At 32.2% G+C, this 127,046-nt stretch overlaps 7 protein-coding genes and 1 long non-coding RNA gene across 10 annotated transcripts; 3 read left to right on the plus strand and 5 right to left on the minus strand.

The window, feature by feature from the left end:
* Positions 1–336: 336 nt before the first annotated feature.
* Positions 337–13,813, plus strand: LOC139510438 (uncharacterized). Its single transcript, XM_071297020.1, has 3 exons — positions 337–461; positions 3,467–3,486; positions 12,873–13,813. The coding sequence occupies exons 1-3, from the start codon at positions 337–339 to the stop codon at positions 13,811–13,813; spliced, it is 1,086 nt and encodes a 361-aa protein (XP_071153121.1).
* A 9,574-nt stretch (positions 13,814–23,387) lies between these two features.
* Positions 23,388–26,842, plus strand: LOC139510478 (protein FAM98B-like). Its single transcript, XM_071297052.1, has 2 exons — positions 23,388–23,526; positions 26,351–26,842. Exon 2 carries the CDS (start codon positions 26,359–26,361, stop codon positions 26,803–26,805), a length of 447 nt encoding a protein of 148 aa, XP_071153153.1. The 5' UTR covers positions 23,388–23,526; positions 26,351–26,358; the 3' UTR covers positions 26,806–26,842.
* Positions 26,843–30,736: 3,894 nt separating this feature from the next.
* On the minus strand, positions 30,737–36,338 carry LOC139511437 (cation diffusion facilitator family protein 1-like). The gene is made up of 5 exons (XM_071298192.1): positions 36,192–36,338; positions 34,377–34,541; positions 32,292–32,456; positions 31,818–31,949; positions 30,737–30,779 (listed from the first exon to the last, which is right to left on the minus strand). The coding sequence occupies exons 1-5, from the start codon at positions 36,235–36,237 to the stop codon at positions 30,775–30,777; spliced, it is 513 nt and encodes a 170-aa protein (XP_071154293.1). The 5' UTR covers positions 36,238–36,338; the 3' UTR covers positions 30,737–30,774.
* Positions 36,339–42,737: 6,399 nt separating this feature from the next.
* On the minus strand, positions 42,738–43,848 carry LOC139511438 (uncharacterized). 2 transcript variants are annotated; one of them, XR_011662024.1, is made up of 3 exons: positions 43,653–43,848; positions 43,202–43,291; positions 42,738–42,789 (listed from the first exon to the last, which is right to left on the minus strand). It is a non-coding gene; the product is annotated as an uncharacterized lncRNA (long non-coding RNA). The 2 variants fall into 2 exon arrangements; XR_011662023.1 differs by having other exon boundaries at positions 42,738–43,291.
* A 2,847-nt stretch (positions 43,849–46,695) lies between these two features.
* On the minus strand, positions 46,696–59,155 carry LOC139511436 (uncharacterized). The gene is made up of 14 exons (XM_071298190.1): positions 59,093–59,155; positions 57,735–57,779; positions 56,125–56,235; positions 55,638–55,763; positions 55,063–55,173; positions 54,572–54,697; positions 53,997–54,107; positions 50,789–50,914; positions 50,198–50,455; positions 49,290–49,418; positions 48,435–48,968; positions 47,983–48,111; positions 47,072–47,159; positions 46,696–46,799 (listed from the first exon to the last, which is right to left on the minus strand). The coding sequence occupies exons 1-13, from the start codon at positions 59,136–59,138 to the stop codon at positions 47,089–47,091; spliced, it is 1,923 nt and encodes a 640-aa protein (XP_071154291.1). The 5' UTR covers positions 59,139–59,155; the 3' UTR covers positions 46,696–46,799; positions 47,072–47,088.
* Positions 59,156–63,749: 4,594 nt separating this feature from the next.
* On the minus strand, positions 63,750–67,890 carry LOC139510479 (uncharacterized). The gene is made up of 3 exons (XM_071297054.1): positions 67,651–67,890; positions 66,243–66,336; positions 63,750–64,703 (listed from the first exon to the last, which is right to left on the minus strand). The coding sequence occupies exons 1-3, from the start codon at positions 67,822–67,824 to the stop codon at positions 64,333–64,335; spliced, it is 639 nt and encodes a 212-aa protein (XP_071153155.1). The 5' UTR covers positions 67,825–67,890; the 3' UTR covers positions 63,750–64,332.
* A 10,585-nt stretch (positions 67,891–78,475) lies between these two features.
* On the minus strand, positions 78,476–92,737 carry LOC139511439 (uncharacterized). Of its 2 annotated transcripts, XM_071298194.1 has the most exons (6): positions 92,378–92,737; positions 88,238–88,331; positions 81,491–81,541; positions 80,987–81,085; positions 80,005–80,130; positions 78,476–78,586 (listed from the first exon to the last, which is right to left on the minus strand). In XM_071298194.1, exons 1-6 carry the CDS (start codon positions 92,618–92,620, stop codon positions 78,552–78,554), a joined length of 648 nt encoding a protein of 215 aa, XP_071154295.1. In that variant the 5' UTR covers positions 92,621–92,737; the 3' UTR covers positions 78,476–78,551. The 2 variants fall into 2 exon arrangements, with proteins under 2 accessions (XP_071154295.1, XP_071154294.1); XM_071298193.1 differs by lacking the exons at positions 78,476–78,586; positions 80,005–80,130; positions 80,987–81,085; positions 81,491–81,541 and adding an exon at positions 86,523–87,443.
* A 2,471-nt stretch (positions 92,738–95,208) lies between these two features.
* LOC139511440 (perlucin-like protein) lies at positions 95,209–99,035 on the plus strand. Its single transcript, XM_071298195.1, has 5 exons — positions 95,209–95,334; positions 96,323–96,417; positions 97,205–97,331; positions 97,759–97,960; positions 98,935–99,035. Exons 1-5 carry the CDS (start codon positions 95,301–95,303, stop codon positions 98,966–98,968), a joined length of 492 nt encoding a protein of 163 aa, XP_071154296.1. The 5' UTR covers positions 95,209–95,300; the 3' UTR covers positions 98,969–99,035.
* The last annotated feature ends 28,011 nt before the right edge of the window (positions 99,036–127,046 follow it).

Raw genomic sequence — 127,046 nt, forward strand, 5'->3', positions numbered from 1 at the left:
AAAAGCAGTAGAGATACTGGTCATGCAACAAAGTCACAACAGCACTCCGTCTTGGACAAGGGCAGTGAATGGAACATGAGGGCTGACATTGGCAAGAAGCTTGTGTTTTCTGAATGTGTACAGACAACCCTACGCCCAGACATTGTAGTTTGGTCACAGAAATCAAAGATGATAGTAGCAATAGAACTAACAGTTCCTTTGGAAGAGAGATGTGAAGAGTAATATCAGCGGGAGAACAAAAAATACACAGCTGATGACAACATGTAGAGAGAGAGGTTTGAAAGCGTGGCTATTCCCAGTAGAAGTAGGTTGCTGAGAATTTCCTTCACAGTTAGTATGGAGAATGCTTCAGGAAAGGCAAGGAAGACAGCAGTAAGACAGTTAGGGGAAGCAGCAGAACTTTCATCTTGCTGGTTATGGCATCGCCAATATGATCTGAGCTGGAAGCCGAGTGCTGATGAGTAGAGGTTTTGCCACCTCTACTAACCTGCCAACCAGATGATGTAGTGGTACAGGGTCGAAACATCTTGTGAAGGTTGGAACCATCTGAAGACATTAAAGCAACGGCAGAGAGCGACAGAGATTCACAGATGAGGAAAGATGAGCAGTCAATAGTCTTTACACTAAATCCATTGCAAGTTGGATGTGTACGAATTGATAATTTAGCCTTAGATGCATGATTTTTTTTATTAGTTGTTAGTGGCTTTGAACTAGCTGTCAGTTAACTGCGAGTAATCTCAGATCTGTACCTAGTGTTTTTTGTTGTTGGGATGCACAAGTACCCTGCAACGTCCACATGTATTTTTGTCCATCTGATGAGTTAAGCCGACTTCTACTGATATTTATAGTTCGTGTCAATGTGGTACTGTTATACCACTGTCCCAGGTTAGGGGAGGGTTGGGATCCCGCTAACATGTTTAACCCCGACACATTCTGTATGTATGTGCCTGTCCCATGTCAGGAGCCTGTAATTCAGTGGTTGTCGTTTGTTTATGTGTTACATATTTGTTTTTCGTTAATTTTTTGTACATAAATAAGATCAAATAAGGCCGTTAGTTTTCTCGTTTGAATTGTTTTACATTGTCATTTCGGGGCCTTTTATAGCTGACTATGTGGTATGGGCTTTGCTCATTGTTGAAGGCCGTATGGTGACCTATAGTTGTTAATTTCTGTGTCATTTTGGTTTCTTGTGGAGAGTTGTCTCATTGGCAACCATACCACATCTCCTTTTTTATATGACAGCAGAAAAGCAGAATACCATCATCTGTAAGTAATAATCACAGTCACATAAGATTTCATTATACTGACAACAATATTAATGTGTGATCAAAACAAACAGAAATTCCATTCTCAATTTTATAATAGGTTCAATTGTTAAAAATTGGGGTACAGCAGTCAACATGGTGTTATGATCTTTATCACTCTAAAATCAAATAACTACTTCATCAAAGAAAAATAAAATGGCATATATAGACACCCTATAGACACAGAGCATAAGCAAAAATGAAAGACAAGAATACCAAAAAGACCATAGCACAATTACACAATGGCGGATGTAAAAATACCGAGCCAATCCAAAAGTATATTACCAAAAATGAACTAAACAGTAAAGGTTAAAAATGTACAAAAACAAATTAAAAGAACACTATAAAACGTAATTAAGATGATATACAACAACTGTGCCTAGCTTCTTTTCTTCAACACCATCAATTACTAAGTGTGAAGTTGATACGAAATATTTATCAACAAGGTCTTGGTATCTTTCAATGAACTTTTTTTAGGAAAAGGACGAGACGTTCTTTGACATAATCCTGGTTCATCAACTTTCTGCTCAGACACTGGTGACGTTTTATACTGTCCGAGTAGCAAAGTAGCAGATGCAAGCTCTTGAATACCGAACGAGAGGGCGAAAGATACTAAAGAAACATTCACACTCATAAGTCGAAAATAACTTGACAACGTCAATACGAAATAGAAAAAGACAAAAAGACAAACAACAGTACACAAAACTCTTTCTGTAACTTTTTGTAACTTTCTGTTCATATCTGTTTCTTTGAATTAGTTTTCATCCGATATATCATGAATACCGTGGAAACACATGAACTTCCGCGATGACCATAATACATTTTGTTTTGAATTTCAATTAAGGAAAAAAGTTTTACTCTTTACACAAGTTTTTCCCATTCGAAACTTAAAGACAACTTAAAAGAATTGGTGTGACTGTTTAATAAAAAAGAACAACTTAGAAAGATATACTACTTTGTTTTAGGTAGAAACAAATCAGATTTTGTAAAACCCACTGATTCATACAAAAAACACTTACATTATCAAGATGATTGATTTCGTGATTGACAACCTATTTGTTACGTTTTGTGGATTCGTTTTTCCACAAACATTAAATTTCCCATTGGAACGAACTGTTCTCCTCTTCTTGCCGACCTGTTCCTTTTTTCTAATGAGGACGACCTCAATCATGAGCTTATTAGGAAGAATAAATGAAAAAAGCTAGCATCATCCATTAACTTCACGTTCCACTATACAGATGATTTTCACTTACTACAAAATTCAAGTTTGGTGACTATATTGAACAAATATATCCCATCGAACTTGAAATAAAGGATGCAACAAGTAGAGTTAAGTCTGCCTCATATCTTGACTTACATCTTATATTGACATTGAGGGTCAATTTAGACAAAAACTTTAAGATAAAAGAGATGATTTTAATTTCTCAAATGTGAACATTCCATTTTTATGTAGTAACATTCCATTTTTATGTAGTAATCTTGAGAGTTCAGAAAAATTACCTTCTCATCCTAGATATATAGGTATATATCTCAGAATCGTTTTCCGGTAATGGAACGATATACGATTCCGTTCAGTTGATTGAAATATTATTTAAACCCCAGGTTTTACATTTTATGTTTTCATTTGTGTTAATATGATTTTATGGATTTATTTTGCCGTTTTTATCTTATCTGAACCGTTCAAAAATTGTGCGAAAAATCTGCGATTCAGACTTACAAAAGTACAAGATATGAACAACGAAAGATAACTCTACAACATAATTCACAAAGAAAATAAACCCTATACCAGTCGACTTGGGGCTTCCAAAATGTATCTTGTCTACACGTATCTGTGAGACAATAAAAAGGAATTATCGGACGTTTAGCACATAACAAAATTTTCTTGTGTGACAAATTTAATGGTTAAAATACAGCTAATACAGATGTCATGTCACTCACATCTCAGCCTTTACTTGCATCTGATATATTCTAGTGAACTTGACGTTAAGGATACTATCGGACTTGGAAGTTAGATTTATGTCTGGATTTCTCCCTTGGATTGATTGATATAGGTGGCTGTAATCAAGCTATGATTTATGGCAGATGTGACGATTTCTAAAAAACACTCAGAATGATCATTATTTATAATTATTTTTGTTGAAAGAATATTTTTGATGTTTCAGGTCCATGAACCCTAAAACAGGTAGTAAAACAGGCGGGAAGGTTTATAATCATACACAGCACTTACGTCTATAAATATTAAACTCTCAGCAAGTGAACCTTCAACTACTCCAGATAATGAACCAACCAGTTCATGTGATAGTCAAAATGTAAACGTTTTCTGTTGTCCCGAAATTTCCTGTAACAAAACTTTAGCTTGAGCAAAAAATCTGGAAAATCATAATCTTGTTAGAAATCATTCATAAAGAACAAACAAATCTGGATTAGATACTGTAGTTAAAGTATATGAATCTATAACTGAAACTGTTCAGGATACATACATAAATTTGATACAAACGGTGAGTGCAGCTACACAGTCAGATATAAAAAGTATTATTCAAAATAAAAGTTTGGCTCTAAAACCCTGGTCACAACGAACCCACGACATGAAATTTGGTCAAATCGCGGATCATCTGTGATCGTCGTACAATAGTCGCATGACAGACACACGATATTTTGAGCATCGTGGCGCTGTCGTGTGTCGTGAGACGAAAATTGGACATGCACCTTTTTTGCTCTACGATTTTTTATCGTGTTACTGTCTTGTGGCTGTCGTTAGAGTGTCTTACCACAGTCGTGCGACTGTCGTACGATAAACAAATTATCGTGGGTACCTCAATAATTTTTTTAAGTAAAACAATCATACGACTGTTACACGACTGTCGTACCACAATCTCACGACTGTCGCAAGACACTCGTAATACAGTCGTACGATTGTCTCACGAATTCCAAATTTCGTACGATGCTCGCACAACATTGATTGTTTGTTGTACGACAATGGTTTAGTTTTATTAAAAAGAATACAACTCGGCGGAATGAATGTTTGGAAAAACATACCATCTGCCGTTTAAAGAGGATGGCTATTCCACCAGAACGATTACGCTTGGCCCTGCTTGATAGACGCCTTGACGGACTCCAACAAGAGCAAAATATGGTCCTTAGGGTTGATTCGAGCCCGTGAACAGCATAGGAACCAGCGAAGCCCACGACGTTGGTTGGTAATGTCATGGACCGAACGGTGCCTGATGTTTTGGCAGTATAGTACACTGATGCAATATTAGAAGCAAATGGCAAATGGCACGCAATAAATCGGGCCTTTTTTATATACTCGTAGTTGGGAGTCAAACGCGCGAGTGACCCACGACTGTTGTGCGACAGTCGTACGACAGTGGTACGACAGTGACACGACAGTAACTCGCTCATCCAATGACATGAAAACCTGAACAATAGGCACAAACAGCTCACGATTGTCGTACTACTGTCGCTCGACTGTCGCACGACCGACTTGCGACAAACCCACGACCGTACATTTACAATTATTTTTTTCTGTCGTTTACCCATCGTTGAACCATCGTGGACATGTCGTAGCTGATATGACCACTCGAAACATTTTTTTTGACATTTAGCACGACAGTGCCACGATAACTATTTTATAGATCTTCCACGACAGATGAACTAAGAAAAACATGCGATGAAAATAGAGAATGAAGGTTTAAGATGGAGGAATGGCTAAATCCTACTAATATCAAAAGTTACTTTGCATCAAAAGTGACTCAACTAATATCATAATCTAGTAGTTCAAATTCTATTACTGAAAATAGTGATGTTTTTCAGTGTATTATATTGAGAAAAATGGAAGAAAATGTGGAACAAGATGAAAACTTTGTGAAGCTGTTGCAATTATTAAACCAAAGACATGGCTGTTAACATACTTTATAAAAGTGTTAATTTTTTTCAGAAAATTTCACTGACGTTATTAATCTTCCCTCGACAAAAAGCTTGAGAAAAACATCTGACATCTCACAAAGCTTTGGTATACGTAATCTGTAAATTCAATATTATAATATTGATAGTTCAGAAAATTTATCTTCTCATCCTAGATCTAATGGTATATCTCGGAATCCGTGTTTCACCCGTGTAGGAAAAAAAGATTCAGCGCAGATAATTGAAGTATTATTAAAAACCCAGTTTGGAACATCATGTTTTCTCAGTGTTAAAATCATTTAATAGATCTGTTTTCTCGTTTTTAATCTGTGGAAAACGTTCAAATATTGTGCGAAAAATCTCAGAAGTCAAAATGTGGACATTGAGAGACAACTCTAAAAATTATACGCTATAATTCACGAACAGATATCTCGGTACATATACAGGATATATATAAACATTGTGTTACATGATCAATATACTCCAACTGAGGGGCACCCAAAGTGTATTCAGTCAACACATACATGTTGGACAATATAAATAAAATATCGGTGGTTGAGCACAAAACAAAACTTACTGTTGTGAAAGGGTAAAAAGGTTAAAAGCAACATATTATAAGAATAGTCCTTTTTGATAATTAGAAAAATAAGCAAATCGCACAACAATAAATATTGAACACAAGTACGTTTGGTTCAGTGCAAGTTACGTGAGGTAATTTCAGATTCCATTTGTTAGTTTTTAACATAGAAAAGAGCGATTGTTTTGCGTTTTTGTGTCTCCAAAAAACACTTTTTTTTCATTGATGAAAAGTACAAAAAGTTTTCACATTTGTCGATATCAAAAATTCCTATCTCATGAAAAATACTGTATTATTGGTTTGTTTTTGGTCAAAATTTATAATCATAGAAAAAGTTAACTCGATCTCTGTAAAAATACATGACACACATTTTCGAAATAATACAAAATTTGCAAGCCAAAAAAAAAAACCCCAAAAAAACCATCGAGTCATTCATTTAATGCTACATGTACTTTTCATATAATTTTAATGTTTAGATAAATGGTTTTTGATAAGCATTATGTGACCTGACTGCGATTAGTATACCTATGCATAAACACTATTAGTTTGAACTAGCTTTTAGTAGCTGCGAGTACTCTCAGATCTGTTCTTTAGGTTTTTGTTAGGGTTTTTATGTGGTTTGTATCGATCTGATGAGTAAACCCTTGTCCACTGATTTTTATAATTTGTTATTTTGTTGTACTGTTAAACTACAATCCAGGTTTTGTTGCCAGCAACCCGCTACAATTTGTATGTGCCAGAACCAAGTCAGAAGCCTGTAATTGAATGGTTGTCGTTTGTTTCTGTATATCATATTTGTTTTTCGTTTATTGTTTTGTACATGAATCAGGCAGTTATTTTTATCGTTTGGATTGGTTTTTTTGTCATTTTGGGTCTTTTCTAGCTTACTATGCAATAAAGATTTGCTTATTATTGAAGGTGACCTAAAGTTTTTAACGTCTATTTCATTTGGTCTCTGATAGAGAGTTGTCTTATTGGCAATCATACCACATCTTCTTATTTTATAGAACATGAATATTATATGACGTGGATGTTAGCAACTACAGATCACAATACGGCCTACAACAATGAGCAAAACCCATACAGTATAGTTAGCTATAATAAAGAAAACGTTAAACAATGTTAACTAGAAAACCAACATACTCAATTATGTCAAAACAAACAACGAAAAACAATTATGACAGCCAACAACCACTGAATTACAGGCTCTTGACTTGGAACAAGCACATGAAGAATTTGGTGGGTTTAAACATGTTTGTGAGCGTCAAACCACCCTCCTACCTGTAAAACTGGGTACAACAGGACAACATAAGATATGTAAAAGAAGCTCGTTAACACTTTATCTCCAGTACCAAATCATCACTAAGGAAGAAGTCGTTTGTACTGAGAGTAGTCAAACAATGGAACAGCATAACAGACACAATTGTAACAGCCTCAACTTTAAACACTTTTAAGAACAGATAAGACACATACAAGAAGACCAAAACATTACATATACAGATTTCAATTCAGATATCACAATAAAAAAAAGTGACGCCAACTACAAAATAATGGGGGAAGTATTAGATTGTAGAATAGAGGACCAAGAAGGATCATGTACTGGAAAACATCGCTAGGTATAGGTAAAAATATGTTGAAAACGGACAAACTTTAAAGTTTTGTACGAATCACAAACAAACATTAGTAACATAATAACAAAAGACACAAAGTACCAATCTAAGAGTACTCGCAATTACAAACTGATAAATAAATATAAATCATTTTCTGTAGACTAAAGATAAATAAGAACACATTTATCGGATTTCGCGAAAGACGTCATAAACAGTCCGAGAAAAGAACGGCTTTGTGCAAAGCCAAAATATAAGTAAGACTATTTTTAAGTTTTTGAGAAGAATTCTACAGTACAGCGAATTTTCAAAACCAAATCTCTGTATCTATGAAAGAATTTAGTAAAAGTTTTAAGTAATATGTGGTAACGAAATCCCTTACTAAATGATTGACAAATTATACATAGAGTACGTTCATTGGAATTAAAACGTCTTTATTGAAAGGGGCAGAGCAAACGACGTGGAAAGTATACGCAACATATAAGAAGAGACAAAAGAAAAGTCATTGCCCCAAAAGGAAAATTAACAACAGTTAAAAAAATCGTTTCTTTTGTCGGAAATATTTGTATATAGTTGAAATTCCAAGTATGAAACTGAAACATCCAAATCGAGAAAAGAACAATTATTGCTGTTAACATTAGATTTATTTTCCTGTGATTATTTAAAGTAAAAATATCACCAAGGTAAATGAAGTGCAGAAATGCAGTCAAGGAGAAAATTTACATCTTCAACCGTTTTATCGAAGTTCCAGTCAGTATATCTAGCAAGTTTTCCTTTTTCATTACAGAAGAAGGATCTATATGAGTTGCTGCACATAAATCTGCAATCATATTATTCAAAGGAGAGTTAAATTAATAAGAACACTTCTGTTTGAAAAGATTGTGTGGATGTGTAGTGTACAAATGTATTGAGTTTATCCAATCAGTCCAATTATATTCCATTTGCTGTATTACAAAAGTTAATAACAAGTTTTTTCTATTGTAGTAATGGAACTAGTTAAAAGAGCAGACGGAGTAGTTGAAAAAACTTTTACTAGAAGCTGAGACGAAACTTTATTTGACGTGTATTGTATATTAAGTAGCCAATATATACTTTGCACTTTGCATGTTCTTAGGAGCCATAGTTGAGATATGTAGTGACATGAGTTTTCACTATGTGTCTCTCTGTATAGCCCATTGCCTAATTTACAAATAGCAAATGGTCATCTCCTTATCTAGGGAATACCAGTATAATAAAAACAGATGGTACACATAAATATAAATGTGTTACAGTATGATTTATCAGATAAAACTGAAAGCATGCTCGATAGAATGACCAAATTAGATGATTAATTCCTACGGCAAAGGGGTTACATGTACATATTAGTTACTAGATTACATGTATATAATTTTGTGAAATATAACAAATAAGTACTTTGCCTGAAAACGACACCCCCTCTCCCTTCTGTCTGTTTTTTTTTAACTTTCTATCTGAACTTGCTAGGAAACAGGAATTAACTGGACTCGGCTTGTCGTAATTCCTGTTTCTAAAGCTAGTACAAAATAAAAATATTATAACTGTCTAGGCGTTAGCTTATTGTCTAGGAATTAAAAGTAATGCCCCTTACACATGTATTGTTAATATTTCTATTCGTCTTGTTTGATTTAGTATTGAAAATCTGTTTAAAGTAACGCATATGCACATCTCTTTTTATAAATGTGTGCAAGTAAAAAAAAATGCAAAAGGGAGACAATTTTGTTAACATTCGAAAAGGGTGACACTTCTTTACGGTTACAGAAAATAAAACGGAGTTAACCCTTTAAAAATCAGCTGAACGTGTTAAACACATACTAAAGGTAAAGAGGATCTCAATGATCAAAATTAGTGTTTGTCAAACTGCTATACATCAAATGATATTAAACCTGTAAATACTGTAGTTAAAATTTCGGGATGTCATTAATATTTTTGTCAACATGTCAAAGTAATTATTTGTCTTTTTTTTTAATTAAAGTAATAAGAAACCTCAAATTAATAAAATAAATAAAAATGCATATGTATATTTATAACTCAATGGATAGTTTTCATTATAAAACTTATGTACATATACTTTTTTCTGAAGAAAATTCTTTAATTTGTTCATATTTAGAAGAAGTTTACTTTATTTTAATTGCTTCTTTTTAAGGAAGCAATTCCCCGACATATTTTCCGTATACAATGTGACCACAGTATGACCCATCTCGTAAAAATCCAGTGATTGCAATACGCATGGATATCCTTAAAATAAACTATTATCTGAGTGTACATGTTAAACACGTTCTCAATATCCATGCTTTTTGTTGATTATTGACAAACAGGTGACAATCGTTAAACTTCGGCTTCAAAACACGAACTTTAATTTCCTGCCATATTTTCACAACAACACTGACCGATTGAAAAAAATTCACGATTAAATGAAATTTATGCGAAAAAAATAATAAGAGTTATCAAAGGTACCAGGATTATAATTTAATACGCCAGACGCGCGTTTCGTCTGCATAAGACTCATCAGTGACGCTCAGATCAAAATAGTTGTATAGTCAAACAAGTACAAAGTTGAAGAGCATTGAGGACCCAAAATTTTGAAAAAATCGTGCACAGAAGACTAAGTTTATGTTTGTATGCATTGGTTCAAGAATTGGAATAACATTATTTTTCACCGGTCACTCGTTTCTCATGACTTTAAACCAGCCAGATCTGTTTTTGAAAAAAGGATGCTGGGTACTCCCTTAAGAGACTGTACATACTAGAAACTAGTTTGAATTCAAAGACAGCATATTTATTTTTACATATTATAGATTATCATCTTTAGTTATTGGCAACAGTTGGTATATAGCTGGTTCGGCATTTTTAAATTGTGCGTATATTTTTTTCTGTTTAAAGTTACTAAATTAAATTTCATTAGTCAGTTAAATCATAAGCCTGGAGCAGTCTCCGGGTTGTTACATAAATAACGAAGCTGTTATCATCAGTAATCTGAAACTGTACAGATCCAAACAAAGCAGATTCGGAAAATACAGGTAAGATTTGATTTTTTTTAGTTTTCTATTTAACGTGAGGGTACCCAAATTGAACCTATTTTGACAGTTTTTTCACCTACGTTTATCTACTAGTATGTTCCAGATAAAAGATTCAATTCTGTGTTTATTTTGTAGATGTATCATTTTTCACTTTATGGTTCCATCAATTCAATTTTGAACATATACTGAATCATAAAATAATGGGTTTTTATAGACCTCCAACCAACTCGTCCATGATTCTGTTATGAGGAGTACCCAAATTGCTTCTATGTTAAAATTCATATCCTTAAAATCGAATAACGGATTGTTAAAATAGAGGAAAATGACTTCCTTTATTCTCTAGCCCAATAGCAACCCTTTGAATGTATAAAAATACATTTAAAATTGGAAATCGTTCAGATAGCACTGCGACATTTGTTGTTCTCTGGTGTATCCCAAGTATAAATTTGTTAAATTTTATGTGAATTTTTCTCAAGGGGTATACCGGAATATAATTTTTCGAAAGATATATTTTGTATGGAAAGGATGTGATCAAATACATTAACACTTGTTTTGATTTTATGGTAGCTTTGGTGTCTTTCTCCATCTTTGATTTTGTAATTGCGGTTAACAACCGGTCTAGATCTTAAATGAGATGTGTAAATTTCGAGAATAGTATGCAATTCATGTGTAAGACTTTTTATGTTGATATAGAAAAAAATGTGTTTTATCATATTTTTGAACTGTTTTTAACAAAAACAGATTATTATGTTTGATACATTTTTTTAAACATTGCCACATAAGGGGAAATAACTCAGACACAGGAACGTTTATAAAGGATGTACTTAGTTGAAATTGAATAAATCAAGGAAAAAGCTGACTCGGACTTTTACCTTATATTTGCATTGCTATTATTTGGGTCTCATATCAAAAGAAAATCAAGAATCTGTTTAAATTTTGTTAAATTACCTTTCATGAGCTATTAAGTCTTATATGAAAAGATGAATCGGTGTTATGGGGCAAACTATTTTACCTTGTATCGTATGGAAAAGCACTTTAGGAGTCCAAACATCTGACACAAATTCCAAAATCTCACCTTAGTACATCCTTAAAGTATAATTATCTGAAAGCATATTATTATATATGTTTCTGATATTCTATTTGAAATTTCTATGGTGTTGTTTTCCTATAATTACCCATAATAGGGTTTTCCATATTCTTATTAAAATCTGATAATATAGCACAACCTGTAGCGTAAAAAAGCTGGTTTTTTTTATTATATTTTTGAAAAAAAGCATGACACAAACTACATTTTTACAAATTATTTAAAAAAATTATGGATTTAAATTAAGGCCCCAATCTACCTTCAGATTTAGTGAAAAAAATCTTTCCGATATTTATTACAAGATCTAACTAACTGAGCTCAATGAGCTTTAATATAATCAGATACTTGTATTTTTGAAACACATTCCAGGTTTATATTCTGAAATGTGAACTTCTCTACCTGATATTTTGAAAATTAAAATTCTTGTTGAGGCACTAATTTTTGCAAAATTTGGCAATGTCAATTTACTTTGAAACTCCTGCCGATCTTTCAAGATAAGAAAACAATATCATCAGCCTACATTAAACAATTAGAATCTTTGTCATAAATTATGACAGGGCCTATTTTCATTGACAAGTAGCTCTAGTAAATCATTTATAAATATCTTGAAAATATCAGGACTAAATTCGTAACCTTGTTTGACGCCAGTATTTAATAGAGAAAAACATTTGACTTGATTTTGATATTTTTCGCATGATGTATTAATTTCATACCGACTTTTGACCATATTATAGAACTAATATAAGATCGTGCTCCAATCTTAAGTAGATTATTTGTTTAAATTGCTGTATGAATAACGGTACCACAAAAGTGAAAGTCAACAAAACATGCAAACAGTCAACATGCTTTTGAATAAAGAAATCTGTCCAGTCGTTAACTTAAAATTCTTATAAAAAGTTTTCGATTGCACTAGTAATTCCTCTATAATTATTAAGGTCACTTATATTGTTGAATTTAAAAAATGGTATAAAATGACTTTCAGCCCAGGATGTTGAGTATACACTTACACCAGATGAGAGGCGGGTTTTAAATATTGTCTGAAAGCTTTTTAGATGGAAAATCTGTCAATTCCTTATCATATTATTACTAAAACATGATGATTTATTGAATTTCGAAAATTGCTTTGGATATTTTATACTCTGTATTTACACGGTCCAATTTATTTTAAAAACTGTGTTTAACTGTGTTTCTAACTGTTTTAGTTTTTCACAGTTGTATTTTGTATTTTTTTTTGTTGAAAAATATGTTTTGATAACCTTTATTGTTAGATTGTTTGAGTAAGAATTAAAACATAAGATACTAGTACTATATGCTATATCTGATCTATTTGTGTGTCATTTATTATGTTGATTAATTTTTCAGGAACAGAGATGAGAACCTTTATTCTTTTTACCCTGTTAGCCCTTATTGCTTGTACCTATGGTGAAGGTAGTTATAGTGGGTATGGAGGTGGTGGAGGAGGATACGGAGGATATTGGGGCGGTGGAGGAGGAAATGGCGGCAATGCAGGAGGAAACGGCGGCGATGGAGGAGGTTACGTAGGTTATTGGGGCGGTGGAGGAGGAAATGGCGGTGGTGGAGGAGGATACGGAGGTTATTGGGGCGGTGGAAGAGGAAATGGTGGAGGTGGTGGAAGAAATAACGACAATGTAGGGGGAAATGGTGGAGGTGGTGGAGAAAATGGCGGCGATGCAGGAAGAAACGGCGGCAGTGGTGGAAGAAATAACGACAATGCAGGGGGAAATGGCGGAGATGGTGGAAGAAATAACGACAACGCAGGGGGGAATGGCGGAGGTGGTGGAAGAAATAACGACAATGCAGGGGGAAACGGCGGAGGTGATGGAAGAAATAACGACAATGCAGTTGGAAATGGCGGAGGAGGTGGAAGAAATAACGACAATGCAGGGGGAAATGGCGGAGGTGGTGGAGAAAATGGCGGCGGTGCAGGAGGAAACGGCGGCGGTGGAGGAGGTTACGGAGGTTATTCGGGCGGTGGTGGGGGAGGATACGGAGCTTATTGGGGCGGTGGAGGAGGAAATGGCGGAGGTGGTGGAAGAAATAACGACAATGCAGGGGGAAATGGCGGAGGTGGTGGAAGAAATAACGACAATGCAGGGGGAAATGGCGGAGGTGATGGAAGAAATAACGACAATGCAGGGGGAAATGGCGGAGGTGGTGGAGGAAACGGCGGCGGTGGAGGAGGTTACGGAGGTTATTGGGGCGGTGGCGGAGGAAACGGTGATGGTGGAGGAGGATACGGAGGTTATTGGGGCGGTGGAAGAGGAAATGGCGGAGGTGATTGAAGAAATAACGACAATGCAGTGGGGAATGGCGGAGGTGGTGGAGGAAATGGCGGCGATGCAGGAGGAAACGGCGGCGATGGTGGAAGAAATAACGACAATGCAGGGGGAAATGGCGGAGGTGGTGGGAGAAATAACGACAATGCAGGGGGAAATGGCGGAGGTGGTGGAAGAAATAACGACAATGCAGGGGGAAATGGCGGAGCTGATGGTAGAAATCACGACAATTGATCTTTAATTTTGACTGCTTGATGTTAACAACCTGTCCATATATAGAGAGGTTGGAATGAACAAAATTGTTAAACCACTGCAATTCATCCGGCGTCTGCCATGAAGTATCTTGCCAGAATGAAAATAATATATTGTGGTAGGTTGTTCCTTTCAATTTCCATTAAAAAAAGTTCCAAATTTGATGTTTTAAACATTGACTTAAATCTATAAATTAATAATGATGGTCGATCGAGATAAAAAAAAAATATGACAATTGGGTCGACATTAACTTCCGAATTGTGATTTTTTGTTTCCATGTAGCAACATTCCAGCAGCGTCTGCATATAGAGTACTAATCTCCCAATTTGTATGATATTCTAAAGCGTACGTTTCCTATTATGATTTTTTTGATTGCTGCTTACAAGAAGAATAGAGTTCTATGGGTAGGAAGTTAAAATCACCCATTCGAAAGTTTTTCGGAACAATCATTAGTTGGTTGACCGTTCCGTTGACCTTTCCGTTTTGGAATATCTCTGTCAAAGATGACCAAGGACATGTTTCAATTGTTGTAAAAAGGAAAAATCACAAAAAAAAAACTGAACTCCGAGAAGACAATAACAATCAAAACCAAGGAGTAAACAAAGACTCACGAAACCAAAGGACATTTACATCGACAGTTATAAATAATAATTAAGAAACAACACGAACTCCACTAAAAACCGGGAGTGAAATCAGGTGCCCCGGAAGGGAATTTCAAAAGGGAAAGTACTTATATATACCACATGAAAGTCCCTATATACCACTTGAAAGTCTCTTTATGCACACGAAAGTCCCTTCATACCACATATTAGTCCCTATATACCACATGTTAGTCCCTATATACCACATTTTAGTCCCTATATACCACTTGTTATTCCCTATATACCACTTTTTAGTCCCTATATACCATTTTTTAGTCCTTATATACCACTTGTTAGTCCCTATATACCACATTTTAGTCCCTATATACCACATGTTAGTCCCTATATACCACTTTTTAGTCCCTATATACCAATTTTTAGTCCCTATATACCAATTTTTAGTCCTTATATACCACATGTTAGTCCCCTTTTTATCAATTGTGACATCTCCAAATCAGACTATTAAGAAGATACCACAAAATATCACAAGATATCACAAGATACCATGGATATAACATATCGAGAATAAACTACTTGATATCCACGATTTTTTTATTTTCTATATAGTGTCTTGTAGAATTGTTAATATTTTCGTCGTTTTGTCATGGTTGACATGGTTTAGTGATTTGTTCCCCTGAATTGAGTTTTGATTGGTTTTGTCATGGTTGACATAGTTTTGTAATTTGTTCCCCCTGGACTGAGTTTTGATTGGTTTTGTCGTGGTTGACGTAGTTTTTTAATTTGTTCCGCTTGGACTTGTTTGTTCCCCCTGGACTTGTTTGTTTCCCCTGGACTTGTTTGTTCCCCCTGGACTTGTTTGTTCCTCCTGGACTTGTTTGTTCCTCCTGGACTTGTTTGTTCCCCCCTGGACTTGTTTGTTCCCCCCTGGACTTGTTTGTTCCTCCTGGACTTGTTTGTTTTAAATGTTCTTTTGGTATCTTCCACCTCTTTAAATGCCGTTCTAGTAATATAGTCATAACCTTGCCGTTCTAGTGATATAGTCATAACCTTGCCGTTCTAGTGACATAGTCATAACCTTGCCGTTCTAGTGATTTAGTCATAACCTTGCCGTTCTAGTTATATAGTCATATTAACCTTGATGAAGATATCGAGAAGATAATCGGGGGTTTAATCAAAAACATTTTGTGGAATGTATAATTTTATTTCAAGACCTTGTTACACTCATGCAGTGATACCAAACCAGTACCTTAATAAGGCATGATTTCACAAGATTTAAACTAAGAGTTAGTAGCGTTATCCATGAATTTTCTGATAGTAGTTTTGAAAAAAGGTACAAAAAAGTCAATAAAATTGACATTGGAAATCATCTGCTTTGTGTATTGTTCTCCTTTCGGTGGTGGTTTTATCTCTAACCCGTATCGATTTATTATGTGTGATATTTGGGTGCATTCATTACTTAATAACTATTTCATTTTTAATTTAACCCATACGATTGATTGTTGATGTATATCGACCCAAGCCAGAGTGTCCGGAGAAAACCACCGGTCTTAATAGCAGGAAATCTAGCCATAGTATAGTCAAGATTGGAGTGGAACGTACATGCCACGTGCGGTCACTACTAAATCACAGTCAGAATTCTACTTCGTCATATTTATCTTCCAAATGGTAATTACGCCAGATATTTTTTACCATTGTAAAAATGGAAGCCATTGTAGAGATGACGCGGTGCGACATAAGCTCTTGAAAACGGGCAAATTTGTCCACATAGCACCATTGCTTTAGCTTGTTTACCTTCTCAAACAAAGAGTTCCATGTCTTTTGTTTAATTCTAACTGGTATGAAACATTAGTAATGGAAAAAATGAAATTGAAAAGTGCTCACTAATTTACCAAGCGTGAAATAGATGAAGCACTTTTACTTGATTGCATAACATGTTGTTATGTAGTTCCTACCACAAAACCGCACGTTTGGAACATCAGTGTTTCTGTTCATACTAGAAGACGTCACGCTTGTTAGCGAAACAATAAGAGCATAATAAACAATTACTTTGGGGCAACTGTGAATACAAAATGTACCGCGCGCATTTTACGCTACAGAACGATCACCACGTCAGGTGCTTGTTTATCATATAATATAAGATTGGATAATGTAGTGAACTATATAATGTGTATGATTTATTCGGTAAAACAGTCCTGCAAAATCATTATTTTAAAAGTAACAATTACACCTCATACAAAACCAAGTTAGACTAAACGTTACAGTACCATGGTCTCTAAACGCTGTATCTATTTATCAGGGATATGACACCCAGTGAAAATAACTTCTCATTCCAACGACTGTATTGGTTGACGTATGAATGTGTGATAATGACACAACCGTAATACAGACAATAGCAAATAATACTTAGTAATGGTAAAACTTCAATTATTCCCTAATTCAGCGTTTACTTTCCAGTGGACTCGGGATTACCCCGGTATTCTTTTGGTTTGAGTTTTTCAATCTGTAGTTTTTAATCATTTGTGTTTTGTGACTGAGTTGTTTGTTTTTTACTCAATTTTTTCCCCGTCATGGTGCTGATACCCCTTAGTTATCTTCCCACCTTTCTAAAACATCAATACAAGCATATGAATACATTTTCCTTTTATTGCACCTCAATGCAAAAAATATAAATATTCAACAAAATAAATGTTTCACTCAGCGAAAAACTTGTCGATTACGAAAAGTCTGTGTTTCCGCTTGGTGTAATCGTTCATAAACCATGTTCAATTCCGATTCCGAATAAGTCAATTTGTTGCTAGATCGACTTTGTTTACTGTCACAACTTTTGGCAGACTTTCTTGGTCGTCTCTCTTGTGTTTTATATAACCTCCCCACAATCTCGTCTACTTGTGTGTTATCTGCCTCCCTGAAAGCTGGAGCTTTTGGTAAATAGGTTTTAAATTCCGGTACATAGTCGTTAAGCCTTTTCCTATATCTCTTTTCAAATGTCATTTTGTTTACTTCCTCTATCATCTTTTCTCTCTTTTCTAACTTTCGATTTAGTTTAGATTCTTGACATGCTAGTTCTATTCTATTCACACGTTCAGGGCCACTGTAAATATTTTTCAAATCCTTCAAAGATATACTTCCGTAAGTTGATCGGAATCTGTGAGCCATAGATATTTTTGATTACGTTAAATGGATGTTTCTATATCTCAAATATGTACCAAAATTTGATAGTTGAAACACACTTGACAACAAGTTTATATTCACGTTATGAGAATGAATTAACGTATGACAATTTTTAACATTAAATACTCGTGAACCTTTCTTTCTATTTTACACAATTTAATCAGTGTTCTGGGACATTCGTTTGAAATACAATGCACCCTTTTATTATTTTTAAACAATAAGACAGATATATAAAATTTCACTTAAATTGAGATTATTCATTCTCTGTTTATTTGATATTCTTTATTCTTTACTAAGTAAATGTCACAGTGATTATGTATTATTACGTTATTGTTTATCTATGATTAATAGACTAGAAAAGACGTGGAGTATCCATCCATGAAACAAAAACAGTTAATTCACAGAAAAAACAACACAGAAAGCAAAAGAACTTCACTTATATTGCTCTTCTTTATTTTAAATTCCCAAATTAGGCCTGCAACACAGAACGAAAATACTCCCAAAAGTTTTAGACGGTCCATAACGCCGGATAAACAGAATTATTTTCAAACTGAGCACACTACAACTTAGAATTGAAAATCAAATGCATGATGTAATATCAATAAGAAAAAATTGAGTTTATATGCATTTTCATCTTCTACAGGCTAAGGATATTCAATAATGGCCACAGTTCTAAAATGCCGGGAATATTCTAGGTTTATGATTTGGTGAGATTTTGGTTTATGATGACAGCAATAATATTGATACATGTATAAATCTATCAATGATAACAGGCTTTTAATCTTTACGCCAGACGTGTGATTCCCAAACACTTGACTAGTTTTAACCAAAAAATACCAAAATGCATGTCAAATCTGACTAGACTATATATGCCTGGGGATAAACAAACTTGGGATTTGCAGAAAAATTATGTAATGTCTGATTGAAATATAATTGATGCAGGTATGTGCAGACTTGAAATAGTATTGACGTGGTTTTGTGCTGATGTGGGATATATCTGGTGCGATATTTTCGGTAAACCGAAATCGCAAATGACATATCTCAGACGGTTCCAGAGATCCATTGGTTATTAAAGGCATAAAACATATTAGGATTATTTTTTGTGTACAGAAGAAGCGAGTATAATCGTTAACATAAAAAAAAAATCAGCAGTGGCATTCATATCATCTGTTGTACCACTTAAATCATTGGCACTCGTCAAACATCTGAATGGTCAAATTAATAACAAAGTTGTTATTAAAAGCAATTTCAATGTACGTGTCAAAAAGCTGTACGAAATATGCTTAATGAGAATTTTCAGCTCAGAGTGTCTTCCTTCACTCTATACTGATTTTTTTTAATGAATTTGTATTTGCCTGCTTTAAGATATCTAGGACAGACATCTGCCTGTAGGAACAGGAGAGTAAAACGAACACCAAACACCAGACGTAATGATCAGAGATTCTATCTACCAATGGCCCTTTTGTAAGAAGGAGTAGCCAATGAACCTATTGTGTTTACACATGTTTGCACCTGTTCTAAGTCAGTAATCTGAAGTACAGTAGTTGTCGTTTGTTAATGTAATTTATACGTGTTTCTCGTTTTTTAAATTTTATATAGATTAGACCGTTGGTTTTCTCGTTTGAATGGTTTTACACTAGTAATTTTGGGGCCCTTTATAGCTTGTTGTTCGGTGTGAGCCGTACATTGACCTATAATGGTTTACTTTTTAAAAATTGTTATTTGGATGGAGAGTTGTCTCATTGGCACTCACACCACATCTTCTTATATCTATGTACTGAAACAGTTTGTAGTAAAACAATTATAACCAAAATCCTCTACAAAAGACCCTTACGTCAATTATACAGCAACAATACAAGAAATAATCAAAGATATTTATAGGTCAATAAAAAGTTTTCAACCATTTTTATACGTGTCTCAACCATATATCAAGCTCTTACAGTTTCCCAGTCTGATAAGTCACCATGTCACTAGTAAGCACATTTGATAGATTGCTTACTATCTAGTAGTAAAACTTTGTTATCCCTTTAGAACAATCTACGCATGGTTTTAAATAAATTAGAGTGCATGCAGAAAATTAATAGGGAAAAAGTTAAATATTAAAAATTACTTACACACTTACAATTAAGTCATTACACAACAACATAATATTTGTCTTTGCTTAATATCCGCTGAATAAAAGGCGACACATGATATTCGTCTTTTGTTCTCCCACTATTAGAAGACGACCTTTTGAATTAGCCCTTGATGAGTTTGTGCCATACATTGAACATAACAAATGACTTTCGAATAAGAGGGATGTTATAATAACAAAAATAAATATGTTTAATGTTCTGGTTCTGAATTATTATTATAATTTTAAATAAATACAATCCACAAGAAATAATACAATAAAGATCTAAACGTTAATTACGAAAATAGAATGCTACAAAACAGAAATATTTGATCTTTATGGAATATTTTGTCAGAATTGGCAAGTGAATATATACTGACCGGCTTTAGAAACGCAACACTAGATTATTCTTTGTAATTCCCATTTTCAAATATTCATTTTTTTTGTAAACAAACTTATGAACAGAAAGTTCGTTCATTACTTCAATGTTTGAAAAAATGCCAGGCAAATTTTTTTAATAAATTACCTCATTTTCAAGGTTCAAATATTGTGGTATACACGAAAACCCTGGTTTTACCCTTACCAATGAACGTGTAACCGTCAAAAGCAATGACTGCCTGTAACAAACGCCAAAATGATTATCAGAAAGGTCAACCGATTCTGTTCGGCACGTTTTGGTTTCTGTTTTTCACTTTATGATTTTACCGTTGTTCCATCCATTACAATGGCTTTTGGCAATTATGCGGTTGAAACTTTAAGGCTTTGAATGTTTTTCTGCAGTCGATTTTTTGGCAGTTCAATTAATGGGAAACATTTATGGCATAAATCTGTGCAAAATGGTGTTCAGCAATTTGATAAGCAGTTGACGTTGCGACCGTAGGTCTGTCTCGCAAATGACGTTGCGTTATCAAATTCTATTGACGTTGCATTGTCGCTACATGTTGATCTGGTCATTGATGGTCTGCAACATATCCCTTCTACCGGTATCATTGTCGAAAGGACAATTAGACGAGTTTCTGACGTCAAATTGTCTGGTTGCAGCACGTTCACGTTTTTCTGTTTGCAGTATTCTAATGTGTTGATTCAGTTTTTTATTCCTCAGAATTTGAAATATGGTGATGCAACATTTTTTAACTGATTTAAGTGTGGCCAAGGATTGACAGAACTGTTTCACAAAGAAAAAAATGAAAAAAAAACTTTTATTGGCTTGAAATTTCGCTTTCTGAAATTCGTGCGATCTCAATAATCCGGTAGGTTTAATAACCATAGGTAAGTCAGATGTTGATTTTTTCAAAAGAGAAAGAATTGTGATAAGCATGAATAGTAGTTGGATGAGGATCAAACATTAGTTGGTGAAAAAAATCTACAAAATGAGTGTTGGGTTTCTAAAGCCAGTCAGTATATAATAGAAAAAAGGTCCTATCGCTGCACTTTAAATCTACGCGTCATTTCTCATCGTTGTACTTTTAATTACCGGATTGCGTCTAAGCTTAGTAATTCAGCTCGTTCTTATTGTTTTATTGGTTATAAATATTCGGAGGTATATATCTTTTCAACTGATTACAGTTGGTTTTATGTTGTGTTTAGTTGCAACACGGTCCCATGTTGGGGAGATTTGATCACTCACAATGCAAAAATGGGGAGATGTTGTATTATGTCAATGAGACAACCATCCACCAGAGTCAAAATGAAGTGGTAGTATTACTCGATTTATTTCACTTGACTGGGCGGAGTTTGACCGGTTCGCTCATAATAAACCAGTCCATCTATAGATAAGTGTTGTATGATAAACTCATCAATAAAATGTGTCCAGTCATTGTTTTGTAAATTCCTTTGATGACACTGATAGGTGATTAGAAATCAGTAATAATTATAACGGCAATCATCCTTATCACACACATCTTCAAATAGACTGTCCCTATGCAAATCAAAACGTAAGCTCCGCCCGATCAGTTGAAATAACATTGGTAATAAGCAAGACATAAGCCACCGTACGGCCTTCAACAATGAGTAAAACTCACATCGTAAGGTCGGGGATTAAATGCCCCAACATGAAAAAAAAATGAAATAATGGAATAAATTTAATAATAAAAACTAACGGTAGACAGCTCCCTCAGAAGCGAAAGATAAACAGCTGTCAGATAAAAGAGTATACATAACAACCATGTTAACCTCACCACATTATGTAAATGTCTGTCTCATTTCAGAGGCCTGAAAGTCAGTGGTTGTCTTTGCTTTAATACTGAAAGTCAGTGGTTGTCTTTGCTTTAATACTGAAGGTCAGCGGTTGTTTTTGTCTTAATACTGAAAGTCAGTGGTTGTCGTTGTTTTAATACTGAAAGTCAGTGGTTGTCTTTGCTTTTATACTGAAAGTCAGTGGTTGTCTTTGCTTTAACACTGAAAGTCAGTAGTTGTCTTTGCTTTAATACTAAAAGTCAGTGGTTGTCGTTGTTTTAATACTGAAAGTCAGTGGTTGTCTTTGCTTTAATACTGAAAGTCACTGGTTGTCTTTGCTTTAATACTGAAAGTCAGTGGTTGTCTTTGCTTTAATACTGAAAATCAGTGGTTGTCTTTGCTTTAATACTGAAAATCAGTGGTTGTCTTTGCTTTAATACTGAAAGTCAGTGGTTGTCTTTGCTTTAATACTGAAAATCAGTGGTTGTCTTTGCTTTAATACTGAAAATCAGTGGTTGTCTTTGCTTTAATACTGGAAGTTAGTGGTTGTCTTTGCTTTAATACTGAAAATCAGTGGTTGTCTTTGCTTTAATACTGGAAGTTAGTGGTTGTCTTTGCTTTAATACTGAAAATCAGTGGTTGTCTTTGCTTTAATACTGAAAATCAGTGGTTGTCTTTGCTTTAATACTGAAAATCAGTGGTTGTCTTTGCTTTAATACTGGAAGTTAGTGGTTGTCTTTGCTTTAATACTGAAAATCAGTGGTTGTTGTTGTTTTAATGGTTGTCTTTGTTTTAATACTGAAAGTCAGTAATTTTATTTGATTACTTTATGTTATGTTGGGGTTTCGTTAATTTGGCTTTTTGTTATCTCGTTTCAATGGTTAACAGTGACCAAATGTTGCTGGCATCCACTTTAAATAAACTCTAGTGAATAGTTGTCTCATTGACAATCATTCCATATCTCCCTTTTTACATTGCTTCCATAATGAAACCTATTGAATAGCGTGTAATTTAGGTATTCATTTAATTTGGAATTCCTTTTTATATTCCGCTTTTCAAAAAGAATAAAGTATAAAATGGTTTACTGATCCATTTGAAGTTCTATGCCAGTTAAATGGTCCTAAGTATTGTAAAAGACATCAGTGGAGTACATGAACCAGAAAGTACAAACACAAAGTTCAGGGACAAGTTAAACACCGAATCTAATTTTTAACAATCTTCCTTCGATCATAATAGAGATATGTCGTGTAGACTTCCTTAATTACATTCGTGTTTCCAAATATCTTTAGGCAATGCATGTCGCAAATTTTGTGCCAGTACCGTGCATATGCTGGAACGAATTTGTGTATAAATATAATGGACTGAGTTCCAAAATATTGCACATCTCACCAGTCTCCAAACTAAAGGTAAGTTGCTCAGTAATTAATGCACAACAGTAAGAGCTTATTTCCTAATGTATATAGAGTAATACTTTAGCTTTCTTAGTTTGTTTGTACAATTGTAATTTGGATAACTTCCACTGAAACTAAAATATCATATAAACAGGTTTAACTATGTCAATATATACTGTTTGAATATGTCAATCTTAACTACAAAGCTTAGGTAAACGTTTATATGAGCAAGGCAAGCATGACAACCAAAGTTTTACTCTACAAGAATACATTTCTGAAAAGATATGTGCTTAGTTTTCAATCAGATCACCTAATTGGTAATATTTTAATTAATAAGTCAAAAATGTATGCAGTATTAAATTCAGTTAGTTTTCATAAATTTTCATTTAGTGCTTATAGAAGAATAAGAATAATAATATTTTTTTATTCCAATTGAGGGTCTCGAAAGGGCATAAACATGTAACATGGTAATAACCGTACAATTTGAGATTAAAACAAATAACATTCAATAAAATCAAGTGACATATACCTGTCTGAAGTTAATTTTGAAGCAGCCTACGTTTTTGTAATACCCAAATGCAAGTGTGGTGGATTGTTAAATATAAGACAAAAATAATAATACATAGTAATATAAAGATATATAAAAAGTTGGCTAGCCCAAAGGGTTCCTTTACAAATTTAAAGTTCATTTATTTCGTATTCTGCTGTGTAGCGGAAAACCTTGATATTTTAACCTGTAGCCTTGCAAAACTTCTTCTGAGTTCAAATTTGTCCATCAATGTTAGCTATTTCTCAAAACTAATCTTTGATTTATGTATACTAGTATATATGTTTAGGTGTCAGACCACTAAATACTCCCTCTAATTACGAACGTAGCCCTACTCAGACACAAAATAGTGCTTTTGATGTCATTGTTTACTTAAACTAACGAACAAATTTGCAGAAATGCAATTGTTGACGAAAGCGAAATATATTTATACCATTTTGAGCCAAAATTCACTTGTCTTTTACTTTGCATTACAAATTCATACGCTACAAAGTATACTAATTTAAGATTTCCAGAAAACCAGGGGTTATTTTTGGAGTAGTTATTTTCCCGAAGGCAATTCTTTCATAGAAGATTTTAAACATGGGTTGAAAATTAAATTGGCATGTAGAAAGTTGATACATGTACAATTGAGGATATACCTGGTTTCTATAACGTTAAACTTAGGGTAAAATATTTAGAAAGCTGTGAAAATTGCAAAATTTGGTTGAAAAGATTGGGATTAAATAGTTGTCTGACACCTTTACCTACACATGATGTTTTATTTATTTGGTGAAGTGTTTATGTCGTTCATATGCCCCTTTGGATAGAGAAAAAATACTTCCTAAATTCACTACGATAACATTCTTTTGATTATTTTATAATTCGTTTAGACATTTGTTGTTTTTGGAACACCCAAAGCATACTAATTTTATGTGAAGTTTCTCAGGGGGTAAATCTGAATTTATATTTTTGAAAGTTACATAACATGCATCTTCCGTCTAACATTTTGAGGAAAGAGTGTGATCAAAACACATATTATTGTTTGAATGTGCAGATTCAGTAATACAATTTTACAAATATTTCCTCAATTGATAATTATTTATGATTTCAAGGAGTTCTTGTATAGTTTTACTTTTAGCACACGTAAGTGAGCCCCAATGAACTTAAATATAAATCAGGTACTTGTATTTTGAAACACATTCAAGGTTTATATTCTATAATGTGAATTTCTGATTAACTTGTCTGTCTGCCTTGTTCAAAATCTCAAAATCCTTGCTGAAAAACCAATCTTTACAAAAACTGTTAAGCATGTTCAATTTATCATGAAGCCATTTTGCTGATCTGGATAATAAAACAATATCATCAGCATACATTAAACAATGCGAATCTTTAACATCAACATTGCACAGGCTGCTTTTACCTCACAAATAGGTTTTTGGTAAATCATTCATAAATATCTTGGTTAACAAAATTGAGAATGGAAATGGGGAATAAGTCAAACAGACAACAACCCGACCAAAGAGCAGATAACAGCCGAAGGCCACCAATGGGTCTCGAATAAGTAATTATTTAATAGAAATCATCAATGACTTTATTTTAATATGTTTAGCATGATACTCATGAAATTTTTCTAATAGTAAGACCGAACCCCAGTCTTAAGTAGGTTAATTTTAATTGGTCTATGCACAGCAGTATCGTATGCCTTTTGAAAATCATCAAAACATGCAATTAGTCACTCTTCTTTTGAAAAGGCAGTATTTGCTTAGAGGCAGTTCAGTATGAACATATGGTTCGCAGTTCTGGCTTTCTTTGTAAATCAATTTTACTATAATGTATGATACTATGTTTCTGAATAAATCTGTAAAGTCGTTAACTTAAAATTCTGTTAAAAAGTTTTCAATTGCACCTGCTATCATTATTTCTATTTAATTATTAGAGTCCCTTGCATCGTTTTTTTTTAAATAATGGTATAATACAACCTTCAGCCCAGAATGTTGGGTATACACCTAATGAAGAAACAGGTATCAACTGTTGTCTGAAAACTTTTTAGATATAACTATCATATCATGCTAATGCTGTCTAAACACAATGCTTTATTGGATTTTAAATGTGAAATTGCTTTTTTTTCACAGTTAATATTTTAAATCTTTTTTTTTTTTTTATCAAAAATATGTTTTTTATAACCTTTATCGTTATTTCGTTTGAGTAAGAATTAAAACATAAGATACTAGAAGCTATGCTATATCTGATATTTCATAATACGTTACAAATCTATTTATGTGTCATCTTTTCTGTTGATTAATTTTTCAGCTACCAAGATGAGAACCTTTATTCTTCTAACCCTGTTAGCCCTTGTTGCTTGTGCTTATGCAGGCGGGTATGGTGGTGGTGGCGGAGGAGGATATGGCGGTGGTGGAGGAGGGTATGGTAAAAAAGGATATGGCGGCGGAGGAAGAGGTGGATATGGCGGGGGAGGTGGATACGGAGGTAAAGGATATGGCGGAGGAGGTGGATACGGAGGTAAAGGATACGGCGGAGGAGGTTATGGCGGCGGTCGCGGTGGAGGTGGATATGGAGGCGGCGGCGGTTATGGAGGAAAACGAGGTGGTGGTGGCGGCGGTTATGGAGGAGGTGGATACGGTGGTGGCCGTGGAGGAGGTTATGGTGGCAAAGGTTATGGCGGAGGTGGCGGCGGTTATGGAGGAGGAGGCGGCGGTTATGGAGGAGGAGGCGGCGGTTATGGTGGAAAAGGATATGGAAAATAAGTCTATCATTTGAAGACATATTAAAAATAGATCACAACTTTATTGTTCTCTTTGAATTACATATACTAATTTTCATATCTATTATGGTCTGGTTGGTCATTGATATTGAGGAATCTTTGACATCTATATGTAATAGCATTGCAGCTTCATATGCTTGATTCAATGCTAGACATAGAGAGTATGACATAGAGACCCGAAGACACACAAATCTCTGAAACATATCTAGAGATCCATTATAGACAAATGTCTATTCAAATGACCGGGGGTGACGTCTTGGTGAATTTTCACGACAGAAGTTTTCAATGTTGTAGCATATGTTGGCATTTCTCTTTATCAGTATCGTCTAATGTTGCAATATAATGAAGATGGTTGTATGATTTCCTTCAATAATCTATTCAGACAGATAATCTGTATATATTATTTGCCTTTTATCTACTTATGCACTACCTTCTAATACTTTTGGATTACCTCAGCAATATGTTTTTAAATTTCTTACTATTTATTTCGAAAATCTTCGTAGAATACTTAAATGCGAAATCTCCTTGTTTCCATAAGAAACCTTTTTACAACTTAAAACCTTTATCGTGTTCACTACCTGATACGAAGGTTTCTATAATGACATTTCTTGGAATAGTGTAAATGGTTTGTGTCTACTGCAGTTCATCCGAAGTTTGCCATAAAGTATCAAACCTTTTCTACAAGCAGTAATATAATATGAATGGACTTTTTTTAACATCACAATTAAAATAATGTCTTGTGTTAGATTAAAAGACCTTCGAAGGGAAAGAACGATGATATAAATAAGTTTCACAGTTGATGTTCTGAACATTGACTTAAAGCTAGAAATTGATACTGAGGGTCGATAAGATAAAAAAAAAAGACAAATGTGTCGATTTCAGCTTCCGAATGGAGATTTTTTTTGTTTCCATGTAGCTACATTCCAGCAACGCCCTCATATTAATTCCGGTTGGTATGATATTCCGTGCGTTCGTGTGCTATCATAATTTCTTTGATTGCTGCTTACAATAACATAAAAGTTCCATGGGTAGGAAGTTGAGATCATCCATTCGAAAGTTTTCGGTAGTTGGTTGAACGTTTTTTTGACCGTTCTGGTATGGAATTATATGTGTCAAAGATGACCACAGACATGTGTCAATTGTTATAACCACATGTTACACCTCTTTTTCTTAATTTGACTTCTTCGAATGAAGATTTATACTTGTATGAACAACACCACGTGTATATCCTTGAATATTTGGTAAAGCTCGTGTTTTTAATAAACGTTCAATCTTTAGATTTTTATGTATTGTGTTGTGGAATTGTTTGTATTTTCGTCATTTTCTATTCAAACTTAGACTCGGTTTTGTAATTTGTTCCCATAGATTTATGAGTTTGCAATGGTTTTGTCGTGGTTGACATGGTTGTGTAATTTGTGTTTGCTTAGACTTATAAGTTTTGAATGGTTTTGTCGTGGTTGACATGATTTTGTAATTTGTTCCCCTAGACATGTGAGTTTTGAATGGTTTTGTCGTGGTTGACATGTTTTTGTAATTTGTTCCCCATGACTTATGAGTTTTGAATAGTTTTGTCGTGGTTGACATAGTTTTGTAATTTGCTCCCCATGACTTATGAGTTTTGAATGGTTTTGTCGTGGTTGACATGTTTTTGTAATTTGTTCCCCATGCCTTAAGAGTTTTGAATGGTTTTGTCGTGGTTGACATGTTTTTGTAATTTGTTCCCCATGACTTATGAGTTTTGAATGGTTTTGTCATGGTTGACATTGTTTTGTAATATGTTCCCAATGACTTATGAGTTTTGAATGGTTTTGTCATGGTTGACATAGTTTTGTAATTTGTTCCCCTGGACTGAGTTTTGAACGGTTTTGACGTGGTTGACATGGTTTTATAATTTGTTCCCCGGGACTTATGAGTTTTGAAAGGTTTTGACGTGGTTGACATGGTTTTATATTTTGTTCCCCGGGACTTATGAGTTTTGAAAGGTTTTGACGTGGTTGACATGGTTTTATAATTTGTTCCCCGGGACTTATGAGTTTTGAAAGGTTTTGTCGTGGTTGACATGTTTTTGTAATTTGTTCCCATAGACTTAATAGTTTTGAATGGTTTTGTCATTGTTGACATTGTTTTGTAATTTGTTCCCCTAGACTTATGAGTTTTGAATGGTTTTGTCGTGGTTGACATGTTTTTGTAATTTGTTCCCATAGACTTAATAGTTTTGAATGGTTTTGTCATGGTTGACATTGTTTTGTAATTTGTTCCCCTGAACTGAGTTTTGAATTGTTTTGTCGTGGTTGACATGTTTTTGTAATTTGTTCCCCTAGACTTATGAGTTTTGAATGGTTTTGTCGTGGTTGACATGTTTTTGTAATTTGTTCCCCTAGACTTATGAGTTTTGAATGGTTTTGTCGTGGTTGACATGTTTTTGTAATTTGTACCCCGGGACTGAGTTTTGAATCGTTTTGTCATGGTTGTTTTATAATTTGTTCCCCGGGACTTATGAGTTTTGAAAGTCCATTTGGTATTATCCACCTCTTTTTATAAATGTCGTTCTGGTAAAAATGTCATAAACTTGACAAAGATGTCGAGAAAATAAATTAAATCTTAGATCATGCAATATTTCGTGGAATTTATAATTCTATTTCTGGATCTTCTTTCACTATGAGATATATATCCCGTACCACAATAAAGACATGATTTCAAGATATTTAAACGTGGTGTAGCTTTATCAATACTATATAGTATACATAACTTTTCTAATAGTCGTTTTGTAAAAAGGTACACAAAAGTAAATAAAATTGACATTGGAAATCATCTGATTTATGTATTGTTCTCCTTTCGGTCGTGGTATCGATGTATTATGTGTGATATTTGGATGATATCTGGGTGCCTTCAGGCTTCTGTTAGAAAATCAGTATTTTAATGTTAATTCAACCCATACAATTGATCGTTGATGTGCAACGAATTAAGCCACAGTGGCCGGAGAAGACCACCGGCCTTTGTCAGAAAAACTAGCAATCATAGTGAATTAAGATAGGAATTGAACGCACCTGTCACGTCCGACTACGATCAAAATAAGAATTAATGCTGGGTTTAATTTTTACTACAGGGTTGAAAAGTAATGAGGGTCAGTAAAGGAAATATTGATTGTTGATTGATTGTTGGTTGCTCAACATCCAGTGGCAAATATTTTATACATGTTCAGGACGAGAGCAGGTTAACAATAAATACAATAGGTAGGTTGTGTAATACTAGTGGTCATCCGGGTTGATGGTCGGGAAAATTTGGACTGCCACTTGAAAATGGGGGATATATTGGATAGGGACAGAAATTTTGCCTTGCAACAGGCCACCTACGGACCCCGCAACGAGTTGTTGCGAGGGTTCTTAAAGTACAAAGAGCGTGGCACTCTCTTTTCACGAGGCATCGGATTTAACATCCCCATTCTGACCTCACGTGGCTGCAAACTTGATAATCCCGCACAGCAAAACGGACGCCCCACTTCGGCAAGCGTTTTACTGCCGGTCGGAAGAAGATCAAGTTACCATATTTCTATTCCCAAGTCACCCTTAAGGACCAGCGAAGGAATTAAATGCGAATCTACAGTGTTTGTAAACAAGGCCATGTGAATGCTCCAAAATGCCATATGACCCTATGTTTTTATTGTTGCAAAAGATAGGGCTACATTTGTACTTTCATGAATGATATGTGAAAGCTTCTAATTTCTAAAGGTAAATCAGGTAGAAGTTTATTTCAAGACATAGATTAGCATTAAAGTCAATAGGAGATTATTTACCGAATTTACCCCTTAAATAGACTGATAGAAACTATATCTAATTATATCGGCGAAAGCGGTCTCATATCATACTCTTTACCCAATATAAGCATTACTAATTGGTATAACAAAAATGTCTATCTAGGTTGAGATTGTTTTATTTATTATCAGCGTTCTGTTTCATTCTACAATATAAAAATGAACAATAATCAGTTTCCAGCGTCTACTTCGACAGATTTCATTTATTCATTTTCAAATCTTGAATCAAATCAAAGAACAAATTCCATTATTTGTGACCCTAATTCCTTTTTCTCTTTATTTATCATAGTATGTGTGATATATGTTTATTTTAGTGTAACATTACATACCCTAGTTCATATTGATAAAAGAAACGCAATAATTGAGAACATAGCAGACAGCGATATCTCTCCAGGAAAGATCATTTCTATATTTAGTTTTAAACTGAAAGGGGTCAAATAAATGTCAACATTTTAATTTTGAAATAATGGTGTACAAATGATTAAAGTAGCCTTCAACATAATCATATCAACATAGTATATATATACTCAAAGGAAAAAGCAAAAATATGCAAGAGAAGTAAATTACGCGGAATCACAAAATGGAACTGATTTGTTTACAATCTTAGGCAACAACAGATTAACTGCACGTTAATTTGTGAAAGGTGTCATCTGAATCTCTTATACAACAAAAAGCTGGATTATACGTATTTCACGCAAGTAGTCTCAATGTGAATAAATGTTCATGTCATCTTTAAAAAAAAATACCAGGTACAATAAAATTGAGAATGGAAATGGGGAATGTGCCAAAGAGACAACAACCCGACCATAGAAAAAAACAACAGCAGAAGGTCACCAACAGGTCTTCAATGTAGCGAGAAATTCTCGCACCCAGAGGCGTCCTTCAGCTGGCCCCTAAACAAATATATACTAGTTCAGTGATAATGAACGCCATACTAAATTCCAAACTGTACAATACTTATTACTTTTATTTATAAAGATATTAACAATTCGTTGTTATAAACTAGATACAACTGCAGCTTTTGTGACAACCGCTAAGGTTTTTTTCTTAACTCTTGGTTCGTAATATCAAAACGGATCTTCGAGTTTAGAACATCGTAAACCCCCAATCCCCTTTATGACCAGCTTTATATTTATAATACATGAATAAAAAAGTCATAATACATATGGTTAAAAACTACTAACCTGCTCCATAAGTAACAAAGAGATGTTTTTTTCTTAAAAATTCAAAACAGTAACTTCTACTATGATGGTGAGTAGTAAAACAGTCTTTCCATAATTTGAAGAATCGCTTTCTGCGACACGTCAGTTTATATGCTGTAGTAGAAAACATGTTCTATTAATGCATCGCATGGGATATGATGTTTCCATGATCAAAACAGTCATTTTTTATAATAATTTTACGACGACATGAGTAGTTAAAAAATCCACATCATAACATTAAAAAAAGAACATAGATATAATTCCTCAGTTTGAAATATTTTGAAATATGTGTAAATGAATTAAGATTTGCTATTGGACACTTAACTGAAAATATTTATGCTAAAATATATCTTAAATTTATACATGGTATACATATTACCGTATTTATGCCTAGATTGTTTTCATATTTGTTTAATTGAGTTGATTTTATTTATGTTTACAACGAACTCAATTTACCTTTGCCTCCATACGAAAATCGGTCATATTTTTTGTAATTGCTATAGTCAGAACCTCCGTGTCCATGTCCGTGACTTTTACTATTATCATGTCCGTGACTGTGACCGTGATCATGTCTGTGACTGTGGTATTTGTTGGATCCATAATGTCCACCATGGGCGGGACCTTTATCAATAATTTCAAAATCACATACAAAGGTTGTTATACTGAACTGTGATTTTTCCAAGAAAGGCCAGCATTTTAATTTTGAAATATTTGGTTTACAAATAATGAGAATAGCTCACAACAAAATTATATCTATATAATATATATAATCATGGATAAAAGAACATTTTGCTGAGAAAAAAAAAAATGCACGAATTCAAATTCTGAAACTCATTAATTATTTTTTCACCAAAATCGGTGAATGACGCACTTAACGAAGGGAAAATCAAACAGTCAACGACATTATTAGATTTAGCAGAGCAGGAAGTGATTTAACCATCATACGCAATATTGTTCAATACATCTATCATTAACAGCCCATCTAGTAATAATAGGGTTGGGCTGATAACAGCTTTTACCACGTGATCAATATAATTAAAATATAGATCCTGTGACTTTGCTTTCAATGATAGGAAAAACTTATCTTTCTACAAAAGAAGTTTTGGTATACTCTGGCGAAAGGAAAATTAACAAAATTAACGAACACCGAGGAAAATTCAAAACTGAATAACAAAAATAACGAACTCCGAGCAAACTTCATGAGTAAATAACAAAGATACCGCTCTCCGAGGAAATTTCAAACAAAATCAAAAAAATACTAAAATCCGAGGGAAATTCAACACGGAAAGTCCCTAATCAAATGGCACAATCAAATACTCAAACACATCAAACGAAGAGATAACAACTGTAATATTCCTTACTTAGAACAGGCATTTTGTAATGTAGAAAATGGCGGATTTAACCTGGTTTTAAAACTAGCTAATCCTTGCATAAAATTCCATTATATTAACAACGATGGCGTTTTGCATTTGCAGCGATCTTCATGTCACTTGCGCCGATTTGTACCGATTATCAGGTCGTCTGCATGTTGATATCGTAAAATATCACCTGAAAGTGTACTGGATTACCGGTGAATGTATTTTTTTTATTTATCATTATAACCGCTTTTTTAGCCAATTGTCCAGACTTTTCCTTGCTCGTACCCAAAGTTCTCTCTGTCTTTCAGTCATATAAAGAACCAGCCTAACAGAAAGAAACACTGAGTGCTGTTAGATCAATATGACCAGAGGTTATATACAGGATCTGCATTATAGTCAGATTGCCATGTGATGACATTTGTAATTATGTATTCAGTCATGTGAATGTTATTGCGCAGCACGTTTTTACGGACTATCATAATTGTTTGTTATTCCAGTAATGTGGTTGTAACTATCATTTTGTTTTATATTTAAACTATGTCATACTTTTATTCAAATAACCAAGGTCTTTAATGTGTGTTTTGTTTGAGAGCATATATATGTTTTAGTTTTCTTGACTGTAGACCGTATGCAATCTAAATCGAAAGTTGGAAGTGAAGTTGTATACATATAATTTTTTTTTGAATTTATCTATGAATAAATTCAGAATAACTTAAGCTTAGCTCTAAAGTCATGATATCTTTTGACTTCAATTTCAACAGTAGGATAAAGTACTAATACCACACATTTTTTGTCCAGGTTTTATTATAAAAAAAGTTTTAAATTAAGAAAAATAACATAATAAATCCTACCGTTTTTCTATGTTAGGTTAGTGCACACATTGGCCGACATCAATTCAGCTTACACTAAAACTCTTTTTTCTTAGTATTAGAGTTTGACATGTTTAACCTGCTCTTGTTTGATATATAGCCTTAAAAATCATTTTACTTGAGGATTGCACACTACCACGAAATCATGGAGACACACACACAAACACACACACACACACACACACACACACACACACACATATAGTATATATATTATATATAGTATGTTCTGTCAATGTGAAAGAGATTGGAAACAATAATCTTTAACTAAGTAAAATAAGAATGAATTTGATCATACAATTATTTATACGTACCTATTCCATTGTGAGAAAATCTTCCATGTTTTCTTTTAAATACATGGTACTTTTTTAGGAATGATCCCAATCTAGCAGGATGATGGTGAAATCCCAGGTCAACTACTCCTCGAAGATTAATTACTACAAGATTTTGTACTGGGTAACTGTTGTTAACTTTTTGGCCTATTTGAAAGAAAATATGATAAACACGTTGTTGGTAAAAATTTCAAAGAGATTATTATTCTCTAAATAGAGCTTCATATCTTTAATTGCAGATGAAATTGAATTTCACTTTAATTCTATTTATTAAATTATATGTTTGTAGATAGATGTTTTTGTGTTCTGTTGAATTGTTCCTTTTAAAATTGTTATACGATGATGACTGATGTACCCATATTCTGACTATTCTATTTATTGTGTCTGTTTAGTTAACGCATCAATGTAAATATAACGGAAATTGATGAGACTGTCATCAAGGTGAGAGGGTTAATGCACCATTTTCTACATTTGAAAATGCCTGTACCAAGTCAGGAATATGACAGTTCTTGTCCATTCGTTTTTGATGCGTTTTGCTATTTGATTTTGCCATGTGATTATGGACTTTCCGAATTGATTTTCCTCAGTTCAGTATTTTTGTGATTTTACTTTTTGATACATATATCATTACAAGCGACACATGTGTCTTGATTAACCTTTCTTAGAGTTGGTTTAGTATTCTGAATTCTATGATATTATTTTATCTATTTAAGCAGTTAAAGTTCTGCAATCGAAGCCTATATTCGTGTTTGAAGCATTTGCACTCTAGTATACATGCACGGACATAGGGCATTAATAAATACAATTGAATGTTGGAGTAATTAATCCAAAATATACCCGTCAATTGGAACTTATTGCTTACATTTAGACCAATCATTGAACAATTGAAATCATTTTGAGTTAATGAAAACAACACTATGATTTTCCCCTGATATGTCTTTGTTAAGCAAATTAGCGATTGGTAGGTGACTTAAATTAAATGACATATCTTAATCAACATCTTTTTAATTTAGCAAATTTCCGACGTACAGTTGTAATTATATCTAAACATTTGCATTTTTTTAAGCAACACTTCATTCACTTGGACATTCTCCCAGTTTATAATAAAATCAAACTTTTCAACAGAGTTCAAACCATTGAAAGGGTTGTTCAGAACATTAATATAATTAAAAAGTTCTTCTCTTATATCTGAGTAAATATTACAGTCTAGTGAAAAAATGTTAATCTGTTTCTATAAAATTTTCATAGCCGAAAAGACAAAGTCTATCACACAATGGAGTGGTCGGCTTGCTAACTTCCGGTCTCAACCGCAAACAGCAGTGATCAACATATATGAGTTGCCGCGGATGTTGTATAAATATAGATTCTACAACTGCAACAAGTGTATTACGATATTTCTCCACCCGAAACAGTTAAGTTTTAATATTTAAGGCGCGAGGCTTGCCGAGCTGTTTAAATAATTAAAATTTAACTGTTGAGAGTTGAAAAATATCGTAATACACGAGTCACAGTGGTGGAATCTGTTTCTCTTATGATTTTTATCCTTCCTATGCAAAGTGAGGAAAGTTGTGTACTTTTGATGTGACGTCATCAGGCATGATCGCCATTTTTCATGACGTCACAATAAGAAAATTCAGAAGAAAACAAGAAAATTTAACGTCACAATTAATTTCAACCAATCATTTGCCGAGAACAGATTTTTCACTAGTGAGGAGAAATATTTTTCTCACACCGGTCAGGAAATGTAAAACAAGCACAAAAATTAGAGAATAATATATTATAATAATGGAACATTACCTGAAGCGACAACCACTAGTAACAGAACACATATCCGTTGAGCCATAACACTTGATATGTAAACACGAACTTGCGGTTTTACTTATATTGTAAAGGTAAATAGCCATATGTTACCATGAAGATGCTGTACATTAAGTAAGTGTTGAACAGTTTTGCTGTCCTAACTTACACAATACATTACACGTGATTAATAACTTATAATTTTCGTTCATTCACTTATGCACTCTTTTTCTTTCAGTTCATTAACTTTTCAAAATAGTTGATTTATTCAATGCATTGTATTCTCTGCGTTTTATGATTAAACTTAAGTCCGTAACATAAATGGCCATTGTTGAAGTTTACGGTAGCATCGTTGACAATATTTATTATATTTACACTTGTTGATTAAACAATGTATTATTGTCGTGTTTTTACGTACGAATATGCATTTATGTATTTTGAAGGTTATTATTCATCCAACAATAATAAGCAACGATAAACTCTGTTTATTAAAGTCATATGAAACGAGTAAGTGGTGAAAAATAATGCTTATCCAATTCTTGAACAAATGCATGTATATATCATCAACTTAGTCCTCTGTGCACGATTTTATCATGTTTTACGCAAAATATATCGTATAATCGTCATTTTTTCTCTCTCTCCGTCAGTTATGATTTAATAAATATGGCTGCTCATTAAATGCCGTGTTTGAAGCCGAAGAATACCGATTGTGACCTTGTAGTAAACAAATAACAAAAAGCATGGGTATTGAGTACGTGTTTAACATTTACAATCAGATAATTGTTTATTTTAATGACAGATCCATGCGTATTGCGATCACCGGATTTTTACGAGGAGGGTTACGCTCAGGTCACTATGTATACGGAAAATATGTCGGCGAATTGCTTCCTAAAAGCAAGCTATTAAAACTAAGAAAACTCTTTTTCTAAATGTGGACAAATTAAAGAATTTTCCTCAGAAAAAAGTATATGTTGTATAATGAAAACTATCCATTTAGTAATAAAAAAAAACATATGCATATTTTTTTTTAATTTGAGGTTTCATATGACTTTAATAAAATGGGAAAATATTTCAACTTCCGCGAAAACCAAAGCACATGTCTGATCTGTTAAGATGAACTCCATTCATCTTATATATTCTATTATACTGTCAAAACAACTAAAACTTATGTAATTAATTTGTTAATGAAACTATTTAAGATAATTATATGGATGTAAATCAGCATCTTTCTCATACTTTCAATAGAAAATAATGTTGCCTTTATAAAACAGTACTAAGAGCTAGGAACAGGTTTCTTCTTCTTGATCAAACATATATGTATAACAATCCGTTTATGTTTGTTGGTGATTTGTATTTTTTTCCAGTGTAATGCATGCGTATATGACAATACATTAAAGCTTTTTACTGCATGCTATTATCTGCCTCGTACCACTTTTATTTTGCTATAGTATTATATTGAATCATATAAAAACTCGAATACCCTGTACACAGTATAAAATGTGGCATTTGTTATCAAATAGTCGTTGATATATATTTTTGCGTTTGTTTTTGTAGCAGTTCAGTGTTTCTATTATTCCGTTGTTTTCCTCTTATAGTTGTTTCTTCGGTTTCTGGTTTGTGAACCGGATTTTTTTTCGCTTTATTGATTTAAAACTATTGAACAGCGGTATACTACTGTTGCCTTTATTTATAGATTTGCCTTAAAAGAAAGTTATGCGTTTCCCTAAAGACTGCTCTTACATTAAGCCCCTCCAAACCTCAGAATAAAAGAGAATCAAAGTGTTGTTCCATTGATATGGAGCAACATTCGAGCTGCATTTGCATATGGGGTATTTACTTTCCAGTTCCAGGAATAATTTTAATATCATAATTTCCAAGGAGTATAGACGCGTCTATGAAAAATACTGAATCACACAGTCCTTGATGGTTAATTTCAAATCTTTTTAAAAAAATCACTCTGATTCTAAAAGTAAATTCTCTGAATCAAAGTCCTTGAAGGTAAATTTCGAATCTTTAAAAAAAAAAATACCCTGATTCTAACAGAAAATTCGTTGAACCTAACATAATCAGAATACTTGATTTGTTGATGGCAAACACTTTGTTACGTTTGGGGATATATTGTTTAACGAACAATTAGCATTCTGATAGAAACTAACTTGGTGCCTCCTCTTCACGACTTGTTCCTCTATTAATACGAGGATGATCTCATACAGGTGAACGAAAAAGGAGACATCATTATTATTTTAATTCACGTTCCGTTTAATCAATGATATTATCTCACTTATCAATTCAAAGTCTGAGGCTGTGTGGACATCAAACCTATTTAATAACTTGAATTGAAGGATACAAATAAACTCATCATAGATACAGGAATAAACATTTTGAGTGTTTCATCTACAAAAGACTCATATGTTATATGTAGACATCTAGATTACTTTTATCGCTTGATCTCATTGTCCTAATCTTTACTATTTTTGCATCCATTGGTTTCTAGATTCATATAACAAACCTTGTAATATCAGGTATATCAGTACTAAGGGCGAACCAATATAGTTCTATGAATATGAAGTTACATTTTTTTCAGACAAATATTCTATTGATTATTATGAATACATTTATTGGGACTCTGAAATGATAAAGGGTTGTCAAACCTATGTGCATTACATTCCATTTTGAGGTTCAGTGAGCTATAAATTTAGATCCTCGGGAATGCCTGTATCAAGTCAAGTATATGACAATTGTTTTTCAGTCGTTTTTTTGGTTGATATTGTCAAACGTGTGAATTTTTGGAAGTGTAATTGGTCAAATTGGTTTAATGTTGTGTTTCTGTTGTATCGTAGTTCTCTTATATTTGATACGTTTCCCTCATTTTTAGTTTGTAACCCGGATTTGTTTTTTCTCTATCGATTTATAAATTTGGAACCGCGGTATACTACTGTTGCCTTTATTTATGTACTTCATATTGCTTGAATTTTACCTAGAAGTTCAATTGTTTTATTAATACATGTATTCGAACATTAAAAAAGAACATTTGATTAATGATCTAAGCTTAACTTTGGAAATTTGATTTATTATATACTTTGTTTTAAACATCCTGTCATTATGCTATTGTTCTATTATAATGCCATTATGTTATTGTTCTATTATAATGCCATTATGTTATTGTTCTATTATTCTTTTGAAAATACTTTGTACGACAAAATTATTTGATATATCTTCCTGTGTGACGTTTATATTATGACGTCAACCACGTGACTCTACACTAGAGTTGATGAGAGACTGTTTACTCGCGTGGTGGTATAAACCATATATGGATTTTTGAAAATTCTAAAATAATTTTGGATTATTTTAAATCTCGGTCTTTATCTGAAATTAGTTCTATGAAACATTGGATTTTTCAACCCTGTAAACCACCATTCCCCATGTGAAATTATGATTTTGAAAATACTTGAATGACAAAATTAGTTTATTTCCCCGGGAGACGTTTACATTCTGACATCAAACACGCAACTCTAAACTAGAGTTGATGTGAACCTTGCAATTTGGTCACATGACTTCAAATATTTCAAACCTTTATGGGTTGATTTTAAATACATATATAAGTAAGCAATAAATGCAGTTGTTAAATTTGATAGATGCTTTTTTGTGCTTCTTTGTTAGATATTTTTTGTTTTTATTTTAATTCAGATTGTGACACGGTGATAACTGCTGTACCCGTATTTTTACAATTTTACCTATTCTGTCTGTTTTGTTCACGCATCGTTGTAAATATAATGTAATTTGTTGCGAATGTTATTCAACTGACAGGGTAAGCGCGATAAAACCAGGTTCATATCACCATTTTGTACATATGAAAATGCCTGTACTATGTCAGCAATCTGACAGTTGTCCATTCGTTTGATGTGTTTTATCATTTGATTAGGGAATTTCCGTTTTGAATTTCTACCATGGTTCAGTATTTTTGTGATTTTACTTTTAAATATCAATTGCTGTCATTACATTTGTAACTGGTAGATGTCGATATGCTATAGTTTTTTAAATTCAGGGAATATTTGAGTAATGTACAGTGAACATAAGTTTTTCAAAGTCAAAAACATTTTCCAATTGTAGTGCTATTTGAAATGACCTTGAAAGAATTTTGCTATTATTTATCTTTGTTCGTCATATAGCTCTTTTACTGTTTCGGTATTTACATATCATTTATAATGTAGATTCACATTGTCATTTTCGTTTTTAGAGAGTTTTTGTTCTTTGCATAGTTTCTTAATATTGTATTGTAAATGCATAATTGTTTTTTCATACAGTTTTGCAATTTAGAATTTCGGATAAGATATAAATTTGATGAGAATGTTATTGAATGTGCCACTTAGCCAACCAAGCTTCCCTATATCATCGCTAAACAAAACCTAGCGTTAAGCGTATGAATGAAAATCCAAAAATCAACTTCAGACAAATAACATTTATAGAGTATTATTTTAAATTTTTGTCGAGCCTGCAACTTTAGTTGCGGAAAGCTCGTCATTGGGAAAGTCATCTGATGGCGGCGGCGGCGTTTACTAATGTCTTAAAAGCTTTATATTTTAAAAGGAAGGAGATATGGATGCTTCATACTTTGTATATAGATGCATAATGTTACGAAGTTTCTGACTGTCAAATGTTCATTTTCCTTGACCTCATTTTCATGGTTCAGTAACTACTTGAAAAAAAGTTAAGATTTTTGGTAATGTTAATTTGCCTCTTATTATCGCACCGCTGGTTAATTATCACGTTTTGATTGGTTTAAGGCCGTCACGTGGTGCTCCCCTATGGAGCCGTAGTGGATTAGTAAATTTCATAGGGGGTTCATGATGTCACGTCTACTGTTAATGGTGTCGTCATCTTTTAATAGTGTTTTGTTTTATTGCTTATTTCTCTATAAAACTCAGCAGAAAAAGTTCCGCGTGCGATAAAATTCGTTATATAGTTCACTTTAACCCCCTACGCATCATAGAGGGTGAACAAAATACATAGGAGATTCGGCCCCTACGAATTTTCCTAACCCTATATGGATCCGTAGGGGGGGGGAGGGCAATAGTGAACCATATAACTTATATTATGAGTAACAGGATAACGATATGTGTAGGACTTTTCAACTATATCAGCGGCGATATGGAAATCATTTTGTTGCATTTGAAATTTCTTTATCATTTGTTACATTTTGTTATCAATAAAATAGCTATGATTTTGCTGTAGATGTTTAAAATTAGTGAAGATATTAAATTTCAATTAATTCTTGAATAAATATAGGTTTTAAAAAAAATCCAGATGGATTGTTTATATAAGCGTTCTTGTGTTCTTTATTATGTAAAACCATAATTGAAGAGAAAGATCTTAAAATTGAATATGCAGCTACTAGTTGATAGATTTTTGTTTAAAACGATCATTCGTCTTAAAAGTCTTAACAAATTGTTCAGTCAATCAGATACCTTTGCGACTTCCACTGTCTTATCAGTACTGTTTGGTAGCTTTTCGGACAATTCAGTATGTTGCTGACGTTTACAGGTGGATACAACTTGGATAGACTCATGTCGTTATTGACTGCCAGTGAATTTTTTTAAACAGTACTGATTTTACCACAGTGTTATAAGTCTAAAAATAATGCAATTCAAGATGCAGGTTGCTGGTAATAAAACATAAAATACTTCGTTCAGTTATAAATTGTTTTTTCAACAACATCTATGAAAATTGCTATTCAAACCCGTAACAACTAGTGTCAAAGATGACGATAAACAAAATTTAGAAAAAAAGTAGAATTCATTAAATTTGGTTTTAAGGCCATCAATGGTGGTGAAAGAGGCGCGAATGATACCGGAGGGCTAGTCAAACTAAAAGATCGAAAATAAACTGACAACACCATGGCTGAATTAGAAAAAAAACAACAGACAAATAATAGTACATAAGACACATCATAGAAAACTAAAGACTAAGCAACACGAACCCCCACCAAACACTGAGGTGCCCCGGAAGGGTAAGCAAATCCTGCTCTACATGTGGCACCCGTCGTGTTACTCATGTTATTACAAACTCGGTAAATAGTCTAATGCGGTAGGTTGCATTCGTGAAAAGGGAAGGGGATTGTAGTTACGACGTAAGGAACATATCCGATATCATCTGTGAAACGGTTATTCTATAACGGTCAACCAAACTCGTGATGATGTCCGTAAAGTGTCAGGAGAAACAATACTTGATTACTTAAAACATTACACTACACGTTCTATATACATACATCATAACCGTTACATCAAGGCAGTAAAATTGACCTGTACAATCAGGAATGTAAAATCCAATCGATACTATCGTTCTTGTGCATTGTCTTCGTACAAATATTGTCCCCCTACTCATGCATCGTTAACAAACAACAATTAAGGAGACATATCAAATTCCCTAGCCCATCAATAGGAAGAAGAACTTCAGGTTAATGATGTGAGGAACAAATGACCCAAAACTGAACACTTTATCTTAATGTTGTAGTCTTGTTTCGTGGCAAATGAATACACCAAGACAATATAAAGTTATGGATTCTTTATTTCGTTCTATATTGTAATCCAAAATAAATACCCTGTAATAACAATACATTATATTAATGGATGTAATATAATTAAGTAACTATATAAAAGGTTTAAAACATTATGTTAACAATTATGAACAAGGAAACTGTTTACTTTTCCAAGCATTTAAATAATAAAAGAATACTATATAATTTCATTAAGTCGGAAATAGTGATCTCCAATTCTATTGTCTCATGAATACATCTAAATACCAAATCTAATCATAATGCATATGTCGATGCATTAGTAATACATTATAACAGTAATGAAATGAACTGTTAAATACCAAATTTAAATAAGCATATTTAAAAATAACATATACATGCAAAGCAAGAACATACGTGCAAACAAAGCATAAAGCACTTTCTAAAGCAGACAATACAATAAGCAAAACGCACATAGATTCAACATAACAAAACCTACCTCACAGGTATTTGTGAAGGCTTGAATACAATTAAAGTACGATCACATCAGGTTGATGCCGACATGGTGGGTCATCAATATGGAATATACCTGCAGTACAAATATTAAATTCATAACTAACCTAATCTGCATATCATTTAAGATAGTTATTATCTTTATCAATTTATGACTTTATTTAATATCTGAAATTATTATAAAACATTCATTCCATAAAATTCAATAGTTTAATCCATTTACTGAAATTTAGCTGTTTTATATAATTTACTGTTTTAACCATAAAAGCACAATTATTAAAGAGATTTAAAGTTCTTTTAAGTTTTCTATTATTACACTTACATATCACATCTACACATCATTCAAACATACATTTGTTCATAACATTCGTAAATCATGCATACATATAATTAGAAGGATAGATAATTAATATATTAGTATAAGAAGAATAACTGACCTTATAAATAGGAAAACCAAACTCCAAATAGAATATAATATTACAATTTACTAGACAATGAAAATGGTGTCCATTACACAAAGTGACCATGTAGAAATGTAAAGTTCCCGCCAAAGAATTGACCACTAATCAATACCAATAAAACACAATTGAAACACCTGATAAAAGTCACACCTGAGCGAACCTGAAATATACACTCCGTATAGATTAACCATGCACTAATATAATACTACAGTATTACTTATATATAAAATACATATATCCTAAAATAACACTTTACCACAATGTTACATGGCTGTCGGTAATGCATTCAAAAGCGCACTCAAAATGTATTATGTATAACGAACACACAAAACTGATAATCCGCCATTCTCTTCTTTGGTATACACTATGAAAATATTTATTCTTTCTGAATAAATCTTAATAAAGAACTTCATATATCCTTCTTAATTTCTTTCCGCCTTTATTTCTTTAGTTAAATATGGCCATCAGAAATATTGTGGTGCGGTCGATTCAAACAACGATGTCAATTATATAGATATAGGAAGATGTATGAGTGCCAATGAGAGAACTCTCCAGCCAAAAAAAATAAATTATAAAAGTAAACCATTATAGGTCAAGGTACGGCCTTCAACACTGAGTCTTGGCAAGCCTTGAGCAGCAAGTTATAAAGGGCCCCCGAAACTTCTAGTGTAAAACAATTCAAACGGGAAAACCAACAGTCTAATCTATATGTTGTTCGTAAAAGCTCTAAAGATCTTCTTTATAATTTCAATCAAGTCATTAGTTTTCTATGTTGTCTTCAGTTGACTATTGTTTCTCTTTTGCTCATTTTTCTTTTCTTGCCATGGCATTGTCAAATTATTTGCGATTTATGAGGTTGAATTCCCTATGGTATATTTCGTTTGTCTGTTACACATTTTTTTTGGCAACTGAGTTATAAAGAAAAACGACTGGAATCGATACTACATGTACATTAGTTTTATGAATAGATGCAATTTTGAATTGGTCAATTGTTCTATATGATTTGTCCGAGTCGTTAATAACTAGCGACATTTTGTTCTCTTGTCGTTTGATCAGTCGTTCAATTCGATTGTATCCTTTACGGAGTATGACATTTTTACTGATTTTTCAATGTCGGATGATACATACATGGTAAGAGAACCCTTACTGTCAAATTACTCTATCTTGCATCGTATGGAGTACACGTGAGTCAATATGTGTTTGTGTTTTACCTTGATTTGTCTCTTTTTATTATTTCTTAATATTCATATGAGTCAATTTTCCTTCGGACCCTTTTATAAATAAGTAGACTGAAAAAGCTAGATCGTTTGATTCACGTTAAATATATAAATGGTCTTCTTTCCTTTAAAAATCAGAACTTTTCTATTTTTTCCAATTTATATATCTTCACGAACTAAAATTTATAAAAAAAACATAGATACAACTTCTTCAGCGTCATTTTCAGACATATACTTTTTTTTATCCCGAATTTGACTCTATCGGTCATTTCAATACAGATATATGGCAAACGAAACTATTTCAATTTGGAAATTATAAAATTCCTTTAATAACTATTAGCATGTCGTAATGTTATACGGTATTATTAATTTGTGTATTTTTCTATCCTGCATGTTTTTTCATTTATATGTATTGTAGACCTGTCATGTGATGTTGTCATTTTAGTGATATATTTAAAATTGCCATTAAAGCGGGAGGCTTGGATAGCTACAAAATTAGGTTCAATCCACCTTTTTTTCTGAAAATGTCCTTTACCAAGTCAGCGAAAAGGCAATTCTTATCTTATAGTTCGTTTTTGTGTGTGTTGCATTGTCGTTTGGTTTTTTTGTTGCACTTTAATATTTCTGTTGTTTCGTTATTTTCCTCTTATATTTGATGTGTTTCCCTCAGTTTAAGTTTGTAACCCGATTTGCTTTCTCTCAATCGATATATGACTTTTGCACAGCGGTATACTGCTGTTGCCTTATTCCTCAATTGCGTTCAATTTTCTAACTTACTTATGGAGTATACATTTCGCAACTCATACAATATTTAAGAGTTTGTAGCTGCAGATGAAAATTGATAGAGCCTGGGTTTTGTTAAAACCATCTCTCCCCAAACGTTCATGGCACTCACACCACATCTTCCTATATCTATATAGGAATATACCACGACCTTGTCATAAATTATATATAATAGTTCATTGTATATTCAACAAAAAAACAGTATGGTCTAGAGTTATATATTTTAGTTGCTGACTTTGTGTGGCATTCTATTTACTTTACAATTTAAATTATTTTCTTTTTTAACTTTGGTCCTTTATATGACGCTTTATGTTGCTCTAACTTCGTGCATCCAGATTTCGGGTTTCGTCTGAGGTTTTTGGTGCAGGTATGTCCATAGATACGATTCGGACGCATGATGTTTTCATTTTGAATTCCCTTGTTTCGATATTACACTTCATTTGTGCTTTATCGGGAAAGACTATACGTAATGTTTATTTACTATACTGTATGTACTACCAGCTATAAAACTGTTTTTATTGCCGTCTTTGCCAGATTTGTTGTTTGAAATTTTTAAGTCAGTTGTCATGAATGTGTATGATGTAAGCCTACACAGGTTTGTCTCAGATTTATTTGTATATTTGTTCGGAATTATTTACAGAAGAATTATTGCGTTTTAAAAACATGATTGTATTGTGTAAATTATCATGCATTGTGTAGTATTTTGCTATCTTATCTGAATGATTAAGCGTTGCCGCATTAACACTAATACCATATCGTCTTATTTCTAAGAAATGATTTTTTTTCTAATATTATGTGAAAACTGCTGCTTCCGATAAGGAAAGATGATGATATGCCCTCTGGTAGACAAATTTTTAACATTAATTTGTGGACTGCATGCGATAAAAATATACATTTGCAAGTAGGGTCAAAATCGTTTTGTTAGATTCTTGAATGTTTCATAGATGTCGATTGGAACTTCTATATCTGATATAACTATTAACTTAGAGTTTCAATTGGCCCAAATTAAAGTTCAGTGCTATCCCATAGTTTGTTTTATTCTCTAAATAAAGCTTTATAATAAACAATACTTTTTTCAAATGCATTTATTACTAGTAATCACATACTCAGTATTCGGTGTATCCTACAATAAAAAGGAATATCGTCAGAAAAAATGATTAAATCAAATAATGCAGTTTAAGATTTTCATTTGAAAGAAAGATAACTACTAAGAAAATATTCCTTTGCGTAGTTATATGATAAAAAAAAGTATTTTTTTTAGACCCATCAATCATGTTGTTAAATTGAATGTGTTGTCATAGAAAAGAACGATTTATACCGAGATTTCAACATTGTGAATCCGAAAAAAGAAGAAAAAAACAAATCTACTATTTATGTTATGAACATTAAACTTGCCTTCAAGAGGTAATCGTCTACTTTTTATAATCAAAATCGCCTCCTGTCTTGACTTCAATCTTTGTCGGAGAATATTCATCAGCGTAGTCTAAGTCAAAACGAAAAAATAAAATAAATGTTTTTAAGTATATTCAGAAACTACAATATAACCTACAGCATTATATATGACCACGTTATGATGGTGAAATGATTTTGATCTAGTTCATTATCTTTTCTCAGTTTGGATAAATATATTACGCAAAATAAGCGTTTATTCATATAATACGGAAATAAACCAGAACAACGAAATCATAAAAAATAAAATAATATTCTCTATTGATAAATAAAGAAATTATTATGAAAAAAGAGATCCATACTTCCTCATGCAAGTTAACAGTTGATAGACTTGCCTATTCATGAAGGTTTTTGGTCATAAAGTTCTTCAAGTATTTGGTCTTATGCATCCTTGCCTCTAAAGTGTTTAGTTTTTATAGTAGAGTTCCTAATAAAGTAAAATCCTGAAAAGGATTTCGGGACTGACCACTACTTGGTCGATGCCGCTGCTGGTGGACGTTTTATCCACGAAGGTATCATCAACCCGGTAGTCAGCACTTCGGTGTTGACATGGATATTAATTATATGGTGATTTTTATAAATTTCCTGTAATAAAACTTTGAATTTTTTTGAAATACTAGGGATTGTCTTATCCCAGGAATAGATTACCTAAGCCGTATATGGCACATTTTTTTTGTTGAATTTTGAGTGGCTTTATAACTTTTTTTATCTGAGCGTCACTGATAAGTCTTATGTAGACGAAACGCGCGTCTGGCGTATTAAATTAGAATCCCGGTACCTTTGATAACTATTCGGACGAACAAAGTTTTCAATTATTTTTTTCTATTCATATGATATTATTCATCAAACTAATTTACCTCCAGGGTAGTCAATAAAGAGATGTTGTTTCCTCAGATTTCCAAAACATACACTTCTACTATGATACTGAGACCAGCAATCACTCCAAAGACTGTAAAAACGACTACTTTCACATTTCAGTTGGTAAGCTTCAAATAAAAGTTTAATGTTAAACAGAACCAGCATGCTTTTAATTTTTTAAATCTTTACAGTAGAATTCTTGACAACGTCTGCCTATAACAATAACATCTTTGTTATAAATATTCCTGAATCTCAAAACTACTATGATAAATTTGTCACATCATTCATCTTATCAATCGATAATATTTTTTGGATACAATTTGAACTGTAAATACATAAAAAGAAACTACACGAATGCATCATGGACGTCTTACTGAGGGCTCATAAACTACATAAGTCAGTCTTATTTAAGCTTTTGGTGAAATTAAATTTAATAGTAAAACTTGCTTACCTATTCCGTCATATGTAAATCTGTTATCAGCTATTGGGAATCCATGATATTTGTTGTAATAATCGAGGTAACTAACAACGTGTCCATCACCATAACCATGACCAAGTATGCTATGAACTTTACTTATATGAGTTTCATGTTTGTTATGGAGGTGCTCCTTGTTTGAAAGGTGTTGTTTATTTTGATACTCGCGTTCGCTCAAATGTCTTTTATGTTGCTTTTCAACAGCAGATAAATGATCCTTTGCGTGATTGTGGAGTCTGTTGATGTGGAATTTTACGAGTTTTCTGAATCTATCAAGATGTCGGCCAGCCTCGTTTGAAATTCTGCTCACATGTTTATTCGCCTGGTAGTCAATATTTTGCACATGTTTGTTAGATATGTGTGCTATTTTTGAAACATGGTTGTTAGCTACATTGTGAATGCGATTTACATGCTGATTGGCAATCTTCTTGTGGAGCAATAAATTATGGCGGTACTTCTGAAGCTTTAGGTGTCGCATTTTGTGATAATGATATATGTGTCCATGACCATCTGAGGAAATGGAATAGAAAACATTTAAAAGTAACTTTTATTTCTTAAATCACGATATAGTTTTTATTGTTACGTTGAAGGACTATACAAGCTCAAAATGTATCTAATAAACAGATTTAGGGTGTTAAGACCTTTAAGATAATTCAACAATTAAGAGTCTTGGGATTTAATGTCAAAATAAAAATCAATTCAGATTTTTTTAGAAAACTCTGGCATCTTTATTTAATTTTAAAACACAAAACAATTTCAAAAATAAATTTTTAAAATAACGAAACGAATAATCTTTGACGATATAAGTTCAAAGTAATTAAAAATTGTTACCTCCAAAATACATTACGAAGAGATGTTGTTTCTCCAAACGTTCAAAACAATAACCTCTACTTTGATAGTGAGTATAACAATTATTCCATAGACTGTAGAATCGATTTCTATGACATGACAGCTTATAGACTGTAAAAAATATCAAGATTGTACTGTGGTTTCTATACAGACTAGATGTTCCTTTGATTTAACAAGTTGCATTTAACCAAAGTTTCAGTGGAAACAATCACTATCAAAATCGATTATAAAAAGAAATTAGAAACCCTATGAAACCGTGAAAAGTTTACCCGGATGTTGGTTATACAAAAACAAATAGTTGATTGAACTAGGGTAGAATAAAGGAAAATATCTTTGCAAACTCAGCATCATAAATTCCAAACGTAAATGTAAAATTATTTTTTATCTTATTTTATTGACTACTACTTTATAATGATATTATTTATTCGAATCTACATGATACATATATATAGATTCTACCACTTCATCGAGTGAAATACGATATTGATCCACTCGAGACAGTTAAATTTTCAAAAAAAACGCGAGGCTTGTCCGAGCGTTTTAAATATTTAAAACTTAACTGTCGAGAGTGGATAATTATCGTATTACACGAGATTTGGTGGTTGCATCTGTTTCTCTCATGATTTTCTAATATTTTGCAGGCAAACCTATTCCTTCTTTTCGAATGATCTGCAAAAAGATGTGTTCTTTCTAAGTGACGGGCATTGTCGCCTTTTTTCATGCCGTCAAAATAGGAATTTCAGAAGAAAGTAAGAAAATTCGACGTCATAATCGGATTTAAACCAATGAAGTGCTGAGATTAAACGAACCACACGTTGATTAATTTTTTTTAAACAATGGGTGCAAAAAGGGATAAATTGACGATGAATTAAAGAAATATATATAAATACCTGTGCCTTCAAAGGAGAATCTGTTATGATGGATTCTAAACCCGTGATTTTTTTTGTAATAATTATAGTAAGATGTTCTATGTATATGTCCGTGACTATAAACATGACCATGTCCGTGACTATAACCATGACCATGTCCGTGACTATATCCGTGACTATTAATGTGACCATGTTTGTGTCGATAATAGTGAATATGTCCGTGAATAACTACGTGACCATGGCCTAATCCATGTCTGTGACTAACTACGTGACCATGACCTAATAAATAGGTAAAAAAAGGTTTTAAGAAAAGTTTGTAAACTGATTTATTCATTGATTTCCAGATACATTATTATGTGACATAATAGAGACAGATTAGTTGTTTGAAAGTTTATCCATCTAGTCATCATGCAAAAAACTGCCCGTTTTTAGTTTCTTTAAATGAATATTCATACTACGAATATTTTTTAAACTTTTGTCTCTTTCTAACACATCTTGTTATGTTATAAAATAATTATCATTGAATCTCTAAGTTTATATTTGCTCTTAATTCACTATATATTCGGTCTGTTGAACATGTTTTTGTAAACAATTGTAATAATTTATGATTACCTTTGTAAACTGCAAACAGGTGTTGTTTTCTGAATCTTCCAAAACATTTCCCTCTACTGTGGTATCTACTATAACAACTTCTCCATAGCCGGTAAAAACGTGACTTACCACAAGTCAATTTATATCCTTAAATGATTTTTTTATATATATGAATACACGTTTTTACAAGTAAGTGTGAAATATTAATCAAACAACAAGTCTATATGAATCAGTTAAAAAAAACTTCATGTTGATAGATTGATATTTTACTGATCAATGACTATTTCTAAAATTAGGAGTTATCATAAAAGAGGGACGAAAGATACCAAAGGGACAGTCAAACTCATAAATCTAAAACAAACTGACAACGCCATGGCTAAAAATAAAAAAGACAAACAGAAAAACAATAGTACACACGACACAACATAGAAAACTAAAGAATAAACAACACGAACCCCACCAAAAACTAGGGGTGATCTCAGGTGCTCCGGAAGGGTAAGCAGATCCTGCTCCACATGTGGCACCCGTCGTGTTGCTTAAGTGATTACAAATCCGGTAAATAGTCTAATTCGGTAGGTCATATTCATGAAAGGGAAGGGGATATATATCATTGCCAAAGAAATACAGTTAAAAGTTATTATTACTCCTGACTGAAAAGGTTCAGACTTATGACACTTAAATATTCACCGCATGATAATGTCATGCATGTATATATAAATATATACAACTCGTCTAAACATCAACCCAACAATGTTAGATCTGTAAATTTGCTTCCGCAATGTTTTGCTCTTCCCTCGCCGGGATTCGAACCCATGCTACTGAGATATCGTGACATCAAATCGCCTGCACTGTAGCCGTCCCGCTAGACCACATGACCACCTCGGCTTCACAATAATAAATATTTCGGTGGCCATGTGTTACCTTTCCTCGTGATCCGATGGATAAATCTGTTGTAGAGTTGTCACTGACTGAGACGTACTTATAAATATGATTATTTTCTGTGACTGTATCTTGCATTAATTTGTAGGATCCTTTACTGTAGATATTTGAGCTGATCTTTAACAATAACATCTCCATGCCTTACATATCATGTACTCTAGTACGACGCTAGATTAAAACTAACGAGGAAAGGTAACACATGGCAAACAATATGTTTTATATATACCATCAATAAAATTAATATGTTAAACTTTTACACAAATTTTGTGTAGCTCAAGCTACAAAGATATTTTTTGTCATGCATCCGATTTCACCTAGATAGATGCACACGCCCGATGAAGATAATTTGTTTAGCGAAATATTGCGTGAATAATATATAAAATATAACAACTAATTTTATAACACTCATTAGTGTGTTAAAGTTACATACTTAGACACTTATATAATTTAATTTAGTATCTGCATCAGTTTATTTACAAACTGATCCACATCTAGATAGATTGAATGTTGATTGTGTTGACAAATATTTCGGCTCTGTGTCACAAGTTTATATTGTTAAAACTTGTGACACAGAAGAAGGCCATTTGTTGAGCCGAAATATTTGTCAACACGATTTAATAACAACATTTTCGTATAATAACATCTTATATCAGTACCGTTGTGCAAATTTTTAGACAGATATATTTTTTTCCTTATCTGCATAGTATCGCCTATTTTAAACGACCCGGTACGTAGTAAATTTGCTGGTTGGTCCTTTTTATAGACTTTTATATATATATATATATATATATATAGATATGAGTCTAAATTGAAAACTACGTTCAAACCTATGATTGCGTTGGATAAAAACCGCAATTTTTACACGTGTGCATGTAAAACAAATTTCGTTGTAGAAGGGTCTAAATACAGCACAAACAACATTTTCACAAAGACCAAAAAAGTGAAAAAGTATATTTAAACAAAACGCATTTGACTAACAGGTCGAATAACTGATGTTCTTAAGCCCTGTTGACTGCCATTGGTCATTGCCAAATAAAATTGATCACGAGATGTAACAAAATGGATCTTAATATAAATTCAATACTAAACAGAAAACTATAAACTTGTGGCCAAGATGTTATGCCACCAAAACAAGGTGTCAATACTTTTTTTGTACACCAGATCTAGATTTCGACAATATATGTCACTTCAGTGATGTTAGGGATCGAAACGGTATTTTGAAGGCCGTATAATTTACCCTCAATTTCAGATAGACTCTTGAATTTTAATATATTTATATATAATTTGAGGTTTAAACTGTTATTATAAGTATATATTGTCCCTTTCCCAACACAAAATTGAATATAAATATAAATAATGCAAATTATTACTTTTTATACATTATCTGCACTCGAAATTTCTTCCTGGATTATCCTTCATTTAGAAGCGCTCAAACCAAGATACTTGAAAGTCTGGATGCATTCATATGACGAAAATTTCGTAGCTTTATGATTAGCCAAACGCATAGGTTAACTTTGTCTGACGGAGTTTGAACCTTATTTTCTAAACTATATGTCAATTTTAGAAAATATTTGGAAATTTGTGACACAGATATACCTAGGCGATCAACCAAATCGTTATGACATAAAAAAAAAAAAAAAAACACCAAAAAAAAACCCCCAAAAAACACAAAGATTTTGAAATGACTACAAAGAAATCTTTAACGTGTATATCGTGATTTAAAAATTCCTTCCTTAAATGCATGCAGAGATTAAATTCATTATGTTAAGATTTTCCCCCAGTTCTATTGGATTACATTATGTTTTTATGATGATCTAAGTTTCTTAATTTAAACCGTAATCTTTCAAAACTGATTCTTTTTGTTTATTTTGTGCGATATTTCTTCATTCTTTGAAGAACAAAAAAACAGCAGGTAGAAAGAAACATCTCTTGCAAATGGTTACATTGTATATGTTATATAAAGACCATATCTTTAAATATAATGATTTACTTTTATAAATTGAGACTTGGATGGAGATTTGTCTCATTTCATTGGCACTCATACCACTTCTTCTTATATATATATAGCATATGTACAGAAATATCAATGCAAATATATGACCACTCACCCCCCCCCTCCCCCCCCCCCCAAAAAAAGAAAATAGAAAGATATATATTTTAAGTGTTTTAGTATTGACGAGATAGCAAAAACATTAAAAATGTATGTAAAACGAAAACTTGTGAAAAGTGACAATGAGTTGCCCACTCTGTAATGAGTGATGGCCATGTGTTAGATTATACGCCATTTTACCTAATCCTTTGTAAGCAAATCTTCCATGCGTGATTTTAAATCCATGGTATCTCTTGTAGTATGCCAGTCCGATATGTCGGTGGTGTACCCTAGTATGTCTAACAACGTGTCCTATTTGTAAAATAGATATAACAATAACAATATTAGACATACATTACATACGTGGGAGTAGGATCAGAACATCACAAACAATATACTCATATTTTACCTCTGTGTACTTAAAGCATTTACATTACGTCATATTAGAATATAAGTTTTGAAAATATAGCAACATAATAGAGACAGAAAATTGTTTGAAAATTTCTCCATCTGGTCATTATGCAAAAAACTGTCCGTTATTAGTTTCTTTAAATGAATATTCATAATACGATTAACTTTGAAAATTTTGTCTCTTTCTAACACATCTTGTTATGTTTTAAAAGCATTACCATTTAATCTCTAAGGTTATATTTGCTCTTAATTCACTATATATTCCTTCTGTGGAACATGTTTTTATATTTTTTGAGATTATAGTTTACAATATAATCTTACTGGACTATTTGTTCGGTAAAACAATTATAATAATTTATAATTACCTTTGTAAACTGTAAACAGGTGTTGTTTTCTGAATCTCCCGAAGCATCTTCCTCTACTGTGGTATCTACTATAACAACTTCTCCATAGCCGGTAAAACCGTGACTTACCACAAGTCAATTTATATCCTTAAATGATTTTTTTAAAAAGAAAACACTAGTTGTTTTTTAAAGTAATTGTGAAGTGTCAGTTAAGCAACGCGTTTATATGAATCTGTTAAAAAACTTAATCTTGATAGATTGACATTTTACAGATCATGGACTCATACCACATCTTCTTATATATATATAGCATATGTACAGAAATATTAATGCAAATATGAGACTACTCCCCCCCCCCCCAAAAAAAAATGGAAAAAGAAAGATATATAAGTGTTTTAGTATTGAACAAAAACATTAAAAATGTATGCAAAACGAGATCTTGTGAAAAGCGACAATGAGTTGCCAACTCTATAATGAGTGATGGCCATGTGTTAGATTATGAACCATTTTACCTAATCCTTTGTAAGCAAATCTTCCATGCGTGATTTTAAATCCATGGTATCTCTTGTAGTATGCCAGTCCGATATGTCGGTGGTGTACCCTAGTATGTCTAACAACGTGTCCTATTTGTAAAATAAATATAACAATAACAATATTAGACATACATTACAGACTTGGGAGTAGGATCAGAACATCACAAACAATATACTCATATTTTACCTCTGTGTACTTAAAGCATTTACATTACGTCATATTAGAATATAAGTTTTGAAAATATAGCAACATAATAGAGACAGAAAATTGTTTGAAAATTTCTCCATCTGGTCATTATGCAAAAAACTGTCCGTTATTAGTTTCTTTAAATGAATATTCATAATACGATTAACTTTGAAAATTTTGTCTCTTTCTAACACATCTTGTTATGTTTTAAAAGCATTACCATTTAATCTCTAAGGTTATATTTGCTCTTAATTCACTATATATTCCTTCTGTGGAACATGTTTTTATATTTTTTGAGATTATAGTTTACAATATAATCTTACTGGACTATTTGTTCGGTAAAACAATTATAATAATTTATAATTACCTTTGTAAACTGTAAACAGGTGTTGTTTTCTGAATCTCCCGAAGCATCTTCCTCTACTGTGGTATCTACTATAACAACTTCTCCATAGCCGGTAAAACCGTGACTTACCACAAGTCAATTTATATCCTTAAATGATTTTTTTAAAAAGAAAACACTAGTTGTTTTTTAAAGTAATTGTGAAGTGTCAGTTAAGCAACGCGTTTATATGAATCTGTTAAAAAACTTAATCTTGATAGATTGACATTTTACAGATCATGGACTCATACCACATCTTCTTATATATATATAGCATATGTACAGAAATATTAATGCAAATATAAGACTACTCCCCCCCCCAAAAAAAAAGGAAATAGAAAGATATATAAGTGTTTTAGTATTGAACAAAAACATTAAAAATGTATGCAAAACGAGATCTTGTGAAAAGCGACAATGAGTTGCCAACTCTATAATGAGTGATGGCCATGTGTTAGATTATGAACCATATTACCTAATCCTTTGTAAGCAAATCTTCCATGCGTGATTTTAAATCCATGGTATCTCTTGTAGTATGCCAGTCCGATATGTCGGTGGTGTACCCTAGTATGTCTAACAACGTGTCCTATTTGTAAAATAGATATAACAATAACAATATTAGACATACATTACAGACTTGGGAGTAGGATCAGAACATCGCAAACAATATACTCATATTTTACCTCTGTGTACTTAAAGCATTTACATTACGTCATATTAGAATATAAGTTTTGAAACTATAGCAATGAAATAATATCTACAGACCAGCTTGACAGATAGACTGTAAAATGATTAAATGTATGTCCAGTTACACAGTGACTATAATGTAAAATTATAAGAAACCTAAGTATACTATTTTCAAGCCTACTTACTATGATGATGTGCATGGTGATGACCTCCATATCCGGATGTTATGTTTATACTTACTATGATGATGTGCACGATGATGACCTCCATATCCGGATGTTATGTTTATACTTACTATGATGATGTGCATGATGATGACCTCCATATCCGGATGCTATGTTAATACTTACTATGATGATGTGCATGATGATGACCTCCATATCCGGATGTTATGTTAATACTTACTATGAAGATGTGCATGATGATGACCTCCATATCCGGATGTTATGTTAATACTTACTATGAAGATGTGCATGATGATGACCTCCATATCCGGATGTTATGTTAATACTTACTATGAAGATGTGCATGATGATGACCTCCATATCCGGATGTTATGTTTATACTTACTATGATGATGTGCATGATGATGACCTCCATATCCGGATGCTATGTTAATACTTACTATGAAGATGTGCACGATGATGACCTCTTTATTCGGATGTTATGTTTATACTTACTATGAAGATGTGCACGATGATGACCTCCATATCCGGATGCAATGTTAATACTTACTATGATGATGTGCACGATGATGACCTCCATATCCGGATGTTATGTTTATACTTACTATGATGATGTGCATGATGATGACCTCCATATCCGGATGCTATGTTAATACTTACTATGATGATGTGCATGATGATGACCTCCATATCCGGATGTTATGTTAATACTTACTATGATGATGTGCATGATGATGACCTCCATATCCGGATGCTATGTTAATACTTACTATGATGATGTGCATGATGATGACCTCCATATCCGGATGCTATGTTAATACTTACTATGATGATGTGCATGATGATGACCTTCATACCCGGATGTTATGTTAATACTTACTATGATGATGTGCATGATGATGACCTCCATATCCGGATGCTATGTTAATACTTACTATGATGATGTGCATGATGATGACCTCCATATCCGGTGTTATGTTAATACTTACTATGATGATGTGCATGATGATGACCTCCATATCCGGATGTTATGTTAATACTTACTATGATGATGTGCATGATGATGACCTCCATATCCGGATGCTATGTTTATACTTACTATGATGATGTGCATGATGATGACCTCCATATCCGGATGATATGTTAATACTTACTATGATGATGTGCACGATGATGACCTCCATATCCGGATGTTATGTTAATATATACTTACTATGATGATGTGCATGATGATGACCTCCATATCCGGATGTAACAACTGCTGAGAAAGATCAATCAATTATATTAAATACATTAGTTTTATAGATAAATATGAACGTCTGGTGTAACAAGATTATTATTTTTTTTAATTGTAACTGACTTTCAACTAGCTTTCAGAAACATCGAGTACTCCTTTTTCGGTTTCTTGTCTTTTGTTTTTATGTAAGTTTGGTTTTCGTGTTCCTCGATGCGATATTTTGGTTTAAGCCAATTGGAATGATCAATCTGATTTTTACAGTTTACTGTTAACTCTTATGGGGTGTTTTTGCACTAGTGTCTGCATGGTAACATATGGGCCTGTATGTTTACTATATAAATAGAACCGGGGAAGTGTTTACCACACATCCTTCAAAATGTCTTACGGTTTATGTGTTCTGGTGCTCCTGGCCTTGATTAGCAAGGGTTGAGCCCTCGAAAACATTTTTTAACCCTATATGTGTCTGATATATGTTAGGAGCATGTATTATTAGTGGTTGTCGTTGGTTCGTGTCTATCATATTTGTTTTTCCAAAAAAAAATTTAAAAAAATTAAAATTAGACCGTCGGTTTTCTCGTCTGAACTAATTGTTTCGAATGGTTATCCATCAGTTTTAGTTTGTAACATGGATTTGGGTTTTTTTCTCAATCGATTTATTAATTTCGAACAGCGGTATACTACTGTTGCCTTTATTTATTGCCGACGACACGATATTGCTTTAACTATTGTTGATGATCGTACGATTGCCTATATATTTGTGTACATCTTCTTCATTTGAACTCTGGTGGATAGTAGTTTCAATGGAGATTATACCACATCTCCCTATTTCTATATGTATGTAAACTCGTCATAGATAACAGGATTCAAATTTTGTTCGTATAAAAGACTCGTCAGTGCCAGTTAAATAAGTTTTTTGCATTTTTCGTAATTTTATTTATAGCTGTCCATTATCTTTAACATTCACAGCTTAAGATTTCTATAGGCTGGATATTTTCAATTCGATCATTGTAAACAGAAACTGAAATATCTCTGCATGACGTTATAGCCTGAATAAAGTTTTAAAGAAACTATTTCTTTGAAAAAAGAATAGAAATCATACAAATGTATGCATAGCAGCTCACGACTAAGAAAATTCATTGCAATTTAGAATATATATTCTAAATAAGCGCTTTATATGGATTATGAAAAGATATTCCATAAACATTATGTATTTTGTGTAACATTTTCTAAAAATGATATTTTATAATTTTCATTTTATTATCAAATTTAACACGCTTTATTTTTCAAAGTTTTTAAATGTTCACTTTAATAATTTTGTGAAATGAAAGCCTTACCTGCGGCAACGGTCAGGAGCACCAGAACACATAAACCGTAAGACATGTTGAAGGATGTGTGGTAAAGACTTCCCCGGTTCTACTTATATAGTAAACATAAAGGCCCATATGTTACCATGCAGTACCTGTAAGTTACTGTTGTGCAGTTTTGCTATCTTTTCTTACATAATAAAAACATGTAATCAATAATTATTTTTTTTTATTATGGACAGGAACATTATTTCTTTACACTTCATTTACGATGAAAAATACATAGATACTTATTTATTGCATAACGAGCCATTTCCTGGATTAACTATGCTGATGACTGTACTTTACATCTATTTTGCAGTGTATACTTTCAATTTTTGACAATGTCTGTCATATATTATACATGTTGAATATCTAATTATATATAGTCGGATAACCATTACAATATTGTGCAAATGACACAGAACTTACATTTCCAAACACAATTCAGTGAAAGATAGGCTACAAGATATAAAAAGGGATATTCAAGCTTGAAAAAGTCGAAAACAAACTGACAGTCTTTGCAAAAAAACTAAAAACAGCGAAAAAGACAAACAATTGCACATTAATCATAACACAGAACAATTAGAGAATGAGCAATGCGAACCCCATCAAAAACTGTGGTGATCTTACCTTTTCCGAAAGGAAAAGCAGATCCTGCTCCTTATGAGTTACCCGTCGTGAAGAAGGTGAAACATTTTGAACAGGACACTACTTCCGATAATTAACAAAGACAATATTAGTTGGATCATCTCTGTTTATTTGGAATTGGTTTGTGCAGGTAATTCACAAATACAAAGCTGAAGGATAGGACACTGTTCCTTTCCTTACAGTAGAAATGTTGAACATAACTTATCCTCTATACAATAAACAAATTATTTACTTGAAATAATTAATATTTGAGCCAATGAAATTCAAAATATGGAGGTAAATACTATAAATATACTTCAAAAACTAGTTCTAGAGTTCAGCAGTATTTCTTTTCACAGGGCATCTCATGTTGTTCTTCTACCGAGAGGAAAACAGATTTACAGAATTTTAGGGCATCTTTTTGTAAAATATATAGCAAATGTTTTATTTTGATTTTAACTTCTATGAAAATAAGGAGAAGGAATATGAATGACAATGAGACAACTTTCCGCTAGAAATCGAAAGAAGATAATGTAAATAAGTATATATAAACGGCATCGCAGGACTTCAACAATGACCAGTGTCCGTCCGCATAGTAAGTGGTGAAGGCCGTGGTATGACAATTGTTTGAAAAAAAAATCAAAGAGAAAACCAACGGTTATATGCAAAATTACATTGCAGGAAATAAACAAATTACAAAAGGAAATTGACTTCTGTGTTGTTGTCTGTTGTTTATTATCTGTTTGCCGTATTTCGTTTAATGCCATGGCGTTGTCAGTTTGAAGTCGATCAACAACTTAAATAAACATTCTATAAAGAAAGGCAGCAGTTATATACTGCTGTTTAAAAGTCATAAATCGACTGAGAAAAAAAACCTAACCAGGTTACAAACTATAACCTCCGAGGAAAACACATAATCATTTCATGCAGATACACTATGGTTGATCCCAATCATTATTTACCTATTCTTAACAATGACGTGACTGATATTTATTAAAGTATCCCATGAAAGGTGTGTGTGTGTGTGTGTGTGTGTGTGTGTGCTATAAAATCCATAAAAACAATCGACTCAGAATTGTTCAGATCATCATTGCTTTGATTCTATTAAATTGGATATTGCCTGAAAATGTAAAACATAAAGATTTTCTTGGAATGTAATTTTATTTAGCAAGATAAAAAATAAAATCACAAAAGATCACAAAAATACTGAACCCCGATGAAAATTCAAAACGGAAAGTCCCTAATCAAATGGCAAAATCAAATGATAAATCACATCAAACGAACGGACAACAACTGTCATATTCCTGACTTAGTACAGGTATTTTAAAATATAGAAAATGGTGGAATTACCCTGGTTTTAAGGCGCTAACTTGTATGACAGTCGCATCAAATATCATTATATTTACGACGATGCGTGAACAAAACAGACATAAAAGGTAAAAATATCAAAATGAAGATACAGAAGTCTACGGAAGCCATCACTGTGTCACAATCTATATTTATCCATATCTTAATTCATATCTTAATTTATCCACATCTTAATTCTGAGCAGATTTTTCATGTAATTTAATACACATTCATATTACAGTCATAAAAAGTCATTTGGTGCTGAATGTTGTTGCTAGGAACACTCGTACATTGTTGGAAATATTATGGTTTCTGCATTTTTGTATTATATTTAATAGGACGCCACGAACAAAAAAAGGCTAGTTTTTATCAGAAAAACAATATACACAGCTGCACAAATGTGGCACCGTTAAAGTCGACAAAACCTCTAAAGTCTACAAAACCTCAAAAGTCCACAAAACCGCTAAAGTCCACAACAATTTTCCGCTAAAGTCCCCAAACTTTCCGCTAAAGTCCACAAAATGTACAAACAGCGCAAAACAGCGCATGTCTATAAGATCACGTGTAACTTGTGCGCACAAGTTGTACAACTCGTGCGCACAAGTTGTGTGACTTGTGCGCGCAAGATAGTAACTTGTGCGCGCAAGTTAGTAACTTGTGCGCGCAAGTTGGTAACTTGTGCGCACAAGTTGAAAATTTTTTTTTGCATGGCACTCCAGGGCTTCCGTAGAATTATCTCCTCGGCAATCATACCACATATTTTTCTATCAGTTAAAATAATTGCCTGGTTTGCCGATCGATCTAAGAAGTATATCTACAGTGATGGATGTTAACACCGAGATTGTAAATTCGATGAACCCCGCTCGAAGCAAAGGCGAACGACTCCAATTGACTGTTTACTTATTCAGTACTGTGCTCTATGTACTATTTTCGTTAACACATGACATGGGTAATATCTCTTTGATCTTAATGTGCTATAATTTGGATAATGCACAGCTAAGGCAGACTCTGGATTTTGAAAGGGGTGTAACTTGATGTCATAAAATTAAAAAAAAAATTTTGTGTACAATGTTAATCTTTAAATGGGTGCTTCACAGTCAAACCAGTTTTCTTAATATTTATTTTTTGTAATTTCTGCCCAAAAAGAAAAGTATTTTAGAATATCAAATTAAATAAACTCTTATTTGGATTAGTTTTGTGTTCCATGGAATGTATTACGACTATTTGGATATGCATACCTTTTTGTGACTATTTTGCGATCGAATTTCATGAGAATCATTTTTAAGTTTGTACCAAAAGAGTAAGGGAGGGGGAATAAGCTGCAGTTGAAATTGTTAAAATGCGACATGTTCAAAAATGAATTCAATACAAACAAAATAAAGGGGATGGGGAAGTCAAAGAATGAAAACAAAACTTTTTTTTTCTGTTTACTTAACATTTTAAATTAAGGTACATTTCTCCTCGGTTGATTAATAAGTTTACAGTTAATACTGAAACTCTTTATAGGGTATGACCCATCTAGTTGAGTATACGCATATGGTCATGACCAACGCGTATGGTCCAAATACTCATATGGTCCGAAACATACACAAAGAGAACGCTATGTAGGAGTTTTTGTGGATGGACAAATGTTAACTAAAGAATAAAAAGCACCATAGCTAGATAACTTTTCGGAAATCTTGTCTGTTTGATTGATAGAAAATTACAATACAAAGATCAAACTCAAAAGCAGATACTATAATCTTTTAATTTATCAAAAATATAATTCAAGCTGATAAGAGATACTTTCCAAAAACAAAAGTCCATACTTTTTATAAGATCTATGCTATCGGGAGTTATAAACAGCGAATTAATCTTTCGTTTATAAAAAAAAATTGTTTGGACTTTAACGGTGCATTTTTGTGGACTTTAGCGGAACTTGTTATTGTGGACTTTAACGGTGGTTTTTTTTTAGGACTTTAGAGAGGTCATTTTGTGGACTTTAGGAGAACGTTTGGGGACTTTAGCGGCGTTGTGGACTTTAGCGGAAAATTGTTGTGGACTTAAGCGGTGTTGTGCACTTTAGAGGAATTGTGGACTTTAACGGTGCCACACACATCCATTAACATTTTAGTTTTTCCTATAAAAGTTCTTCTCGCTCACTACTATAAAATTTATCAAAACCAATTAAAATGCATTTGTTGATGTCAAAAAAAGAATATGCCAATATTTTCCATACTCAATCTTAGCTGACAAAGTAATCCGTTGAAAACTTGCGTCTGGCGTACCAATTAATATTGGCGGTATCATTGACAAATTCTCACTGCAAGTTTGGATTCTGTACCTTCTTGATCACTTGATTTCTCTACAGGTCTTTTGAGGGAGTGTGTCTTGATGAAAATTTGCTAAAGGTTATCTCTATTTTCATTCTTTTTTCGCTTTACATTTGATTTTAATTTTTCGTCGCATTGTCCTTATGTTTTCTTTTGCTGCATGTCTGTTTCCGTATCTTACACCTTTGTTTGTTTGTAAGAAGATGCGGCATGATTGCCAGTTAGACAACTCTCAACAAAAGACCTAACGACACAGAAATTAACAACTATAGGTCACCATACGGCCTTCAACAATGTTCAAAGCCCACACCACATAGTTAGCTAAACGAGGCTCCGAATTGACAAATGTAAAACAATTCAAACGAGAAAACTATATTTAAAATAGTAAACGAAAAACAAATATGTTACATAGCAACACCCGACATATAAAGTCAACAGTAGTGTATATCTAGTCAACAGTCATAAATTAATTTAACTGAAACAAATCTAGGTCACACGCCACAAGTGAAGGAACACATCAGCTATAAGAGGAAAACAACGGAACATCAGAAACACTGAACTGCTACAAAAACAAACGCAAAAATTCATAGAAACGAACTATTTGATAACAACTACCATATTCAAGACTTGGCACAAGATATTTTTAGAAAAAAAGTGTGTTAAACCTGGTTTTATGTCTAGCCAAACGCCCGTTTATATTGCAATGCTAGAAATACCTTAAAAATTACAACATTCCTTGACAGGATTACAGTACAAATAAATTCAAGTGCACTCGACAGAGAAATGCATCAATAAATGACAACCACTGAATTACAGGCTCCTGACCGACTCGAAACAGGCACATATATAATGCGGTGGGATTTTTAATCTATAAATTACAAAAAGTGAATATTCTTGTCTTTATTTTCTTGTTTTGTCTTTATGTTCCCTGTTCCAATGCTTCTAATTTTGCCCTTTATGTTTTCCTATTCTGTGAATCGTTGCATTCCATATTTCAATATATCCATCATTTCGTAAACAGTTATCACTAATCTCAAGTACAAGAATACCAGATAAATGTATCGTAATTGAAAACTCGGAACAATCATCTTTACAATCTAAGACGCAATTTTCTGAGCAAACTTGATTGCAAGTATAGCCAAATGATGAAGTACAGTCAAGTTTATAATGGTAGTTAGTAACATTCGTAACGCACATTCTTGTAACTTGTGCAGGTGTGTCGAAAACGCAGTCTACAGTATATTCCCCTTCGTAAGGCAGAAAACATTTCATGACGTGTACATTTGTGCTTGGAAAGGGAAACTGACAAAAAGCTGTAATAGAAAGATATTTATATAAAATTGAGAATGGAAATGGGGAACGAGTCAAAGAGACAACAACCCGACCATAGAACAGACAACAGCAGAAGGTCACCAACAGGTCTTCAATGCAGCGAGAAGTTCCCGCACCCGGAGGCGTCCTTCCGCTCACCCTAAACAAATATATATATACTAGTTCAGTAATTATGAACGCCATACTAAACTCCAAATTGTACACAAGAAACTAAAACTAAAAATAATACAAGACTAACAAAGGCTAGAGGCTCTTGACTTTGGACAGGCGCAAAAATGCGGCGGGGTTAAACATGTTTATGAGATCTCAACCCTCCCCTTATACCTCTAGCCAATGTATCTATAGAAAAGTAAACACATAATAATACGCACATTAAAATTCAGTTCAAGAGAAGTCTAAGTCTGATGTCAGAAGATGTAACCAAAGAAAATAAACAAAATGACAATAATACATAAATAACAACAGACTTCTATCAGTTAACTGACATGCCAGCTCCAGACTTCAATTAAACTGATAGAAAGATTATGTATTCATCATATAAATATCAGGCACAATCCCTCCCATTAGGGGTTTAGTATCAGACCATCATAATATATATGAGAACAACAAAACCCGTGCCATGCCAACAACTGGTTTTAAATAAATGTGTTTAGTTCAGATGCAAAGACCCTATAAGTGAATCAATTTTAACGCCAAAATATGCAATTTTTAATGACCTGACATCAGTATCGTAACTATATCCCTTATTAATAAAACTATTTAAAGGTTTTGTTAGCTTCTAAGGTGAATACTGACATGTTTGTGCTTTATAAAGAATATTTCCATAAAAAAATGGATGGGAAATACCTGAACGTATATGAAATCTACATTTTGAGCTATATTTACGAATGATGTCCTTATACTGATGATAAAATTGGGTAAATGTTTTGACATATAATTTATACGTCTTATATTACAAAAAATACTATAAAGCAACTCATTTTCTTTTAAATTGCAAATGCAGGAAACACTTTACAATATTTTGTTTGAACATTTATATATTAAGTATATACTGATTTTTATTGATACATTTTCTATAATTCATTCGGTACCAAAAGTATGGTTAGCCAAACATACAAAGCAGGAAAGCAAAAAGGTTTGATTATTACTTATCTGTATTTGGTAAAAACGTTTAGAATTTTAGGTTTTCAACGCACTTTATTTTATTGTTAAATCTGTTTTATTCGAGCGTCACTGATAATTCTTTTGTAGACAAGTAGTGCGTCTGGCGTTTACCGTTTCAAGCTTGATATCTTCTGGGATGTTTTCGTTTAAACAGAACAACCAAAACTTTCTGACTTAAATATGTTGGTAAATCATTTAAGTATCAGTAGATTTTCCTGATTGAAAATTTAGACTTCCATTTTTGCGGCAATATAGGAGTATTAACTGGACTTTAAATAAAATGTACACAATGTAAATTCATAATTAAAAAAAAACAACATATATCTGTGAATTCATATTATATAAGTTATACTTACGATCATTATTCAGTGGTTTGATCCTTTTGGAGTCACGTATAGGTTGAAAACTATTAGATGTATTTTCTTTTGATTTCTGTATGCATGTATCATTCTAAAAAGATATCAATGACTGGTTTATAAATAGATACTAGCCACAAAAGTGCACTATACCTGTATACATACGGTCGTCGCAATGGACGCGAAGGATGACATAACAGATACATATTGAACACATTACAGAACAGGGATTCTCAATGCTCGTCTGTTTCGTACTTTATCTGGATTTTAATAACTTGTCTAATTTGAACGTCAAGATGAAACGCGCGTCTGGCGTACACCGTTTTAATGTTGACATCTATGATGAGTTTGCTGATTTATGAGTGTCCAAAACGTTTAGCCTCGACCATACTAGCTTGAAGTAATTCCACGCCATGGTCATGTGCACTTATATTAGTATCATACTTTAATACTATTATTTATATGGAATATGATGTTTATTGATGTTTGTGAAAAGAACAATAATTACTTTAAAAAAAATTGCTTCGTCAGTCAGTCGTACGGCAATTAACATGTGTGATAACACAGAAAAAAATGTTTCATAGGATATGTGTTCATTTTTTCTGCTTTAAGTGTCTTCTCTATAGCTGACGTTTAGAAATAATCGAAGATGATATAAAAATAAAAATATGATCATCGACTTCGTGTTTACGTTATACATAGTTTTGGTGATTATCTAGGATAAGAATTACAACAAAACATAACAAAGTGCAACTCGTCAAAGATGTACATAAAATTTAACCAAAATGTTTGACAAAGCCCATTTACTTCTACTTGACCATATAATTTTATATTTGATACGTCTGTTGAATTCAGCTAATCCATAATCTGTAATTAAACTGCTATTATATGCTTAAAGGAATACGATATTTAAACGATAAACAAAATATACCTTTGTGACTATAATTATATAGTACGATAAGTGCTATATTCTACCCCGTAATTAGTCCATAAGCTCAAAATGAAAAGAATTTCAAAGTGAGTTTAATAAAAACCGTTGAACTTTCCACCCAAACTAGGTCAAAAGAGGCATTTTGGTGACAGCTGACAACATCCATTTGGTTTTACAATACATCTTTTGTCCACACACCGGCAATATGGGACTGGTTTTAAAACCTATGGTAACTAGCGAGTTGTTATAAGATGTATTGGAAACTTTCAGAAATTGTTAATGTTGACGTAATAAGAAGATCGCTGACTATATAAACGAATACAATATATCGGTATTTGGTTTTCATCCAGTCATGTCTTATCGTTATATGCTACCATCTAATCAACACATTAAGCTTACAATTTTACATATATAATATTCCGTCAAATAAAAGGTTATCGTATTTTTATTGTTGACTATTCATTATTTCATACTTACCTTGCCTTTGATGACACATATAACTATCACTAATGCAAAGAGCAATACAACTAGAAAAGTGACAACTGTCCATAAAACCTTAATATTTGAGAAAACATCCCGACATGATGGTGGACACCCAGCTTGGTGTATCTGGAGAGGATTATCATCAGTCCCAGTTGCACGATATGCCATTATTTCGCTTTGAAATCAAACATGGTACAATACATCTAATTCATTACATGGTTAAAACAATAGTACTTTCTGTTTGCTACCTTATATTTGTAAATATAAAATTTTCAAGTTTTGTTTTATCCTATTATTTTAAGCCGTTGGGAAGTACAAACGCTAAATATGCGTTGAACGTCACAAAAAAATTGAGACTTTACAATATAATCATTCATAAAAACAAGGTTTAAGATGTACGTTAGTGAGGGAATTTCCAATATATTTTTACCAGATCTATATTTAACCATGACAGTGTTTAGGAATCAAGAAAATACATAAAAATAACAAATATTTGGAATTAATATTATCTTTGAAATCGACTAACATGTGTGATTGTAAATCGTAAATATTTTCGAATGTGTCGGGTTTTGGTGGTTAGTGTAGTCTGTTGTATTCTCAACTTTGATGTCGAGTTCGTTAATTTTTTGAATGTATTATTGTACAATGTTCAGGTTTCTCTCTTTTCATCCCTAATACCCATCAAACTAATAAATCGTCAGTAGAACGGATAAAAATACAAAAGCTTTATATGCTTTGAATGTCACGGAAGAAAATTGAGACTTTACAATATCTTCATAATGAGATTTAAAATGTATAATTGATGAGGTAAATTCCAATATATTTTTATCCTATCTATTTTTAACCATGATAGTGTATGAATTTCAGGTAAAGCCAATGCAAATATTTTAAATGAACAATAATTTTGACATCGACCCAAATGTGCGATTTGTACTAAGTTGTTTTTGCTTTAACAAACATTGTGTTGCTGGATCTCATTTTAATCTTTTTATTTACTATAATACAGTTTCTCAGGTTTCGTGATTTGCAAAACCAGTTCATTACTCATACCCATAAACAGATAAATCGTTTCTTTTAAATTTATTAAAAACCGTATTTGAGCATGCCAAAAACGTTATTGAAAAATTAATATGATGTGACATTTCACTTCAATTGTGAAGGTCGAATATGTATAAATAGATAGTCTAAATAATGGCTTATTTCAAACGAAATAGCACATTCTTATTTTCACGGTGATTTTGTTTACCGAGACTGGAAATTTAGATACGACTAAAGTGGTTAACAAAAAATATATGGAATAGTATTGTTATATACGAATGCACATTCACCGATCTATAATTTATCGATATCTATGTTTTGGCATTGAACAATATCATATTCTCCCAGACTGTATATGTTCACACCAGATACATATGTTGAATGTGCTCAATTTGGAGAGGTCATGCGATTCATTTAGACTTTGTTTAGTTTTTAATGGATCGATTAATGAGATTTGAACATAGCCTAACTTGCTTGAATTTAATACTAGTGCATCATTGCAACAAACATTTCAAAAAATCTTACAATCAATTCCTGTTTCTTTCTAAAGTATCGTCGTACCACGTGTTTTTGTACTATGCATATATGTTTTTAATGAAAGTTGTGACGTCTCAATACATTCTTGGTAGCTCGAATACCCATAATACGAGAGTATCTGTGTTAACAAATTTGATTACTAGTTTAGAAAACTAATCATTTGATGTAAATATCTCAATCATGTTCAAACGAAATACATTATGACCAAATTGACCCAATTATAGTATTTTAAGACCACAAAAAAGTTGAAGCGATTTTAACATTCAACAAGCTTTAGGAAAATACGTCCTGCATCCTGTCGCCGAAGAATAACTTTTCACTCATCTACATTTTTTAAACTCTTTTCTGAACCTCATAACTATTGTAGTCAACGGTTTATTTGCTCTCGTGATAATTACTGAGCTAATGATGATGAGTTTAATATGGCATCGGTATCATTATGTTTTCAGGAGGAGAATTCACGAAAAATATAAGATCAGTTTGATCAGGGTTGGAAATGCTTCCAGAAGTTTGTTATACTGGGTTATATGATTTTTAAAGCAATGTCTTTTTACACAGAATAGAAATGACATATTGTAGATTCATAGTATCATTCTTAAATATATACATTTTATGCAGATTCACATAATAATCAATGCTAGTCTTTTAAGAGAACAATTAGTCTGTATAGACAGATTCACATACTAATCAATGCTAGTCTTTTAAGAGAACAATTAGTCTGTATAGACAGATTCACATAATAAGCAATGCTAGTCTTTAAGAGAACAATTAGTCTGTATAGACAGATTCACATAATAATCAATGCTAGTCTTTGAAGAGAACAATTAGTCTGTACAGACAGATTCACATACTAATCAATGCTAGTCTTTTAAGAGAACAATTAGTCTGTATAGACAGATTCACATACTAATCAATGCTAGTCTTTTAAGAGAACAATTAGTCTGTATAGACAGATTCACATAATAATCAATGCTAGTCTTTGAAGAGAACAATTAGTCTGTATAGACAGATTCACATAATAATCAATGCTAGTCTTTTAAGAGAACAATTAGTCTGTATAGACAGAATACGAATACATTTGTTTCAATTTAGATTACCTTGTTTTATTCATTCCAAAGTTTGTAAATACATTTCAGGGTAGATCATTAGTCAATTGTAGAATTTAATTGATACATACAGTACAATTATTTTAATTGTTTAATAATTAAACGCTGTTCGAAAGTCGCAAATCAATTAAAAGAAAACAAATCAGGGTTACTAACTAAAATCAAGGGAAATACATCAATACACATCATATAGGGGACATATCATGAACACTTGTAGATATAAAAAGGCTAGTAAATAAAGGCAACAGTAGTATACCGCTGTTCAAAATCCATAAATCGATAGAGAAAAAACAAATCCGGGTTACAAACTTAAACTGAGGGAAACGTATCAAATATAAGAGAAGTACAACACAACAGAGACCCAACACCGAAACTTAACACACATAGAAACGAACTATAATGTAACAATGGCCATTTTCCTGACTTGGTACAGGGCATTTTATGAAAAAATGGTGGGTTGAACCTGGTTTTGTGGCATGCCAAACCTCCCGCTTTAATGGCAGTGTTAATTTTAACATTAAAATGACAATATTACACGACAGGGTTACAATAAATAAACAGATAAATAGGAGAAAATATAGGACAGAAAAACAAACGAATAATAGCCATCAAAAGGTAACAGGTTAAAAGGTATTTTTATACGTCAGACGTATACATATCTTTGTTAAAAAAAGCACTTAAAAATTTATGAGCAATGATGTGAGTTTGCTAAATTACAGTCGATTTCATTGAATGCGAAGCCAAAGGTAATATCTTTGATTAGCTAATTTGTTAGCTGAACCATGAAGCCATTGTTATGTCAGGTAAAATAACCTCCTTTAAGAGTAAACTAGTGCAGCAGATAACCAATCTTTCTGTCTGTTTGAATAGGCTACTTCGAAAGGAGGATAGAATACCTGACCTAATAATGACTTCACGGTTCAGCTAACAAGCAAGCTAACAAAAGATATTACCTATGGCTACACACTCAATGAAATCGGCTGTAAAGCAATGAACAACCTTGTCGAATAATCAATTAGTTTATTTATATATAATAGACTATTTACTCTAAATATGTTTATTTATTTTAAAAAAACACCAAAAAAACCCAACTTATTCTTACTTTACCACAAAAGACATAATGCAAATTTCAAATGCCGAAGAATGATTGTCTATAGATATTAAATGTATTGAGAAGACCTTGAACATTTTTCTCTATTTATGTTCATGTGTGTCTTAAAGTTAATGAACCAATAATTATTCAAATGTTTGATAATACCCTATATAGCTACAAAACAAGTTAACTTATAAATCAAAATGTAATGTCCTATATATATATATGTTTTAACATTGCAAGTGTAATTGATCATTGAATGCTCTTAAAGATTAAGAGCAGATTTTTTTTTATAATACCAAGTATTACCGGTAAACAACCCGGATTTCCCAATATTTACATCTTGGCTTAGTAATTCATCAAAGTCAAGTTTTTGCCAACACTTGGTCTGATCCGATTCTTATCATTGACGAAATAAAGCCATTATAAACTTAGCTACATTACTACAGAAATCGTCAATTTGAAAAATTTCCTTGTTAAGAAAACCATGCTTTGTGTCTTACAGAAATCTGTTTTTTGTTTCAACTTTGATAAGGATTATCATTGTTGCAATTTCTTTCAATGGCATATGTTGTAAAAATATTGAAATAGTTGGAAGAAATAATTCGTTGCCGAAATAGCATTTAGCAAAAAATAAAGTGAGAAGAGGTAACAATTGATTAAATTGAATATATTAGTAAAACTAGTTTTTGTATGAGATTGGACCAAGATAAGTTAAAACAAAATGAAACCTCCTGATGGATTGTACATGCCTACTATATGTTGGATTTACTAACTAAAAACATGTAGGTTTTTTCCTGAATCCCATTCGAAAAGTCGAAATGCACGAATTTAAAAATAAACAAAAAATTAGAAAAAAAAGTATTAAAAATTAAAACGATTGACACTACGTTTCTTAGTTTAGATATATGCAGCAATTAGTATGGTAAACCAATTTTTCTTATATAAGAATTTGTCATGAACCAAATAATAAACATCTTGCAATACATATGATAAGTTTATGTATCAATTATAATACATATTAAGAAACGAATGTCATTGAAGACAGAAGTTGTCAACCCGTAGTCAAATACGCCAACACCTTCAACTTCAGGTCAATATCGAGAGATTGTTCACTAGAAATAAGATTTCGCTTCAAATCAGGCAAATTCATTCCAAAAGACTCATTAAATGACTTTTCGCAAAGAGTTTCCAATCACAAACTTTGTTTTCAGAGGTAATTGCGAAGGATCAATTTTCATGTGCGTTTATCAATAAGAAAAAGTTAACATTTGTATCCGAGGTTTTATTTTGATTCCAAAAGCATAATGTAATTCTAATGCGTTGTTTACACATGAAACACTCAGAATACTGTTATTCTAAAAGTAATAAAAAAGATACATTGGCTAAAAAAAGTAAAAGGTTGTGAATACCAGTATTAGTTAGTCACTGAAAATGAAACATCTTGATCATCAGATCATGATTTTGATAGTGACATAACTAAATCTGAATTACCCATTGTAAGTGCGATCATATGTTTGCTTGATAAGAAACGAAAATTAAGATTACTGCTTTCATGTTTTTTGTTTTAAGTGTCCCTTAAATGATATGTCAGATAAGTGCTCGAAACACAGCAAAACAATTAAGTGTAACTTGAATTTTTTTCCACTGGGTGGGTACCATTTCAGTTTGAGGAATCGTTAGACACCGAGTGCACCATCAACCTGTTAGACAGTGCTTTTTCGAGAACATGGCTTATTTTATACATTTCTTACATCTTCCAAATCTGTTTGGTAATACAAAATCTCAATTACTATTACAAATCAAATCAAATCAAATCAAACATGTTTATTTTCTAATCAAAGGGCCCTTATAGGCATATCAATTACAAACAAATAAATCATAATCATAAATCATAATGGACAAAACATAAATACATGTTTAGAAACAATATGAAATTAAACATTATAATATGATTCATATAAAAACAAAAAAACAGTATACGACATTGTCAGTTCAGCAAAAGAAAGATAACTCTTCACCAAATATTATCATTAAAACCTGTATTAATTTTTACTTGATAGTATTATTTCTCACTTCTAAGTTTGAAGTCAAACATTTGCATAAAATTTTAATAAAATTATCATCATCATTTGTCATAATCCATATACATAGGTTTTGCGAATTAAGTATTCTTAGTTTTGGATATTCCATAAATAAATCAACAAGTAAAATGGTTCTTGAAGTTACATATAGAGGACATTCTAACAAAAAATGGAGTTCATCCTCAGTCACATTCAAATTACAATATTGACAAAGTCTTTCACATCGTGGAATATTCTCTAATTTACCTGACATGTTCAACCTGCGTTCATGACGACCAGTTTCAACTCTTAATTTGTGATTACTTAATCTAAATCTAAATTAAGTAAGAATTTGACAATTACCATTATTTAAAGAGGATAGATAGGTTTTTTTACCAAATGAGAATTTCAATTTAAAAGAAGTACTCAATTTACCTTTATCCTGTAAATAAGAATCTATGGTTACTTTTCAAGTCTTAAGAAACCTGTTTCGGAGACGTTGTTTAAGTGAATTTTTAAATTTATATTTATTTAAGGTTTTACAATAAGCCAAATTAAAGTTTAACTTTTCCACATAAAAGAGTATATAAGTGTACCAGGAATTATTACTTTTTTGTAAACTATGTAGATGCGTATACTCCTAATATACATTATTCAGTAGGTTTGATGGGGGAATTCTCTAGTCTGTACCAATACATGAAGATTTGATTTAACATGTCTATGTAAAGATGATATCTTCCTAGTTCTGTAAGAACTCCTATATTAGTGCACAATTTAGTAACACCAAGGATTTATTTACAAAATTTATGGTGAAGTTTTTCAAACTCCCAGTCCTTAAATATATCAAAGAGAGATGATGATTTTTTCTAAGGGGTTATATTAATAAAATAATAGGTTTAATACAATGATCAAATAAATGAAGAAAAGTACCAATACTAGAACTTGAGGATTTCAAGTCCCTACAGAGCTTAAAACAGGTTTTAAGACTTTTTTATAAAGTTGTTTTCTAACCTTAGTAAATTTACCAGTATTTTGACTTATAAGACCGAAGTATTTATATTGCTTTACAGGTGACCAGCATATAGTAGGCACGGTCTCTTCTCGTTATTTAAACTAACTGATTCTGACTTTTCCAGCAAAGTTTTTGGAATTTCATCTATGAAAAATTTAAATAAATTTGGACTTAAAACGTACCCCTGCGTACACCAACCCCTGATACAAATATTCTATAAAAATAATTACTTATATAACAAAGTTGTAGTTTTTACATAATATCAATGTGGATGACTTTATCGAAAGCTTTTCGAAAATCGACAAAACATGTGAATATTTTTTTATTTCCAGTCTTTAAATATTTTTCAATGATAAATCTTAGTACAAAAATATGGCGCTTTTTGGAGAATCCTATCTGGGTTCCGTAAATTATATTATTTTCATCTAAGAAAAGGTCAAATCTGTTGTTTAAAATAATATCAAATAGTTTTCCGATACAATTGTTTATAGCAATTCCCCTGTAATTTTCAGTTTTTTTTTCTATCATCTGCTTTGAATATTGGACAAATAAAACTCTTTGTTATATTTCACATGGCCATAAAAGTGCGAGGTCTGGCATGCCACAAAACCAGGTTCAACCCACCATTTTTTCCTTTAAAAAATCCCTTTACCAAGTCAGGAATATGGCCATTGTTATATTATAGTTCGTTTCTGTGTGTATTACATTATAACGTTGTGTCGTTTGTTTTCTCTTATTTTTGAGTGTAAATTCACATTGCGATAAGACGTGTCACGATACTTGTCTATCCTAAATTCATGTATTTGGTTTTGATGTTATATATATATGTTATATTTGTTATTCTCGTGGGATTTTGTCTATGTGTGTTACATTTTAGTGTTATGTCGTTGTTCTCCTCTTATATTTAATGCGTTTCCTCCGTTTTAGTTTGTTACCCCGATTTGTTTTTTGTCCATGGATTTATGAGTTTTGAACAGCGGTATACTACTGTTGCCTTTATTTGACCATTAACTTGTATATATACCGGAGGTGGAAACTGCAGTGAAAAGTTTTAGTAATATTGTATTAATAAAAGATTGAGATTCCTTAAGGTGGTACCCAACACCTTCACTAAAATTAATTTGGCTCGTTTAATTTTCATAATATTTTGACAAAGTACTTATTTCGATCCTTTGACAAAAATCTAAAAATTTCAAAAAATTTGAACCAACCTTTTTATCAAAAAACTTACACTGGTTATATAGCAGTTTGACAAACGCTGATTTTGATCATTGAGAAGCTTAATATTCATTTAACAACACAACGTAATTAAAAAGTTTATCTGATTTTATAGAGTTATCTCCCTGTAGTGTTAGGTACCTCCTGAAGCATCTCATTGCTAATATTATCTTATCCAGGACTTTTGTCCGTTTTAAGCTTTTTAAATGCTTTATTTAGTTCAGCTTCTGAATATTTTGTTATCTAACAGTGTGAAGCTGGTTATATTATTTTCAAGTAACTTTAATGTCACTTCAATCAATTTTATTTGATCATGTTTATCTATTGGAATAGATGCTAAAGAAGCAAAATATTTGTATCAGGTTTCACCATCAATATTATTTTCTGGCTTATCCATTTTCTCATTTCGTAGGAGGTTCATAAGTTTTCAAATTTTCTAGACGATTTAGAATTACATTTTTAAATTCCAATTTTTTATACTTTCTAAGTTTCGCATACTTTTTATATGTTTCGAAAAACGACCAACTAATGAAAGGGTCTTTATGATATTTATTCATTAGTGCAGCTTTTCCATCAACATTTTTTTTAACGATGTCAGTTCTTGATCAAACCATTTTTTATAAGTTTTTACTGTTTTCTTTTTTTTCTTAAGGGTGATTTTACAAACTTTTTAAAAAGTGAATGGATTGTTTTAGTTGCTTGGTTTATACCAGCTGAATCAAAACTTATATCTTCTGTTATAAAGTTCTTAAACTCATTATTTATAGCGTGATGAGCAAAGGCATTTTGAAAACTTATTAATTTTTCCTCATTCCACTCCTATCTTGTTGGGAAATCTCTTAAATTTGAGTAAATGTTCTCGTTTGTGAATGAGGCTAATAACTTAAATTGCTGGTGGACGATTCGTCCCCGAGGGTATCACCAGCCCAGTAGTCAACACTTCGGTGTTGACATGAATATCAATAATGTGGTTTTTTTTTTTTTAATAAATTTTCTGTAAACAAAAGTTTAGATTTTTCGAAACACCAAGGATTTTCTTATTCCAGGCACAGATTTCCTCAGCCGTATTTGGCACAACTTTTTGGAATTTTGGATCCTCAATGCTCTTCAACTTTGTAATTGTTTGGCTTTATAAATATTTTAATATGAGCGTCACTGATGAGTCTTATGTAGACGAAACACGCGTCTGGCGTACTAAATTATAATCCTGGTACCTTTGGTAACTATTTACACCACTGGGTCGATGCCACTGCTGGTGGACGATTCGTCCCCGAGGGTATCACCAGCCTAGTAGTCAACACTTCGGTGTTGACATGAATATCAATAATTTGGTCATTTTTTTTTTAATAAATTTCCTGTTAACAAAAGTTTAAATTTTTCGAAAAACTAAGGATTTTCTTATTCCAGGCATAGATTTCCTTAGCCGTATTTGGCACAACTTTTTGGAATTTTGGATCCTCAATGCTCTTCAGCTTTGTAATTGTTTGGCTTTATAAATATTTTAATATGAGCGTCACTGATGAGTCTTATGTAGACGAAACACGCGTCTGGCGTACTTAATTATAATCCTGGTACCTTTGGTAACTATTTACACCACTGGGTCGATGCCACTGCTGGTGGACGATTCGTCCCCGAGGGTATCACCAGCCCAGTAGTCAACACTTCGGTGTTGACATGAATATCAATAATTTGGTCATTTTTTTTTTTTTATAAATTTCCTGTTAACAAAAGTTTAAATTTTTCGAAAAACTACGGATTTTCTTATTCCAGGCATAGATTTCCTAAGCCGTATTTGGCACAACTTTTTTTGAATTTTGGATCCTCAATGCTCTTCAACTTTGTAATTGTTTGGCTTTATAAATATTTTGATATGAGCGTCACTGATGAGTCTTATGTAGACGAAACGCGCGTCTGGCGTACTAAATTATAATCCTGGTACCTTTGATAACTATTAAATAGTTAACAGTGGCAATCTGAAAAAGTTGCCTTGAAATCTGATACAGACATATATAAATTGGTTACAAAATAATTGTTCTGATGCTAACACATAATCAACTACAATACAACCATTATACTTAAAACATGTATGCTTGCCAGTGCTATTATCTAATATTCTCCCGTTCAAGATACGGATTTGATTACATATATTAAAATCAAGAAGATCTTTCCCTCTAGAATCTACAGTATTATCGCAGCTGACTCTTCTCTCATTCAAAATATCAATGTTATAATTGCTGTTGTTTAATGAAATGTGGTTGGTATTGTTCCTTCAATAAAAAGTAAAATCACAATTATTTCCAGTTCGGGCGTTAAAATCGCCAAGCAATATGATTTCTCCCTTTTTTCCATATTTACATGATTGATCTCTATTTTAAGAGCATTCCTGATGAAGGATAACCAAGAAAATCGTTTGAGACGAACGAAATTAATCAAGTGTTGTTTTCGTTTTTTTGGCACTTGTTTAAAAACTATGTTAGTGGACTGGGTTGTCATCAGCAAGGAAGAACAGACGTGTCTCGAGACAGAAATGCTTAAAAAAAAGCACACGTCTTAAATTGGTCGTTAATCAGTTATAATGTATACAGAAAGTTAGAAAATGACGTAGGCAACCAAACAACTGTACTTTCTTTTAAATATTAAACATACCATAGTAAATATTTGCAAATTTACTGCTTTAGTTAGAGGGACTTTACTTTTACCATTATTTCGGTAAAAGGATATTTCTATATAGCATATGAAATTATTAGAAACATTCTTGAATAAAAACAACTTGCCTTTTTTTTAATGATAACTTTTTTTTAATATTGTTTTCATTGCCTCCAGTGTTATTAGGCGAACTTTGATCGCCCTCGATAAGACCTAGCTGAAATAGAAAAAAATAAAAGTTGCAGATTAGGGTGTATAGGTGGGGTTCGTGTTGTTTATTCTTTAGTTTTCTATGTTGTGTCGTGTGTACTATTGTTTGTCTATTTTTCCTTTTTATTTTTAGCCATGGCGTTGTTAGTTTGTTTTCGATTTATGAGTTTGACTGTCCCTCTGGTATCTTTCGTCCCTCTTTGATGCAGTTATTATATCTAAACATCTTGTTTGTCACAACTTCCTCCTTCTTTTATCAACACTTCGGTGCCTTTGTAAAAAATATTAAAAATACGCAATGGGTCTCAAACGTTTTATAATCACCAATTCCAAATAAACAGTACAAGTTATTTACTGGAAATCAATAAAACATTTACACGCCATAGATATCAGTGTTTATTCTAATTATAAGTTTATATGAAGTATTGTGAATGTTGTTAAAGATTAACATGAACAATACATGAACTATACACAAAAAACATCAGAACTGTGATATCAAGTCTCCATTTACATGTAGTAACTATGACCTTGACATTATGATCATGATTATAATGAAAATTTCTCGAAATCGGTACGGTAAAAGTTTCTAATTTTTTTTTAGGATGGAACAATATGTAAAGTTAAATTTAAGTGTCAATTTTGAATGCTCTGCTAAAATATTTATTTTTGAACTGGTGAAGATATAAGATTGAAAATTTTAGACTTTTCTCCTTTTTCTATTATTAGTAACAATAACACATTTCTCAAAATAGAATAGCAGAAATACAATTTAATTTTTTTTTAATTTGACAAGGTTATGTGAAAGGTTCATTTTGAAAGATAGATTAGTAAATTATACTATATAGGTTTCTTAAAATTACATACTATTTAAACCCCTAATTTGGCATTTGAGGACAAAAAAGAGGGGCACTGTAATCCAGATCTGTTATTAACATCAAATATTTTGCGGATTTTTATTTCATAGAAAGAACTCTTAGACTCCGTACTTACAATCCTTGATAAAAATGTAAATTATTTTGCATGTTGTTTATTTGCTAATTATAGGCTGAAACAAATCATCGAATATTTATTTTCCTTGTACTATTTTTATATATTTTTTAACCAAGGGCCTATCTTTATAATCCGACTATCGTGTAAAAAGGAAAACAGTATTTGATACACGCATACTTCAATAGTGACCATAAAGACATTTGAATGAGTGAGAATCACAAAACAAACGATATATGATATCTCATCTCATTCAATTCCTGTAAAACGAAGGTCTCAGTATATAGGAAAACACCATAGAAGGTGTATTATAGGAGTGTCATGGTTTTGAACATACATATATTTAGCTACATATAACACCCCGATAGCTACATAAATAGCATGGAATGAGAATTGAATTTTAGTATATGTTCCTCTTGTTGTTGTATTTATATTTACCTCTGTGTTTTAAAAACAGTCGTTGTTTTCTGAATCGTTCAAAACATTTACTTTTGCTGTGGCATTTTCTATAACAACTGCACCAAAGTCGATAGAATCGTGTTTTATTACAGGTCAATTTATATCCTTAAAAATAAATATAATTACATTAATCACGAGAAAAATACGAATACTATTTTATTCTTACGGTGAAAGGATACATTTGCACACATCGGACCTAATTTTACAAAATCATAACATATGCAATTGTTTAATTTGCATACAAAGCGAGAACCCAAGTTCATCTAATGTCTCGTTTCAATTAATGTTTCATTTATAGTTCTCTCAAAAGGAGACTATTTTATATCCTGGGTATAACTGTAAAATCATCATTTAAGAAATACTAGATGACAACAAATAACATTCAAGTTAATACCAGATTGCGTTACTGTAAACTGGTCAGCAATAGTTTTCAATATTTGCTGTCAAGTTTGTCACTTGAAGATGATTCATATGAAATAGAAGAATGTCGTTGATATAACGAACTAGATAGTCTATTTATTTAAGAGTGTATAGTAAACATGTTCTTCTTTTTGTGCGTTAGAATGCACGCACTTTACCTTTTGATTCTCAGAACCTCAAACTGCTTAGATATGTTTAAGGCAAGTGTTGAAAACAATAACGATACACATTCTGTCAATAGATGCAGTTACTGTGGATTAATTCTTTTCCGTGGGTTCCAATTTTCGTGGTGTCAGGAAAACTTGCATATTCGTGGATATTTAATTTCCTGGTTTTGGAAAAGTTTGCATACATTCCTTAAGAATTTCTTTAATTCGTTGAAGATGCAAATTCGTGGTTTTTCTGTACCCACGAAATCAATGAAAATTGGTACCCAACGAATGTTAATGAATCAACAGTATTAATGCTTAATCATCGCGTCCTTAGTGCAAGAGAAATCTATTAATCAGTTAGACTAAACAGTTAAATAAATAGTACCTACCTATTCCATTGTAATGAAATATGCTCCGTCTTATTTTAAATCCGTGGTATCTGTTGTAGTATACTAGTCCGTACTTTCCACCACTGTAAATGGCAGGGCCTATATATAGAAGTTTTAGTGCATTATACATTGTCATCACAGATAAAAACCGATGTTGTAAGTTGTTCTTATGCTGTAATTGAATAATTAGTTATCAAAAGTACCAGGATTATTGTTTAGTACGCCAGACGCGCGTTTCGTCTACATATGACTCATCAGTGACGCTCATATCAAAATAGTTATAAAGCCAAACGAGTACAAAGTTGAAGAGCATTGAGGATCCAAAATTCAAAAAAGTTGTGCCAAATACGGCTAAGGTAATCTAACCATTTACATCTAGAATGATATTAGAGTAGACAAAATATATGTGAAAACCATGCAACTTGTTATCAACTTCTTTGCTTTAATTATTCTAATAATTGAAATCATTATCAGCATTAAAAAAAAGCATATTCTTATACTCACTAGAAACCTTCTTAGTATAATTGACATCGATGTTATACCCATATGTAGCAACTGTAAAAATAATACATTACTAATTACAATGAATTATCGCTTGTATTGTCGTCCGTGTTTGTATTATATATATATTTATTCTCTCGAAAAGGTGATCTGAATCGTAGACAGAAGAATATAGCTGTGTGCCATGTTTAATTAGAGGTAAATGAATAAAATGAAAAATCATCATGCTGTTATATGTTTAATTTTTTTTTCGTGTTCGCAAATTAATACAGTACCGGTAATCATTCTGTTCAGGCTTACCGGTGGTATAGACGTATTTACACTTGTATGCACATTTGTCCGCCATTACGTAAAATCACACAGGTTCCTGTAAACTTTGACATCACAATTTAAATTATTTGACGTCACAATTTAAAAGTGATTGTTGCTTGACGTCAAAAGGTGATTCGGAGTAGATCTAAGGTCATTCGGAGGCAAGATCCAGCTAAATACCAAAAGTGTAAATACGTTTATTGGTCAAACAAAGTTTGTTCGTTTTAAAACTGAGTATTATGTAACTTACATTTATAATGGTAAATGATTGATAACAGGAGGAATCGACAAATAACTTCAAAAAACACCATCAGTGAGTCACACGTCAAGGATGCAATAGCATAATTAAACAGTTATCAATACATTTATTTTATTTCAACGGTACGTGTCAACCCCAACCCAATGAACCTGGAAAAAGCTGATTACTAAATCAAAAGAGGACTATCATAGATATGCAAAATCCAAATTTTTCTAAATAACAAACCACATTTGCAACGACAAAAGACAATCACAAGTTACTTTTAATAAAAAATAATTTCACAACTGTTAAAGGGGTATACCTGCCAAATTGCTATGCACTGATTTGACTCAAATCTAATATTTGATTTATTTCATACTAAAACGTATATTTGAATTACAAAATGTGCAAAATTAACAATTAACAATGCATGCCATGGTTCGATTATATGTAACAATATGTGTATTTTTGTCTAAACGTCATCAATTATCCTTCGAAGACTGCCAATGGCAACATATCCCGATATAAATATAAATATAAATAGCGGCCACGTGCAATTTAATATTTGTAGGTTTGTTCAATTTCATATGGTGGGCACAAAGTATCTTTATCATCGATTTTACCTATATACAAATGATTTTTGTATCGATCAAATCAGTCAATCAATCTGTCCATCCTTGTATCATTTTATTATTCCTTTTAATTACCGAATACATGCGTAGCACAACTCAAACTTTTAACTTGTTTGCATCTGTTCTAAGTCAGGAACTTGATGATCAGTAATTGTCGCGTTTGTTGATGTGGTTCATACGTGTTTCTCGTTTTACTTCAAGAGTAGGTCGTTGGTTTTCCTGTTTGAATGGTTTTACACTTTAAACTAGTAATTTTTGGGCCGTTTATAGCTTGCTGTTTAATGCGAGCCATTGCTCCGTGTTGAAACTCGTACTTTGACCTACAATGGTTTACTTTTACAAATTGTGACTTGGATGGAGAGTTGTCTCATTGGCGCAAATACCACATCTTCTTATATGAATTTAAAGATATAATTTAAGGTCACACGCATACGGCTTCAATGAGGTTAAAATTATTCTCTTTCAAATGAATAAATAATTAGCGATGGTTTTTTTTTTTGGCTTATTAGGATTTTGAAAAAATTAAACTTTATTGGCATTTAAAAGCGAATTATTATTTTACTATACCACTTTCAGTAATGATCGAACAAAAGAAAATTATATTTTATTTTTTTATATCTCGTAGCTAATACCCCTTAAACAGAAACTCACATATATTGATACAGATAATTTAAAGGAATTTGTATCTCAATGAGTTCGAAATAGCTAATTTGTATTGAATATTAAATTAGACCGCGGTTTACTATTTGAAATTGCAAGAGGATATTTCTGTCATATGTTCTCCCATTTATTTGTATTGTAGTCTTGTCATGTAATGTTGTCATTTTAATGTTATATTTAACATTGCCATAAAAGCGGGAGGTTTTGCGTGCCACAAAACCAGATTCAACCCACCATTTTTTCCTTAAAATGTCTTGTACCAAGTCAGGAAAAAATAGCAACTAATTACATAACAATTAATTGTGTAATAATTATGTCATAATGAAATTATCACAATTTGAAAGATTAATCTTTCTTTTATCTTTTGGTACCTCATTTATAAAATATAAAGAAGGATGAAATGAATTACATCAGTTTAAAGTTGTCTGATTGGGATGCAAAATCTTTGGATTGTGCTAGCTTAAATACGTATGTATTGGTATTCCAAACATAATAGCCAAAATTTAGCAAGTAACAATTGAAAAACCAATTTTTATTTTGTTTAAACAATGCAGAAGTTTTGAATAATTACTACACACACAAGAACACATTCTTAAAAATCAGTTTGTTGATTATAATTTGAAGGAAACGAAATGTATCATTCAAATAAACTTTTAACTTGTACAATTTTGCTAGATAAACGAAAATATTGCATGTATCGAAGATATATTCTTCGAGTCATGATAATTAGATGAAACCAAATGTGGAGGGAAAATAATGAAAAATTACCTGTAGCGATGACCACTAGTAGCAAAACATACATTCCTTGAGCCATGTTGAATGATATGCTGTTACAATTCTATCGATAACTTATATACTAAATGGTCTGTGCCATATGTTACCATGTAAACGATGAAATGCATGAAGTAACTGTTTGAACTTTTCAATAATCTCGTACACAATGCATTACATGTGATAAATGGAATATAGTTTATCGCTCTGACATTTTTTTCTTCCACTTCATTAACTATTTAAAATACTCTGAACATTTGATTTATAAAGTAGGAATATTTTTTATTGATTCACCTTAATCGAATACACAGTAAACCATGTTTGACATTTTTTCGCAGCATCATATTATGTGCAATGTTTGACAGGACCTTGTCATAAAACCTTTGTTTCTTTCCGCTATAAAATTAGAAATATATCGGTGCAATTTTCACTAGTCGGTCAACACTAAAAGAAAATATAATTGTAGTTTCATTTCCAAATGATATGTCTTAAATAAATTCTTGGCAAGAGAAAAAAATCCCACTTTGGTGTGTGGTTTAACCTTGACATGAGCAATTGCACACAAACATTTAGATGTGTTTTCTTTAGTTTTTCTACACAATCGTTATTTTCTCATCCGTCTTCTTAAAACAATTCCCTCTGGCAAAGTTGACCTCAGAAGAATTTGGCTATTTTTATAGGTTCTTTTTGGTCTGATAGCACTTTAACTGTTTCATTTCTTATACATACTTTGCTTTCAAGTATTCGGCTTTCAGCGTTCCTAAGGTAGTTAATTCCAGCGTTCCTAAGGTAGTTAATTCAAGCATGCAATTTATAACGTTTTGATCTTCTGTTGTTTTTTAGTTTTTGCCTTTTTCTTTGGTGTAAAATGTAACACTTTCATAGACTCAGTTTCAAGAAAAATGCTTGATAACATGTTTCGTGTTTGTTTTTATTGTGATTAAGATTTTAACACATTGTACCCCTAATTTTTACATTTATACAGTTTTTGTACCTATTAAGTTGTTTTGTTTTGCGTACAAATTGTTGTCAGTAAAATGAAATTTTTAAACGACTGTCATACAAGGCCCCCCCATACAGTAGGAATTTTTGCTGGCTATATGGCAAGGTTTAATACACCATTTTATACATGAGAAAATGGCTGTACCAAGTCGGGGGAAATGATAGTTGTTAACCATAAGTTTGATGTGTATGAGTTTTGATTTTGCTATTTGATTAGGGACTTTCCGTTTTGAATTTTCTTCTGTGTTTTGTTGTTTTACTTCTTAGGGCATCGAGATGGAATACCAGTGTACTGAACTAAAAATGTGAAGTCACACAAACACATTAATTAATTCATTCATTTTCTCGTCTAATATCAGTGAAAAACTACTAGAAATAATCTCATAGATATGAGGCTGGTAATGTAATGCACCACACAATTACCGTGAGTGACGTCATAAATTATGTAAATAATAAAGTACGAAGTTGAAGAGCATTCAGGTCCAGATGGAAAAATAGAGTTAAGTGCTTCTTTGGAAAAAAAATTACATGAAATACGTGTTCCCAAATGTTTCTCGCAAAATGCGTGGAAAGAATTGCATGTTAACAATTTTGCACTAATAACATGTACTGCATTTCAAACATAACATGATTATTATGGTTGTTTGACGAAATATTTTATTCAAAGGCCATATAAAAGTACGATGTGTTCGGAAAAGAGTTATTCATGACAAACTAACATATTCTGTAACTTTAATTTTTCTTATTTCAGCTAACTCTTATCCATATGGACCGAAGAATATTGTTTTTTGCAAGAAAGCAAAATAATACCACAAAAAAAGAGATTCACTCACAAGAGGCAAGTTGTGATATTCATGAATACTTTTGATAATTTCATCGTGGGATACTTTTAGTTAAATTCCGAAGAAAATTAACACAGTGAAATGAACAATGAAAATAGTACAGATTTGACTGTCCGTCTGCTATCTTTCGTACCTTTTTTGCAAAATACGAATAATTTATCTCGAATAGATTCTGCATTAAACACATAATTGGGTAAAAGAATCTTATAAAGTCAAGACTTCGTAGAAGGAGTCCATTATAATTCCGGCGCGTAGACTTTTTAAAAGATCTTGTTCGAGTGATCATTTTGCTATTCACAAGTTTACTCTGTCTATTGTTTATTCTGCAAAGAGGTTGTAAACAACTTCATTCGATAACAATCTCTCCTATTAGCAGTGAAGAATCGATATCGGCTTTTTATTCAAATCATACAAGTATACCCCTTTTGAACGATATTAACCGATAAAGAATTCAGACTTTAGTATATAGCGTAAACATCGGAACTAAAGAACATCAACAATAAACAACATTGAAACTAGTCATAAGCGGATAATATACCCAAGATTCCCACCCATTTGGATTTATTTATTGTCATGGATGCCAATTCAATTTAAAGTTTTATTTACAGTCGATATTCAGTGAACATAATGCATGAGCTCCCATAATCTATTCAAATCGACTTAATAACAAAAGACATACACACATGAAAAAAAAATCATGAACAAAAACCAAATTTTAAGTAGTAATGCATGAAATGTTTACAAAAATGTCAAATACATTAAAAAGCACAACTTAAGTATTATATTAATGTTTTTAGAATACAATAGATTTTGAATTATAGAAAAAAAAGTAGAACATTGAGATAGAAAAAAAAATCTGTATTTTACACAGTCATACAGTGTGATAAAATAACGATCAAAAAGCAAGGATACAAATTTTCGTAAATCGAGAAAAATCTGTTATGGACATTTTTTTTTTTTTTTTTGTCAAAGTCTGCATATAAGTCTACTATGTATAGACAATTTGTATTGCCTTGTATATTTATACTCATGGTACGTATTAGAAGCAGTGAAAATCCAGATGATGATAAAAAAAAAAATAACAGGTTCTTATAGAAATTATAATTTTAAATGCAAATATTTCTTACCAAAAACTATCATTATGATTAATTTTCAAAATGATTAATTATAGCTCGAAATTATTTTAAGAATTGTGGCATTCCAAATTGCGATGTGACCATCTTTTTCTTTACAACTATCACTTATTTCTATTAATAAGATGCTAGGCGTAGGTATTGTAATGGAATATCGTGTACAGTGCTCAAAGCAGACAGGAGAACAATTTCCATCAGTTCCGGCACAATCAAACTTAAAGTGATAATCAGTTTTATTTAAGGAGCAAATGCGTTTCACTTCTCCACCGTCGTGAAAATCACATTTTAAAGTGTATTCGCCTTTAAAGGGAAGAAAACACTTCATGGTGCTCACTTGACTTCGTGGAAACGGAATCTGGCAAAAAGCTATAAAAAAGAATAACATCATTTTAGACTTGTCGAAAAACAAATACTCCAGAGTTTATAGTTTCCATCAAATAAAAAAGGCACCAAATGATAGCATTTTTCAGTCGTTGTAAATTGTATTTAGTTTGTAAATATATACTGCTAATATTTTTATCATAACTATTTCCTCAAGTCCATTTAGAAAATGAAATATTTAGTTAATTCAACAGATATGTTCAAATTGTCAATAGACATTCCAGTCCTCTTTTCCTCAAATGTGACCTACCGAATACTTATCACTTAGTTTCAGTGATTATGTCACATGTGGAGCAGGATTTGCCATGCCTTCCGGAGCACATGAAATCATTTCCTTTTTTTGTAGGATTAGTGTTGTTCAGTCTACAGTTTCGATGTTGCGTGTTGTATATATATTGTTGTAACTTCTTTTTGCTTTCTTTTGATCATTGCATTGTGTGTTCGTTATTTACCTATAAGTTTGAATATACCTTTGGTATGTACTGCCTTTTTTTTAAAAATATCAATCACAATTCTGATATCAATGTATCTTATTCTTTTTTAAAAAGTAAAATTATAAAATACTGAACTCCGAGGAAAATTCAAAACGGAAAGTCCCAAATCAAGGGGCAAAATCAAAAGTTCAAATACATCAAACGAATAGATTGAGTTATTTGAATAACAAATAGCCTGATCAACTTGACTTTGGTGTTAATTATGTATGACCAAATGATATAAATAAAAATGCAGTGAAATTCTGTTTAAACAAATAATATACAGAGGTAGTTTGAAACACTTACGTTCTGAGTGTAATATATTGTACTCATGCATCTGTGAGCATTCTGCACGATTGGAAAGATGGTGTGTATTATTGGTAGCATTGCAATTATTATCCTACAAAATAAAAAAAATACATAGATTACATTTTGATAATTCTATTTAGCCAAATTTTTATAATTGATCGATGGTATTTAGCAGGAATTAGGCATAATTACTTAAGAATATGACATCCTGACCCTTTGAAAAATTGTGCACGCTTAAAGTGTATATTAAGAGGTATTAAACAGTCTCGGAATAATGTCAAACAAAAGAGATTACCTATTACATCTCGAATTTTGAAACGATTGTGTTATATGTTAAAGCAAGGAGTTTTTTCTCTATTCGTTGACTTAATGTTACAGTGTTCATTTAATCTAGCTTTTTTTTGGATTTCTCCGATGTGGTGAATTTACGTATAGTAGTAAAATTGCCAAACAGGACACACTATTAGTTCAAAATATTGATTTAGACATAAATTTTCAAAATGTCACTTTACATCTATATTCCTCCAAATGTGACCCATTTCGAGAAGGTATTAATATTACTATTTTTGAAAATGATACTTTCAACCCAGTTGATTTGATGGGAAGAAATATACAAGTACGAAAAAATTATGGAGGTAGACCAGATTCTTATTTATTTGTTAATGATGAGTATAATAACGCTCCTTTGTCTAGAGATATATTTATATCTCTGCTTCGAGAGTCGCTGTTCAGATTACGGTATAATGATAGTAAATTTTGTGGTCCTTCCTTTCTAATTGGTGCTGCGACATCAGCAGCAGCGGCAGGGGTTGAGGACCACATTATTCAGACTTTAGGTAGATGTTCATCCGATTGTTATATACGTTACATTAGAATAGACCCAAACACTGTTTGCAAAGCACAAAGCAATATATGTTGTTCTTAAATTGGTATACATGTTTTGTACTATATATTTTTTAACTACAATTTGTTAATTTTTTTTTTTTTGGTATGGTAGTTATTTTATTTTATTTATTTTCATTTTCATATATGAAATTCTATTCAAGTACTTATTCTTTTAATGGTATATTGAATAATTTTTATTATCATTATTTTTTTTATTTTTTTTGTTGTTGTTCAACTTTATAAATATGTATATGTATCATTTATTGGGGGCTTTCACTCGTGCTACTCGTTCAATTTGGCCTACTTAATTTCGGGGAAATTATTTTGCCCCAATTCATTAACACATTTTATAATTATTTAGGCTTTGTTTTATTTAAGGATGATAATAAAGTTATTTTTTGTACCTGTTGGATTCTACCGCAGGAATTCGCATTTTTAAAATTTATACTTGTCTTGGCTCTACCTGTCAGGTTCTAGTAGTACCTGTAGGGATCTACCGCAGGAATTCTCAGTTTTCAAAATTCATACTTGTCTGGGCTCTACTACTCAGGTTCTAAAAGTATCTGTTGGGATCTACCGCAGGAATTCTCAGTTTTCAAAATTATACCTGTCTTGGCTCTACCAGTCAGGTTTCTAAAATAAATTTTTCACCTGTCAGGGCTCTACTGTAGGTTCTTAAAATTGCATAATTTAGACAATTTACTTTTTAATAAATTTAAAATTATTTTGAGTAGGTAGTGTTTTCATTTGGTTATTTTAATTAGTTTTATTGTAAGTTTAGCGAGTAGCCCCCTAGAAAGCCAAATGATACATTTATTATTATTTTCATAATTATGTATTCAGTATAATAGATTAAAAAATGATTGTGAATATGATATTAGTATACTGTGTATACAATGGTGTCTTAGTATTTTAGTTCGTTAATAAAATTAGAATAGTTATTATACGTTTTGCGTATGATATCAAGTATCCAGTATGGCAGAATAAATGTTCCATTCTAGTTGAACATTTCCTTTTCTACCCTTAGTATCTATAGTCGTATAGATAATGTGGTATGATTCATGAGACTAGTTATTGTCTATAAGGATACATCAACTGTTCTTGTGGTATTGTATATGAGAATGTTTAGGTTTTGGTGGAGACTTCTACTTGTTCTATGTGGTATGGTACATGAGACTTATTAATGTTCTTTAGAAGATATTTACGTTTCTATGTGGTATGGCATATGAGAATTTGTAGCAATTATTAGGAGACATCTATTGTGTCTTGATGTATGGTATATGAGACTTGTTAGTGTTCTTTAGAAGACATCTACTGTTGTATTGTTATGGTATATGAGACTCGTCAGTGTTCAAGGAGACTTCAACTGTTCTGACAGTTATAGGTATAAATGGTAATTTAAACATTAAATTATAGTTTATACATATTTTGATAAATTCCTTGGGTATGAACTTCCCCTGGTTTTATTTTCATTAATGATAAGGTCAGCTTGTCAGCTTGGCAGTTTTGTTTTGTTTAAGAGACTAAGGGATAGGTATTAGATCGTAGATAGGAAACAGGTTGATGACAGCATAGGTGTTATCAGAGAAACATCGGTATATAATTTTGATAGGATGGTCTGTTGTTGTTTGATCATTGCACTGTTAGCAGTCATATTTTTACTTGTGGATAATTTATTGGGCCCACCCACCGAATCCCGAGCTGCACCTTAAAGAATTTAATTGTCTTATTTTATTGTCAATTATTTGTATATGTTTATTGAAAAGGGGCTACTCATAACATATGTGTTTTGTTCTTTTAGTTTTATGTTGTTTTATGTTTTTGTTTTTTTTTATTCAATTTGGCCTACTTAATTTCAGGGAAATTATTTTGCGCCAATTCATTGATACATTTTATAATTATTTAGGCTTTGTTTTATTTAAGGATGATGATTAAGTTATTTTTTGTAACTTTTTGATTCTACTGCAGGAATTCTCATTTTTTCAAATTTATACTTGTCTGGGCTCTACCAGTCAGGATCTAATAGTACCTGATGGGATCTACCGCAGGAATTCTCAGTTTTCAAAATTCATACTTGTCTGGGCTCTGACACTCAGGTTCTAAAAGTACCTGTTGGGATCTACCGCAGGAATTCTCAGTTTTCAAAATTCATACTTGTCTGGGCTCTACCACTCAGGTTCTAAAAGTACCTGTTGGGATCTACCGCAGGTATTCTCAGTTTTAAAATTTATACCTGTCTGGGTTCTACCAGTCAGGTTCTAAAATAAATTTTTTCACCTGTCAGGGCTCTACTGCAGGTTCTTGAAATTGCATAATTTAGACAATTTACTTTTTAATAAATTTAAACTCATTTTGAGTAGGTAGTGTTTTTCATTTGGTTATTTTAATTAGTTTTATTGTAAGTTTAACGAGTAGCCCTCTAGAAATTTTATAAATTACCATTTAAGACTATATGCATATTAGAGTAATATAAATGTATACCCGTGAGAGTTGCCTGCAATTAAACTAACCAGTCATACCTAATGGGCCTTTCCAGTTAATTTCTGACAGGTGGGGATGGATGGGGAGATTTTTTTTATAGGTATCAGAAAAAACATAATGAAAAACTACCTATCAGATCTAAAAATTTAGACCTATCAGATGTAGAGTGTCTGTTCATATTGGGCGGATGGACTTTAATGGGAAAAATGACCTTCTGCTGCAAGACCCTAAGAAGTTTTTTTGCCTATAAAAGAGGGACGAAAGATACCAAAGGGACAGTCAAACTCATAAATTCAAAACAAACTGACAACGTCATGGCTAAAAATGAAAAAGACAAACAGAAAAACAATAGTACACACGACACAACATAGAAAACTAAAGAATAAACAACACGAACCCCACCAAAAACTAGGGGTGATCTCAGGTGCTCCGGAAGGGTAAGCAGATCCTGCTCCACATGTGGCACCCGTCGTGTCGCTTATGTGATTACAAATCCGGTAAATAGTCTAATTCGGTAAGTCATATTCATGAAAGGGAAGGGGATAATTGTACGTGTCAGATGATAAAAAAACCAAATAACACCCCTCAGAAGATACTTTTTACACCCCTTAGAAAGGACCATCCATCCCCCTTTACCGACATTAACTGGAATGGCCCAATTATATCGTTTAAAATTAAAAAATGGTGACGAGAAATGAAGCTTCGTATTTTCCCTTAAAAATATTGATAGAGGGGATTTCAGAAAAGATAATAAAATTGTATGGTTCTTACCTTAGTAACACAGTTTACTAGAACTGCAATGCTTATGATGAGAGACACTAAAAGTATAGCAATTACACATCCACATGTCAAAAAACAGCGTTTCTGCAAGTCGTTTGTGCCATCGACTATTTCTCTTAAACTTGTTGGACCGTCCGACTTTTCATTTTCAGTCGTCGTTTCGTCATTAATAAGTTTATCACATTTGTCCTTTTGATTATCTTGTTTTGGTGGTTTTCTACCCTTTTTTCCCATATTAATGTATCCTTCGATGTAAGAAACAAACGAGAATGTGCACTTTCATTTCTGTGTATAATGATCTAGAAAGGAAATACTACTTGTCTTCATATATATATATATATATATACCTATAGAGGATCCCGACTATTTTTAGATACAGGTAATCCGGAATAATATATAATCAACAGAAATTTCCTTTTCCAAATAATATCTAATTATATACTTATTTAAATCGTTATCATTGAAACTAGGACTAGGAAGTTATACTATTATAAACTCTAGATTGTTTAACGTTTACAAAACATAAAGCATGTGAAAATTACCTTCTAAAGTACTGCAAACCTCTTTCGTTACTTCAACTTGTTAATTCACTTGACCTTTTATATTTGTGCGATTCGAGCGTCACTGGCAAGTCTTTTGTAGACGTGACGAGAGTCTAGCGTACCCAATTTTAACCCATATATTTATTTCTGCTTAGTTTATGTAGGAATGAAATCAAACTTGTAGAAAACGTTGATGAAACAATAATGCAACCCCCCCCCCCTCAACACACACACACCAAAACAATCAACCTAGAGTATATCCATTCTTTAAAAATAGACCGGTGTTAATACCAAATGTGAAGAGACGAACTTATATATTGTTTTTCTTCTTTCTGAATCCCAATTTTTCTATTGTATAATTGTATTTCGTGCACTTTTGAAAATAAAATATTGTTTAAACTAAAACAAGAAGTACTGATTCGTCCCCTTTAGTGTTTATTTCCTGTTATTGTTCACCTCTTAAATACCTACCCCGATGCAGGTAACAAAAAGTTATAAGTAATTGAACTACGCGCACTGAAAATCTTAATTAACTCTTCGCAGCACAGATTCGTTAGTTGAATTTATTAAAATAAAAGAACTATCAAATACTAATAGACAAAGTAACAAAACTGTAATCGATGGACGATAGGCAACAACATGATCAAAAACTAAAATAGACTAAAAGGCAAAAGGACAAGAAGAATGCAAACCACCAAACAAAATACGAGAGAACTAGCAGAGTCAAACCGTTGAATATTATTTAAAAAACCCAATGGCATCCGAAATTGTTTTATAATGTGACAAGTTCTCTAAATGTCTAGTACGTTCAGAAGTTGTCGTCTGTTTATGTGGTTCATCAGTGTTTCTCGTTTTTCGTTTTTTATATAGAGTAGTCCGTTGGTTTTCACGTTTGATTGGTTTTACAATAGTAATTTTGGGGCCCTTTATAGCTTGCTGTTTGGTTTGAGGCAAGGCTTCGTGTTGAAGACCGTACTATGACCTAATATGGTTTACCTTTACAAATTTTGACTTGGATAGAGAGTTGTCTCATTGGCACTCATACCACATTTTCTATCTAACTAGTAAAAAGAAATTACAACGAAATAATACAATATCAGAGATAATCATCAATTTCTCCATAATCCAAAATGACAACCAATTCCGTAACAATAGGAAACAATCATCTGAATAAAGAGTGAGGTAAAACTAGATTGTGTATGCTTAAACCTCCCACAGTATTGTTCAGTGCGATTTTTGACGTGTTAATCAATGTAACATTCATTGATATAATGTATCTCGGTACTCTAAAGTCTGACAGAATGACTCTACCAAACATGTACAAATACAGTATTTATAACTGTTTATGCTTAACTTCAATAATTGAATAGGTACCATGCTTTGAATTATTAGGAACGTGTTATGCAACCTTACTAGTTTGGGTAGAAGTTTCATCAACACTGAGAAATGTTTATTTATTTTTCAGGATATATCGACCCAAAGAAGTATATCGACCTCGGACTTCGTCCTCAATCAATATACTTCTTTCAGGTCAATATATCCTTGCATCGACCTCATACAAAGGCTATATTTGTATATGATTACTTATTCATTTGACTTCATTATTTTGTATAATAAATCATATCAGTATTTGGGTTGCTCTCACTCCAAATCTGGTCGACCGATATTTCTGGATGAAAATGAAATGTGAAATTTCTAGATAAGGCAGAAAAGTGACCCAGTGGTTATCTTTTAAATATGTTATATACATTCTATTTAGCATATTTGAAAAATAAGAAGGTTCTAAAAGAAGCCAATGTAGTTTATGATATTGTGATATTATATCAAGTCAACTATGTATAATCAACCTGTTTCTCATCGGTATATCAAATAATGGTGAGTATTCAAAATACAATCTGATTGTATCCATGTTCATCACCCTAAGCATCAATTTTACATTTTATTTTATCCCGTATGGTGGTTGTAACCTTTACAACTCCAGTAACATTGTTAACATGACTATGTGAATGGGTTTGTTTATTTCGGCATTGTACAAGGTCTTGATTTATATTTTATATTGTTAACTGGTTGTTCAGTTTGTATCTCCGAAGTCATAACGACGTATAAATAGCATGTATAGATGTATAAACGGGAGATATTTCTGAAAACCGCCAAAACATAAACTTCCATCAGTTATGCTTTAGTGGTCCGTTTCTCGAAATTCGATATTTAACACTCGAAATATTGTTTGGCGGAGTAGTTTGGACACAGTGACATTCTATCAAATATTTGTCGGTTTGTGTTGATATGATCGAACGTAATAAATTTGCCTGTCCATATGAGATAAACATCGTACAAATATAGATAAGCAACTTAGACAACAAACTATTGACATGTGGATTGTTACATTACTTTGCATTACATTAGGTTAGTTTGTTTTTATTCTATAACATAAATTAAAGTAGAATAAGAAATGATCATGTATGACATACTTACGTTTATAGCTGTGGTTTTGACAAATGAACCCGGATAGTTATATAAGTAACATATTTATATTGTTGTTCTACAACTGTGTTTACTAGAAAAAAGTGTGTTCAACGTAAGAAAGGAACAGTTGGTCTTTTGTTGTTTTGGTTCTATTTTCTGTTATTAAATATTTCTGAAATATTATTTTTTATAAATTATTTGATATGTTCTAATGAGCCTGACGTTCAATTATTGTTTATCCGGGTGGTATTTTACCTCAATTTTGTCATAAATGGTCAACTTGGTACCAGAATCTATGACAAGCTAGACGATTTTAATTTTCAAGTTTCCACATACGTACGTAGCAATATACCAACTTCGCCTGCATTTGTGAAATACTTTTTCGAGCGCATTCAGTATTCAAGAGCTTGCAGTTGCTTCTCAGACTTTATAAAAAAAAAGTCACTAGTGTCCAGGCACAAAATGGATAAACTAGGATTATGTCAAAGAATGTCTCTTCCTTTTTCTATAAATAAAGTTAATGGAAAATATCAAAACCTTGATGGTAAATATTCCATATCTTCTTCAACAATAATACTTGATGGTCTTGAAGTATAGATTCTAGGAACTGACGGTGTTTTTGAATTAATCTCCCTTATTTTGCGCCCGTACAAATTCAGGCTTTCTGGACTATTCGGTGTTGTTGTCTTTTGTTTTGTATTTTGAGAAGGGTTGTACTGTCCAATGTATTATTTTTTTGTAATTTTCTGTTATATTTTGTTTTATTTATACGTCAATATTTACAATCAAAAATGCTTCTTGTTTTCTTGTTATTTTTTGTGATTGTTGATTTGGATTTATTTTGCTATTGCGGTTGTTTATGATTTCTTTTTTTTCTATTTGTTTACAAAAGATGGTATAATGTTTCGTTATTTGTTTTTACTGACAGGCGTAGTTTGTTCGATTTGCCCTCCAGAATGGCACACACACAACAGCAATTGTTATTTATTTAGCAAAGAAGTCCTTTCATGGGATGGCGCACAGGTAAGACTAAAATAATTTTATCTGTTCATTAGGAAGCAACATTTAGTCTTACGGATAGCTATTGCTGTTTCAATTATACTAAATAATAGTACCAAACAATGTTTGTATATTATTCAAGGCCTATATAAAATGTGTAAGCAAATCCTGGTCCACATGTAGCATTATATTAAAATGCATCTCTTTCTGAACTGGATTTTAAGAAACCTCAGGAAATTGAAAACGTCAGAGATACTAAATAGTATAAGGACTCATTCATAAAAAAAAACTTTTGCCATCGTTATCTTTGATGAATCTCATAACTACTGGTTTACAAATCAATTTTGCAACTTTACATAGTTGAAGCTGATTTGGTAATATAAAAACTAACTAAACATAACAAAGGCAATTGAGCCTCGTATATGGTTATCTGATGTTTCAACTTTAAGTTTTGTTTAATTAGGAGATACTGGTATTCTATTGTGTTTGATTATCTCATAATTTCTCTTTGCCTTTGAGCGATTTAGAACCGGACATCTCTGTATTGTTTTATATGTTGTGACTGCATGTTTACTTCTAGATTATTGTTTGTCTTCTAAGTTCTTGTATGGTTGTCGTATACCTCTTTTTATTCATATTGTTTACTTGAATTTCAACTTTGAAGAGTAATTATACCTTCAGAATGATTTTACGCATATCCATTACATCACATGAGAAATACGAAGTATATGCTTTTTGAAAATAGCATTGGTAATACATTAACTCATTGAATAATGGTACACTTCGATACTATATCGGATATTGTATTTAGGATTATTGCCAAGAATTCGGAGGTTACTTGACTGAAATAACAAAGAGAGAGGAAAACAGTTTCATTGAACAAACGTCAAAACAGAACTATCACCCAAACCGTACAGCGGACGGGGAATACCTATATGGTAAACATTCTTTTACATATGTGCATGTTTTGAAATGAGAACATTGAGAACGAATATTGTCCTTACCTTGCTACCTTAATGGTTATAGTAATATAAAACTATGGTTGTTTTATTTCAATTAATGAAGATGATATACAAGTATAAAATTGAGGAGATGTGATATTAAGGATAAAGTTTAACTAAAGTGTATGTAAGCAATTATGGCAACCGAACGGTCTTCAACAATAAAAATAAACAAATACCGTATAGTAAGCTTATTTTCTTACCTTTTGAGGTTTTAATTCGCAAAGATGCGCATGTCAAAAATAAATGGTTTTGCAGTGATGCTAAAGTCTAAATATTTCATAATCAAATAATGCTTTAAAAAAATGAAGCACTGTGAAAATCTGAAAATATAACTATAAAATTAATTGGTCTTCCATTTAAGGATACTGGACCGGAGGCAAAGAAGACCTGACACATAGATATTGGTATTGGGGTGGTAGTGGACAAAAGTTCACGTTTACTGACTGGTCCCCTGGTGAACCAAATAATAGAGGAGAAAATTGCATGCATATAAATTCGAATGAAGGATTCAAATGGAATGACTATACGTGCACACGGCATGAGTATTTTATTTGCGAGAAGAGGTAATATTTGAGATTCATTCTTTTTAATTTCAATTTTAAACCCAACGAGACAATCGGTACAAGAAAATTAATAAATCTATGAAGCTGTTAAAAAAACAAATCAACAATGATAACAGGCCAATGAGTATGTATACTAAACGACCGTTTCGTCTACATAAAAGTTATCAAAGGTACCAGGATTATAATCTAGTACGCCAGACGCGCGTTTCGTCTACATAAGATTCATCAGTGATGTTCGAATCAAAACAGTTGGAAGGCCTTGCAATTCAAATTCGCAGCTGAAAAGCATTACAACCCGGAAGATCGAATAAAATGTTTTGCCAAATAAGGATAAGGTAAACTATACCTAAGAAAGGGAAAAAAATCCTTATTTCATAAACAATAAATTTACAATCAAAGTAACACAGCAACGTCAAGATTTTCATTTTAATACAATAGTTATCAAAAATACAAGGATTATACTTTAATACGCCAGACGCGCGTTTCATCTACATAAGACTCATCAGTGACGCTCTGATAAAAAAAGTTATAAAGCCAAAACAAGTACAAAGTTTAAGAGCATTGAGGACCCAAAATTTCAAAACGTTGTGCCAAATATGACTATGGTAATCTATTCCTGGGGTAAGAAAATCCTTCATTTTTTTACTACTGGGCTGATGATACCCTCGGGGACGAAACGTCAACCAGCAGTGGCAATTGGTCAATATATGGATTATATTACTAAGATTTCTGAAGAAGTATGAGCAAAAGAGCAGATTTACCTTGATGACTTTCGTTTGACTCAGTACAATGTGTATTCTTTAATAATCAATAATGTTAAAAAAAACAACGACTATAAGGGGTATTAAATATAAAAAATCAACACACGGTTTACAAACACAAGCACTCGAATGTCAATAAACATTCTGTTTTGAATATTGAATTTCATGTTTAATATATTTGCATAAACTTTAACACGCATATTTATTTTTCAGTCAGTCAATTGCGGGCCAAGGTGTAGTAGGATAAATGAACACTTTTGTAAAACTTGTACTACTCGTATGTTGAAGCATTGAGATTAAAGTCATCATCAGTATATTGTATTGTCTATGTCAAGAACTTTTTGATGCATTCGCCCCCACTGTCGAAGAAAACCTATTAATATAATAATTAGTAAGGTCTAAAGGCTGGGTCTACGAGTGTACAGTTTGTCTATTTTTCTGAGAATTGGAACTGTCATGAAATTCAAGATCACAGAATTTATATCTTTAAATATATACTTTTATCCAAAAATCAAATATCTTGGCTTTTATCGAAATGGTTTCAGTGGAAGTCATTTTTTTTTAACGAAAAGACAATAATCATTTGGTGAAAGGTCAAACGCGACAAGCTACTTCTTATCATCTTACAAAAATAATAAATAAAAATACGAATAACGTGAAAATAGCCATGTACGTACAAAACAGAAGAATATGGTTTTTGATCCTCTTTTCCTTCTAAATCTCTGTAATAATACCAGAAATAACAATAAAAAATGTGACGTAACCAATAATGAGTAATACAGTAATACACTTTAACATGTTTAACGAAAATGATAGATGTAGACAGCTAACGAAATATTAGTATTACTTTCACTTTATGGAGGTACCCAACACTTTGACTAAAACATATTTGCCGCGTTTATTTTTCCAAACATTTGTACATATATGATATTTACAGTGACTAGTTGGCAAAAAATCAGAATTTCCAGAAATTGGAACCACACAATTTTCAGGAATAACTTCTCTAAATATATAGCTGTTTGCCAAACACTGATTTTGTTCAAAGCTTGATGTCTTTTAACTTATAGTATGTGATTTTTAAACATTCGAATGCTTTTTTAATACCTAAACTCCTTTAGGAGTTTTGTATCCCCTTTGAAAATGAAATTTGCAACTTTCTAAAAAGATTGGTTTTCAGTACAAAAGCTTATTGCGGGATACTACTGTTGCCTTTATTAAACAAAGAGTTAACAGTTGTTGTCATCTACATCATTTGGTCTATGAGCTACAGTTGTCTTATTGTCAATAATACCATATCTTTTTGTGATATTGAGAGTTTTGAATTGTATATTCATTATAACAAGAAAAGTTGAGGCAACGAAACACTGAATCAAAAATGCATGATTTAAAATAACTGCTAGCCAATAAATAAAGGCAACAGTAGTATACTGCTGTTAAAAATTCATCAATCGATAGAGAAAATAAGAAATCCGGGTTACAAACTAAAACTGAGGGAAACACATCAAATATAAGAGAACTACGACACAACAGAAACACAACATTAAAATGTAACACACACTGAAACGAACTATAATATAATAATGGCCATTTTCCTGACTTGGTACAGCACATTTTATGAAAAATGGTGGATTGAACCTAGTTTGTGGCTAGCCTATCCCCCCGCTTTTTTTGTAATGTTAAATATAACATTAAAATGACAACATTACATGACAGGACTGCAATACAGATAACATATAGACCAGAAAAACACACAAATAATAGCTATCAACATTTGCAATGCTTAGTAGGTCTAATATATCCATCTTTTTCGCCCAGATGCTAAATACAACATTATTGTTTAGTTAAGGCTTATAATGGTTCATCATTTAACTTACTTCCAGAGCACTTGGGATCACACCTAGTTTTGTTGATGGAGTAACTGTTGCTCAGTCACATGTTTTCTATGTATTTTTCGTACTACTGTTTGTCTTTAGTTTCTTTTTTTTTAGCGATGGTGTTGTCAGTTTATGTTCGACTTACGATTTGAATGTCCCTTTGTTATATTTTGAAACATGACAACATTACATGATAGGACTACAATACAAATAAATGGGAGAACATATAGGACAGAGAAACACACGAATAATAGATAACAAAAGTTACCATGTTTGTAAGTTAACTTAATTCAAGGTTGAGCATTGATGACTATATTTTTGTAGGTTCCGTTTGGTCATGTATGAGTACGAATACATTATTTGCTTTTTAATTTTAGTATTAATTATCCAGGTGAACCCAGAAATGAATTAGGACACAAACAATTGTTATATTCATTTTATGATTTAAATCACTATACTTTAATATAGCTGAACTGTATCATCAGTAACTATTTTAACTTCCGGCAAGTTTTTTGCACAAACATGTTTTTCCTCTCAAGTTATTAGTTTGCTTCAGTCAAACACCTCGAGCCTTAGTCGTCTATTAGGTTTTGACCTAGAATTTACTACCTTTACTACGATGTTGAATAACACAATGTTTGCGCAAATAATTTCATTTAGAAACTATACTCTCCTAAGTCAATTTGCATAATAATACTGTATTCGCGGTTTTTTTTACACGAAAAACGCATCAAAGATTCCATGATAGACATTATGTACATAATAAGACACGGGTTTCGTATGCAAAAATCTCATAAGTGACGTTCGAATCATAATTTTTTTAAAAGCCAAGTACATTTCGAAGTTGAAGAGGATTGAGGACCATTATTTATTTCCAAGATCTTTCTAACTCACAATATTCATTATTCCCAATCCAATATAAATAAACAACTAATTGGCTACCGTTTGAGTATGTAATTTTTTTTTAGATAGTAATGGATTTTTTTTTTTTTTTTTTTTTTTTTATAGTAAATGGTTTCATTATTATCTTAATGTTGAGGAGATTTCCAACTATTTGATATACATCCATATCACATTCATAAATTGCTATTCCATGCTGAATGTTTGTTTGAATAACTGTGCTACATTGTTGAAAATATTATGATTATTTTACATAGCTTAACATCCATTAACATTGTGGTGTTGCATGAGGATGTTTTTCTCATTCATTTTTTTTTTATAAAATACTATTGAAATTATCAAAACCCATAAAAAGCAAACGTTTGAAAAAGAAGAATATCTAAACATTTTCCATATTTTATTTGCACTAAATGTATGCTGACTGATTTAAACATCTGTTTTTACCAATCTATACTGCTGGGCACTACACGTTTCGAATACAATGCCTTTTAGATCACTTGATTCCTATTTAGGTCATTCGAGAGTGTGTCTTGCTGAAAGATTCACTTAGGGTTATTTCTGTTTTCTTTTTGATTTTTCGTTACATTTTTATCTTTTATCGCATTATTCTTAGGTTTGCTTTGCAGCATGTGTTTTAGTATTTTACACCGTTTTTTTTTTAATTGATTGCATCGCAAAACGAAAATAATTAGGTCATTATTTTACTGTTTTGTGTTATTGTTCGATGTTTCTTTGTTTCCGACTGTCAGTTTCCCCCTTTCTCCCATCTGTGAATTGTTGCATTCTTTATTTCAATCCGTCCATCAATTTGTAAACAGCTATCCCCCATCTCAATTAGAAGAATACCAGATTTAGGTATTTTCAATGAATATTGTGAACAATCATCTTTACAAACTGAAGTGCAATTTCCTGAGCAAACGTGATTGCAATCTTTCTCAAATGATGTAGCACAATCAAGTTTATAATGGTAATCAGTATCATTAATCGAACAAATTCTCGTAACTTCCCCTTTTCCATGTGTTTCAAAAACGCAGTGAATAGTATATTCCCCCATGTAGGGAAGAAAACATTTCATGTAGCTCAGGTTTTGACATGGAAAAGGAAATTGGCAAAAAGCTGTAAATGTATAACAAGAATAATATCATACACGATCTTATACTTAATAATTATTTTACATGGTGGCTAATTGAAGAAGGTATTTCTAAATGATTAATGCAAACAAAGGTTTATGCAGATACCTTTTTGACATGTGATTTAACGCATCATAGATACCAGGATTGAAATTCAGTATTTGCGCCAGATGCGCGTTTAGTCTATCAAAGATTTTTCAATGATGCTCGAATTTAAAAAAAAAGTTTTAAAGGACAAATTAAAATAACGGTTGATGTCCGACTTTTAACAATTGTTTAAATAATTCTTGGACCAAATGCTTGAACTATCTAAAACATCTATTTTGAAATTTTTAACATTTTATTTTGACATTAATCAGTACTCATTTTTTCTTATTAGAAAATCTGAAATATTTTATTATTTTTTATTCACTTTGTTTATCCCATTCTACGTTAAACATGTCTTTTTTCTGTAAATTTAATTAAAAAAAGGAATAAAAAATCCGATTGGATTCAATTATAATGATCAGTATGTACGATGAAATGGAAAATCATAATTCGTGTTATACAAATCAATGTCAATTAATAAGTCCTACTAACGATCGTTTAATGGTGATGTATTCGAACCAATCTCACACACTTCTCCACCCTGTAAACATGACATATTGCTGGCACTTGATGTTAGATGGCGATTATCATTCTGAAAAAAAATATACATTATTGTTTCATTTTATAAAACTGTCAGCAATAAGATGAACCACACCCTATGAATGGATTTTATAGTTCCTTTCCAACGATTTGAGGAAAGTTGTGTACTTTTGATGTGACGTCATCAGGCATGATCACTTTTTTCATGACGTCACAATAAGAAAATTCTGAAGAAAACAAAAAAATTTGACGTCACAATTAAATTTCAACCAATCATTTGCTGAGAACAAATTTTTCACTAGAGATTTGAAATAGCATGAAAATCAGTGAAGTTAAAATCTCATCCTTCTTTATTTTCGAAACGCATATAGATTACAGCTTGTGACTAACACAATTCAAATTAAAAGCATATAAAACATTTATGCAACAAATACAATTTAACAATCAGTAATCTTATTCAGATTCTATTTTACAAGAATTATATATATATATATTTCTGAAAAACTGATGTCAACATAAGTTGATGTAATAACTAGCACAGTTATAAATACAGATATAGATTGAATGATTCAGCAAGGAAAACACACACATGAATTAATATGCCGTTTATATGTTCATAGCTTTTTTTTAAATGTTTTTTGTAATTTTCAAACTTTATTCAATTTAATTGTTTTTTGTAATTTTCAAACTTTATTCAATTTAATTGTTTTATAAATAAACAAGTCCTTTTTATCAGCATATTATTTTTACTCTATAGTCATACATTTTCTTTTCATTGCAAAATGACATTCATTTCCAAGATCTTTCTAACTCACAATATTCGCATATTCTTTTATCTGTCTGATTTTGGTTTCCATGCAAACTTCGAAATAAAAGCTAATTGGAAAACTTCCTAGTTCGCCATATATGTTACACCGTTACAATATGTTACCCTCACGACACTTACCAAAGAGGAAATCCTGGATAATTATAGGTCTGTTCTATGTTTATTTGGAATTTCAACCAAAGATGAAGAACTGGATGTTCCATCACTGTATTGGATACCTACATTTGTAAACTACATAAGTGTACTTACAAACAACGGTATATTGCTGGTTCTTCCAAGTGCTCCCACGAAACCTCTTTCTAAATTATTAACATCTATTTATCAACAATCATAGCCGGGCATAAAAGTTATTCTGAAACTGCCTATTCTAGAGGTGGCGTGAATCAGATGTGGACACAAAGATCTTTTAGAGTACATTCAAACTTAATCTATTCACTTTTCTATACTTAACACAAGTATTCCACATTCCAAACGAAAAGACAAATTGAAAGAGTTGGAATTGCTTTGTTTCACAAAAAAGAATGGCCAACGTAGATACAAGTATCTTGTCTTAGGGAGGGATACATCCTACTTTGTAAAGGATCACTCTGATTCAAACAAAAATTCTCTGAATCTGACATTATCAAGATGCTTGATTTCTTGTTTGACAACATATTTATTACGTTCTGAGGACGTGTTTTTCAACAGACTGTCCGCATTCAAATGAGAACCAATTGTGCCCCTCTTCTTGCCAACTTGTTTCTTTATTATTATGAGGCTGACATCATACAGGAACTTATTAGGAAGACAGATAAGAAGTAAGCAATATCCTTTAACTTTACTTTCCGCTACATAGAGGATGTTCTGTCACTAAATAATTCAACATTTGGTGACTATGTTGAACGCATCTATCTAATCGAACTAGAGACAACGAGTACAGCATATACAGTTAAGTCGGCCTTATATCTTGACATACATTTAGAAATTGACAATGAGAGTCGGTTGAAAACAAAACTTTACGACAAAGCAGACGATTTCAGCTTTCCAATTGTGAACTTTTCACTTCTCAGTAGCAACGTTCCAGCAACACCTGCATACGGGATTTATGTATCCCAATTGTTACGATAATCCCGTGCTTGTATTTCCTGTCATAATTTTCTTGATAGATGGTTGCTGCCTACAAGGAAGCTTTTAAACCAAGAGCAAATGGTGAAGTTGAAAACATCCCTTCGTAAATTAAACTGACGCCATCACGTTTCAAAGATGATATCGGATATGTTCCTTACGTCGTAACTACAATCCCCTTCCCTTTCATTAATGTGACCTACCGAATTATACTATTTACCGGATTTGTTATAACATGAGCAACACGACGAGTGTCACATGAAGAGCAGGATCTGCTTACTCTTCCGGAGCACCTGAGATCACCCCCAGTTTTCGGTGGGGTTCGTGTTGCTTATTTTTTAGTTTTATATGTTGTGCCATCTGTATGTATTTTTCATTTTTTGCCATGGCGTTATCTCTTTATTTTCGATTTATGATTCTGACTGTCCCTCTTTTAAATAGTTTGGAGTGTATCTGAAGAATGAAAAAGTTTTATGAAATTTTGGGTTCTGAATGTTCTTCAACTTTGCACTTTGATTTTCTAACTAATTTGATCTGAGCGTCAATGATGAGTCTAATGTAGACGAGACGTATTAAATTATAAGCCTAGTACCTTTGATAACTATTTGCAAATAACTACGATGCCACAGCTGATTGACGTATCGTCCCCAAGTGTAACACCAGCCCACTCGTCAGCACTTCGGTGTTGACATGAATATTAAATTACATGGTCATTTAAAAAAAATCTGTTTACAAAAGTGTGAATTATTCGAAATAATAAGGTTTTTATTATCCCAGTTATAGATTAGCATAGCCGTAATTGGCACAACTTTTTGGAATTTTTGGTCCTCACTGTTCTTCAACTTTGTACTTGTATTGCTTTTTAACTATTTTGATCTGTGCGTCACTGATGAGTCTAATGAACAAGAAACGTGTGTATGGCGTATCAAATTGTAAGCCAGGGCTGCATTCAATATCGTAGCGGCTACATAGGGCTTCGTAGATTTATGACTATTGAACATGTAGCTAGCCTAGCTGCTACATAGATATTTATAGCAGCTAGGCTAGGTACTCGTTCAATAGCCGTAAATCTACGTAGCTCTATGTAGTTGCTACGATATTGAACGCAGCCCTGGTACCTTTGATATCTTTGTATGGCTTCTTAACCTCTCTCTTATTTTTATGGTCACATAAAATGCCATTATCTTTACAATGTTGTGTACATTAATCAAAAATACATAATAGGTAAGTTTTTCAAAAATAAGGGTACAGCAGTTAAAATTGTGTTATAACCTTTATCACTGTAAAACAAACAAATATTTTAAAAAAAACAAGTAAACTGGCAATAGACAAAGCACATAAGCAAAAATAAAAGATAGGACTACAAAAAAAGAACACAGCACCATACCACACTAGAGGAATGAATAAGTACTGAGCCATGCCAAAAGGATATCATGGATATCAAATGGACTAAACAGTAACAATTTAAAAAGACAAATAAAAAACGTAAGTAAATAGAAACTACTGTATTTCAAGACCTTCATGATTATATGTGAAGTTTGAATTTGGTTCGGAATATATACCAGCAAGGTCTTTAAATTTTTCAATGAATTTTTCTTTGGCATAACACGGCTTCATACACCGCTGACTTTTCATAACATCTGAGTAGCAGCTTCAACCCAAGGAATATTGTATCAGTTGGGAAATGTATTTCCTATATGTAGGTGAAATTCTTATATTGCCACTAATTATAAGGTGGGGTTAATTGATAATTTAAAATTTAAAATCGTCTCGCTTGTCATAGTTTGTGATATTAAGATGACCGTTCATGTAAAATTGAGATATAAATCTAAAAATGAGGCGGATGATATCATGTATTTTGGTTTTTTAATTTCTAGTTCTGGCGGATATATAAATGGAATCCTTTCAGGAAAGTTCGAATTCTTAATGAAGAAAAGGTTTATAATATTTTCAGTATTTCCATATCCCAACAATTGTAAAATAAAAAGTAAGATCTCCAAAATACTGAACTCCGGGGAAAATTCAAACGGAAAGTCCCTAATCAAATGGCAAAATCAAAAGATCAAACACATCAAACGAATTAAACTATCTTAACTGATTTATTAGATAAATCTAATTTAAAACTTATTTATAAACTACGGAGTTTTTCTATTTTAATTTCAAACAAGGCTCTCAAAGCTGTTTTGCTACATGCTTTTGATCAATTTTTGAACGGTACATTTTTAGACAAATTAACTCAAAGATAATTAAACTCATCAACAATATTCTAGTCAGTGTTGTCAAGATCAAATTTAAGATTTACATGTTTACTAACATACAAAAAAATCATAATTATGGTCTCGTTAACACTGTCTTGTAGTTTCTAAGCATTACAATATGACGAAAATTTCATTAGAGGTGATTGAAGTCATGCTAATCAAATATATAAAGTGTCCCTATTCATGGACATATTGACAAAATATCTTGTCTGCCAATTGTATTATATATACACTGTTTATCACTATCAATATGATAGGGTACAGTGTATACATATCCCTGAATTAGTGCATATGTTTTATTTAGGGGCCAACTGTAGCTCGCATCCGGCTGCGGAATTTTACTGCTATATTGAAGACCCATTGTTGGCCTTGGGTTGTTTTTTTCTGCTCTGTGGACGGGTTGTTGCCTCTTTTACACATTCCTCATTTCCATTCTCAATTTTATTTAGTGGCTGTTGTGGGTTACTGTCTGTTGAATGTGTTTTCCGTTGACTGGTTTTGTCATAAATTGTCCAGTCAGTATTTTTCGTTTTAAATTTTTCGCCTTATGTCAGTTTGGCTTTCATATCTGAGTATACGGTACATGATTTGCTTTTTGTTGAAACCCGTATAGTTACATATTTTGCTTACTTTCATGTCATTTTAAGTATCTAATCAATATCTGTCTAATTGACAATCATCTCCTTCTCATATACATGTCTTCGTTTTGGTATTTGTCTTTTTGTTTTATTCTGTTTTATCATTGACAATATAATTCAAATGGGTTATTTGTTTAATTTATCACCAAAACCTTAGTTAAGCAAATTTAAAATAGAAACAACACTAAATGACCAATCTGCACCATGAATGCCATAAGTAAGTAAAAAGTCATAAAAACCCGAACCGGGATGCATAGATAATGAGCCAGGTCAAAAGTCATACCACCATAAGAAACATAACAACATTTTATTTCTGACTGTAGCGGCAATGCAATTTTCATTATCAAAATGTTTTTATAAAATTTTGCAAATATCGTAGATGTTCTGTACCGTTATGATTGTTGTAATTTTGTTCCAACAGTATCTTACAATCCAGTATTAGCAAATTTTTTACCCTTCAGTCTTCATCGTGTTCGTCAAAAACCAATATTTACATTGTAGTGTTGTGTCGTTGTTCTCCTCTTATATTTAATACGTTTTCCTCAGTTTTAGTTTGTTACCACGATTTTGTTTTTTGTCCATGGATTTATGAGTTTGAACAGCGGTATACTACTGTAACCTTTATTTATAGTAATAATATTTTTATACGTACCTTTACACTAATAGTAATCAATGATATTACTAAAACAATCAGCAGTATGAATAGAGCAACTGAAAGTGTCTGCAAGAATTTTACGTTTGATAAGTAGAAACGACACGAACGTGATCCCGAAGTAGGAGGAAGATTTCCATGATTCGACAGTATCATATTTTGCGATTCCATAATAAAGCCACTTACAATGTATTGAATAAAGCTATTTCATCTCATATGATAAATCTTTATTATCTTGTGTGCCTATATAACGTAAATTTATATATTCATTTTCAAAATCCTCATTGTAGAATTTTCGTTTCTATATTTAGAAGTTGTAAAGTACAAAATTTAAAAAAAAATGTTTTAAATGTATACATAAAATAATTCAGTCAACGTAACTATACCTTTAATAACAAAGTAGTTGATATCGGGAATAAAAGAAAAGTATTAAATTCCAAAGGGATTTACCACGTCTATTTTAAGCATTACTTGTGTCGTGTAAATTCAGAGGCAATGTTTTATACATAGTTATTATGTTCATAGAATAAAAACCAAATATTTTATGACACAATTTATCAGTTTTTGGTTTTTGTAATACAAATTCGTTCTCATCAATAGCAACAAATACTGTCAGTAGTCGGAAGTATCAAAACCAGCCTTTAGATTTTTCATGAATATAAACATGATAAAGGAACAAAAGTGTATGTCAAGTGTTTTTTAAATAGAGTACAACGGGCAAATGAAGACTTGTAAACCAATGTCTTCATGTATAAAGAGTATTAGTTTTTAAGTGCAATACTTTATTATTTACACTAAGAGATTAGATTTCAATTTCACAATTATTTTATACAAGAGTATCAAATAGAGGTTTCGTAGAACCTTTTTTCTAATTTTTGTAAAATGAAGTAGTCTTGTGGTAAAAGATCTTTTAAAACAAACAATATATTCATTATATAGTTTTTTTTCACTCAAATACTCAATAAATTTCTACAACATTTAAATGGCTTAATAAAATATGCATAGGCAGCTTCAACTAAACAAAAACACAAAGATTCACGATTAAGAAAGGGTTGCATAACCCGAATACTTAATGATTTAGTTATACAAACATTTAAAGAATTTAAAGTATGTATGTGTTATCTAAACATAGTATCATTGTGTTGGCATTTAACTGATGTTCGTCAGGAAATAACCGGTCGATATTATTATTTATACACCGTGGTATAATTACTCACTGTATGCTTATGAAAATCATTGCACAATTAAATTGGATCATTTCGTCTACAAAACTTTATTTTAGAAGTAGTAATGATAGCTTAAAATTATTCACGCAGATGTTGACTAGATCGACAAACTCTGCAATCAAACTAGAGGCTCTAAAGAGCCGGTGTCGCTCACCTTGGTCTATGTGCATATTAAACAAAGGACACAAATGGATTCATGACAAAATTGTATTTTGGTGATGGTGATGTGTTTGAAGTTCTTACTTTATTGAACGATTTTTCTTCTTACAGTTATATCTATTATGAACTTTGCCCTTTAGTAACAGAGAACTATATTTGGTAAAAATTTACATAAATTTTCCAAATTAATGAAAATTGTTAAAAATTAACTATAAAGGGCAATAACTCCTTAAGGGGTCAATTGACCATTTAGGTCATGTTGACTTTTTTGTAGATCTTACTTTGCTGAACATTATTGCTGTTTACAGTTTATCGCTATCTATAATAGTATTCAAGATAACCAAAAACGGCAAAATTTCTTTAAAATTTACCAATTGGAGGGCAGCAACCCAACAACCAGTTGTCGAATTCATCTGACATATTCGGGGCAGATAGATATTGACTTGATTAACAATTTAACTCCTTGTCAGATTTGCTCTAAATGCGTTGGTTTCATAGTTATAAGCCAAAAACTGCATTTTACCCCTATGTTCTATTTTTAGCCGTGGCGGCCATCTTGGTTGAATGGTCATCGGACACATTTTTCAAACTACATACCCCAAAGATGATTGTGGCCTAGTAGTTTCAGTGGAGATTTTTGTAAAAGATTACTTAGATTTATGAAAAATGGTTAAAAATTGACTATAATGAGCAACAACTCCTAAAGGGGTCAACTGACCATTTCGGTCATGTTGACTTATTTGTAAATCTAACTTTGCTGAACATATTGATGTTTACAGTTTATCTCTATCTATAATAATATTCAAGATAATAACCAAAAACAGCAAAATTTCCTCAAAAATACCAATTCAGGGGCAGCAACCCAACAACGGGTTGACCGATTCAACTAAAAATTTCAGGGCAGATAGATCTTGACCTGATAAACATTTTTATCCCTGTCAGATTTCCTCAAAATGCTTTGGTTTTTGAGTTATAAGCCAAAAACTGCATTTTACCCCTATGTTCTATTTTTAGCCGTGGCGGCCATCTTGGTTGGTTGACCAGGTCACGCCACACATTTTTTAAACTACGTACCCCAAAGATGATTGTGGTTAAGTTTGGATTAATTTGGCCCAGTAGTTTCAGAGGAGAAGATTTTTGTAAAAGATTACTTTAATTTAAGAAAAATGGTTAAAAATTGACTATAAAGGGCAATAACTCCTAAACGGGTCAACTGACCATTTTGGTCATGTTAATTTATTTGTAGATCTTACTTTGCTGAACATTATTGCTGTTTACAGTTTATCTCTATCTATAATAATATTCAAGATAATAACCAAAAACAGCAAAATTTCCTCAAAATTACCAATTCAGGGGCAGCAACCCACCAACCGATTGACCGATTCATCTGAAAATTTCAGGGCAGATAGAAATTAACCTAATAAACATCTTCACCCCCATGTCAGATTTGCTCTAAATGCTTTGGTTTTTGAGTTATAAGCCAAAAACTGCATTTTACCCCTATGTTCTATTTTTATCCGTGGCGGCTATCTTGATTGGTTGACTGGGTCACGCCACACATTTTTTAAACTAGATACCCCAATGATGATTTTGGCCAAGTTTGGTTAAATTTGTCCCAGTAGTTTCAGAGGAGAAGATTTTTGTAAAAGTTAACGACGACGACGACGACGACGACGACGACGACGACGACGGACGACGACGGACGACGACGGACGACGACGGACGACGACGGACGACGGACGACGACGGACGCCGGACGCCAAGTGATGAGAAAAGCTCACTTGGCCCTCTGGGCCAGGTGAGCTAAAAATGTCTGAACAACGGTCAAAACAATTTTAAAAAGTTGAAATTTAAAATGCAATTATTATACATAGATATGTTTGTGCGTGATATCTTGTTATTTATAAATCATCGACATTAAACGGAAAACCCATACAATGCGGACACAAAAATACATTTCACATTAACGTTCACAACATTTAGAAGCAACACTCATCTTCATGCTTTGACTGTTATGATCATTATGCAATATTGTCAACAAAATTTGCAACTAATTGAATATAATGGAGAATGTGTGATTGTTCCAGTTAGAGTAAGAGAATGCCATTAGTTCTAATTCAGTCTATAGTTTTGTGAATCATTACATTTCCATATATATGTTTAACATATTTTCACTGATTTATGAACAAAATGTACATAGTCCGGTTTCTTTTAATCTACAGTTCAATAAAAATGACCGACATTGTAGAATCCTATTAACAAACTCAAATTGAAGTTTTGAAAAAATTAATTTCTAGTTATAATACAAGGCATGGAATAAATAGTGTTCAATCTGATTATTTAAATCTGTTAACCAGTAATGAGGAAGATACAGCTAACAGTTTAATATCTTCAAAAATAATTGATAGAATCTACAAGATTTGGTTCCTTTTTAACTTTATATATTTCAATTTCAATATTATCAAATTTAGAACTACCTTCTATCAAGTTTATCACATATTTCCATCTATCTAGAATACACCTTATCGCTTTTCCCGGCTGACCCGAGAATCTGTACCGCTTGAACTTTTGACGTCATACAACAATCACTTTTCCATTGCACACATGGCGTGGGGTATTTTGTATTATGACGTCAAAATTTTACGAGAACCTGTGTGATGTCCAGTAATGGCGGATAAATGGCAATAAGGTGTATTGCACTTATAATACCTTAAAACAATACAAATCTGAAATTGATGTTACAGTTTTTTTCAAATTCTTTATATGAAAATAATAAATTATTAGCTGACACCAGATCATTCATAAGGAAAACACAATGTGGTCCGCCAAATCTCGCACTTTATGGAAATGTTAAAAACCACAATACATGACAGGAATACAGTACAAAAAAAATGCAAGAACACTTGGGACAGAGAAATACATAAATAGATAACATAGATATATAATATAGTACATTTCGACATGTTAACCACAAACGAAAACAAAAAATAATTTGGTACAGTACCCTAAAACAGAATAATGAAATTTGCGAACTTTCCGTCACACAAAAGTATAAACACCTCAAACATTTAAAAAAAAATGAATATAAATCGAGATGAGATTTGTAACTATGTTATTTCATGTATTTTATTACAATTGCAATAATATTAGTATAGAATTGTGTTGTTGGATAAACAAATACTGAGACACGTCTAATAGAAATGCGATTTCACTCTCAGCAAAACAGTCATATTCGGGAAAAGGCAACATTCGGTACTAAAAACTAGACGACTTAAATGGTTAACCACAATCGTAGACGTGGTAAATGTTTCCTACGTTAGTTTAGACACAGACATATGCATTGTATGGATTAACCAATTCGTGATGGTGTCCATAACATTTACGGAGTGTCATTTTTAATCTTTACTCCTCATAACTTTGTTGGAGCAGTTCTGCGTAAGGAGTACATTCCCGTATATGATGTCCTTATAGTGTGAACATGTACGAGCATAGCGTATCAACTAAGATATGTAAACACCATACAATGGAGCAGAGGGTATGTAACTGCTGAGATATATGAAATTGATAATTGGGAAGTTGAAATTGTCCCGTTTATTAATGGTTTTGAGTTTGAAGTCGTGAATTCTGCTTCATGCGATAACAACACAAATCTGCCAGTAGGATAGCACTCATTGGAATACCGACTATCTGTCTGTTGACATATATATTTTCTGGAAGAATCAGTTTGGCTCTTCACATAATAAGAACCATTATAACCCGAACAGGATATTGTATTTAAGCTTCCTATGTTTATAGATAGAGTTCAGTTTAATGCTATGGTGAAGTCGATCTTTCAATTGAGCATTGGGAATAGTAGTGTAAAGTGTAGTAAAATCTAAAGTTGTACTGTTGCTACAAAACTGCAGAGATATGATATAAGATTTAGAAGTAGATCTGTAGAATTTTTTGAGAATCCGTATCTGGGTAACACCACTGATAGAATATATCTCATCCCAATAGTTTTGAGGGCCATATTTTACAGTAGAAAGAATGGTAGTCAGTACTTAAGAAATATGTTTAGTCGAACATATTGATGATCAAGCTATATATCGTTGTTTATACGGATTTTGTGAAGTTTTTGTATCCAGTATAATGACGGTAAATTTTCTTCGTTTTCTTTAAAATTGATATCAAAAGATTTGCGATTTTGTTAAATGTCATGCTTTATAAATGAGAGTAAAAAATAGGTAGGATAACTATTTGTGCTGTTTATTCCAAGTCATATCTGAAGGCATAATCGAATAGCTGTGATTCATTCAGATAAATTGTCGCGCTTTACCCATTTTCTGGCATAGTCCTCAACTGCATCAATAAGTTATCTGAATATAAAAAAGAAGATGTGGTATGATTGCCAATGAGACAACTCTCCACAAGATTTCAAATGACACACACACATTAACAACTAAAGGTCACCGTACGGTCTTCAACAATGAGCAAAACCTATACCGCATAGTTAGCTATAACAGGCCCCGAAATGACAATATAAAACAATTCAAACGAGAACACAAACGAACTTATTTATATACAAAAAATTAACGAAAAACACATATGTGACACATAAACCCATGACAACCACAGAATTTTAGGCTGCTGACTTGAGACAAACACAAACATACAGAGAATGTGGCGGGGCTACATATGTTAGCGGACCCAAACCATCCCCTAACCTGGGATAGTGGTGTAACAGTACAACGTAAGAACGAACTATAAAAATCAGTTGAAAAAGGCTTAACTCATCAGATGGATAAAAAATAAAAATACACTCGGACATGGCCGGGTACTTGTAAATCCTAACAACAAAAAGACCCTAAGTACAGATCTGAGAGTACTCGCAGTTACTGACAGCTAGTTCAAAGCCACTTACAACTAATACAAAAAAATCATGGTGTCTAAGACTACATTGTGAAGAGTGAAATTCTTTTTCTAGTACTGGACTGGAGAGTTCTATATATTGGTCCTTTGGCTAACAACTCTAAGTTGTTCATGGTTAACAATGCCAAGTTCGCCAGTAATAACATGACCTGCTGGACTATAATTGTATTGTTAGGATGCACATGTGTATTGTGGCACTGTGAACAAGCAATCCGGAGGTTTGGATTGCGTATATTGTAGTTGGAAATGTTGGATGCAATAGACTTGGCAAAAGTATAAGAAATTAAAAGTAGTAGAAAAAAAAAGTATAATCACAAAAATACTGAACTCCGAGAAAATTAAAAACGTAAAGTCCCTAATCAATAGCAAAATCAATGATAAATATCATCATATCATCAAAATAAATATAACTACAGTAATCACGAGAAAAATACGAATATTATTTTATTTTTACCGTGAAAGGATACATTTGCACACACCGTAGCTAATTTTACAAAATCATAACATATGCAATTGTTTAATTTGCATACAAAGCGAGAACCCAAGTTCATCTAATGTCTCGTTTCAATTAATGTTTCATTTAAAAGGAGACTATTTTTATATCCTGGGTATAACAGTAAAATCATCATTTAAGAAATACTAGATGACAACAAATAACATTCAAGTAAATACTAGATAGCGTTACTGTAAACTGGTCAGCAATAGTTTTCAATATTTGCCACTTGAAGATGATACATATGAAATAGAAGAAGGTCGTTGATTTATTTCAGACTGTACAGTAAACATGTTCTTCTTATTGTGCGTTAGAATGCACATACTTTACCTTTTAATTCTTTGAACCTCAAACTGTTTCGATATTTTTAAAGGCAAGTGTCGACATAACAGTAAAGGTACACATTCTGTCAATAGATGCAGTTACTTTGGATTAATTCTTTTCCGTTGGTTTCAATTTTCGTGGTTTGAGGAAAACTTGCATATTCGTGGATATTTAATTTCCTGGTTTTGGAAAAGTTTACATTCCTTATGAAAATTATTAATTCGTTAAACATGTATATTCGTTGTTCCCTGTGCCCACGAAATCAATGAGAATTGGTGTCCAAAAAATAGCAATGAATTTACAGTATAACTGCTTAATTATTGCGTCCTTAGTGGAAGCGAAAGCTATTAATCAGTTAGAATAAACAGTGAAATGAATAGTACCTACCTATTCCATTGTAATGAAATATGCTCCGTCTAATTTTAAATCCATGGTATCTGTTGTAGTGTGCTAGTCCATAGTTTCCACCACTGTCAATAGCAGGGCCTATATATAGAAGTTTCAAACAGTATTAGTGCTTAATACATTTTCATCACAGATAAAAAACGATGTGGTAAGTTGTTCTGATGCTGTAATTGAATAATTAGTTATCAAAGGTACCGTACCAGTATTACTATCTAGTACGCCAGACGCGCTTTTCTTCTGCATATGACTCATCAGTGACGCTCATATAAAAATAGTTATAAAGCCAAACAAGTACAAAGTTTAAGAGCATTGCGGATCCAAAATTCCAAAAAAGTTGTGCCAAATACGGCTAAGGTAATCTAACCTATAACATCTAGAATGATATTAGAGTAGACAAAATATCTGTGAAAACCGTGCAACTATTAAACATTATCTTTCTCTTTAATTATTCTAATAATGTAAATCATTATCAGAATTAAAAAAAAAGCATTTTTGTCAACATAGGCTTGCTCTGTTTGATGGGATGGAAGAATGACAAACAAACAAATATTTAAGAATTGAAAACTGTCATTTATTATTAAAATGACGAAGAAGCAACACAATGAAAAACATGTATAATGAAATTAATAAATCTTATTTATAAACAACATATTATATGGTTATAATGACAAAACCTTATTGACCCATCCCATCAAAGATGGGGTTACATTCGCCCATCAGAGATGGTGTTACATTCGAATATAAACACTGACATATTGTTTAACCAAATAACACATGAATACACAATATTCATTATTAAACAAAATTAAAATATTTCAATTTAAATTGGTTCAAACATAATGACAAAATCCGAATTAGCTATCCAGGGAGGGATGGTGGGTATAATTTTTAGTTCCAAAATTTTCCTGCCACTTCTAACTTCAACTGAAGCGCCTTCTGAGATCATATAACATGATCAGGGGAAGGAATAACTTGGTATTTGCGTTTCTACCAAATAAGAACAAAGAGTTATGCCGCTTTCCATAGTACCGCCTAGTTTGCCAAAAAATCATTTTTAATAAAAATTAGCATATTCTTATACTCACTAGGAACCTTCTTAGGATAATTGTCATCGGTGTTATACCCGTATGTAGCAACTGCAAAAATAATAGATTACTAATTACAATGATTTATCGCTGGAATTGTAGTCCGTGTTTGTATCATGTATATTTTTTCTGTTGAAAAGATAAACTGAATCGTAGACAGAATAATATAGATATTTGCCATGTTTAATTTGAGGTTAATGGATAAAATGCTATTATCTGTTTATTTATTTTTTTTCTTGTTTTTCTATGCCAAAATTAATACAGTACCGGTTATTCTGTTCAGGCTGACCGGCGGTATTGGTCAAACAAAGTTTTTTCGTTTTTAAGGAAGTTTGCTACTCAGTTTCAAAATAACAAGCTTTTGGTAACACTGGTATATATTTATAAGGGTTAAATAAAGAAATCAAAAGAGCGAAAACAAGTTATAGGTCCAGTCCGTATGCTTAATTTTGAGATATTAGCCATTGAAAATTTGGTGGGAAAATGTTCTCTCTTGATTTTTTCTTAGCTTTATCAGTGACAAGTTTAAGGTCTCAAAAAGTACTAAAAATAACAAGGATTTTATAAGACTTTGACAGATGGCCTATAATTGTAAATGCAAAACATTTTTAAAAAGAAAAATGGGGGTTAGTCGGCATTTTTGTTAAGGCATTCAAATGGATAAACCAAAGGATTCCGAAAATCTGACAAATATCCCAAAACATTTATAGTTGTAAATGATTGAGTCGAAAAATGATATAAAAAAACATCAGTAATGAGGCACATGTCAAGGAGGCAATAGCATAGTTAAACAATTATAAATAGATTTTTATGGCCCCGCAACAAAGTTGTTGGTGTCATATAGTTTTACCCTTGTCTGAAATTCCGTAATTCCGTAATTCCGTGATTCCGAAATTCCGAATTCCGTCATTCCGTCATTCCGCAACAATTTTTTCTAAACCCCTTGAGATATTGGGCTGATTTTTGGTATGTGAGTTAACCATAATTTGTTTCAGATGATCAAGTTTAAGTTTCGTTTCCCTCTGGTAATGTTTGCCGAAATGACGGGCTTTGGACTTTGATAAATTGTTGAAGATCACAGTTATACAGACTTTTTTCTAAACTTTTTTCAGATATTGGGCTGATTTTTGGTATGTGAGTTAACCATGATGAGTTACAGATCAAGTCTAAGTTTCGTTCCCCTCTGCTAATTTTTGTCGAAATTACGGGCTTTGGACTTTGACAAATTGTTGAAAATCACAGTTTACAGACCTTTTCTCTAAACTCTTAGATATTGGGATGATATTGGCATGTGAGTTTACCAAGATGAGTTACTGATCAAGTTTAAGTTTTGTTCCGCCCGGGTAACATTTGCCGAAATTACGGGCTATGGACTTTGATGAATTGTTGAAAATCACAGTTATACGGAATTTTCTTCTAATCTCTTTCAGATATTGGGCTGATTTTTTGGTATGTGAGTTGACCCTGATGAGATACAGATCGAGTTTAAGTTTCGTTCGTTTTGCCAAAATTAAGGGTTTGAAAATTGTTGAAAATCACAGTTATACAGACTTTTTTTCTATACGCCTCCAGATTTTGAATATGTGAGACTACAAGCATGTTTTTGTCCAGATTTTTTCATGTTTTTGAGACGGGGACATTCGTGTCGGTTTGACACATCTAGTTTTTATTTAAGTGGTACGTATCAAACTCGTCAACCCCATGAATATGGCAAAAGCTGATTACGAATTCAAAAGAGACTATCACAGATATGTAAAATCCCAAAATTATATACATAACAAATCACATTTGCAACGACAAAAGATAATCACTAGTTATTTTTAATAAAAAAATCATTTAGCAAATGCTTAAAGGGTATACCTGTCAAAATTCAATTCACTGATTTGAATCAAAATCTAATACTTGATTTATTACATACTAAAACTTTTATTTAAATTACCAGTTGTCAAAAAAAAATTAAATAACAATGCATGCCATGGTTCGATTATATGTATCAATATGTGTAATTTTGTCAAAACGTCATCAAGTATCATTCGAGTTGACCTCCGAAGACTGCTGACGGAACACGTCCCGATATTAACATGAATATAAAAAAACATCCACGTGCAATTGGAATTTTGTAGGTCTGTTCAACTTGAAATTATAAGTACACAGTATCTATATCATCGATTTTACCTTTAAACGAATGATTTTTGTATCGATCAAATCAGTCAATCATTGGTTCATCCTTGTATCACTTTAAATAATTTTTCTATTAATTACCGAATACGTAACACAACTCAAACTTATAACTTTTTTTACATCTGTCCTAGTTCCGGAATTTGATGCTTAGTGAGTGTTGTTTTTGTTTGTTTAAGATAATACGTTTTGGTTTCCTGTTTGGATGGTTTTACACTAGTCATTGTTGGGCCCTTTATAGCTTGCTGTTCGGTACGAGCAAATGCTCCGTGTTGAAGTCTGTACTTTGACCGACAATGGTTAACTTTTACAAATTGTGACTTTGATGGATAGTTGTCTCATTTGCACTCATACTACATCTTCTGATATGAATTAAAGACTAAATTGAAAGTCACACGAATACAGCTTCAATGAGGTTAAAATTATTCCCTTTCAAATTAATAAATCATTTGCGATGCTTCTTAGCTTAGTAGTATTTTGATAAAATCAAACCAAATTTGCATTTATTGTTTCACTATACCCCTTTCAGTAATGATTGAACAAAAGAAAATGGTATCTCTAATGCCCCCTTAAGAAATACTTACATATATTGATACAGATTATATAATATATTAAGGAATTTGAATCTCAATGAGTTTGAAGTAGCTAATTTGTATTGAGTTTTTTTAAATTAGACAGTGGTTTACTATTAGAAAATGCAAGAGGATATTTCAGTTAAATACGTATTTATTAATATTCCAAACATAATAGCCAAAATTAAGCAGTTAACAATTAAAAATCATTTTTTTAATTTCTTTAAACAACACTTTACTTAATATACAACTCTGCTAGATAAACGAAAACTTTGCATGTAGCAATTTGATCTTGGACCGAAGGTATATTCTTCGAGTCATGATCATATTCTTTGAGTTATGATAAATAATATGAAACCGAGTGTTAGGAGAAAATAATGAAAAATTATCTGTAGCAGAACAAACATTCCTTGGGCCATTTTAAATGTTTTGCTGTAAACACCCTTCCCATAACTTATATAATAAATGGTTTGAGCCATATGTTACCATGTACACGTTGAAGTGCATGAAGTAACTGTTTTGAACTTTTCAATATTCCCGTACACAATGCCTTACATGTGAAAATTGGAATATTGTTTATCGCTCTGACATTTTTTCTTCCACTTCATTTCCTATTAAAAATACTCAGAATATTTGATTTTTAAAGTAGGAAATTGATTTAAGTTTACATTGATTACACTTATCTAGTACACCGAAGACCATGTTTGACATTTTCTCGCAGCATCATATGTGTATGCAATCTTTGAAAGCACCTTGTTATATAACCCTTGTTAATTTTCGCTATGAATTGAAAATATTTCGGTGCCATTTACATCAGCATGTAAACACTAAAAGAACATATGAAATATGGTTGCCTTACCAATGAAACATTTTTAATAAATAATAGGCGTAAGAATAGGAAACAATTTGGTGTGTTGTTTGTCTTCAACATGAGAAACTACACACAACATCTAGATATTTCTTATATAATTTTACCTTACATTTGATATTTTTTTATCTGGTTTTTAATATCAACTCCATCAGCAGCATCCCTCTATCAAGAAATCATGATAGGAAATACAAGCCTGGAATATCGTATCAAATTGGAGATGTATACTCCTTATACAGGCGCTGCTAGAATGTTGCTATATGGATATGGAAAGTTCACAATTAAAAAGCTTAAATCATCTCTTTTGTCGCAAAATTTTGTTTTACACCGACCATCATTGTAAATTTCTAGATGGAAGTCAAAATATAAGGCACATTCAACTGTATCGGTTGTATCCTTTAACTCTGGTTTGGTGGGATAGATGCGTCACCAAATTTTGTATTATTTAGTGCGATAACATCCTCTATATAGCGGAAAGTACAGTTGAATAATATTGCTTACATTTTTTGTTTCTTCCTAAGAAGTTCTTGAATGAAATCAGCCTAATAAAAATAAAGGAACATGTCTATTCAAAACCCTGCAATCAAATTCTTTTTTATCAGTCTTAAGAAAATTAACAAATAATTTTATAAAGTTTTGAGTATAAAAATGCATTTTAAAGCGCCATAAAAAACGATATAAAATGAATACAGTCCATGTCCATGTGAAAAATATCTCTTTTAAACAAGGTTGCATATTGTTCAGGCCATGTCTCTTATGTTTACAGCGGTTTTTTTTTACCAGCGTCAAAATTCTTGATTATGTTATCATTCATTCTTCAAGTGACAAACCTGATAGTCAAACTTTATATTGTTGACCTTCCCTTTCGTGAATGTGACCTACCAAATTAGACTATTTACCGGATTTGTTAAACACGAGCAACACGACGGCTGTCACATGTGGAGCAGGATCTGCTTACCCTTCCGGAGCACCTAAGATCAGCCCTTGTTTTGGTGGGGTTTGTGTTGCTTATTCTTTTGTTTTCTTTCTTGTGTCATGTGTACAATTCTTTGTCTTTTTCATTTTTAGCCATGGCGTTGTCAGTTTATTTTCGATTTATGAGTTTGGCGTCCCCTTTGGTAAGCACGGTAATATCGAATTAATTAGGAGATAAATACTCGGTATGCAGACGCTGCTGATATGTTGCTACTTAGAAATGGAACGTTCACAATTGAGAAGCTGAAATCATTTCTTTTGTCGAAAAGTTTTGTTTTCAACCGACCCGAATTGTCAATTTCTAGATGTCAGTCACGATATGAGGCCGATTTAACTGTATCTGTTGTATCCTTCTTCTTTAGATCGATTGGATAGATGCGTTCAATATAGTCACAAAAGTTTGAATTATATATTGAAAGAACATCATTTTTATAAAAGGCGTGTTAGTGAAAAAAATGTCAATATTGAAAGTAAAACAAGTGAGAACAGGTAAAAACAATGCTTGCATATTTTTAAACTATGATATGAAATCAAGCAGACATAGATAAATGAAATTGCATGTGCTCGCTATTTATAATACTATATCGGGTTATATGAAAGTCGGCAGTGCTGTTATATATTTTCGAGATTGCTGATAAATTGCCTTTTTTTTAATTTTGATACACGTACAAGTACTTTGTTGATGATTTTTATGTAAAAACTATCATACACTATTACAAATCATGCTCCATATCCACTAAGTTTCAATCTTCTTTTTTGTGTAATTGAATTTCATTTAAACTTGTAGGACAAACATAATGTCTATTATTGTTAAATTAAGATTTCTTATTAATTTGACTCCCGTTTTTGAAGACATTATTTACAACAAAGTCAGATATCTTTATTTCACTTTCCTGATTTGGAAAACTGAATTGAATTTTCTTTGTTTATATTTAATACAATTTTGATCAATTATTAAGAAAGAAAAAATTACCGATTTTGCAACTAAAAAAATAGAACTAAAACAGAAAGTCAATGCTGTGATAGTACAATCAAGCCTCCAGCTTCAAAGCAGACATTGTGAATGTTGTATTGAACAAGGGATTGCATTGGTGTACTTATGTTGTGAGAGTTACAATTTCCTTCACATAAACTGAGAAATTCACATCTATTAGCATGATGCGTTGAGTTGCAAAACACTTGGTACGCCATCTTATCTTTGTTTGAGTTGCTGTCATCACAAATCTTGTCGACGGATATTTCTTGGTCCGAATGGAAATCAAATGTGAAATTTCCAGACTGAGGCAGAAATGTTTTTAAAATTAATGACCCAGTAGTTGCTGATGAAGGAAAATACAATGACCAATAAACTGAAAATAAATAAAAATCACTATTACGTTTGTATATTTGTATCATTTATGTGTACTGATATCTGCTATAAAAAAAAAACAAGATAAATATAAATAACATATATTTATTTTGTTTTAATCGTTAATCAAAAGCTTGTAATAACATTCTTTTATACATATGAATTGTTTATATATTGTTTGTTCAAATCTCTTGTCTTCTAGCAAAATAAAAAAAAAGTTAAATAAAAGAAAATGTTACTTTTCTTAATTCATTGAAAATGTTAGTATCCTTTAAAGTTCATATATTTAAGCTTACAAAAATATCTTTTTATTAGAATCTTTCCCGAGACAAATATATTTCAACACTATGCAGCATATTTGAAGAAGTACGTTTTATTTGAAACCAATATTGTTTATAGTGATGAGTTTTATATCGAGGGAACTTTTCACAGTCATTCTTCATTCAAAATATGTATTCGACATTTTACATGTAACCGTAAAATGAATGTAATATACAAATACGCATGCATTCTTATTCATGGACATAATCAATATGAAGATGTGATATGATTATTTTTTTTGTCTTCTTCATGGTTTTGATTGTTTTAGGTTATTTAATTTAGTCTTTTCCCTTAATTCGTTGGATGAGTACAGATGATTTTTTGTCTGGGACTTTATCTATTTATAATCTTTGAACCTACTTTCAGTACCAAATACTGCTGCTTTGTATCTTTTGTTTTATGTCAGTTTTTTTTATCTATAGTTCTTGTCAATCTGTGATGAAAAAAGCCATTGTAAATGGTTTTCAAAGTTGGATTTTCTTGTTGTGCTATTATAACATTTTCTCTTGTTAATGCAGAGTGATTGCAAACAAACACGTTTAACACCACCGTTTTATTTGTGTGCATGTCTCTAATTTGTTTAGATGACTTTACGATAACAATTTCACTAATTGTTAAAGGATGCAAATTGCTTATAATGCTTATATTCACGACATTTTGACTTAAGTGGGTAGTCTTTTTGGCAATAATACTATAATTCCATATTTATAAAATTTCTACTAAGTTAGGGTTGTTGAGGTGACAACTTGATTGCTAAGTACCCGAAAACAGAATATAAACCTTCTTTATAACGGCCGATCGTATACAATGGTTGTAATAAATACTATAATTTTCTGTCGTGTCAAGCCAGCCAAAACAATACTGAATTATATTTACATGATTTATCCCTTATTGTTCCTCTATGTGTGTCAGTCTTTGGGTAAACATACACATTCTGTAATGAAAACAACAAAATAAAACAGCACATAAAAAACAGGAGTGGTGTTCTCGAAGCTATCTTAGGATTAGGACGTGTCCTAAGACCATCTTATGACAAGTCTTTGTCCTAAGTCGTGTTCTCGAAGCTCTCTTAACTAAGGATATATCACATTGTTCGTCCTAACTTTAGGACATCTAATTATGTGTCTTAAGATCATCGTATCGTTATCCTTACTTTGTGCATGTTTTTTTCTCATTTGTTTACGTGAAGGTGAACGTGAAAAAAGACGTACCATCGTTTATTAACTCGTATAAAGAAATTGTGCATGATTTTAAATTTTGAACTTCGTGTTATTACGATACGATGACACTACGATTTCAATATTTTTAATAACAATACCGCCAAAACTCTGTTTGTCAAAAAATAAATTAAAAAAAATCTTTTTGAGGATTTATATAACACCGATTTACTACTACGAAGCTAGAAAAACGATGAACTTAGATCTTAATGAGTTATTCTTACCTGTGAACATTTAGATAAAACGACAGAAAAAGTAGTTATCATGACAATAATAGTTGATATAACTAAAATGACAAGCATTTTGTGCTTTATATCCCAGCCTAATCCACATAAACTTTTTAAAGTGTATCTTTTGTCAGTCTGATTATCATTAGTAATTATGTAACGTGCACTATGTACATTTACGCCACTAGAATTAAAATTGCCCTCTAAATGTAATGGTCGATCGTCATTAATTCTTTGTTCATTGTGTAAAGTCTGAATATCGTTCGGTGTCCACATTTTGACTTGCACACTTACAGAAATTAGCTATATATTTAAACGAGACCTCACGAATAACAGTTTATTTTAAGTCGGTACGTTATAAAGCAAGGTAACAAAGGGAAGGAAAATGATACGTAGGATTGCCAAAAAAACAGTCATCATTTTTTTAAGAATTCAACGAAAAGAATACTTCCTGAACTAAAATTAAAAAAAAATGTTTCCTTTTTTTTTCACGGTATAGTGTAATGTAAGCATCTATAGGTAACCGTTTTACCTTCAACAATCTGGAAAACCCGTACAAATTAAGATGACCGTTAGAAGACAAAATATGAAAGCATTCAAACGAAAAAAACATCGACCTGTTTTCTATACAATGGTGATGCATGTCAGTAGAAGACAGTTACAAAAGTCGAGGCATCGGATCTCTCCACTCTAAAATGCTTATGCCTGAGTTGTTTTTTTTTCCTGATTCGTCTATTTCTTTAATTTAAAAAATCGATTAAATGCTGTTGCTTCAATTGAGAACATACAAATAAACGAAAAAACAAGTACTTCAGACAGTACTTCAGACAGCAACTAATGACAATTACTTACGTGCTAATGACCTAAGACACATACAGATTGTTGCGATGTTAAACCTGTATCTTAGCACCCAACTTTCAACCTTACCTCGGACAGTGTTGTTACAAACTTAAAAAAATTTGGAAAGACTATCTCATCAGAATGATACAAGACACAACACAACTTAAATAATAAAATACATAAAATCACAAAAATACTGAACTCCGAGGAAAAATCAAAAGGGAAAGTCCCTAATCAAATGACAAAATCAAAAGCTCAAACACATCAAACAAATGGATAACAACTGTCATATTCCAGACTTGGTACAGACATTAATATATCGATTAGGTGAATAACACCTTGGAAAGGGTATTTTTTATTTACATTTAAAGGTGTATTCATTTAGATCTCGTTGAACCCTATATGTCCAAATCTCGAAAATTGTGTACATGTACACAATTTCATTTTATATATTGCCGTATTTCGCAAAGGTTTGTATTATCTCGTAAAGAAATAAAGAAATATAAAATAAGAATGTTTGACGCATTCGGACAATTTGTGCGATTGTAAAACATTTTTGTATGCTTGTCTTTCATTTTTGCTATGTGCTTTGTTTATATGCCTTTTTTTGTTTCTTTGATACATATATGACAAACTAAATAATTAAAAGGATATTCCAAATATGTATGAATGCGTTTCCAATCTATCATTGCTATGTTCAATAAAAAAGGTTCTATACATAGATTTTGTTCAAATATACGGGACAATGCCATGAAGACAGTACGATCAAAATTTCAAATTACAACTCGCACACATGCTATGTTAAATTTTTAAGGTATCAATAACTACAGATAACAATAAAAACGGTATTATTGTATCAGTAGTAAAAATATTTATTTCTAATTGTTACTTTTAGCTGGTAATCGTACCTATTGGCTTTTATTAAAGATTGTTATGGGTTACTTGTTCACTTAAATGCTTATTCTTTTTATATCTACTCCAAAACCTGCTTCTTGAAAAGAAAAAAAAACAGCTAGATAGACGCAACTAGACTATAATCTAGACTATATTAAACAATAATAGATTAGAATCGAAAAAAATATAATAAACTAGACTAGCTAGATTATACTAGACTAGATAAGAAAGGAATAGACTAGACTATACTAGGCTAGATGGATTAGATTTGAA

Source organism: Mytilus edulis, chromosome 2 (genome assembly GCF_963676685.1).
Source record: "Mytilus edulis chromosome 2, xbMytEdul2.2, whole genome shotgun sequence".
Classification (NCBI taxonomy): Eukaryota; Metazoa; Mollusca; class Bivalvia; order Mytilida; family Mytilidae; genus Mytilus; species Mytilus edulis.

What these genes read in the sequence shown, in the direction of transcription:
- LOC139511439 (XM_071298193.1), bottom strand. Translation starts at nt 92,620, where the DNA reads ATGGGAAAAAAGGGTAGAAAACCACCAAAACAAGATAATCAAAAGGAC. An exon ending in TAGTAAACTGTGTTACTAAG is followed by an intron (nt 88,332 to 92,377) that starts GTAAGAACCATA and finishes TTTATTTTGTAG; the next exon opens with GATAATAATTGCAATGCTAC. An exon ending in CAATATATTACACTCAGAAC is followed by an intron (nt 87,444 to 88,237) that starts GTAAGTGTTTCA and finishes TCTTTTTTATAG; the next exon opens with CTTTTTGCCAGATTCCGTTT.
- LOC139510438 (XM_071297020.1), top strand. Translation starts at nt 337, where the DNA reads ATGGAGAATGCTTCAGGAAAGGCAAGGAAGACAGCAGTAAGACAGTTA. An exon ending in TGGAAGCCGAGTGCTGATGA is followed by an intron (nt 462 to 3,466) that starts GTAGAGGTTTTG and finishes TTGATGTTTCAG; the next exon opens with GTCCATGAACCCTAAAACAG. An exon ending in GTCCATGAACCCTAAAACAG is followed by an intron (nt 3,487 to 12,872) that starts GTAGTAAAACAG and finishes TTAATTTTTCAG; the next exon opens with GAACAGAGATGAGAACCTTT.
- LOC139511436 (XM_071298190.1), bottom strand. Translation starts at nt 59,138, where the DNA reads ATGTCTTACGGTTTATGTGTTCTGGTGCTCCTGACCGTTGCCGCAG. An exon ending in ATTTGCTTACAAAGGATTAG is followed by an intron (nt 55,764 to 56,124) that starts GTAATATGGTTC and finishes AAATCATTTAAG; the next exon opens with GATATAAATTGACTTGTGGT. An exon ending in CTTTATTGACTACCCTGGAG is followed by an intron (nt 47,160 to 47,982) that starts GTAAATTAGTTT and finishes GTTTTGACTTAG; the next exon opens with ACTACGCTGATGAATATTCT.
- LOC139510479 (XM_071297054.1), bottom strand. Translation starts at nt 67,824, where the DNA reads ATGGCATATCGTGCAACTGGGACTGATGATAATCCTCTCCAGATACAC. An exon ending in TATGTGTCATCAAAGGCAAG is followed by an intron (nt 66,337 to 67,650) that starts GTAAGTATGAAA and finishes ATATCTTTTTAG; the next exon opens with AATGATACATGCATACAGAA. An exon ending in CAAACCACTGAATAATGATC is followed by an intron (nt 64,704 to 66,242) that starts GTAAGTATAACT and finishes TTTCTATTACAG; the next exon opens with CTTTTTGTCAGTTTCCCTTT.
- LOC139511440 (XM_071298195.1), top strand. Translation starts at nt 95,301, where the DNA reads ATGTGGATTGTTACATTACTTTGCATTACATTAG. An exon ending in TTTCATGGGATGGCGCACAG is followed by an intron (nt 96,418 to 97,204) that starts GTAAGACTAAAA and finishes TATTGTATTTAG; the next exon opens with GATTATTGCCAAGAATTCGG. An exon ending in TATTTTATTTGCGAGAAGAG is followed by an intron (nt 97,961 to 98,934) that starts GTAATATTTGAG and finishes TTTATTTTTCAG; the next exon opens with TCAGTCAATTGCGGGCCAAG.
- LOC139511437 (XM_071298192.1), bottom strand. Translation starts at nt 36,237, where the DNA reads ATGGCTCAACGGATATGTGTTCTGTTACTAGTGGTTGTCGCTTCAG. An exon ending in ACTAGTGGTTGTCGCTTCAG is followed by an intron (nt 34,542 to 36,191) that starts GTAATGTTCCAT and finishes TCTTTCAAATAG; the next exon opens with GCCAAAAAGTTAACAACAGT. An exon ending in ATTTTCGTATGGAGGCAAAG is followed by an intron (nt 31,950 to 32,291) that starts GTAAATTGAGTT and finishes TTTCTACTACAG; the next exon opens with CATATAAACTGACGTGTCGC.
- LOC139510478 (XM_071297052.1), top strand. Translation starts at nt 26,359, where the DNA reads ATGAGAACCTTTATTCTTCTAACCCTGTTAGCCCTTGTTGCTTGTGCT.